At 35.2% G+C, this 144,179-nt stretch overlaps 6 protein-coding genes across 21 annotated transcripts in view; 3 read left to right on the top strand and 3 right to left on the bottom strand.

The window, feature by feature from the left end:
* Positions 1 to 26,083, top strand: part of LOC107011343 (transportin MOS14) — a 74,831-nt gene extending 48,748 nt beyond the window's left edge. For 4 of the 5 annotated variants that reach the window (XM_027914381.1, XM_015210803.2, XM_015210807.2 and 1 more), the window contains 8 exons: positions 2,808 to 2,893; positions 3,575 to 3,762; positions 7,023 to 7,115; positions 7,413 to 7,639; positions 8,507 to 8,618; positions 24,497 to 24,681; positions 25,054 to 25,170; positions 25,545 to 26,083. In XM_027914381.1, the coding sequence (XP_027770182.1) occupies positions 2,808 to 2,893; positions 3,575 to 3,762; positions 7,023 to 7,115; positions 7,413 to 7,639; positions 8,507 to 8,618; positions 24,497 to 24,681; positions 25,054 to 25,170; positions 25,545 to 25,769 (1,233 nt within the window). In that variant the 3' untranslated portion in view covers positions 25,770 to 26,083. The remainder of the gene's footprint in view (positions 1 to 2,807; positions 2,894 to 3,574; positions 3,763 to 7,022; positions 7,116 to 7,412; positions 7,640 to 8,506; positions 8,619 to 24,496; positions 24,682 to 25,053; positions 25,171 to 25,544) is intronic. The other variant, XM_015210805.2, reaches the window with a different exon arrangement.
* Positions 26,084 to 36,349: 10,266 nt separating this feature from the next.
* On the top strand, positions 36,350 to 39,167 carry LOC107008928 (DNA cross-link repair protein SNM1). 4 transcript variants are annotated; one of them, XM_027914237.1, is made up of 9 exons: positions 36,350 to 36,641; positions 36,883 to 37,078; positions 37,195 to 37,434; positions 37,519 to 37,663; positions 38,055 to 38,189; positions 38,263 to 38,329; positions 38,436 to 38,513; positions 38,660 to 38,794; positions 38,882 to 39,162. In XM_027914237.1, the coding sequence occupies exons 1-8, from the start codon at positions 36,386 to 36,388 to the stop codon at positions 38,755 to 38,757; spliced, it is 1,215 nt and encodes a 404-aa protein (XP_027770038.1). In that variant the 5' UTR covers positions 36,350 to 36,385; the 3' UTR covers positions 38,758 to 38,794; positions 38,882 to 39,162. The 4 variants fall into 4 exon arrangements, with proteins under 4 accessions (XP_027770038.1, XP_027770037.1, XP_027770036.1 ...); XM_027914236.1 differs by having other exon boundaries at positions 36,351 to 36,641; positions 37,519 to 37,654; positions 38,660 to 38,712; positions 38,882 to 39,167; XM_027914235.1 differs by having other exon boundaries at positions 36,352 to 36,641; positions 38,660 to 38,712; positions 38,882 to 39,167.
* Positions 39,168 to 51,976: 12,809 nt separating this feature from the next.
* On the bottom strand, positions 51,977 to 69,691 carry LOC107011428 (ATP-dependent DNA helicase At3g02060, chloroplastic). 2 transcript variants are annotated; one of them, XM_015210935.2, is made up of 14 exons: positions 68,944 to 69,690; positions 67,871 to 68,096; positions 67,263 to 67,508; positions 66,321 to 66,455; positions 65,211 to 65,335; positions 64,836 to 64,975; positions 64,629 to 64,699; positions 62,604 to 62,765; positions 55,750 to 55,836; positions 55,352 to 55,525; positions 55,118 to 55,162; positions 52,895 to 53,251; positions 52,363 to 52,745; positions 51,977 to 52,244 (listed from the first exon to the last, which is right to left on the bottom strand). In XM_015210935.2, exons 1-13 carry the CDS (start codon positions 69,552 to 69,554, stop codon positions 52,644 to 52,646), a joined length of 2,481 nt encoding a protein of 826 aa, XP_015066421.1. In that variant the 5' UTR covers positions 69,555 to 69,690; the 3' UTR covers positions 51,977 to 52,244; positions 52,363 to 52,643. The 2 variants fall into 2 exon arrangements, with proteins under 2 accessions (XP_015066421.1, XP_015066422.1); XM_015210936.2 differs by lacking the exon at positions 66,321 to 66,455 and having other exon boundaries at positions 68,944 to 69,691.
* An 8,995-nt stretch (positions 69,692 to 78,686) lies between these two features.
* On the top strand, positions 78,687 to 98,441 carry LOC107011091 (putative serine/threonine-protein kinase). Of its 2 annotated transcripts, XM_015210428.2 has the most exons (9): positions 78,687 to 78,849; positions 78,934 to 78,987; positions 79,139 to 79,348; positions 79,427 to 79,635; positions 96,623 to 96,749; positions 97,070 to 97,141; positions 97,349 to 97,535; positions 97,661 to 97,793; positions 97,941 to 98,441. In XM_015210428.2, the coding sequence occupies exons 3-9, from the start codon at positions 79,198 to 79,200 to the stop codon at positions 98,202 to 98,204; spliced, it is 1,143 nt and encodes a 380-aa protein (XP_015065914.1). In that variant the 5' UTR covers positions 78,687 to 78,849; positions 78,934 to 78,987; positions 79,139 to 79,197; the 3' UTR covers positions 98,205 to 98,441. The 2 variants fall into 2 exon arrangements, with proteins under 2 accessions (XP_015065914.1, XP_015065913.1); XM_015210427.2 differs by having other exon boundaries at positions 78,687 to 78,987.
* Positions 98,442 to 98,796: 355 nt separating this feature from the next.
* On the bottom strand, positions 98,797 to 116,781 carry LOC107011090. Of its 2 annotated transcripts, none has more exons than XM_015210426.2 (15): positions 116,620 to 116,781; positions 115,515 to 115,609; positions 115,280 to 115,393; positions 109,955 to 110,059; positions 109,771 to 109,842; positions 108,607 to 108,719; positions 108,377 to 108,502; positions 102,710 to 102,778; positions 102,456 to 102,543; positions 102,241 to 102,312; positions 102,049 to 102,149; positions 101,688 to 101,805; positions 101,135 to 101,194; positions 100,884 to 100,994; positions 98,797 to 99,204 (listed from the first exon to the last, which is right to left on the bottom strand). In XM_015210426.2, exons 1-15 carry the CDS (start codon positions 116,711 to 116,713, stop codon positions 99,094 to 99,096), a joined length of 1,449 nt encoding a protein of 482 aa, XP_015065912.1. In that variant the 5' UTR covers positions 116,714 to 116,781; the 3' UTR covers positions 98,797 to 99,093. The 2 variants fall into 2 exon arrangements, with proteins under 2 accessions (XP_015065912.1, XP_027770099.1); XM_027914298.1 differs by lacking the exons at positions 115,515 to 115,609; positions 116,620 to 116,781 and adding exons at positions 112,833 to 113,111; positions 113,206 to 113,473.
* A 2,169-nt stretch (positions 116,782 to 118,950) lies between these two features.
* LOC107011077 lies at positions 118,951 to 139,018 on the bottom strand. 6 transcript variants are annotated; one of them, XM_015210403.2, is made up of 15 exons: positions 138,876 to 139,018; positions 137,728 to 138,145; positions 137,503 to 137,639; positions 133,877 to 133,990; positions 133,713 to 133,796; positions 122,935 to 123,070; positions 122,429 to 122,592; positions 122,231 to 122,357; positions 121,996 to 122,139; positions 121,708 to 121,803; positions 121,471 to 121,566; positions 121,266 to 121,361; positions 121,052 to 121,144; positions 120,839 to 120,934; positions 118,951 to 120,599 (listed from the first exon to the last, which is right to left on the bottom strand). In XM_015210403.2, the coding sequence occupies exons 2-15, from the start codon at positions 138,046 to 138,048 to the stop codon at positions 119,331 to 119,333; spliced, it is 2,973 nt and encodes a 990-aa protein (XP_015065889.1). In that variant the 5' UTR covers positions 138,049 to 138,145; positions 138,876 to 139,018; the 3' UTR covers positions 118,951 to 119,330. The 6 variants fall into 6 exon arrangements, with proteins under 6 accessions (XP_015065889.1, XP_015065890.1, XP_015065891.1 ...); XM_015210404.2 differs by having other exon boundaries at positions 137,728 to 138,142; positions 138,876 to 138,985; XM_015210405.2 differs by lacking the exon at positions 121,266 to 121,361.
* Between the last annotated feature and the right edge of the window lie 5,161 nt (positions 139,019 to 144,179).

The raw sequence follows: 144,179 nt of genomic DNA, 5'->3' as shown, positions 1-144,179 counted from the left end.
CGACCAGACAAAGCAAGCTTAAAAGGAGCAGTAACTATAACAAAATAATACGATAATCGAAGTATAAAGAACAATAAATAGTAACAAAAAATAAAGAAACAAGAAACTATCACCACTCTGTAGAACTTGAAGTTCTGGTGACCTCTTCTTGTCACACAAGACTCCGAATTCGAGCCTCTATTTTTGATCGACCATGCACCAATACAGTGTGTGACGTTATTGTGAGTGTTCTGATTACTTAGTATTATGACCTATGATACTTAAAACTTCCTTTTTTCTGGATGACCTGGGTATTAAGCCGCACTTTCACGCCAACCTCATGAGTTATGTCGCTGAACTTGAATTCCAAGCAATTTGTCTTGGTCGTGCTCAACTTGACCCCTTTAGTGGGTGTTTGGAGTTTGGACATGAAAACAAATATTTCACTTTATTTTGAATTTCTTAAGTTAGTGTTGGAGTTGTGGTTGGCCATACTTTTGCAAAGAATATTTAGAATTTGAATGTACTTTTTCTAAATATGGTTTATATTCTTGATTTCTAAGAACTAACAAAATCACCTAACTTTTCTCATTTACCGGAAACATACCATCAAATGTGCTCTAAAAGATCTATATCTCAAAATAAATAGTAACATAATGTCATAATTTAGATCTCATATAAAATCTACTACATACTATCACAATTTCTTTTACTTAATATGAAGTTTTTGAAGTTAGAGAAACGGTTACAATTTTTGCAAATAATATTTGGTTGTTTGAATGTACTTTACCTCAAAATATGAAATATAATTTAAAAGAGGTAATTTTATAAAAATAACATAAGTCATGGTAAAATTGGAAAAAGAAAAATATTGTTAAAGTGAAAACAAAGTTTTTGGTGTTTTCCAAATTCCAAATACAACTTCAATTTGGAATTTTCATGGCCAAATGTGGATTTTCATATAAAGTAAAAAAACAAATCCAAAAGAATGTTAAAAGTCCTCATGGCCAAACAGGTTAGACTCTTGTGTTTGTCTCCAAATATCCAACTTAGCATATTTTTATTAAGGGAAAGGGAAAGGGAAATAGTCCCTGCATAAACAAAAAGCACACAAGATCTTAGAATAACAGAAAAAAACATGATTCTACCTGAAAAACCACTCAAACTTTTATTTACTTGTATTGCATAGGTGCTTCCAACATTTGTGCCAAATAACATGAATGTGATCCGCTTCTACCAAATTGTTTTTTATTGGTTCAGAATCTTTCCTTTCGAGTAGTCCGCCGTTTGTACCTTTGGTGTTATGTCTCATGCTCTTTGCTTTGTTCTCTACTTCAATATTTCTATACCCTTTTCCTCTGAATTTTCACTGCATCAGCATTCACCGGCAAACACTTAGTCGCTTAAAGTGCAAAATGAAGCGAAGCGACATGCTGTCGTTTTTATTCCTTGAAGCAATGCTATGGTGAAAAAGTGAGGGCTTCTGGGACTGAAGTGAGAAGCTCGCTTAAGCGAAGTTCGCTTTAACAAGGTTTTTTTAAAAAAAATCTGTAAAGATACTTAAAGACTTCTTTCCAAACATTTCCCTCTTTTGTGCGACTGCTGCAACTTTCTTTCAACGACTTGCAAGGTGAGTTTTTCATCTCTTCTTCTTTTCTATGCTGCGGGCCTACTGCTAGGGTTTTCTTTTTTCAACTTACTGTTTTTCAATGCTACTGTAAGTCGCGTTCTACAATTCTCTGTTTTGTTGAAGAATAAGATTTTGCTGCCCTTGTGATTTGGTTATGCATTTATATGACTTACTTTTCTTTTAGTCAGTCCCAAAAAGAATTACGTAACAATTTAACTTCAATATGCCCATTTTACCCTTAGTGAAATGATTTATAGCCACACAAAGATCTATGACTTATCTTAGACCATAAGTTTCAAAAGTGTTGCTTTCTTTTAACTCCATGCCAAGTCAAACTAACTGACATAAATTGCGACGGAGGGAGTATGACTTGGGAGGATTATTGACTATCTATTTTTAGTATCTATTATTTACTTTTAATTTAAGAATTGAAAGATCTGCTTAATATATTATTTCTATTGAGTTCTTGGTTGTTTATCTATGCATACTTAATATTTTCTTATTTTTATACTAAACAACACTTTTATTTGATAAAAGTGGGTGCTTCGCTTTATGCTTTTCGCTTTTCGCTTTGGTGAAGCGAGCCCTCGTCACTTTTTTCCGCTTCTTGCTTTCCGAAGCACTGTTGAGAAGAAGAAAGAGACGATCTAGGGCATGGGATGTTACTCCGTAAGCATCATGCAGATTCTTTGAAGGACTAAAACATGAGAGCGTTTGAAGGGATTGATAGTGATACTGTGAAATTGCAAAACAATCTGATGTTTCTAGTTTTTTTTTTTTAATTTACCCATGAGACCCCAATGTGTATAGATGATTGAGTTTCTTTCCTAGAGAACCATATATATATTTATATGTATATATATGTATATCTATATGTATATATATATATATATATGTATATATATGTATATATGCATATATATATAAATATATATATATGTATATATATATACACACACACACACACACACACATAGACAACGTGATGTGACACCTCTCTATGATCTCAATTGGCATTTATCATTTTTTCTCCTTTTTTTGGGTCTTTTCAGGTTTGTCCCATTTTTATAAAATTATTCACCTTAATCAAAAAAAAAGTTGGATCAGTTTGAAAGCACGTGATGCAGAGTACTGTAAATTGTTTATTAACTGTCCTCTAAGCTCTTACCTTAACTGAAAATGAATTTCTCTGTTTCAGATTGATGAAAATCAAAACCACTCTTTAAGGCATAATCCTGCTTCTTATTCTCAGTTGACTAATGCTGCAAGAAGAGGTTTACATAGGTTTGAACCTATTGCTACACTATTATTTTTTGCGTCTGCATTAGTTCAGATATTTTTCTTATCAAGGTTTGCATGTCATAGCCACGGAGAGCAATTAAAGTGTAACTTTCACAAAGACCATGTTCTGTGTTATTCTGCTCTCTAGTTTGCAGTGCAAGGCTATCATTGGCACAGAAGCATACCAATTTTGAAATGTTCTGCCATCTTTCGAGCAATACACCATCTGAACATTTCCTGGTAGCATCCTATTTTTAAAAGGACTCTGATAGAATTTTACCTTCTTTTTCTTCCCAAAAGCGTGAAACCTGGTATGAGACATTTCATACAAAATTGAGTCCTTACAGAGCATTTACTTGAGAAGTGAACCAATTTCCTCCACATGACTGATGCAAAATTCTATTATTTTTTGTTAGAACTTTATCTGCAGTATGTGTATGATCACGTGTATTATTCGCTGCTATACTTTCTATCACTTTGTTCTCTAAGTCTGTCTTAATTATCAGAAAGAGTCTAAAACAAGGTATTGGACGTAGATTCTGCAAAAACACTAGTTCTATAAAGGTTGGGAAGAATCTTAACTTTTTTTCCCCATTCTGTAAAGGACTTATATGAATTACTTGCTGGTCTTTGCTTTCCATCCCTATACCTTTCTATGTAGTAAAGCCTTGGCCAATTGGTCAGGTTGGGAACTGTATTCAGCCATCTGTCAACAGAGTCTTCTGCTGGTTCGGATGTGGATGATCCTCTTGTAGCGCTGCTGGGAGTATTCTGGCAAATGTTAGAAAAACTTTTTCAGTCGATGCACATTGGAAATGCTGTTCTATCTATGGCAGCATGCAGAGCTCTTTCCCAAGCAATTCAGTCATCGGGTACTTCTTTTGTGATTTATTTTTGAAAAATCTCTAAAACCAGCTTTCAACTTATTTGATGAAGGTGAAATTTTCCCCAAGATTGACAGGCTTACCAATTACTACTTTTCCTTTTCCATATTATACAAGTAAATTCTCTCACCTTGAGGACATGCATTAAAATTGGTACCTAAAATTGTCACCTAGTAGGCCTAATTCGATAATAAACTCAAGTATATCTCAGATATAATACTAGAAGCAACTGACTATCCAAATATTTGTTATCCAACAGATGTCGCGAGATGACATGTCAAAGCCAATTGGCAATTATCAATTCAATAGTAACCCAATTCAACGTCTGTAAAATGTAAGAAGAGGGGTGAGCCACATCAACAAAGTGTATTAGTAAAAAAGGCTTGCTTAAGCTTATCAATGTGTACTCCTAAGCTGTGAAAGAGAGGGCGGACCAGGAATAGTGAATGGTTACTCTATCCAAGGTGGGCAAGCAATATGCAAGTTCGCAATACAAAAGTACATAGTTCCACATATAAGCTAATATATTTTTGACTATGGTACTTTCAGTACACATTGCACATAACGTAGCAATTGGGGATTCATTGAATGTCTTTCAACTAGTCGTTGCTCTCCTAATCCCTTGAAGCTAGGGACCCTATATGCTACCAGCCCAACATCTGGAATGGCTGGATATGGTAAGCTCCACCATATAGAGGGGCTTATGTAAGATTTCTCATAAGCGGTGTCAATATATAAGGTGTAAGTTTTGGTACAGAAATTGTACAATTTTATTCATCCATAGAGATACAAATTTATAATCTAGAAAAAAGAAACTAGCTAGCAATCAGATCTTTAATTCTAGGAGATTTGAGAATTATGGGATGATTCTATTATCGTAACTTATTAAAAAATATAGCAAACATGTAATATCGTAACTTATTACAAATCAGCACGCGCCCTCAAGTTGGCATGTAAATATCTTTCATGCCTAACTTGCTTACGAGATTTTAAGCTTTGGTTTAAACAAGTGTTTTGTAAAAATATCTGCAATTTGCTGATTTGTTGGGGCGAAAGGCATGCACATGTTTCCTTCTTCAATCTTACAACATGCTTTGTTATGTCATGTTGAACTGGATTGTGATTAATACTTAATGGCAGCTTTGTTGTCACAGTTCAACTTCATTAGTAACAGAAACAATTTTTTTAGTTTTCCATCATCTTCTTGAGCCAAATCATTTCATAGATCGATATTCAGCTTCAGCACTGCTACGGGCTACAACATTCTGTTTTTTACTCCTCGAAGTCACAAGATTTCCCTAGATAAAAGTACAGTATCTTGATGTAGTCCTCTTATCAATAGCAGAACCTACCCAATCTGCATTTGTTAAGCTTTCAATGCCTCTATCTTGACCTTTTCTGAAAAATAATCTTTTTCCGTGAACTTTTCATATATATTTTAGAATCTTGTAGACCGCTTCTTCGTGCTCTTCCTTTGGAGAGTGCATAAAGACAAATAAATGAACAATTCACTATAATGACAACATAGTATACAAAAGGACTTTACTTAGGACCTGTGCTGGTGGGTGGTAGCAGGTATCCCGTGGAAGTAGTCAAGGTGTGTGATAGTTGGACTTTTGTAGTGTATGAGCCTCGAAAATAACTAATACAACTTCTGAGGCGCGAAGCCTGGTATTGCTCATAATTTTCAGAAAGATACACACAAGTAGCTCTAAGAATCGATCCCATGAGACTTCCATTGTAACAAGGGGTGCCATTTATTCCTTTTATCTAATTTTTTTTTATCTTGCTTGTTAATCATATATATATACATATGTATAGCAAAACTATCCAATGAAGCAGTGACGGATGACATCACATAAGCTAAGGTGGCTCCACCCCTAACCTATGAGCATCTAATTTGCCTGTGTATTAGTTCAAGTATATAGGTAGCCTCACCGTTTTGTGAGTACAAGCAATCGATTGCTTTTGTTTATATATATGAAGTATTAAAATTATCTAATAGAATGACGTGGCAACACCCATTTACAAGGACTATAAAAGTAGAAAACCTTACAAAAACATATGGTTTTCTACAAACAACAATTCTATATTGTAAAAACCTCATGGGTACACCAAAAGGAAATAAGGTATAAGAAGTGACTTCTCAAGTTTACTAAATCCTTCTCTTCTCTATCAAAAGCTTTCCATTTTTCTCTCTCCATGTGATTCACTTATGTGCTAGTAGAGTAAAATTTATGCTCTACGTCGTCTCTTCATCTAAAGATTAAATGTTTCCTCTTTAACCGCATCTAGCATCACTCACTAAAGACCAAACCATGACAATATTTGCAACCGCAAGCGAGATGCTCTTCAGCAATGTAAAAGGAGGTGATTCATGTCTTCTTGCAAGCTTCTTACCCTTCAAGCACCAACCGCCACATGTAATCTTCCTGTTCATCAAATTCTTATTTTTAGTTGTCGGAGAAGTGGTCGGGACGTAGCCCGTACACCATGTATTCTAGTCAAGTGAAAGCCCACCTTTCTCGGTGCCCTTGGAATTCACACTGGAAGATGAAAAAATTGATTTCTTGCTGCCCCAAAGCTTTTCATAATTGGATTTAATAGAAAAAACTCCATTATCCCCGCCATCCCATAGCCTTATTCAATACAAGATACAAGATACTTACTGATACATTTAGGTCACGTATAAGAATGTCTTTGTTCATGTATAGAGTTTATCAAGTGCAAGTACACCATGTTTCACAATAAATAAGTGGTGATACAGTTACCACACATGTGTAGTCTCTTGTACATTTAAGACTAGTCAAATGCATATACAAGCTTGTCCAAACACAACAAATATGACCATGTTTACATGCAACACAATTAAGCCCTGAAAGCAACCATAAGAGAGGCTCCCACTCACCTTAAACCTCATTTATAGCAGCCAAGCCTCAACTATGGTCACCACGGTAATATCTTGTCAGTTTAATATCAGTATGAATAACCAATCAAATTCTAGTCAAAAAAGATAAGTTCCAACCACCAAAACCTCAAAAATCCCCTGCCCCCACTCTTCCAGACATATTCACACATATTAACAAGTATACATATAAACCATTTACAAGTCCAAGGTAGTATAGGTTTCCAAACCAATACAAGAACAGGTTATTTACTGAAAGTCTCTTGTACATAGTATCTTCCTTGAGAAAGTTGAGACCTTGATCACATAAATTACTTACTGCTTGGGTGCATTACATTTGCAGGTCAGCACTTCACGACCATTTTGCCAGGAGTGCTAAATTGTTTATCGACTAACTTTGTATCATTCCAAAGCCATGACTGCTACATAAGAACAGGTAGAGTGTTATAGATTGCTTCAAAGCTTTGATGTGTACAATTCTTCGTTCTTAGATGTGTTTTACTTCCCCTATGACCTTTTGCAAAACCAGTATCATTATTTCTCTGAACTTTTCTTAGAACAAGTCTCAGTTTTAGTGCTGAAGCAAAGGCTTTAACTTTTTTTTTTGGCTGTGGAAATTTATACCAGGAAACAGCTTTAGGTCTTTGTGTCTTTTCCTGCTTGAATCTGATCTTCTTTTGATAGTCGTAAGAGTTGGTAACTGTCAACTAAGCTGAGTTGCTTATATTTCCAGTACAACTACCTTTCTCTCAGCTGATCAGTAACTTTGCAGCTTCTGTTCTCATTGAGGAATTTGGCAGTAGAGAAGAATATGGACATCTTTTTGTCAGTATCTTTGAAAGATTTTCCAAGTCAGCATCTATTATGGCTCTTACTTCCTCATATATATGTGATCAAGAGCCTGATCTGGTGGAGGCCTTTGCTAATTTCGCGTCTATTTTCATCCGCTGCTCTCCGAAGGTTTTTGGTTACCTTTTTCCTATGTTTATATAGATGTGATAACAAAATTAATTAAAATCACAGTTGCAAGTTTTAAACTTATTTTTTGTACTATAATGAATCGTAGGAAAACTGATTAAATCTGCAAGGTAATCCAAACCAGATAGGGTCTCTGAGAAGTATAGGTTTAGTTAAAAAATTTATTCTTACATGTAATAATCACTGATTTTGATTATGGAACTTGAAATATGAGGAAAATAATTCCTTCAGGTGAAAAGATTCTAACCAAAATACCAAATGCATGTTTTATTACGTATTAATATCTGATGATTTAACATTTTATGTTAATAGTTTTTTATTCTTATATCACCTTATAGTTTTATCAATGCATAAAGAGTAAAATATTCCCCCAAACTATGTGAAACGGAACAAGGTTTCCCACTGTTAACTTCCCTACCCAAAGTCGTCGATTTTTCTGTTATGGGCTAACATGAGCAGCTAAAGTGCAAATTTAAACCATTTGCAAAGTTCAAGGGCAAATTCAACCAGCTTAAGCTCCTTTACTCGTCATCTTTTCCAAACAAGTGTATTAGACCTAATTGTAGCTCTGTTTCTTGTTCTGTGCTTTGTGTTTCTCACCTCCCAAAAATGTCTTTCTTTCATCATCATTGCTTATATTTATTTTTGCTCTTTGTCTATCTTATCTGTTTTTCTTCTCATCTCATTCATGAAAATATGGCAGTGATATTTATGGTTTTTCCATTATTGTTTACCTATATGCAGATGCTTATTTTTTTAAAAAAATAGAGCATGTACGTCGTTATTTTGTTTTCATAATTAGAGAAACAACTTTTAACTTTGACACCTTTTATTCTGGATGTGTCTCAGGAAGTGTTAGTAGTTTCTGGTTCCATCCTTGAATTATCATTTCAAAAGGCAGCTATATGTTGCACTGCTATGCACCGTGGCGCAGCATTGGCAGCAATGTCATTTATGTCATGTAAGTCGGGAAAATGAGTTGAAGTCCCCACACCCATCATATATCCTGCATAAACTTTTGCTAATATTTTATTTTACTGTTTTCATTTTGTGGCACCTAATTTTCTACAGACTATTGATCTTTGTTAGAATATATAGAAAATATGTGCTTATATTCATACATATCTAGTTTTGTTGTACTTGAATGTAGAATATTCTCTACAATTTTAGAATTATAGAATATTTGGTCGTCAAAAAGAAAATTGTAGGTTGTTTTATAGGAATTCTTGGGCAGTATTATTAAAAACATAGTATGTGAAGCGAGAGATTATTGCTTCATGGGTAAAGACATGTGATATAGAGAAGTTTGCACCTCAAACAATGGTGCACAAAGTAAGTCTAATAAGAATGACGCTTCTTTGAATCTCAACTTTGAGGGGTTGGATTAATATTGGGATTATTGTGTGTTGGATGCTCCAATGGATTATTTAATTACAATTTCATTTTAATTCTGCTAAATTAATTTATGTTTAACATTTTTTAATTTCGTTATATTGTGTGCTTCACTTCTTGCCTTTTGTTTTAAGCCCTATGTACATTGTCACTTTTTTGCACTTTTTGCTTTTCAAAACACTAATCTTAGTAGCCCCTAGGGCTTTGGTCTTGTAGTAAGAGTGCAGCTTGTGATTTGGGGGTTAGGCACAACTTACAGGTTCGAATTGGTTTTTAGTGAACAAATTAGAGAGCAGACTAGTATCTGGAGTTTCGGACCGTGAACCACCGGCCCTTGAGGAATTTTATCTTAAAAAAGATTTATCTTCAAATACTTGTATTTAATTATAGTTTGGTTACTAGCGTAATATATGTTTCCATATTGCATCACAATCTTTAGGACCCATTTGGTAGACAATATTAATTAGGATAGTCCATGGATTAAAATTTAGTCCAGCAAAAACTTTGTTTGGTTACTTTATTTATGACTTCTATTTTAACCCTAGAAAAGAGAGGGATAACTAATCTAAAGTTTTGAGAATCCTTGGATATGACTCCTAAATGACTAAACTATCCCTCAATCCCTTTGTCACGCCTAGGGGTGTACAAAATCGAGTCGAAAACCGAAACCTAACGGAAAATTGAGAAAAAAACCGACTAGTGGTTGGTTTGGTTTTAAAAAAAACCCGACTATATTTGGATTGGTTTGGTTTTAACTAAAAAGAATCAACCCGAGACCAAACCACCCCGACATTATACATATAATTTTGTAATTTTATTTTATACGTAAAAATATTTGCTTTGATATAATTTTTAAATATTTCTTATACTTTTTATAGTTTTTATCATTTAATATGTTATTTCATGTTTGAAACTTAGAATTATGAATGGTTCAATAAAGATTATAGTCCACTGATGTTGGTAAGTATAATAAAGCTAAAACCAAAATCAAATTAATATTAATGCAAAAAGAAAATCAATTCAACAATAAGAATGACAATAATGTTGAATATTTGTTCTTTGGTTTTACAGCAGTTCAGGCAATTCAAATGCATAATATAATTTTGATTTTCTTTAATATTTAGTCACGTAACTAATACTTATTGAACTTATTTTAGCATAAATTTAGTACTTTTAAATTATGATCATTTTCATTATGAGTTGTTAATTTGCAATATTCGTTTTACGCGATTTCATTATTATTATTTTTTTCTTGGATATTTTAGTGTTATTACTCATATCATATTTTGTGTTATTTTCTTAAGAAACACATTCGATGGTTGTATTTTTGTAGGACTTAAGAAATATTTGAAGTTCAAGTAAATTATATGGTTGTATTAATACTTTACCGGAAAAACCCAAAAAAAATCTGAAAATTCGAAAAAACGCGAGGTTAAAAAATGCGAGTTTTATTGGTTTGGTTTGGTTTATAGATTTAAAAATCTTATACAAATGATTTGGTTTGATATTTTAAAAACTTGAATCAACCCGACCATGTACACCCCTAGTCATGCCCCTAGCTAACCCTCGAGACGCGGACACTGGACCTAGGACCACAAGTGATCCTAAGCTAACCTTGTTGGCATGACATGAGCATACTATGATAACAAATTGATGCGGAAACTTCTTATAAACTGTGCGGAAGCTAGATATCATAAAAGTGAAAATGATGGGGAAATACCCATATACTAAAATGAATATATGATAAACTGAGAGTTTAATACAAGAGAACATCAAACTCAAATACTAAGTTGAACTAACTATGTCTGACATAAATCTCTAAACTAACGATTCAAGAACTAAAGAAATACATAGTTAGGGATATGAATTCATGCAATATACTGAGTATAATATAATAATATGATTTGGATCATTCTAACACTCAAGAAACCCTAGGTCTAGATGGTATTAAGGGAATCAAGATTCTGAGGAAAAACTAGGGACCCAAAGGGTGAAAGGAACCGACTAGTAAAATTCCACATGTCTGGTAATGAATTCCACGAAAATATCTTTTGATTCGGGCTGAAATTGATGAAAACTTGTTGCTTTCTTGGAGCCAGGGTTGGTCGACTCCTCCCTTCTTGCTTCTAATTTTCTAGGTTTTGATTAATGATTTGACTTAGATAAGTTCTAGTTATGTTTCTAGGCTAAAACTAACCAAAATCACGAAATTTAGGGTTAAAACGATGAAGTTTAAAAGTCTTATGATGAAGGCACGGCTTGTGTGAAGTACCATGGATTGTGAAGTCGTCTGTGGTCTGGAGGGCCTAGATTTAGGGGTCCACTGTCTAGGCTTCCACGGACGCTCCCACGGTTCGTATGAAAGACCATGGACAGGGAAGGTCCTCGTGGTCCTCACTTAGGTTTGGGGGTATGAGGGCTAGGCTTGTGGGTTTTACTGGGTAATTTTCTGCATTTTTTCTGGGTCTGATTTTCGAGGTGTTACATTATCTTTCCCTCGTGAATATTCGTCCTCGAATGAAGACTAAACTAGCTAAATTGGAGGAAAAGAGTTGCAAACCCTACAACTAAACACTGAAGGCTGAATTTCTAACTGAACTGAGTTCCAAAACATAATACTAAGACTGAGTTTACGCATAAATGACTGAAATACCCTAGAGGAACTACTACCTCAAGCTGGAATGGAATCGGAAGGAAAAAGGTGAGGATACTTGGCCTTCATGGCTGCTTCTGCTTCCCAAGTAGCTCCCTCTACCGACTCCTCCACTACCTCACTTTCTAAAGGCACAATAGATGTTGGATTACCCACACTTTTCTTCAGCAATGAAATGTGGAAAACCGGATACACTGCTGCTAATTTTGTTGGCAACTCTAACTCATAAGCCACTTTACTAATTTTTTTCAAGATCTTGTAAGGGCCTACATATCTAGGATTGAGCTTCCCTTTCTTGCCAAATCTCATCACCCCTTTCATGGGTGACACTTTTAGGAAAACCCAATCATCAACTTGGAACTCTGGTTCCCTTCTCCTTACATCTGAGTTGTCTTAAATCTATCTCTAATGAGTTGCATTTTTTTCATAGCTTCATGCACTAAATCTGGTCCTATCAGGCTGCTTCTCCTACTTCAGATCAACCAACAAGAAATTTTTGCATCTATGCCCATACAATGCCTTATAAGGGAACATCTAAATGCTGGAAAGATAGTTATTATTGTAGGCGAACTCTATAAGAGGAAGGTGATCATCTCAACTACTTTGAAGTCTATCACACAAGCTCTCAACATGTCCTCTAAGGTCTGGATGGTACACTTTGTCTGCCCATCCGTCTACGAAATAATGTTGTGCTAAGATTAACCTGAGTACCCAGACCTTATGGAAACAACTTCTAGAAATGAGAGGTAAACTACGGACCTCCATCTGAGATGATAGACAAAGGAACCCCATGCAAACTCACAATCTCATTAATGTAAAGCTTGACATAGTCCTCCGCCGGATCTGTACTCTTGACTGCCAAAAAGCGTGAAGATTTAATAACTCTATCAACAATCACCCGAATGGAGTCATGTTTTCTGCGAGTATGAGGCAAGCCTATGACGAAGTCCATGTTGATCACTTCCCGTTTTCAAGTAGGAGTGTCAATCTCTTGTGTCATACCTTCGGGTTTCTGATTTTCTACATTGACCTGCGGTTAATTGAGGCACTTAGCCACAAAATCCTCTCTATCTCTTTTCATACCATAATACTAATAGACTTCTTGCAGATTGCGATACATCTTAGTGGCGCCTGGATCTGGAATTATGGGCTAAGAATATGCTGTGTCAACTCACCCACCTTAGGAACACATAATAGAACCTGATAGCAAGCACACTATGTCCCCATTGGGAGAAAACCTCCACCCTCTACTGGTGGATTGCACCCTTTAGCTCAAGCAATATCGGATCACTGTCTTGTTTGTCCTTTACTTCAACTACCAATGAGGATTCTGCCCTATTATGAACCGTTAGACTACCATATGATATGCTCATAAGATGAACTCCTAACCGAGCAAGTTTGTGAATATCTTGTACTAGTTCCTTTCTTTCTTCTTAAACATGTGCTACACTACCCATAGATAGTCTTCTAAGAGCGTCTACTACTACATTGGCTCTTTCAGGATGGTAATGCATACTCATATCATAATCCTTGAGGAACTCAAGCCACCTTGTCTGGCAAAGCTTCAATTTTCTAGGTGAACACATACTAAAGGCTCTTATGGTCTGTGAAAACATCTACGTGAACACCATCCAAGTAATGTCTCCAAATCATAAGTTCAAACACCACTCCTGCTAGCTCGAGGTCATGAGTTGGATTGTTCTTCTCATGAACCTTAAGTTGTCTAGAAGCAAAAGCTATAACCTGCATCAATACACAACCTAGGCCGACTCTGGAAGCATGACAGTAGATCACATAACCGTAGTCAACCTAGTTGTCAATTCTGCAAATTTTTTCTCACAATCATTTGACCACTTATACTTGGCCTTATCTGAGTCAACTTAGTCAACGGAGAGGCTATGGATGAGAATCCTTCCACGAACCTTCTATATAACCCGCTAGACCTAAGAAACTTCTGATATTTGTAGGAGAGATAGGTCTAGTCCATTGTTTCACTGTTTCTATTTTTTGAGAATCCACTTGAATCCCTTCACTAGACACTATATGCTCGAGAAAAGCAATTGATTGCGACCAAAATTCACACTTACTGAACTTAGCAAATAGTTGGTGATCTTTGAGAGTTTGCAAGACAATCCTTAAATGACTCGTATGTTCTTCCTCACTACTTGAGTAAATGAGGATATCATCAATGAAGACGATAATGAACAAGTCCAAGTACTACGGTGAACACTTTGTTCATCAAATCCATGAAAGCTGCAAGAGCATTGGTTAGTCCAAATGACAACTACAAATTCGTAATGACCATACCGAGTTTTGAAGGCTGTCTTTGGAATGTTACTATCTCTGACTCTGAGCTGATGATAACTTAATTTGAGGTCTATCTTTGAGAAATGACTAGTACCTTGAAGTTGGTCAAACAAGTCATCAATCCTCGGAATGGGATACTTATTCTTGATTGTGACCTTCTTCAACTACCTATAATCAATGCACATTCTGATAGAACCATCTTTCTTCTTTACGAACAATACTGGTGCATCTAATGGTGAAATACTAGGTCTGATGAAGCCCTTATCTAGAAAGTCTTTCAATTGCTCTTTCAATTCCTAAAGCTCAGGTGAAGCCATTCTATATGGAGGAATGAGAATAGGCTAGGTGTCTGGAAGGAGATCAATTTCAAAGTCAATTTCCCTTTTGGTAGGAACTTCGGAAAGATCTTCACTTCTGGAAACTGATTGACTACTGAAAATTGACTCAAGAAATGGGGTTTCAGAGCTTGAATTCTTAACCCGAACTAGATGATAGAGAGAACCCTTAGAGATCATCTTTCTGGCCTTAAGGTAAGAAATGAAATGACCCACAGGCGCTAAGCTACTACTCTTCCACTCTAAGATTGGTTTGTCTCAAAACTAAAAACGAACAACCCTAGTTCTACTATTGACTGAGGGCATAACAGGAATGTAAGCAATCCATGCTTAGAATGATATCAAAGTCTTCTAATTCAAACTCCACAAGATCTACTAAGGTGACTTTCAAAATCTGTATACCCGTCTAGCTATAATTGGGTCACCGGCTGGAGTAGAGATCGAGAATGGTTTTGAGAGAGTTTCTGGACTAACAGTGGATTTGACCGTTATAAAAGGAGTTACAAATGACAAAGTAGCTCCTGGATCTATCACTACATCATATTAAGATCAAAGACTTGTAACGTATTAGGAGAATCTTCTTGATCTTGGCAAGCCTGAAGAGCATACAACTTGTTCTGGCTTTGTCCGCCACCTGTACCAGATGAGTTACCCTGTTTAGTCGGGGGGACCTGCTGGCGCTACTGAACTTGTAGACTGAGCTCTACAATTGTTACCTCCTTGACCCTGTCTAGAAGGACAATCTTTCAATCTATGACTAGATTAACCACACCCAAAACATCCTTCCTTTCCTGCAAGACACTCACCCGGATGGTTCTTACTGCATTTCGGGCAAGTTTGGTATGTTTTGGTACCTTAAACACTTAATCGAGGCTTGGAGCCCGACACCCTACCTTTCTAATCGCTATGGAACTTGGAGGATGGAACACTAGTTGATGAAAGGGCTGGAGTCAAAGACTTTTGCTGAAACTGCGAGCGATTCCACCACCTGATTTCTGTTAGGAATATTCATAGTTTCTTGTTCTTGCTTCCTTACTCTTCTTAGCCTGTTCCCTAATCTTATCACCCTCAACATGCTGAGCTTGAGTCATGAGCCTAGTTCATATCTCCCAACAACATTCATTCCTACATTTCGTTTTCACCAAGTATGACACTCCATAAAGAAATTTGTTCATTTGGGCCCTGGAATCAGCCACCATATGAGGAGCATACCTGGAGAGTTAGGTAAACTTGAGCCCATACTCTTGGACAATCATGCTAGCCTTAAGTTCATGAACTCCTCATCTTTTGCTTCTCTCAACTCCCTTGGGAAAAACCTATCCAAAAAGGCCTCACTGAAGCATTCCCAAGAGATAGGGGTTGCATCAGTACCTCTGTTCTCCTTCCACTAAGTATACCCGATATGAGCTCAATCCTTGAATTGGTAAGATGCTAACTCAACCCGATCGTTCCCAGGTACTTGCATCGCCTCAAAGATTTTCTTGACCTCATCAATAAAGTTTTGGCGGATTCACCCCAACAAAGTCTCGCACTCTGGCTGCAGCTTACCCAACACTAGCATTTATTGAAATTGGAGCCCGCGGGTTATTTTGGTTGGCCACACTCTAAGCCAACATATGAATGGCGTTCCTAAACTCTGACTGTAGACAGACTGATCACGACCCTCTTTGCGGACCCTAAAAGGGACCACAGACCGTGAAGTCGGTCGTGATCAACCACTTAGATGGAAATCTGGGGGATCTGATTCACGGGCTGTATCACGGACTGTATGAAGTACCACGGACCGTGAAGTCGTCCATGGTCTTCACTTGGATTACGGTATGGAGGATCGCGATTTAGGGGTCCACAGTCTAGGCTTCCACGGACGCTCCCACGGCCCGTATGAAGGACCGTGGATTGTGAAGTCATCTGTGATCTTCACTTGGGCGTGGGGGTCTAAGGGACTGGTAGGGGGGTTACTGGTCCAACTCTCACGGGCACTACTACGGCCCGAGTGGAGGACCACAAGTCGTGAAGGTCGTCGTGGTCCTTATTAGGATTGGGGGTCTATAGGGTAACCACCACAGGGTAGGTCTATGGACCGTGGACCACTTCACGGTCCGTGAACCCTGCTGTGGTCCACTGCACCATATAATCTGCATTTTCTGGGGGTCTGAATTCCTAAGTGTTACACCCTTTACCTAAATTTCTTTTGTAATTTTATGTCCTTTTTTATTTATATTGGAATGGTTATAAATTTTCTTTGAATTCTTCAAATTCGTTCAATGTTATTTTGATGATTTCACAAACTAATATTTTTTTTCTCCATATTTGACTTCCTATATTGGGTTGATTATATTTTCGGGTTTTTCTTAAATGTAATTCGTCAATTAACCACTTGAACTATTTGTTTGTTTTTTTTTTAAAATAAGCTTTAGGTATTTGATCATATTTTTGTGATAAAATATCAAGGGATAACACAACTTTTTAAGCCCCATCCCTTAAGATGATGAACCTTTTCCTGATGAAATAATAATTTTGTTAATGTTGTCAAAATATCTCAGTATGAAGTGTTATAAAAAGTAGAGATCTTAGAGAAGATATGTCTTTTTCTAATAAAATAATAATATTGTTAGTATAGTGGGAAAATCTCAGTATACATATATCATAAAAAGTAGAGTACTTGCATGAAAATGGATCTCATGGATGGACAAAAAACTAATAACTAATATTAGTGCAGTGTCATGCATCTAAGTTGTTCAATCTTTTAGAACTCTCAAGTTCTTTTCCCTCTATATACAACATAAGAGTGTGCAGAGGTACATCAAATGTTCTACACCTTCTTTTCCTCTGATAGGTCTAACTTACAACACATCTTTTACAGTTGCCGACATTGGCCACTATACTCCAAACAGATTTAGCATTGTCCACCACAACAAGCTCTTATGGGCAACACATTAGTAAATGCTACATCTTCACTTGAAAGTTTGCACATGAATCGCTAGCTTACACATTTTAATATTTGGCAAAAGGGTCTGGTGGACCCTTGTACTTGTATGAGTTTGTAATACTAAACCCTTTTACTTAATCATTTGTCAACTGAACCCTTGAACTCCTCGAAACACTACATTTTAAACACGTTTTTTGACTTGGCGTCTGTGGCAGACAAAACCAAGGGGCGTGTGATATACACACCTGAGGAGCGTGAAATCTCGTTAAAAGGGTCTAATCGCCACATTAGGGTTTTATAAAGCCATTTTCTTCCCCATTTGCATTTAACACCATTATTAGAAAAAATTGAGCTTTTTCTTGCCTCTTTTTTCGATCTTCCTTCTCCAAATTTCTTCTCCTTTTTTTCCCATCATTATACTCTTTTATTTCTATGCATTTCCAGTTAATTCTTTGCTTCATTTTGTGGTTGATCCTATGGTAGTTTTCTACATCATCATGAAAGTTGCTTTTATTAGAATCCTATTATCTAATAAAAATCATGAAACATGTAACTGAAAGCATAACAAATAGAATCCCAAAAAAAATTTTAAAAAATAGTATAATCGACTAAAAACCTAAAAATTAAATAAAGACATAAATAGAAGATGAAATCTAGATTAAACAACATACAATTACAAAAATAAGTTACAAAATTTACATAGATAAATTAAGAATCGAACAAAACCAACAAAAATAATCAAACAATTTTGTGGGAATGAAGAAAAAAATGAAAAAGAAAAAATGTGGGTATATATAGCCATACACAGATACTGGTCTAGAACGACGTTGACACACTGTACACTCAAGTGGTGAACCTCTCTTCTTTGATTTGGATGAAAACAAAGACGAATTGCCTTGATTGCTGCTGGTGTTTTTTCTTCAATGAAAAGAGTAGAAGAGGTTGAAAAAAAAGTGTAAGGAAGATGAAAAAGAAATGAAATGAGATTGTGGGGGAAAGTGGTGGGTTTGGTGGCAAAAGGCAAATAAAAATCAGAAATATATTAATTAAATATAATAAAAATGTCAAGATGACATGAAGTGGTATATATATACACGTGTTATTTTATAATTATTTTTAAAATTATGTGTCAGGCGTTTGTGGTACACGCACAACTAAAGGATAAAAAACACATACAAGTTCAAGAGTATACAAGTCAAGAGAATTTCGATCAGGAATGGGAAAAGCTAGAAAAATAAATGGTTCTCTATGAAAGACACTCAATTGTCCATACAAATAGGGACCTCATGGGTGTATCAAAAATACATTAAAGATAAAAGGCTATTCTTCAATGTGCAAAATCATTTTGATTTCTTTGAAACCCCTTTGTTCCTCTCTCCATACAACTTATATAAGATCTAACACGTATGCCTAACATATACGCTTGATCACCCTACTAATTAATCATCCTTTTCTGGCATCGGGCATGGTCCACTATATTCCAAGACATCTCAATATCTTCCAGCATATTCGTGAACTACCTGGAAATGCTATAGGAGGTGGTCCACATCCTCCCCGAATTTCGCAAATGAAGCACCAACTAACATAGGTGATCGTCTTTTCTCAGATATTTGGTTGCTTCCTCTACTGCAATTGATTCCTATCAGCATCAAAAAGAACTAACGTGTCATCCGTAAATAATAGGTGAGTCACTCTAATGATGCCTTGACTTCTAAACATTGCTGAGAAGTCACTCAAATGTCCCTATACAACTACTGTATCCATCATTCTGCTTGTTGCTCTTCCACAATAATGTAAACATGTTAGGATCCTCATGTCTGGATCCCCTTGAGCTACCAAAATATCTACATGGATGGTCATTCACAAATACCGAGTATCTGACGATAGATGTGCAAATTTTGATCCATTTCTCCTCTTGTACTCAAAGCTCATATTCACCGGAATGAAATCCAGTAATTCCGGTTGCCATAGACATATGCTTTCTCAACGTCTAGCTTTCACAATAAATACAGTTCTCCTGGCTTACTTCCGGAGTCTACTAGTTCATTTGTGCCACGAAAGTTGTATCTACAGTATGCTACCTTTCTCAAAGCATTTTATAAAGTAGAGACTATCTTGTTCTATTGGAAAGAACCTTGAAATGATCTGATAAAATCTTCTTACTAAACTAATAGGTCTATTGCCCTGATACTCGTGTTCCCTCCCTTCTTGGATGATGGCTGTGAAAGATTCATTAAGACTTCTCTCAAAATCTCCCACCTATTAGAATGGCACCAGTCTCTAACACCTTCCCCTTGGCCCTGCTATAGAATTGTTATAAGAAAGCAAATGAAACTAATTCTGAGAACGTGCCTTGCACGTTTGATCTTTATTAATATATAAAATTTATACAGGCCTAACTTATCAACAGAAACATGTGTAATATCAACTCAATTTACTTTTTAAAAAACAATAAAATATGCATGCAAAATGAAAAAGGGTTAGACAAAGCAATATATTAATATGAATAAGAAAGAATAATCAATAAATTAAAACTTTTATAGAAAAGTCTAGTGGACTAACATTTTATGTTCAATTTATAAAGGAAGAAACTATGTATGCCGTGATAGAATTATTAGCAGTCTAAGAATAATTCATAATCAAGTATAAATAATAACTTAATAGATGGTTAGGAGAACCGACATACGAGAAATATTATTGGAACCATACCAGTCACATTGAAGATGAATTTAGAAGAAGAGGAGGAGGGAGAGAATATCAATGGATTTAGTCTAGCATGATAAAATCTGGGTATTTATAAACTCATGAAAGCTTACTATCAGAAGTTGAGAAGAACTTTAAAACATTGAATTTGTGTGGGAAAATGATAAGTCATTCTAGAGTATTGAAATAAATGACAGTACCAAGAAAATTCCATCCGTATACTTAAATACATATTAATTACATTATTGCAAAATTTAATATGATATTCTTGATTAATGATAGAATATTTAATAAATTAGATATTTTATAACATTTTAATTTAATATAGGGAAAAACAACAATTTAATTTTTTTCTAAATTTCTTCTCACTTCTAATAATAATAATAATAAAAATAATATTCTCACTTCTAATAATAATAATAATAATAATAATAATAATAATAATAATGTATTGTTGTTATTATTATTATTATTATTATTATGTTTTTAATAAAAAACTAAAATTTTAAATTTCTTAGGCATTTTACTATTTCATAAAAAAAAGAAGTAGATTTCTAGCATCCCATAATATTTGCATTTAATATAAGAAATCCTAATTGACTCTTGTTCTTCCACCTTCTCTTCCTAATAAATAACTTACAATTCAAAAAATAATTAAAATAATATTATTTAATTAATTAGATGTTTAATTTAGTCTACGGGTAAAATGGTAATCCAACTTTTTATCTTGGAGCTTCCCACTTATAATAGTATATGATGATTATATCACTACTATTATATGAATTTTTAGCACCTAAACTAGTCAAAAGAATTCACTGCATCTTGTAACTGATGACGTTGAAACAAATTTATTCAGCCCATTATTTCTTTCTATTTGGGGAGTTTGAAAATGTTTGACATCATTCCACCAATTATATATATTCTGTAATTTACGACAACATATCTAATGTAATCCCGCAAGTTAGGTTTGGAGAGGGTGGTGCGTACGCAACCTTACCCCTACCATGTGAAGGTAGAGAGGTTGTTTTTAATTGAACCTTGGCTCAAATATGCATATCAAAATCAGTAAGAAAAGGAACTATAATAGTAAAGAAGCCATGTAGAAAATAATGGAGACACGAACAATAGCAACAACACATAATACGACAACTGAAGTTCAAGAAGCAACAAATAATAAAAACAAAGAATAAGATAGTTGGAGAGTAATAATCATAATACTAATTAAAGAGAACTAGATAACACTCGACTACCTACTAATCATCTACCCTAATCTTAGACCTCCATACCCTCCTATGTAGGGTAAATCCTTGGTAAGCTGCAATTGTGTCATTTATTGTCTGATCACCTCTCCCTTATACTTCTTCAACCTACTTCGACCTCATCATACCCACCATAGCCAACCTCTCACACCGGCTCACTGGGGCATTTCTGCATATCCTATTCACATGCCTGATCCATCTCAGACTTGCCGCCCACTTCTTGTCCACCATCGAGGTCACTCTCACCTTGTATATAATATCTTTGTTCCTATCTCTCCTAGTGTGCGCACACATCCATCTTCACATCCTCATTTTCGATTCTTTCTTCTTTTGGACGTGCAAATCCTTGAATAGCTATCACACTGCCTCATACAAGTCTAAGAACCACTTAATAAAACTTACCGTTATGTTTTGGTGGAACGTCTTTATAACACAAGACATTAGATGCAAACCTCCATTTCATCTTTTCTGCTACAATGCGATGTGTACATTATCTTCAATCTCCGCATTCCTTGGTTTATTGATCCAAGGTACTTGAAACTTTTTCTCTTGGAGGTGACTTGTGTCTGAATACTCACTTCCACGTCTGCCTCATGAATTACGTCATTGAACTTTACTCCAAGTACTGTCTTTGTCCTGCTCAACCTAAACCTTTATAGACTTCAAGATCTGTTTCTGAACCTCCAGCCTAGCATTAACTCCTTCGTGTATCTCGTCAATTAATACAATGTCATTTGCAAATAACATACACCATGGCACCTCCACTTGGATATGCCGCATCAGTTCACCTATCATCAAGGCAAATAAAAATTGGCCAAGGGTTGATAACTGGTGAAACCCTATCGCGATTGTCCTCACTCGGGTCTTGACTCCAACATACATGTCCTTGATCACCCTAATGTAAGCTTGAGGTATACCTCTAGCCTCCAAAAATCTCCATACAACTTTCCTGTGGACTTTGTCATGATTTTTCTTAGTCAATCTACACCATATGTAAGTTCTTCCTCTCACTATACTACTCCATCAATCTCTTACGAGATGAATGGCTTATGTAATTGAATGCCTCTGCATGAATCCAAATTAGTTCTCGGTAATAACACATATCTCCTCAACGTCTATCACTTTTTCCCAAACTTTCCTAGTGTGACTTATCAACTTGATACTCTTATTCGATAGATGTTGTAATTCTGAATATCACCCTTGTTCTTGTACTATGGTATACTTTACTCCACCTCCATTCTTCAGCCATTTTTGACATTCTAAAAATAACGTTAGATAACACAGTTAGCCACTCCATGACTGCTATTCTCTTCAAATTTTAATTTTATTGGATATTTTTAATCGCCAACTTCTTGTCCATTATTTATTGTTTTTTCCATTACCACTTATATGATTCACAAGGCACACTAACTGCTTAAGTTTTGTGTCCGGTCAAATACCAAAAAATAGGATCCGAGCCTGTGTAACTCTCTACCACCTCCCACACCTCCTCCACCCAATTGCTCTCTCCATCCACTCCCTCTTCTTATCCCAATTTGCTTAAATTGCACCCCTCATGAGTTTTTTCTCCAATCTACCTCTTCCATAAATAAACTTGGTAGAACCCCAGTATAGCCTACTATACAGTCTCTCATGTACACACCACCCAAATCTACCTATATCATCTCTATAATATTTCTCCTATTTTTCACCTCTATCCTTGACAGAAATTAGTTTATAGTTCCCTACTCCAACCATAATTTAATGGGAAACTTACAAAAATAGCAAACATTAAGCCTCATTGAAACTATAGGCAAGGGAGAGAGAGGGCAAGAGAAAGGGAGGATAAGCAAGGGAGAGAGAGAGAGAGAGAGGAGAGGGCAAGAGAGAGGGAGGAGAGGCAAGGGAGAGAAGGGAAGTGTTTTTTGTAAAAAGAACATATTGCTCTTTTTTATAATATTTTGAAACTATAGCTATTTTCCTTAAATAAGTTGCTAGATTTGACTAGTTTGATAATTTTCCAAATTTAATGCCCTCAATTTTCGTTTCCAACTAGTTTCTTAGAGTGGCCAAACTAGCTAACACCTTTCTCAATTCCTTTTTTCTCTTCCTCTCTTACCTCCCAAGTCATTCTGCCGACCAACCATCATCAGCTTCCCTAATTCATTCAGAATCCCCTTCATTTTCACCTCAACCCTCCGAAACACCTTATTCCACACACTTATCTCCCCTTGCAACATTTCAATTTCTTGGCATTATGACTTGTCAGTAACCAGATGACCATTCCACCATCCCATCATCTATCTCCAAAGTTTGTCATTTAAACACATTTTCTCGGATCTGTAGGGAGAATTTGTGTGGCTTCCTCTGCTTCATCCAGCAAAATTGGAAGATGGTGCACGGTCAATCTAGGCAAAGGGGTTTATTTGGAACCGTCTCTTCCCATGCAGTGGATAACAAAATCCTGTCAAGTCTATAACTTGATGTTGAATCCTCTGTTTGACCTATATTGACACATGTTTGTTAATCTTCTCTTAAAAAGTTTCCTGCTATTGAATAGACCCATTGCTGCAAAGCATGTGAGTAAACATGCTTTTTCTCGATGTTCTGAGAATCCAAACTGGTAGGTGTGGGTAACTAGTGTCCTCACATTTTTAGTCGCCTGTGTAAGAAGAATTTTGTTGAAATAAATTCGTTTTCATCTCTTTGCATTTCCAACTATTCCTTTGGACAATATGATATTCTTGTTATAGAATTATTATTTTATAAGGTTCTTGAATTCCTCTTATCTCCCAATGTAGTAGATTTCTTCTGAATGTCAAATTCCATAAGGTTTCTCCATCTTGAAACTTGTGAACTTGATGAATTGTCGTGCCCATCTCACTTGAGCTGCTGAAGGTGGTTGGAACATAAATGCTTAGGCTGTCGTCACTGAACCATCTCTGCTTCCCTATCCAGCAATATGTTAAATGTCGAAACATGCTACATTAAATATTTCCAATACGATCTGCTATTAATGAGAACCACAAGTCATAGTAAAACATGAAATATCTTGCTCAGATCCTTATCCATAATTTAAATCTTGTGAAGTCTATTTGATAGTGCACCATGATGAATTTTTACATTTTTTTACATGATTTGTTATGTCTGTTGAGTGTGGCCTATTCATCATATCGAAATTTTCTTCTGATTCTGACCTTTAGTAAAAATGCGGTTCTATACATCTAATGATATGTTGTTCTAGTCTAAATGAGAAACTCTGAACTTGATATTGTGCTTCAGGTTTCCTGGAGACTGGCTTAAATGCTTTGGTTGAATCCCTTGCTCATTGTCCTGAGCTGGAAGGCATAGTTGGTATTTCTGATAGTTCAATTGATGCTATGGCAATTCAAGTCATATCTCACAGCGGCGATGGCCTAGTGTCAAACCTAATGTATGCTTTACTTGGTGTTTCTGCAATGTCAAGGGTAAATTGAACCAGCTCATGTCTATTCCTTGAGATACTATTGAAAGAACTGGTAGCAATCAAGTTTGATGCAGGTTGTTTTGTATCAAAAGCATTTATTTTGCAAGTATGCCGTAGGTTGCTAGAGTCTCATCTTTGAATTACAATTCAATTGTCATATATGCAAGATCTGTAGAACCAATTTTGCCAGAATGGGATCCTTTTTTACTAGGAAATATTATCATGAGGATCAAGTGGCTCGCTATTATTTGTGGACCATCCTAAGCCATTTGGAACAAAAGCAGGAGTCTTTGAACACTACAGTTGGATGATTTCAATCTTTATGGTCTTTTAGACAATGTTGTCGTTTCAGCTAACACTGTTCCCTTAACAGGTTCACAAGTCTGCAACACTTTTGCAGCAATTGGCTGCTGTGTGCAGTTTAAGTGAAAGAACCACCTGGAAGGCTCATCTTTGTTGGGATTCCTTACATGGATGGCTCCATTCTGCAGTCAGTCCTCTCTCTCTATCACTATTTATCTCTCTCTCTCCTAAGTGCCTTTCTCATTTATTTTATCAAAACTGATCCTGCTGCTCATGCACAGCAAACTTCCTTGAAGGAAAGCAGCACTTATATGTGCCTTATGAAATGGTCATCATTTGTTACTTCTATAAAAAAAAATGTTTTTCTTACGCATTAGCTTTATTCAGTGTGCTAGTCTGTCACTTATTTCAACCCCATCAGCAGGTTGATTCTCTTCCTTCTCCAGATGTGGTATTATTTCCAGCTAATATGATAGATTGAGAGAAGTGCATTGAGACAATGTTTTTGTGGGGAGAGTTGTATCAAAACATTCTTTTGTGTGACCAATAACCGTTTTCCAGGTACACAATTTACCAGCTGAGTACCTAAAACATGGCGAAGTAGAGTCTTTGGTCCCTCTCTGGATTAAAGCACTTGCTGCTGCTGCTTCGGATTATATTCAGAGCAGGCGAAACGTTGGAGGAACAAGTGATTATGGGCATATGCAAGGTAAAGGGGGGAGAATTCTGAAGCGTTTAGTGAGAGAATTTGCTGATGGGCATCGCAATTCTCCAAATTTTACTTGAAAGTTGAGCAATTGCTGCCATAGGTTCAATAATATTGGAACTGCGGCTTCATTCTATTTAAGTTGAGTTTTGTCCTGGAATGCAGAATCATTCTTCTCAAGGAGTCTCAACTTCTTAGAGAATTTGTGCATTTTTTGTACCAATGTACATTGTACAGTATCCCCAATTTTGTAATATAGAAATCAGTCTTGTAATACACAACATATCAACGAGGCACTGATGGCCCATTTATGTCAATTGGTTAGTAGGGCAAAAGAATCATCAAAAGAGAAATAAAACGGAGGATAATGATTATTCTAACAAATCTTACTTTCCAAAGTGGCCTTTTTGGTTGTTGGAAGACTTTCTTATCTAAAGTCTGAATGTGCATTGGACGATCCTCCTTTTTAAGGGTATATGGATGGGAGGGAAGGGGTGGCTTAGGGTAGAAAAGACTATTGTCCGGTTCATTTTTACCGTCTACCACAACTGATATGCATTTAGTTTTTTCCTTTTTTGGTTTGGGGGTAGGGGGTTTATGTTGCAGAACTTTTTGGCACAATCGTAATTGGTAATAATTAAATATTAGAAAGTAGGACTATACTGATAAACCAAAAAGATAAAAGGTCGAAAATATCTAAATATCCCATTTTCTTAAGTTTTATTCCTACATTAGTGAGATTGTGTGTTTCATGTATAAACTATCACTTATTAATTTGATAAACATATTTTTCTTTTTTATAACAATCTTACCATAGTGTGCTAATAAACTCTCTTTAATTTAAAAAAATTGTCACATCACATTCTACATAAACAAAACATTTCACCTTGACAAAACTAAATAAATTATGTACAAGGTTAAAATCAAAGATCAAAATTATTATGTCGAAAAAAATATTTTTTCTATAAAATAAAATGTAAAATATTTTCTTACCCCATTCCATCAACCCCCCCCCCCACACACACACACACCCCAACCCCCATCATGACCCCATATTTTTATTATCTTATTTTTAAAAAATAATAATTCTATCGACTCCACCTAACCTTTTGCTTTCAATCTTTTTCTCGTTTTGTGTTAGATAATATGTATAAAAAATACATTTTACTTGCTGCCGCAAGACTTTTAAAAAAAAATTTATTTATGTTGTATTCGGTACACAAGTAGAAAAAAAATTCTAAAAAATATGACATATCTAAGGGTGGCAGCGGGATCGAAACCAGGACTGCCGAACCGGTATTAATCGGAACCGGCACGGAATCGGGAAACGCCACCCGAAACCGGCAATGACTGGTACCAGTAGTTCCGGTCAAATATACTTGTACCCGTTCCGGTCCGCTAGTGAACGGTACGGAACCGGATCGGACCGAATTCGGGGACCGGGCGGGATTAATTTTTTAAAAAAAAAATTATTAAAATCAATTATATGTTAAAACTTTTATTGTTTTAAAGTTAAAAAATTGTACTTTTCAAACTTTTAAAGCTAATTATTTATACTTTTTAAACTTCAAAGTTTGAAAGTTTGTAAAACTTTAAAGTTTAAAGTTTGAAAGTTTGTAAAATTCAAACTTTCAAATTATAAATATACAATTTAAATATTACCCCTCAACTTTGTCATTTAGAGCTGATATACCCATTGTTATGAAAGTGACTCATATATACCCTTACTTGTAAACAAATGGCTCATATATACCTTTTTCCTCTAACGGAAATGGAAAAAAAATTAATCTAAATTTTTATTATTTTTTTCTAAAAAATATAATCCCATATAAGTAAATTTAATCCTCGTCAAACATATTTTTTTGACTTTTTTTTATTTCAATGACTAATTTATAATTATTATTTTGATAATCAAATTTATTTATGTTTCACTAATATTCTTGTAAAACTTATTGTAGATGACCAAAATTTTTCTTCGAATACGAAATTAAATTACAATACACACAAAAAAATAGTTTAATTTTTTTTCTTTAAACTAAGAAATGAAAGAAAAAAACAAAATAAGAATAAGAAACTCAAATAATTATAATAAAAGAAGTCAAAAAATAATTTATGTATGAAAAAAATTAAAATATACCTTGAACTTTGATAAAAGAATCATATATACCCCTAAATAATTTTTAAAAAAAATTAGAAGTAATAAATTTAAATTTAAAACTAATTTTTTAACTTCCGTTAAATGAAGGGTATATGTGAGCCATTTAGTAACGTCAGGGGTATATGTGAGTCGTTTGTATAACGATAAGGGCATATATGAGCCACTTTTATAACGAGGATATATCAGCTCCATATGACAAAGTTGAAGGGTATATCAGACCCTTTTCCCTTATAAGTTTAAAAATTTAAATTTCAAACTTTAACAGTTTGAAAATTTAAAATTCAAACTTTGAGGTTATAAAAGTTTAACTTTCAAACTTTAAAAACTATAAAAGTTTAAATTTCACAATAATAAAAATTAAATTTAAGACAATAATAAATAAATTAAGGCGAATAGCCTAGACTTTTATTAATATTAATTTGATAGTACATTTGATCTGCAAAAATATTAGTAGAGTATTAAAAGATTTAATTTACACAGCCACCTTCTAGGAAGGATTCTATTTGAATTAGTTCTCGAATTATCATATCATACTAATGGACAATTAAACATTTAAATTTAATAGTTTGTGCTGCTATAGAGATCTTTTCTTAAATCATTTAACATTTCTCTAGTAACATGATCGGGAATAAATCCTCCATTGCTTCAATGTCATCGTCACTATAATCTTGCATTATTTTATCAACGTCACTTTGAAATTTGGTCGGTAGTGGTTCACGATCCAAATTTCTTCTCTCGGCATTACTCAAATCTCTAAATAATACCGATATCTCCAAGCTATCTGCTGCTAGTGAATGCCTATGCTCTCAGTTTGAAACCTTGCTGCACTAAAAACGCCTTTTGAAGCTACTGAAGATGCTTGAATAGCTAATACATCTCGAGCCATCGGTTGAAGTTTTGGAAATTCTTTGCCACAATTTCTCCACCATGCTAGAACATCTTCACTAGGTTCTGTTTTTTGATTAAGATATGCATCAAAATCATTTCTATTATTGTGAGAAAGTTCAAGATAAGAATATAAATAATCATCAATATTATCTTCATTAAGTCTACTCTTAGAACTTTCAGGTTCTTGATCACTTGATACATTTATGTCGGAATTATATAAGTCATACAATTTTTTAGTTTCAATTCTTTTGGTAGTTAAATAAAAAAACTCCTAGGAAATCAATGAGTTCATTTATATCATGTCAATCACTATCATCGAGTCTATATGACATATCTGAATTATGAGCATTATAAACCATTTGTAAGGGTTTTCAATATTCATAAGCGACTACAAGCATTTCATATAGAGAATTCCATCTAGTAGACACTGTTTTTGGAATTTTTCTAGGTGGAAGATTATATTCAAAACAACGATTTTGAAAATCTCTACGCGTAGACTTAACTTGACATTTAAATATAAAATGACATGCATTTTCAATTTTCGTGCAACCGTTATCATACATCTATATACCATCTGTAACAATCAAATTATATGTGTGTAGCACACCTAATATGATAATCATCACTATAAACAGGGCAAAGAGAATGTTTTAGCATTTGAACAACAACTGTATTATTTGCAGCATTATCTAAGGTGATACTACTTATTTTATCACAAATTTCATAGCTTTCTAAAATATCTGAAATTGTTTGAGCTATATAACAACCAGTTTTTTTGCATCTAATAACATTTATAACCTAAATTTTTTTTGCATACTCCAATTTTCATCAATTCAATATGCAGTAACAGTCAAATAATCATTACCGCTTACGAAAAATATTGAAAATGTTGTGCTTGATAATCAAATACATCCTTTTTTAATTGTATTTTTAGAAAAACCTTTAAAATGTGGATTATACACAATTTGAATATAACGTATAAACTCGGGATTTTCAGCAAAACTAAATGGCAAACCCATAACAACAATCATTTTAGCTAATTCTTCAAGATCTTTTTCTCTACTATATGATTGTGGTAAACTAGAGCTAGAGCCAGAAACATTAGAAGGATTTAATTGTGTTTTGTTCTCACATTAGTGGAGATTTACATGAAGGTCAAGCCTATAGTATCACAATTGCATGCGTTGAACATTTTTGTGAGTGTGAGTATGCTTTTCTATATTTTAAATCAAAATATTCTAAATATGCGTAAATTGAAAATCTCTTTCTTGTGAGGGCACTTGAAACGTGATGTTAGGTCTAGTTCAAAGATTTTGTCTGAAGCAAGATGATCAAATCTTGTCATTACTTAAGTACATTTGAGGTACCACTTGAATCCATAGGAATTACCTCGATGTCAATTTCAGTTGAAAGAGAAAAATTGTGAGAAATTTTTGTACAATACTATTGTTGCTACTAACCAAGTTAAAATATGTTCCATTGTTCATAAAATAAGGTTAAAATCCACTTTTCCATATTTATCCATACCAACTTTGTGGACTGTTTCATTGTTGATATTTGTCCAAATAACTTTGTGGACCGTTTCAAAGTTCAAATTGTATTTTTGGGTAGTCATACCCTTCAAAATGACACATTTTTATTTTTTGGTAGTCATACCATTCAAAATGACATCTTTTTAAATTTGGATCGTCATACCTTCAAATTGACATCATTTTAAATTTATGCCTCATATTTGTCCAAATAACGTTATGGACCGTTTCGAAGTTTAAATTGCATTTTTCAGTAATCATACCCTTCAAAATAACATCTTTTTTTATTTTTCGGTAGTCATACCCTTCAAAATGACATCTTTTTTAAATTTGGGCCGTCATATTCTTCAAACTGACATCATTTTAAATTTTTATCATCATATTTTTTCAAATAACTTTGTGGACTGTTCCAAAGTTCAAATTGTATTTTTGGGTAGTCATATACTTCATAATGAAACATTTTTATTTTTCGTAGTTGTACCAGTTAAAATAACATCTTTTTAAATTTGGGTCGTCATACCTTCAAACTGACATCATTTTAAATTTATGCCTCATATTTGTCCAAATAACGTTGTGGACTGTTTCGAAATTTAAATTGCATTTTTCGGTAGTCATATCCTTCAAAATGACATCTTTTTATTATTTTTTTTCGGTAGTCGTACCCTTCAAAATGACATTTTTTTATTTTTGATAGTCATACCCTTCAAAATGACATCTTTTTTAAATTTGGGTTGTCATATCCTTCAAACTGATATCATTCTAAATTTTTATCATCATATTTGTCCAAATAACGTTGTGAACCGTTTCGAAGTTCAAATTGCATTTTTGATAGTCATACCCTTCAAAATGACATTTTTTATTTTTCGGTAGTCATACCCTTAATAATGACATTTTTTAAATTTGGGTCGTCATACCTTTCAAACTGACATCATTTTAAATTTATGCCCCATATTTGTCCAAAGTAACTTGTTGGACCGTTTCATAGTTAAAATTATATTTTTGGATCGTCATATCCTTAATATGATATTTTTTTGGGGTCGTCATATCCTTCATAATGACATCTTTTTAAAGTTGGGTCGTCCGCCTTTCAAAGAGACACATTGAGTTGTCACCTCGTTCAAAGTGACATGTTATGTTCAAATTGGGTTGTTTGCCTTTCAAAGAGACACGTTGTCACCTCGTTCAAAGTGACATGTTATGTTCAAATTAGGTTGTCCGTCTTTCAAAGGGACACGTTGGGTTGTCACCTCATTCAAAGTGACATGTTATGTTCAAATTGGGTTGTCCGTCTTTCAAAGAGACACGTTGGGTTGTCATTTTCCTTCAAATGACACGTTAAGTTCAAGTTGGGTCGTCCGCCTTTCAAAGAGACACGTCGGAATGTCACCTCGTTCAAAGTGACACATTATATTCAAGTTGGGTCATCCGCCTTTCAAAGAGACACGTTGGGTTGTCACCTCGTTCAAAGTGACATGTTATGTTCAAGTTGGGTCATCCGCCCTTCAAAGAGACACGTTGGAGTTGTCACCTCGTTCAAAGTGACATGTTAATGTTCAAGTTGGATCGTCCGCCTTTAAAAGAGACACATTGGGTTGTCACCTCGTTCAAAGTGACATGTTATTCACGTCATCCTCCTTTCAAAAAGGTACATCACCTTCATTGTGCAATTTTGCTAGTAACATCGAAGGTATGTTAATGTTCTCAATTTACAATCAATCTCTGTCTTTTGTTATTATTTTAGCCAAGTAGACAGGCGTGGAGTCTTGCTCAAAAGATCTACTAACGTCTCAATTGTTTCGTTCAATGTTCATCAAATCAAATTTGGGTTCGTCAACTTTGTTTGACCAGGATCTCTTTCATCGATCCTAATCAAACAAAGGGGCAAGTTGTTGACACCAAATTTCGGTCTGATAGTTTTAAAATTAATACATTTTTGAATTTTTATTTTAAATAGTTAAAGTTACATGTTTTTGTCATTTTAATGAAATTTGTTGATAATCATCCTCTTTCTCAAAGTATTAGGATCTTTATCGATTGTTATGTTTAAATTATTTTGTCACAACCAGACTTTCAAATATTTGCTCATTTTTTATAAAATCATTATTTTCGTTAAATTACATTTTTTTACATGTAACTGATTACGTTTATATTATTTACTTGTTAAAATTGGCCAATGATAAAATCTCTCCATCGATTTCGGAGGCCTCCCCATTTTAAAAGACGGAAATTTAGTTTAAGTTCATATTATTTGTTTTGTTAAAATTGGCCAATGACAAAATTTCTCTGTCGATTTTGAAGGCTTCCCCATTTTAAAAGACGGAAATTTAGTTTAAGTTCATATTATTTGGTTTTGTTAAAATTGGTCAATGAAAAAATTCCCCGTTGATTTTGGAGGCCTTTCCATTTTAAAAGACGAAAATTTAATTTAAGTTTATATATTTTAGTTGTTAGAATTGGTCGATGAAGAAATTACCGTCGATTTCCAAGGTCTTCCATGTTAATAAGACTGGTTTTTATTTTTAAGTTATTATTTCATATATTCAATTTTATTCATATTTATGTATGACAAACACTTTTACTAAGTGTGTTTACAGGTACCCACGACTTGCTTCCTTGAAGCTATTTGAAAGGAGTTCGAATTATATTTTTCAATACATTGTTCTGTATATATCGATGTTAGGCAAATCCTAGGCCGATATTATTATTTTATTTTATTGTGTATATTACATGTTTATTATATTTGTCCATTATTTTATTCTCCTCCTCAATTTGAAAAAATGAACTTAGTCGGGAACCACAGTTGTGGATTTTGAAGGGTGTCTAACCCCTTCCCTTCAAAATAATTTGAACCCCTTACCTAGAATCAAATTGATTTCGTATATTATCTTTTAAATTAATTTATTAATTGGTTTCCTAGTTTTCCTAAAAATTAGGTGGTGACTCTCTTTTCTCTTTAATCCCTTAACCCTTTTTACCCGTTTTAAAATTCTCTTAACTAATTCTTTTTTAATTGAGTCACCGCGACGTTGCTCCAATTCAAAGAATGTCAACAACTCACATCTAAAGTCACATTGTTCACGAATTCAATAGTCCATTAGAGTATTCCTCTAAAGTCTAAATACCCTTTCGATTGAATCTAAACTTTGTAAAATAAACTAATCATTGGGAGCGAACAAAAATATGCAAAAACTTGATTAGCGTTTAATCTCAAAAACGTCTTTCAAATACTTTTTATTGGTTCAGTCAATAATTTAACAACCTCTTTCGATTACTTAATACAAATCAAGATTTAGCACAACTTGCTTGACTTTGAAGCTTTTGCTAGTGAAATTCATAGAGTTGAAATGTATCGTTTAAACTCTGGCAACATTTATCCAAGAAATTAGATATCATTTGTGAAGTTACCCAATTATTCATGAAGTTATCATTGTTTTCTTTATCAATGATTTTTTTTGCATTTGGAACTACCGTGAAACTTAGACTGTCAATATGTACTAAGGCTCGTTGGACCGGCATAGTCTAATTCGAAATTTGATAGGGCCTGGATACGATTTTTGGAGCCTATTAAGAAAATGACTTTTTAGCTCGGCTTGAATAAGTTTGCCGATTTGTGGGGCTTGACAAATACGGATAGGTTCGGCCCGTGGACCAAATAAAAATTAATGGATAAATTAGCAAACTAGTCAAAAAATTCTAAAAGTAATTATTAAAAACATTCATATTTCATAAATTTTAGTAAAAATGTCAAAATTTCAATATTTTAGAAAATATTGTGTATCCTAATTTTGTTCTTATTTTATCTCACCTTAATTATATCTTTTCTAACTCATTCTCTCTCATATTATTTTTCTAAAAAATATTTTACCTCTTGCAGATTTCACTCTTCCAATTCTTCTTTATCTTCCAACTCTCACTTCTCTTTTCCGTTCTTTTCGGTTTTTTTTCTCTTCAGAAATTAGGAAATATATCTTAAAGATACTCACAACAATCCTTTTGATCAAGGTGTGCATCTTCATCCGATTTTTAGGTTTGTTTACTATTTTTTTAAAAAAAAATTCAAAATTTTTGTTTGTAGTTGAGTATTAAATTGACCAATTTTCATTTAGGATTTGGAAAAGAAATCACCCTCTAATGATCGAATCTAAGAGGATTACAAGAGGATGCAACTTAATCAATAATTTTTAGCGATATTTCATCTTTTAATATATATATATATTACTCAAGAAATAATGGACAATATAGGATCCCTTGCTAAAATAATGGAAGAGAGACGATTAAAGATTTGATGTTTGCATATTTTTGTATCACTATTAATAAAAGAAAAAAAATTGGGTGTATAAGATTTCAAAAACTTGTTGAAGACCAAGTTGAGGAAAAACAATTTTCTATTAGTTTGTTTTGTATTTATAGTTCTTCTTTAGAATTTGATATTCCTTCTAAATTTGCATTCAAAACACTATATATGCTATCAATGTTTGTATTTATTAAAAATCTCAGCATAATTTATAAATCTTGTATTTGTTCCTAACTTGTATTCATCCCAAAGGTATCTCAGCTATTTATGTATTTTATTTATAGAAAGAATAACTTTCTATTAGTTTATTTTATTTTTATAATTTTTTCTTCAAATTTTTGTATCCTTTCTTAATTCGTATCCAAACCACTATGTATGTTATAATTATTTGTATTAATTCAAAATCTCATGTTATATAGTTTATGAATTTTTATTTGTTACTAATGATATTAATATCAAAGGTAAGCCAACTAGTTATGTATTTTAGTGAAGAATGATTGCTATAAACATTGTCGTATTATTTTTCAACTTTATATTTCATTTTCACTTTTTCAACATATTATTTTTATACTTTAAACACCATTATACAAAATACAATATAAAAACTAGAATTAATACAAATACAAATAATATACATATTAGAATAATACGACTTAGAAAAGGAAATAAAATTCTAAAGAGAAAAATAAATACACAGTGAAAAAAATATACAAATAAAAATATATTTCTTAAATAGTTATATATCTATTTGACATACATGTTTGAATAAATACAAACTAACTCAAGAAATATAAATTTTATTATATAAAATATAATATGAAAATTAGAATGAATATAAATACAAATGACGTACATTAACCCGAATAAAGCGGATCAATCCTATAGTGAAACTTTTGAATAGGGGTGGGCATTCGGTTTTTCGGTTCGGTTCGGTTTTTTTTTTCGGTTTTTTCGGTTTTCGGTTTTTATAAATTGCGTACCGAATACCGAACCAAAATATTTCGGTTCGGTTCGGTTTTTGTTAATTCGGTTCGGTTTTTTAATTCGGTTTTTTAATGGGCCTGTTTAGCTGGCTGCTGCTGAGTGTTGTCGCGGCTGGCGGCTGGCTGCTGCTGTCTGCGGCTGGCTGCTGCTGTGCTGCTGGCGGGCGGCGGCTGGTTGCTGCTGTGCTGCTGGCGGGCGGCGGCTGGTTGCTGCTGTGCTGCTGGCTGCGGCTGGCTGCTGCTTCCCTTGTTGTGGCTGGCGCCTGGCGGTGCTTCAGGGAAGACAAGAGTGGTTGGAGACTTGGAGTAGAAGAGGAAGAGAGAAATGAAGAGGAAGAAGTCAAGAAGATGAGGAGTGAATTGAAAAAATCTGGTAGAAAGAGAAATAGGGTATTAGGGTTTTTACTTTTTTTTTAAAAAAATATTTAATATTAATAATTATTAATTAATATAATATAATTTATAAATTATTAAATTATAGCATAAAATTTCGGTTTAAACCGAAATACCGAATTCCAAAGTAATATGTACCGAAAACCGAACCGAAATACCGAAAAATACAAAAAATTAAACCGAATACCGAACCGAAAACCGAAATACCGAAACCGAAATTCTAAAAAAATTCGGTTCGGTTCGGTGTTTCGGTTTTTCGGTGTTTATGCCCACCCCTACTTTTGAAAATATTCGTTGAGTTTGAAATGATGCAAGTGAAATTCTAGAAACAAATAATGTCTTTGAAATTTGAATTTTTAACTTGCCGGCCCAAAGTGATGTATTTTGGAGCCCTTCTTTTGAAGGAAAGGACTAGAAAGGTCCACGTTGGACACAGAAAGAAAATAAAAAAATGAGAGTCAGAAGAAATTTTTCGAAAATGGAGAAGATCGATAATTTTGAGGACGTTCTACCCCAACCCGATAGTGTTGACGGCTGTGAGGGAGGCGCTCACAAGAAGAGGAGGAGAGGGAGACTGACACAGAAGAATCTATTCCAGTTGTGGGGGCTTGAGAATCCTAACCTTGATCTGCGACCTTCCACAGCTACTTCTCTTGCTTCCCGCAAAAATCAACAGCGCCTTTGCCCCTTCTATAAGAGGATTCCAGGTTCCACCACCATACTCGTACATTTTTCATTTTCTACTTCTGATCATTCTTCTGCAAACATTTTTTTGAAATTAAAGTAGATAATACCAGTGTGCTTCATGAGCAAAAGATATGCATTCTTCAGGCTAGATAGATAATACATTTGTAATTCTTATTGACTGATATTAACCTTTGTCAGTCCTACTGGTTTCTCATATATCAACTACTACTTCAATCGGTTTTTCATTCAACATTTTACTAGTCTTCATTCATGCAGGAACGCCCTTCACTGTTGATGCATTCTGCTATGGTTCAGTCAAAGGTTGCTCTGCCTATTTCCTTAGTCACTTCCATGCTGATCATTATATTGGCTTGTCCAAAGGATGGTCACATGGACCTATCTACTGTACCAACCTCACTGCTCGCTTGCTTAGAATCTGTCTTTATGTTAGTCCATCGTAAGGACTCTTTTTCCCCTATTTTTGCAAGAAAAAAAGTTTCTTTTGGGTTATTTTACTCCTTCGCACCTCAAACAATTGTACAGGGCAGTTAAGTTCTGTTGATTCTTTTGCAGTTTCATCTGTCCTCTGGAATTAGGTACTGAGTACAACCTTAATGGAATCAAAATTACTATGCTTGATGCTAATCACTGTCCTGGTGCTGCTCTCATTCACTTCCGTCTCCCAAATGGACAATGTTACTTGCACACTGGAGACTTTAGGGCCTCAAAGCTGATGCAATCATATCCAGTTATTGCAAGCCAACGTATTAATATACTTTACCTTGACACAACATATTGCAATCCAAAGTACAGGTGCAATTCTCTTTGTTCTATGTCCTGGATGCATGTTGTTAACAGTTGTGCTAGATGTTAATCTCTTGGAGATATCTATTTCAGGTTTCCTTCAAAAGAAGATGTTTTGGAATTTGTTGTAGGTGTCACGAGAAGATATTTGAATAATCATCCAAAAACCATCGTGGTTGTTGGTGCATACAGCATTGGAAAAGAACATGTCTATTCTGCAATTTCCAAGGCACTGGGGGTATCTTAGATTCTGAGTATTTCTTGATATCTTTATGTTTTTAATCCATATTATGACTTGATGAATATCTAGCAACTTTACAAAGGCATCAAAGGGTTAAGAGCTAATGAGTTTCTAGAAAAAAGAAATACGTTGACCATTTTGCAGAAGATGAAACTGCTTTGCTCCTGTAACTTAGGTTTCTAAATTCCTTCGCTTTATGGATGAATAGCATGCCATGTTACACCAAACTATTGAAATTTCATTTGTCTTTCTGGGACAAGGCAACAATTTGTTACAAGTTTGCCTACGATGTGCTTATTAAAGCTGAACTTTATGCTGTCTCTTTGCATAAGAAGGTGAACTTCTATATAAAATATTAGCTGACTTGGTTATTATAAATATTTCATAGGTAAAAATATATGCAAATGCCTCCAGGAGGCGCATTCTTCGATCTTTCGGCTGGGTTGGGATTTCTGAAAATCTGTCAACAAATGGAAAAGACACACCTTTGCACATATTGCCTATATCATCCTTGAGATTTGAGGTCTGCATGAGCACCTTCATTAGATGATTGATGGGTTTTCCTTATATAACTTCTTCTGTTGATGTTCCCCAAGATTCTGCAGCGTTATTTGGCATCACAAGACGGACAGTACACTAGCATGTTGGCATTCCGACCAACAGGTGACTCATATTTGTTACTTATAGCTTGTGACCCATCCATTTTTGTGGATTTTTGTCCCTTATTTCATGCAAAAGTTCCTTACCAGTTACCATTACGTTTTTACAGGTTGGACTTACTCAGAGACCATCGGGGAGAATCTTAACTTAATAAAACCCACTTCTAAGGGCAACATCACTATTTATGGTGAGATAAATTGGTGCTTCTTGGATGGTTTAGATTCTACATATTTTTACTTATATTTGTATTATTTACTTAATGTTACGACTGCTTTTTGTGGTTTGTTAGCTGAGGTATTGAATCAACCCTTCTACTGCATTAATTTCCTGCAGGTGTTCCATATAGTGAGCATTCTAATTTCACAGAGCTGCAGGATTTTGTGCAGGTTAAGATGTTTTTGTACAATTCATTTTGCTTCTTGAATATTTAGTCAATGTCATCTTTGCCAACTGTTAGAAATATCAAGTGTATGTTTCAGTCTTCCGGAGCTAGTTCCCTTTGAAATTTTACAAAATATGGCTATATCCCAATGATGAAAATATTTGGTTTTGCAGTTTCTGAGGCCAGAAAAGATAATTCCTACCGTGAATGTTGGAAATGCTGTTAATCGTGGCAAGATGCAATCATACTTCCAGCAGTGGCTGAAAGCCTGAAAGAGGAGTTGTTCTTCTGGAGTTGTCTAGTTTGGTTATTCTATTCTTTCTAATTTTTCTGAAGATTAGGAAGTGGATTAGATAGGTTATTGAAATGGGAATGGACAAATGGTGGTTATACAGTTGTAAAAAAGTGTTTTTAATCTCTCTATTAAGGTGAATCAAAAATCTCTTGGCCTTCATTCTTGTTGATTGCCTTCCGTGCAAGGTACCAGGAATTTGTCGTAGTAATCAATTTTTTTGCAACTCAGAGGTCCAACCAATATCCTAGAGCTTCATTCATTTGTAAATAAAGTTTGATCAAGGAGATGAAGAGCAAAAGGCTAAAAAAAAGGCCTTTTAAAACTTATTCTAAATGAGAATTGGTAATCTTTCAACTACTACATAAACATTGGTGCCTTTTCTAATTGGTAATCCATCTCACCTTTTGTTTTCAATTCACGTTGTTCTTTCCCATTGGCTTTTGATTTGTTAATACTACTACTAGAATTTCTCAATCTATACGGAATTCTGTTCAATCTTTTTCGAGTTCCTCAATCTCTGGTCTTGTAGGCAGCAAAATCAATTAGGTTTCATGAGAAACGCTTCCTAAGTATTAAATAATATAGAGTAATTAGTCTTGGTTAAATTTGTTAAATAGTCACGTATAAGTTGTTAGATTAGCTTGCACAATACGAAGTTAGTTACAAAGTTAGTTACAAAAAGTTGATCTATAAATAAGCTGTAACAGTGAACTAGTTCATGTATGTGAAAACTTTCTCTTCTCCTTCTTAATCAAATTCCCTCCATAATGCAATTCACAATCAATGAAATGAATTAACATAGTATCAGAGCTCAGATCGCAAGGGATCGATCTGCGTAGAGGAGAAGCAGTGAAGAAAAATTCACAAAAGAAGCATCAATGCCGACAGATGAAGCAACAACAATGGCAGAAAATGAAGTCACATCTCTGAATCATAATCATCCACTTTATCTTCAAGCATCTGATGCACCTGGAGTGATTTTGGTTCCAATCAAGTTAACTGGACCAGAAAATTATGCCTTATGGAGTCGATCGATGAAATTGGCTCTTAGAGGAAAAGGAAAACTTGGATTCATTGATGGATCATGTAGAAAGACAGCTTTCAAAGGAGCACTGGAGGAACAATGGGAAAAATGTAATGCGATCGTATTATTGTGGATTGCGAGTACTGTCACAAGTAAATTAATGCCAGGGATCATATATGCCTCAAATGTGAAAAAGGTTTGGGAAGATTTTGAGGAAAGATTTGATAGATCAGATCTAACGTGAATCTATCATTTGTGGTCTGAAATTGCAACTCTTAAACAGGGCACTGACTCTGTAACTTCATATTACTCAAAACTCAAGGATTTGTGGGCTGAATTGGATGTGATGATTCCATCACCAGGCTGCAATTGTGAGGATTCAGCAATCTATGTGAGACATTTAAGATCACAAAGACTTCTACAATTCTTAATGGGATTGAATGAGAGCTTTAGCAGTATTAGAAGTAACATTTTGTCTAGGAAACCAACAGTAACTGTGAATGAATCATATGCAGTAGTAGCACAAGAAGAAAATCAAAGAGCATTGGGAGTTTCAGAGAAAACAAGAGATCCTTTAACACTCTTAGTAGGAAAATCTCAGACATACAATCCTAGGCCAAAGAAATTTGTGCCTCCTGGAACAATATGTGATCACTGTGGATTCAAAGGTCATTATAAGAATGATTGCTACAGATTGGTAGGATATCCACCAGGATTTCAAAGCAAAAGGAAAGGAACTGATGGTTATAAGAATGACTACAAAGCAGCTGAAGGTTTTAGGTCTGATTTCAAACCAAATGCACATTTCACAAGGAATTCTGATGACTTCCATGATAAAGGAAAGCAAGCTGAAGGTCACATGACACCACCTCAATACCAAGATCTGGTAGACAGGATGGAGAGAGCAGGAACATCAGATTGTGTTGCTAACATGTCAGGTATGGCTTCTTTAAACTCAAAAACAAGTAGAGTTTATGAATGGATTATAGATAGTGGAGCTACACACCACATCACACCTAATGAGGAGATATTGACTACCATCAGAAGAGTACAACTAAATAGTAGTGATGGAGTACAAGTTCCAACAGGAAGTAGATGTGATATTAAAGGAATTGGCAATGCACAGGTTCTAGAGGATCGTGAACTTAGAAATGTCTTGCATGTGCCAGACTTCAAATTTAGTCTGTTGTTAGTATCGAAGTTAACCAGGGAATTATCTTGTTCAGTGTGTTTTTTCCCTGATTTTTGTGTCTTTCAGGGACTCTACGATGGCAAGGTATTGGGGATTGGTAAGGAGAAGGAAGGATTGTACATTTTGAAGAATCAAATACAGTCATCAGTACAAGCTATGACTACTGCAAATATGAGTGAGGATGCAACATTATGGCATTTGAGATTAGGACATGCCTCAACTGGTATTTTACAGCATATTCAATCATTGAAGCATTTCTCAGACAAGAATGTGCAACATAAATGTGAGATCTGTCCCTTAGCAAAACAGTGTAGATTACAGTTTCCTGTTAGTGAAAGCAGAACTTTAAAAGCATTTGAAATGATTCATGTGGATGTTTGGGGTCCATATAAGAAACCTACCTTTGATAAGAAGCAATATTTTGTCACTTTTGTTGATGACTATAGTAGATATACTTGGGTATGCCTCATTCACTCTAAAAGTGAGGTTATTATAGTGCTCAAGGATTTCATTGCCTTAATAAAGGATCAATTTGGCTTGTCTGTGAAAACCTTAAGATCTGATAATGGTACTGAGTTTTTCAATTCTTCAGTTGATGATTTACTTGCTTCTCAAGGTATTATACATCAGAGTAGTTGTGCATACAGCCCTCAACAAAATGGAAAAGTAGAGAGAAAACACAGACACATCTCGGAAATGGCAAGAGCTTTGAGATTTCAAAGTTCTATCCCAATTCAATTTTGGGGTGAATGTGTTAGGACAGTTGTGTATTTGATCAATAAGCTCCCTACTGAAGTACTTGGTGGTAGGTCACCTTATGAGATGTTGTTCAAGAAAATTCCTAGTCTTCATCATTTAAGAGTTTTTGGGTGCTTATGTTATGCAGCTCAATTGCCAAGAGGGGATAAGTTTGCTCCCAGAGCTAGAAAAGCAATCTTTCTTGGTTATTCTGAAACTCAAAAGGGTTACAGGTTGTTTGATTTGGTTGGTAAGGTGTTTTTTGTTAGTAGAGATGTAACATTCAGAGAATCCATCTTCCCTTATCAAACTTACCAAAATGACTCTATTTCTACTGGTCTTGACATGTTTGAATTACATAGTTCAGATTCTTTTTCCCCTCCTCTTATTATTTCCTCTGCTCCTTCAACTGAGTGCACTACTGTTCCTATCCCTGATCCTATTATAGAGAACACTCCTAATATCCTAACTGATGAATCACCCTCTATACAGCCTTCAGAAGAACCTCTCCAAATTATTGACCAGATTCAGTCTAGACCTTCCAGAACTACTAAACCACCTGGATGGTTAAATGATTATGTCACTTCTTCTAAAGCTAAACCACCATCTGTCAGCTGCTCATATCCCATTTCTGACTCACTTCAATATTCACATTTATCAACTTCTTATAAGGCATATTTGAGTTCCTTTTCTTCTCAAGTTGAGCCAAAATGCTTCCAAGAAGCATCTCAAGATGCTAAATGGATTGCAGCTATGACTGATGAACTTTGTGCCTTGGAAAGTAATAACACTTGGGAAGTGGTTGACTTGCCACCAGGCAAACAAGCTATTGTCTCTAAATGGGTGTTTAAAATTAAACATAAGGCTGATGGTACTATTGATAAATACAAAGCAAGGTTGGTTGCTAAAGGGTATACTCAAAAGGAGGGTTTAGATTACCATGAAACATTCTCACTTGTGGCAAAGATGATAACAGTGTGCACTTTAATCAGTGTTGCAGCCTCTAAGGAATGGCCTTTAATTCACATGGATGTCAATAATGCATTTCTTCAAGGTGATTTACATGAAGAGGTTTACATGTCCCTACCTCAAGGTTTTCACAGACAGGGGGAGACAAGAGTTTGTAAGCTGTTGAAATCATTATATGGCCTGAAACAGGCTTCTAGACAATGGAATATCAAACTATCTACTGCCTTGTTGGAAGCAGGATATACTCAAAGCTCACATGACTATTCCTTATTCACCAAATATTGTGGAAATGACATAGTTGTAATCCTGGTTTATGTTGATGACTTGATGATCACAGGAAACAGCCAACAACTGATAGAAGATGCTCAGAAGACATTACATAGCAAGTTCAAAGTGAAAGACTTGGGTCAGCTCAGATATTTTTTAGGAATTGAAGTATTAAGATCAGAAAAAGGAATTCTACTTAACCAAAGGAAGTACATTTTGGAATTACTCTCTACAGTAGGATTGGGAGGATCTAAGCCAGCTTCCACTCCCATGGAGATGAATGTAAAGCTTACTACATTAGAGTATGACTCAGTAGTTGGAGGTGTTGAAGATCCTATGCTAAGTGATATTCACAGTTATCAGCAATTAATTGGGAAACTAATTTATGTGACAATCACCAGGCCTGATATATGTTTTGCAGTCCAAGTCCTCAGTCAGTTCATGCAACATCCAAAAAGGTCACATAGGGATGCAGCATTGAGAGTGCTCAGATACCTCAAGCAAGCACCTGGGCAAGGAGTGTTACTGGCAAGAGATTCCATCACAAGCTTGACAGCATAGTGTGACTCAGATTGGGCAGCTTGTCCCAATACCAGGAGATCAGTGACAGGATATGTAATTTAACTTGGAAATTCCTTGATCTCATGGAAGTCAAAGAAGCAGCATACCATCAGTAGAAGCTCAGCAGAGGCTGAATACAGAAGCATGGCAGGTACAGTAGCAGAGATTATTTGGTTGACTGGATTATTAAAGGATCTAAGGGTAGACATTACTACTCCAGTTAGAATATGTTAAGGCTGCTATGCAGATTGCTACCAATCCAATCTTTCACGAGAGAACCAAACATATTGAGATTGACTGTCATTTTATAAGGGAGAAGATCAAAGATGGCTTGATCAAGCCTGAATATGTGGGAACCAAATCTCAACTGGCAGACTTACTTACAAAAGGCCTAGGGACTGTACAACATTAATTTCTTCTTTCCAAGCTAGGAGTACTTGATGTCTTTCATCCTAGCTTGAGGGGGAGTATTAAATAATATAGAGTAATTAGTGTTGGTTAAATCTGTTAAATAGTCACGTGTAAGTTGTTAGATTAGCTTGCACAATACAAAGTTAGTTACAAAGTTAGTTACAAAAAGTTGATGTATAAATAAGCTGTAACAGTGAACTAGTTCATGTATGTGAAAACTTTCTCTTCTCCTTCTTAATCAAATTCCCTCCAGAATGCAATTCACAATCAATGAAATGAATTAACACTAAGACTGAAATTTATGGGCGTTGCTCTGTTCTAATTTTTTTGTGTGTTGTTTTTGTAGCATGTTGCTTCTCCTCCATCCTTTTTGGATGGATTGTAATTGTAAGTACCTTATTGATACGACATAAACTATAATTTTTGGTCTTTCTTCTTGGGACATTTTGGTCTACAACAACAGAAACAACAATGTCAATCTGTATTTTTTGTTCATTCGTTCCGAACTATTGCATTTCTTATTCATCAGTCTCAACTTTTTCTCCGAATGTAGATTGCTGCCTACAAGAGCAGATACGGTGATCAATCTGAGGATCACTTAAGAATATAATTGGACGCTTCATTTCATCTTCTTCACTTTTGGATTAATGATTGCTTCAGGGTAAGGTACTTATCGGCTGCATCACCCTTTATTAGGGAGAGGCTGCTCGCTCCTTCACTAACTTGCAGGTAAATATATTTAATGAAGAGATAACATTACTTCATTCAATTAAAGTAAATCCTTATCTATCAGGACCAACAAATATAGCTGTAGTTTCAACTTTGTGACTTATGAAGAAAAAAACTAACATTATCAATACTGTATAGCTGACAAAGAACGATAAGAAATGCAAGAAATACTTTGATGTGTTTTTTTTTAAAAAAAAATGTTCTTCTGCAGACTGATTGTACCTTTTCGTCTTCTGCAGACAACCACACCTTTTTGTGCACTCAAGCAACAAGCCGAGCGATAGGATAAAATCATAGCATTTTGCGTAAAGACATGCATGTGAAGACTTGCATTTCATTGTTGATTGTTTGTCATTTTTTTTTTGGACATTGGCTCTTATATTCTACCAAAGCTTAGAGAAGAGAGAAATCTTACAAAGAATTCAGACGGTACTTTAAATTCGAGAATGTAGTAGCAAATACTCGAAGTAGATATTTTATAATCTATTAAATATTTGGTAGAGTTTTGTTTCTCAATACATGAAACTAGTATCAAGCGTTATATACTTGAAATGAGTATGGAAATATTTTCTTTTGTTGAAACTTCTTAGTGATCTCACAATAGTTTTGCCGTAAGCTAGGATTCATTTCGATTGACATTCTATGGACTAGACCAAATCCATGTAAGTAATTCACAATAACTTTTTTATTTTTTGTATTGTCCATAACTAATGTATTTCTTTTTTGGTCTCAAATGAATTATCTGTGATTTTTAGCTAATAAGAAGCATCAATAAAATTTAGGATGAATTATGCATAATATCAGCCCATAAACTTCATTTACCACTTTTTAAACCCAATTTTAACTTATTGGCCATTACGCTATTCTAATTTTTTTTTTAAATGGACGTCGACTTCTGATCTTTATTTGTTGCTAATTCGTTCCTTATTCTTTCTTCCCATGTTTCTTGGTTGTTCTTCATCATCTTCTTCTTTTGTTGCTATTCATTCTTCATCTCTTCCATTGTTTTTTCTTTTGTAAATTCAACGTATCACAGGAAAACGTAAATCGATTCAAGCAAATTATATATTAAAATACTTGGAGTATTGAGAGGTGTCATATTAAAATACTTGGAGTATTGAGAGGTGTCATATTTAATTTTTTTAAACTGCTTAAAGGTGACTTTGAGTTGATCAAGATTAGATAGTTAAGGGGTGTTTGGTTACTGGTTAGAGTTATGCAGGTATTAGCTATGCAAAGTTTAGTTATGTAAATATAGTTATGCAGGGTTTAGTTATGCAGGTATTAGCTATAGAGGGTTTAGTTATGTAAGTATTAGCTATGCAGAGTACAGTTATGTAGGTTATGTAAGTATTAGCTATGCAGAGTACAGTTATGTAGGTATTAGTTATGCAGGGTTTAGTACGCAGGTATTAGTTATGCAGGGTTTAATTATGCGGGTATTAGCTATGTGGATATTAGTTATGTAGATATTATTTAGTTACGTAGAGATTACAATACATGAATTATTAACTATTGAATATTAAACTTGTTGTAAATTATTAATATATATTATTTACAAAATAATAATACATGCTAATAAAATGTGAAATATATCAAGTAATATATAATGCTAATATTTATTAAGCATATGTACCATTAAAAAATATACAATCAATTTTTAATATTAAAAAAATATTTATATTTGCATAAATCAATCAAAATGGCAAGTATATAAAAGAAATGAAAATAATCTATATATAATAAGAAATAAAAACAACACATAGGAAACAATAAAGATTCTAATTAATAAAAATAAATTAAATTAAAAAAGAAATAAAAATGATCTAAATTTAAAAAAAAAAAAACCTATATATAGAAAAATAATAAAGTTTCCAATTAAAAACAATAAAATAAATTAATATGGTAAATATGTAATTTATCACTTTAATACATGTATAACTAATACCTACATAACTTATTCCACTTTCTACCCTGCATAACTTTATATATAGATTCCCTCATAAGTTATGTTGGTATTAATTACGTAGGACTACAAAAATGCAACCAAACATAGTACATCATGTTGACTTTTCAACTTAATAAAAAACTTTTATCAAATATTGTAAAACTAATATAATATTTTATACATGAATAACATGTCCTCTTATACCTTAACCAAACGGCCCCTTAGTGTACTCTTCATGTATAATCAATGTATACTTCATATATAGTTAGGACATATTCAGTTGTTTGAGTATATCATAATGTACACTCCGTGTATACCACATTTATATGTAGCTTTCTATGACTTTTAGTAAGCTAAATTTTTAGTAAGCTAAATTGTATAGTCAGTATATACTTCTTATAATTTTTGGTTATTTTTTAAGTAAATAAAATATGACTATATTTGTTGTAAACAAATTACTTTATTATATATATTTGAAATTAGTTCTTAAATTTATAATCACATTTGTCCCAACCCTAGTTTAGTACACAGAGGCGGAGCCAGAATTTAATGTTTGTGGTATCTAAATTTTAAAACAGAACAACATACTAATCGAATATAACAATATATAATAATAATATATTATTATAAGTGGAAACCAAAAAAGTTAGAAAGTTGAATTACGGTTTTATCCTTACTATAAATAAAAAAATATTAGAAAAAATTAAATTACCGTTTTACCCCTACATTTAGTTAAAATGTTATAAATTATTAATAAATTAAATATTAAATAATAACTATATCATATTGTTTCATCCGTTTTTTGGCTTTTGATTTTCTTCCTAATCTAAATTACTCTCTCATTACTTATAGTTGTTCACTTCTATTATTAAAGAGGGTGAATGAAGAGTTGCACGGTATTAATTATGACTTTATGAGAGAAATGCATGACTATTAAACAAATCTTTCATTTCACTCTAAATACATTAGTGGACCAATAATCACTTTCATTATATTTTTTTATTTTTTTTACCGGAGAAAAATGCATGTGTACATTCTAAAACTTCATACGAAACTTGCAATGTGATGGAAACGGATGTTGAATATCTTTCCGGAGGTTAAAATTCATCTTTTCACAAAGTTGACCTTCTAACAAACATAGTAAATAACTAATACATGTTCATATTTTGATAAATTCTCTTTTGATATTTAATTTGTAGGCAATTATTGATGAATTCAACGTGTTTTCACTGATTTACGTACTTAGGGTAAGTGAGATGAAAACTCTCTTCTTTCTTTCTTTGTCATTTCACTTAATTATGTTACGTGAGTTATTCATCGAAAAGGTGCTACATTTATCTTTCAGTCATTAAATTTATTCTGTTTACTTTATAAGAGCTCAGTTTTTCCTGTTTCATATCATACCTAGCTAGCTACAATCTTTGGAAGAAAATTATTTTAGATAATAATGATGGTCATATCTAAATATTATGTGGCGTACCTATTCTTTATTGCGTTCACCTAAGTACTAGCTCAAAGTGTACTAAAAAAAAGTATCCACTTTAGTGATGTTTACGTGCACTTCTTAAATTTGGAGCAAGAGTTCCTTGATATACCACATATCATCAGATGCTATGTTATCTTAATTAATTTTACATATCTTATTTCCAAATAAATAACCGAAAGTTAAATGAAAAGAATTAGTTGTCACCCTTGTATTTGTATAGAAAAACATATATTTAGATATTTTAGTCTAGACGACTATATTTGAAATCCTTCTTTTCAATTACTTTTGGATGCAAAAATAAGTTTTATACAAAAACATATTAAATACAAGATTTAGCATATTTATAAAAATATATTGTGATAAATATTTATATAGACATGAGTTCAGATTTACATAAATTTTAGATTGTAATAGAAGATAAACGTGCAGCGCACGTTTCCAGAACTGGTATATATATATATAAGCCAACAAGAAAAGAACTAACACTGCATTATTTAGTTGTACAACCTGTTGTCTGAGTTATACTTGAGTAAAAGAATGAACACTGCATATTGTCCTTGTACAACAAGCATGTCATGATGTACTGGAGAGGTTTTCTTATTTTTGGCCCTTTTAGGCTCAATTTAATTGGCACTTCAACATGTGAAAGTACAACACAAATTGCATCTGCATATACTCCAAATGTCTCATTTGAAGCAACTCCGAATCTCCATCTTTGTCTCCTGCAACTTAGCTCAAGATTGAAACTGGTGAATTTCTTCATCTTCTTCCCGACATATCTGCTTTTTCTCTTCTTTTGTGTTTATTCTTCTTCTCTCTTATTGTATTTCTGTTTATTTCGAATTCTTTCTCCATCCCTTCTTTGTCCGTTTCACAGTTTTATTGGTAATGAAAATTTGGTGATTGGGTAATGAAATTAGGTCAATCAGCAACGGGAAATGTGCAAAAAACATACTTTCTTACGGTGGATGGCTTTGGTGATAAAGTTAGTTTGAAATTTTGTGCATTTATATTTATGTAGTAATTTTGGAAAAAATGGCACAGTATGACAACATGTAGAGTTTATTGGCAATAAATAGCCTACTTTAAATTTTTAGCAAAAAAATTTTTTTTATTATTTATTTGGCATTAAATAGCCACATCTTTTTTATTTGAAAATAAATCCTAAATTTCTCACTCTATTTCTTAATAGTTATCATGTCTACTTTTATTGTTCCTTTTTTCTCTCTCCTTGTAATTTGTCAACAATTCTTTTTTATCGTAATCTTCCTTATATTTTCAATTCTCTCTTTCTTCCTTTTTTTCTTCCTTTTTCAAGTTAAGGATTTCTATCTTTTTCTCTAAAATATTTTCAATAATGATCAATCACAACATTAACTCTTCACGGTAAATAATAACTCAAATCATATGAATTTTATTAATATTGATTGTTTGGGTTATTTTTAAAAAAGTTGAAATTTTCTACATTCTTTATCTTGTAGTTGGACGCAAGATTTTTTCTTTTTACAAATTATCGTATTTGTATTTTTCCTCCCCCAAAAACTTCAATATATCGTGATTTTCTGAATTGAGATTTTCTCAATTTCTAATAAATAATTAATTAATATATTTCTTACAAGTTTTTAAAATATTGACTTTTATTGGTTGGATTTGATAATGAATATTTATTTTTTCTCCAGCAAATGTATCTAAGTTTGTTAATGAATACAAACGAGCACATAATAATTTAAAATTATCTAAATTTATTAATGATTTTCGTTGATTGCATTCCAAAGTAGTAATGCAAGCAACTGTATACATATGTAAAATTATAAAGATACTAATGCAAACAAACGTATACCAATTTAGAAATGAATGTGGACGAATTTATCCAATACAAATGTATACCAATGTTAATTTGAAAGATATTATTGCAAATAAATGTATACCAATTTATCATAAATACGAATAAATGTATACCAACTTATTATGAATACGAACAAATGTATACCAAATTATTATGAATACGAACAAATGTATGTCAAATTATTATGAATACGAACAAATGTATACAATACAAATATAAAATAGAAAACATATTAATGCAAACAAATATACCATTTATAAATGAATATGAGCGAATGCATCCAATATAAATGTATACCTGTAAAATTTGAAAGATATTACTGCAAAAAAATATAAATGTATACCAATTTATTATGAATACGAACAAATGTATACAATACAAATGTATGTCAATCTATTATATAAATATTGATTAATAGATACTAATTCAAGCAAATGTATACAAATTTGTTAAGAGAATGAATATGAATTGAGTTCAAAGGCAAAAAAGTTGATGAGTAGTGAACTCATAAGAACCTTTGAAATAAGAATAATCACGATCAAAATATTATTTGTTAATTTTAAGAAAAAGATATAATTATAAACTATATGTTTCTAGTTTTAAGTGAAAATGGTTGGAGATAGAATAGATATGGTATTCATTAATTTTTTATTTTTAAAAATATAAAATAATTTGAAAGAAGAGAGTTTTGAATAATCTAATTTTAATGAGAAATAGTTGGAAGTTAGAAGAGAGATGAAATTAATTTTCTTTTATTATTTCAAAAAATACATAAAATTTGAAAGGTGAGATAATTCTAAATAATTTTTTGCTAGTTTTAAGGAGTAATGGTTGAAAGTTAGAAGAGAGATGCTATTACAAATCTTTTATTATTTAAAAATAAATAAAAAATATTGATAAGTTACATTTAGGCTAATATGTGCCAATTTTTTTATCAGTGTATTAATTGCTAATTAATATTGGGCTATATATTGCCAATTATATGTAACACTTGTCTATTTGTGTCAATTCCTCAATTTTTTGAGTAAAAAATAGTCATAAAACACATTTTTTTGAATTAAATAAAAAATATTGATTAACTACTGCTAGTTAGGGTCGAACCCCCATCCAAATATACATAATTACGTACTTACCACTGCGCCATCCACCTCAGTGTGTTATGGGTTCGCACGCAAATATTAAAGATATTTGTACATGATTTTTCAATACGTTTATAGAGTCTATATAAAAGCTAGTAAGTTCGTCCGAACCCCCATTTAATACTGTAGCTCCGCCCCTGCTAGTATATATATATAAGAGAACCTTAGACTCGTCTACGTGACACCACCACAAATCAGAATTCTCTTTCAATTTATTTATTTACAAAATTATCCTTCTCCTTTCATGAAAAGTTATGATTTATATGAAAAATTGTAATTTTATGAAAAGTTGCGACTTTTATAAAAAATTGTGTCCTATCTGAAGGATTGCAACTTTTCCAAATAGTTGTAACCTTTCTGATAAGATATAATAAACATTTGTTCACACTACCATTTGTTGTCTATAAATAAAGGAATTTCCTCTCATTTTAAAACAACGAAAATTTTGAATCCTTCTTCTTCTTCACAATTAAATATTTGTGTTCTCTGCCTCCTATTGAGTGGCTCACTGACACCATTGCTTATGTTACAAATCTTGATATATATTTTAACGGTCACTAATTTATGCTTATGTTATTAAGGATAAATGATAAGATGTAGTAATAATTATCATTATCCTTTACATTATTAATGACTGACAAATTTTAAGTATTATTTTATAAATTTTATGATATTAAATTCTCGCGCTTCACGCGGATAATTTTACTAGTTATTTGAATAAATAAATATGTAACACAAATTCCTTGAAGCGTCATAATTCAGAAGAAAGAAAATGTCACGAAGAGTACATCTATCTAATAACATAAAGAGAAAGGAGCCATGGGTCCAGGGAACATGAAAGACAAAATATGATCTGTGCTCTTCCCCTATTCAGGATCCTAACTTTTTTTTGTCCATCAATATATCCTATATTTAAACAACTCTGTTAATCCTGCACAGTGAAAAGCAAACCAGGTCTGACGATTAGGAGACAATGTAAAAATAGAAAATGAAAAGATAAAAAGAGAACAGACCAAAGATAAACCTCATTGAATTCAAAAATTAAGTACCTCATCTCAGAAGGCAATGCACTCATCGTGGCTTTTACTTCTGATATAGATTGACTGCCCGCGAGGAATGGAAAGTGCCAGTTGGTTAACACAATCAGCTTGAATATATGATACAGATCTATCTCAAGTTTTCATACTGTACATGTGGGGACAGCTGCTGATGAGAGACAAGCTTCTAACGCTCTTAATTAAACCACTCCCCAGTACCCTATTATAGCGATGGGCAATGGACCGTGGGGCTGCCTACTAGATGATGTAAGAATCACAGTTCATTGAAAGGACTAATATTTTATCAAGGTCGGCAATGAGGAATATAATTCTGCGAGGCATTGGAAGATCCAATTCAGCAACTGTTCTTTAGGTAGCTCCAAGAGCAGTTCAGCCTGAATAAGACACATCATTACACAGCCACTTAAATATGGAAAAACATGTCTTACACATTATTTTTTCCCCTTTCTTTCAAATGAAGATTATGCAACCTTAGTGCATTAGTATAGGTATAGAGAAGATAGTAAAATCAACAAAACGACACCTTTATTTGGCCATCTTCAAATATCAGAGAATTTTGATGAATATCTGAAGTTGCTGAATCCGTTATCAACTTGAAAACCTTTTTTGACATGTTTGTTTTCATGCCAACCATCTTTCCTGAAGCATAAATGCTGGTAATTCCTAAATCTGCTGCCATTCTTCTGACATAAAGCTTTTTCAATAGGATTTCCATAGAGTAAGGTTCCTTGCCATACTGACGCCTCAGGTTTTCCGTAAATTGCATCAGGTTGAAAATGTCCTTTTCAGCTGCTTTTTCAGCGCTATTGATGATTTGCATGGGGTTCTCCAAATGGTTTATGTACTCAGAAGGAAGATGAGGGTTTATATTGATATCAAGCTGAAGAGGAAGTGAGAGAATTTTGAAAGGTTATACCCCCATTATTTGCAATTGTCAATGGAATTAGTTCAGCAGATAAATTATAAGCTATATCTTTCACTGGTATTTGCAATTGCCAATGGAATTAGTTCAGCAGATAAACTATAAGCTATATCTTTCACAATGGTATTTGCAATTGCCAATGGAATTAGTTCAGCAGATAAACTATAAGCTATATCTTTCACAATGGTATTTGCAATTGCCAATGGAATTAGTTCAGCAGATAAACTATAAGCTATATCATTCACAGTGGATGTGAAAGCAGAATAACTTTAACAGGAGACACAAATTCTAACAAGCTATTTGTAGAACCACCAGTCTATAGTTTCCTATACGAAGCCGTTTCCACATGTCACATGCCAGCGGACCAGTGAGGTCATGCTCAACATTTAGATAACTAACCCAGCTTAATTCCCTGATCATGCATCCCAATTCCAAGCAATTGTCTTTATTTTTCTACCTAGTACTCTTATTACATGTTCCGAAGCAAGAGACGATGATAAGGCAGTAAATTAGAGACTCAACTGAAGAAACTAGATAATGCATGACTTCCAGTCTTCCGATCGATAATTTATTACTGTATAGTTTCTTATCTTCGTCGTTGTTTCCTTGCATTCTTTCTTGTGCCTTTTTAACAATTATTTAAACTTCATGCAATGAAGTAGTGATTTATACCTTTAATGTTTCATATAAGACGTATAATTGCCCAGTTACTTAAAAACCCTCTAGATTAGCTATTTTTTCACTTCTAATTAGTCCTCCATATAACCAAAAAACTTGACGTACTTTTCTTTTTTGGAGCGAATTAAAATAGTTGACAACTTTCACAATCTTGAAAATCCTCTCCTTCAACAAAATGAAATAGTATAATTGATGCTATCCTAGATAATTCAAACTTGACACCACATCGTTTAAACTAACAACTTCACTTTTCCATACTTCTTTTTTTAACCGAGGTGTTCGAGGTCAGCTTTCATGTACCTAGACTAATTTCAAGAGGTCCCTGCTACCTCCCACTAGCACAGGTATCGGGTAACTCTGTCCATCAAGACTTAACAAGATTAGAAAAAATCACGTAGTGTTTAAACTATTATTTTCAACACTCTTTTATCAAAACCCAAAGTACTAATTGATCAAATACTTTACTCCTAACAGTCGACATACATCAAGTCAGGTCATATATACTTTTTTTGAAACTGGTAACAAAGTCAGGTCATATATATTGAGATGGAATGAATTTTTTTGAGAAATTTCATCCCACTCTGAAAATCGAATACTTTCGTAACTACACTTTAAGAACTTTTCACATATTTAATAGCTAATCTCAAGAAGACTCCCTTTAATTTTGAAATAATAGTGAGAGAACTTGTTTATATGTTCTTTATAACTGCAACTTATACATAATTACCGAAAGAACAAAGAAAAAAAAACATGATCGTGCATATGCATCTCGATTGTCAAGTCTAGTTTGTGATTTTTGTCTGTAGTAGACTAGTATATCTTTCAATGATAATCAAAGCATAATCAAAGCCTAATTGGGTGTGCTAATGAAAAGCTCATAATTCACTATAGTAGTTAGGCAAATTCTGGTCGTACATGACTCAACATTTACTAATTCAAAATAGTGTCCCAAAATTTTTCCTATTTAAGATCTGAATTTCTCTAGTTGACATTCTAACCAATCATCTAAAAGATCAATTAATGATAGTTCCTTAAAAAAGCAGCACGGATTAGGTATTGGAGAATGGGACACAAGCACAGACGTAAAATGGATTTTGTACTAGATTAATGTATCAACTTATAGAAAATATAGAGAGCACTAAATACCTCCATTGCAGGGTAAGGAACTGATATTACACGATGCTCATCAACCTGGAATAACACAAGATAACAGATCTCATTACCTTTTATTTTGAAAGGTACATAATCGATGCATACAAATATCATAATCTCAAACTAAGGGAGGATAGCATGCAGAAACCAATTCTATCTTAGGCACATACCAGTGAATTTTATCTTTGTAACCAGTAATAATGAAATAAAAGGATGATGCAAACAGACCTTAGACAAGCTTTCAAACAACATCTCAAAGAATAGATCAATGCCCACATTGCCGACATCCCCCGTCTGTTGCTCACCAAAAATATTGCCAAATCCTCTAATAGCCATGTCTCTTTCTGCAAGCTGAAAACCTTGACCAAGTTCACAGCACTCTTCAAGAGCAGCAAGTCTCTCCTAAATTGTCAAATGAATGCTATATTAGAGACATAATAAAGATCAATCTTCTGCAAATAACTTCACACAACATGCATATAATGAAATTCATCCTTGATAAATTAGAACCTCTGTTCTGTTGGAAAATACCACAACATTACCAGAATAAAGGCAAGAAGACAGAATATATGAACCATCTCCTACATATCCTGTCATTAGAAAAATATAGAGGAAAAAGAGCATACTAGTGCATGGTCTGAAAGAAGTGATTTGTCAGGATAGAATAAATGTGCATGAGCTTCCTTATCCGCCCGTCCGACCCTTCCACGCAACTACAATAATCAAAGAGGGAGTAGGAATTAGAAAGAGTATAGAAGTCACAGCAATTGAAATTATAACAATCAATAACAACAACAGCGAAGAATCTGAAAAGTAAAGATATGGAACTGTCAGAAACACATCATCATGTCCAGATTAGCCCATGGTCATAATACGAGTCTCATAAAATCTGCTAAAAGATATCTAACTACAAAATCTACAGTGTTGACCATAAGCTATTAAGAGACAAGTTAATCATTTAGCTAACAGCGGCAGGGGCCAAGTTTAGAAATTAAGGGCTGAAAATCTTTGACCAATCAACTTTAGTAGTCAATACAGTGAAAAAGAAACTGGGAAAGATAGAAAAGATGCTTCTTCACAGGAGTTTGAAATCACTACATTAAGTAGAAGACAATTGATTGACTTCATTACCACAGCTGCATAGCAGGTCAGTGGTTTCCCATGGTTAACATCACAAGAGAACCAAACCCCAGAAACTCCTCATGAAAGAAACAAGGGAAGACTTCACAAATATCACAGAAAGGCTGGTTCAACGACATTTGTTCTCTCTGTAACAATTCCTTGTCTCATAAAAATCTGAGCTTGACTGTAATGCCACTAAAAGGAAAATAATACTATAAATGCTATTGAACTTCAAGTAATCCCAAGACTACAAGGAGTTTTTGAATGTAACAAATACTTGCTACACTAAACCCCCGCTACCTAAGTTATCCCAAAAGGTAAATTTTCTCCTTTAGCACCATTAACCGTCTCGTGTGATTAATCAGTTATTTATTTATTTTTTGATGAAGTAAGTAGATTCATTTCAAGGCATCAAGAAGATGCAAGCTTTAGAAGGATAGATCATTTAAGCTCACAAAAAAGGATTTGTAGCCTCTTCCTGAGCTATAGAGCTAACAAAATCCAAGAAGAGTTCTAAATTATTTACAGGGGTCAGTTTGGACCAACTAAAAAGGCTAACTATACATCTGCCTCGCCAGAGATCTCTAGAAGTTGAAATTCCATCGAAACATTTTTTGTTCCTCTCTGTCCATAAACACCAGAAGATAACACCAGGGATCATCATCGACATACTCTTGGTGGCTTTGTCAACATCCCGTGAATTCCAACTTTCAAGAGCATCCCTAACAGAGAAAAACATGACCCAAGAAAGGCCAGAAAAACAACAAAACATATTCCATAGGTGTGAGGCAGCTGGGCAGTGTAGTAGCAAGTGGTTGACACTTTTTGTGTGCTTGTGGCATAAATAGCATCGGTTAGCAAGCTGGAATTTCCTTTTGGAGAGATTATCCTGTGTGAGGCATGAGTTATGTAGTGCAGTCCAACTGAAACAGATCACTTTGGTAGGTAATTTTGTCTTCCATATATGCTTCCATGGCCATTTGTCAATCATTGAGTTCCTTGAGCATAAGCTGTGATATCCTTCCTTGACTGTGTAGTGACCTTTTCTTGAGTTACCCCATTTCAATCTATCAGGCTCTTGGGGTGAAAAGGAGCAGGGCTGCAATTTGGCAAAGAGGCAAATATGTCATTAAGTTCCCAGTCATTTAGGTTTCTCCTGAACCTTAGGTCCCAACTGTCGTCTGATCTGTTGGATGCAATGGTAGAATTTGGTTCAATTGCAATGAGGTGCAAACTTGGAAATTCCTCACCCAAAGTTGTCTCCCAACCATATGTCCTTCCAAAATTTGATGTGAGATCCATCGCAAACTCTAAATGTGACGTTCCCAGCAAACTCTGGCCAAAGTTTACTGATGCTTTTCCATAGACCAACTCCATATGCATCTGTTGAGACATTTGTGGACCAGTGAGTAAGCTCACCATGTTTAGCTTTGATCACCTCTTTCCACAAACCAATGTCTTCACTTCCGTACCTCCATAACCATTTCATCATCATGCCTTTGTTGTGAGCTACAAGATCTTTGATGCCCAAACCCCCTTGAGATTTAGGTTGTCACTTTTTCCCATTTAACCAAGTGAAACTTGTGATCCTTGTTGTTTCCTTCCCATAGAAAATTCCTTCTCATTCTGTCGAGCTTCTTGAGAACTTTTGATGGTATAGGGAAAAGAAACATGTGATATGTTGGGATGTTGTCCATTACACTATTAATCAATGTAACTCTTCCTCCAAAAGAAAGATACTGCATTTGCCATGTTGCTAGTCTTTTTTCTAACTTCTCAATTATTCCCGACCATATCTCGTTAGCATTGAAATTTGCACCTAAGGGCAACCCAAGATAAATTGTTGGAAGGACCCTATGTTGCAGGACATGATTCCAGCTAGCTCTACCAAATTCTGCACTGAGTTTACTGGATAGATAATGCTTTTTGACATATGTGTGTAGTCCAGAGACAGCTTCAAAGATGTGCAAAATCAAGTTTAGCTTAATAACTTGTGATCTATCTGCCCCACAAAATAGCAGAGCATCATCCGCATACAGCAAATGTGAAACTGTGACATTGTTTCCCGTGAGGCTGCCTATGTTGAAGCCTTCAATCCATTGTAGTTGACATGCTTTTTGGAGCATCTTACTAAGGCCTAAGGGAGAGAGGGGATCTCCTTGCCTCAACCCATTTTGAGGAGAGAAAAAACCTACAGGCTCTCTGTTAATGAGCACAGAGTATTTTACCGTTGTCAAATTGTATTTGATCCACCTACTCCCGAATCCTATCCTTCTCAAAATTGTGAACAGATAAGCCCAATTAAGCTTGTCAAAAGCTTTCTCTATGTCAAGTTTAAACAACAACCCTGCGTCTCCTGATTTCTGCTTCCAATCCAGCACCTCATTTGCTATCAATACAGCATCTGAGATGTGTCTACCCTTAACAAATGCATTTTGGTAGCCTGATACCAACTTCCCAATTACAGATTTAAGTCTCTCCGCAAGAATCTTTGATGTTAACTTGTACACACTCCCAATAAGACTGATGGGTCTGTAATCTTTTAATTCTATTGCCCCTTCCTTTTTAGGAATAAGGGCAATAAAGGAAGCATTATAGGACTTGACCATATGACAGTTACGGTGAAAGTGGTTTAGGGCCCCGATTACTTCATATTTAATGACCTCCCATGCCTTCTGGAAAAAGGCCATTCTGAATCCGTCCGGACATGGGGCCTTGTCAGGTGCACAAGCCTTGATGGTAGCATGAATTTCCTCCTCGAAATTTCTTTCCAGCCAGTCTTTCATCCAGGGAGATGGATGTCATACTTTCAAAGCTAACAGTGGGCCTCCAAGGTTCATTTTCAGTGTATAGTTGCTGGTAAAAACTCAAAATTTCTTCTTTGATTACCGCTTTATCATCCACTATGACTTCACCTATTTTGAGTTTATCGATGGTATTGTTCCTCCTACGGCCATTGGAAACTTTCTGAAAATATTTTGTGTTCCTATCACCCTCCTTAAGCCATAAGCATCTTGATTTTTGCCTCCAAGATACTTCTTCAATTCCAACTTGAGACATAGAACTTTGGATTCTCTTCTGGAGTCTGCGCTCTATTCTCTGAAGCATGTTCGATAGCGGTTAATTCCTCCAGTGCCCTGTTTCTGTTAGTGTCAATTTTGCCAAAGACCTCTCTATTCCAATTTGAGATATCTTTCTTCAGGTATCTGAGCTTCTAGTATAAAATAAAATCTGGTGTCCCATTCACAGAGTAACTTTGCAACCATGTTTTGACCTTCTCCAAGAAGCCTTCTTCCTCTAGCCACATATTTTCGAACTTGAATTAAGATGAACTAGACTCCCAACCCCACATTTCAAGAGTATAGGCCTGTGATCGGAGACTACACTAGGGAGTGCTAATTGATTGATTGCGTTAAAACAATCATTCCATTCTGGGGATATCAAGAACCGATCAATTCTTGATGCTTGAATTGGATCATCTCCTCTAGTCCAGGTATAGAATGCCCCCTGCAAAGGCGAATCCATGAGGCCAAGGTCCGAGATGGTGTCATTGAAGCTACTCATAGCCTTGGACCTTCTTATGCAATTGTATCTCTCACTTTCAAAGCGACAAACGTTGAAGTCGCCTCCTATGACCCAACTGTCATCCCACAATCCTCTTATTGCTGCAAGCTCATACCAAAGATCTTCTCTTTCAATGTTAGTATGAGGCCCATAAACTCCAGTGAAACACCATCGAAAATTAACCTGCACACTTTCCAGCATACATAAGACTGTGTAGATCCCCTGATGTGTGCTAATATTTACCCAGTTCCGCTTGTCCCATAGAACGATGATGCCTCCCCTTGTGCCATTTGCTTTAAGTTCTGCCCAGCTGGCCCATCTGTTTCCTCATAACTGCCCACTGATCAAGCTTGACCATTCATCTAGTTTGGTTTCCTGCAAACATATTGCATCGGGATTCCACTGTCTGATTAAGGACTTTATTGTGCTCCTTTTATTGATCTCGTTGAGCCCCCTGACATTCCAACTCAAGATTTTAACTTTCATCCAGAGAAGGCTTTGTATTTCCTACCCCTAACCGCCATTATGTTGTATCAGGTCACAAAGAAGCTTCTTTAGTTCATTCTCTCCCTTCTTCTTCCTTTTTGGGTTGTCCTGCCCCTGAATTACCTGTTTTTGTTGTAACTGCAGTTGTTTTTGTTGTTCCAATCTATACACCATATTTAGGAGTTCGTGTTCAAATCCAGCAACGTTTACCCCAAAAGCCTTGCAAGCTTTCACCATCACAAGCTTGGTCCATTTGGAGGTTTCAATGACTGTTGGGGTGAGGTTGCCTTCATCGTTGCATGATAGAGATGAAGAGTCACAGAAATTCTGGGAAGAGTATTATGAATCTGATGCACTTGCCAAGATTGATTGATTATTCTGAGGAGTGATTCGTGGTGCCTTGGGGATTCGGATCTTTTCACTCTCATCATCTGCATCGAGTTGTTCTGACATGTACCCAGCCAATGCTTCGCTAATTTCAGCCTCCTGGTTGAGACTTGAAATTTCTGTGTCCTTCGTTAAAGGGTCAAAAGTGTTAGACACGATGAGGCTGGGAGGTGCAGTGCCAACATATTTATTTTGGGCCGGCCCTTTTGATTTCCAGAATGTTTTAGTATGTTGTCTTCTTTTTGGCCCATGTTTGTGATACTCCAGCAGCCATTAAACATTGTTGGGCTTTGCAATTTTACCTTTATATGCTGAGGGTCCCACTCCATCCCAGAATTTTGAAATTTCTGGACAAATCACGTGCTGCCCCACCTGCCTGTCAGCAAACTTTAGCGGTGCGAGACTCGATGCTTCCCTTTTGCCATCGTTTGTCGCGTTGCTATCTCCGGCACTGCTTTTACTATTTCCGGCCACCCAAAATTTTGCATGGGTGTCAATTATAATCATGATTTTAAAGTTTCGGTCTCCTACTTCCAGCTTAATCTTGTTTGGAAGGACTGTTCCCGACTTCTTGACACAGATCCGAGCCCAATACAGATAATTCCTCCTTTTTGTATCTTCATCTGTATCCACAAAATCCCCCACACATATCACCAATAACCTTAAAAGTGCTTTCTGACCAAGCATGTAGCGGAATGCCCAATGTCTTAACCCATTGAAATTCTGAGATTGGTGTGTCAATTCAGTTCCGACCACTGGCGACCACCACTTGAGAGTCAATTTTCGACCATTCCAAAACCATTCTCCTGCCATAATCCGCGCTGCCTCCTGTCGTGAAGGCATTTCAAATAGAAACTGATTGTGTGAGAGAGGAGTGATTTTCAGGCCCGCCGTGATTTTCCACCTGTTTAAGAACCACTTCTGGATGATGTCGGTGTTGGGATTTGAGTGGAAAGGATCGTTGAATATTCCAATCAAGCATTGTGAGAGGAATTTGGAACTATCCAACTCTGCTGCGTGGCTGATTTTGATGGAGTTTTGAACTTCAATGGCTGCGGTTTTAGTATGAACTGGCTAGTCAGAAGGAGAAGCCGCCTCCCTGAATGTTCTTGCCAGCGGAACCCTAGGAGGCTTTGAAGTGCTATGCAGCTGACCTAGAATTTTTTCTGCTATTTCAGCCCATCCACCATTGCAGATTATTTCTGGGATAATCACTGAAGATTTCCGGTCACCAAGCACTGCTTCGATCCTGACAAAACGACCAGACATGTTGAAATTTTGTACAACTCTGTAGATGTATGCCTCAACTTTCCTCCGCCATCTCCTACATAGACCGCCTGTTCCCCTTGATGCTTGTTTCATCGCTTCGCAGACCCATATTAAGTTATTTTCGTCTATTTTAATTCTGCTTGTAAATCTTCTGTTCCGCTTGATCCACAGAAACCATCGTGAATGGTCTTCGCTAATGTCTACTACCTCAAAAGATTTTTTCCCAGCAGTGAAATAAATGTTTCCGACCATGATTATCACCGGAAAGAGCCTCGGAATTAACCGGAAAAGGTGGGAAGACTTCTAGGCACATTCTTCAAGAGAGAGAAAAAGTAGAGAACATTTTTTTTGTCAAAAGCTGGTTGCTAATCAGGTATATTAAGGAAGCAGGGAGATTCTATATAACTCAGAGCTGGGAAAACAGCACATGCTGTCAAGGAACATCAAATTCATGTAAAATTGAACAAAAGGCTGCGTCAAAATAAACTATGTTTCTATCACTTATGCCGAAGAAAATTCAACAGATAAAAACAAATGATTTGCTTCCTGCTTTAATGTAACTGAAACAGTGGAGGAAAAAACTACCAATAGCAATGGAAAAAAACATGACACCAAAATCTTGCTGTTCGTTTAGGCAAGAGAATGTAAAAACCTGATACAATTGTGCAAGTCCAAATTGCTGAACATCTTGAATGATGATTGTGTTTGCGTTTTGAATATCAAGGCCACTTTCTACTATATTTGTACATATAAGAATTCTAATATCTCCCCGTGCAAATCTTTCCATAGTTTCCTCAAGCTGTTTTGAGTATTGCTGCCAAAAAAGATGAAATGGCATGTGAGACCACTAGAACTGAATAATGCAGTGTAGATGCTATGTAAATACGTGTTCATATCTTAGATTATGTCTAAAGACTGAATGAACATAAGTATTCTATCAAAGTTTAATACTCTGAAAAAGCATAAACTTTTTAGAGCAATAGCAAGAACAAATGCACCAATAACTTAAACTCTACTTTAGTACCAGTAATACAGAATATGTAATATCAGCCCCACCATTGCTGTTGCAACAAGGCGACATGACTCTTTAAAGAAATTTGCTCTCATTATTGTGTTGGTTTTTTTTTAAAATATGGTGCAAAAAAAAAGGGTTGAAAACATCTATCCATAATTTTATCAAGCATAGAAGGGATTCAAGTAACCAACTTGATTACATAATCTACAAGAACGTTGCATAACAAAATTCAAAGAGGCTAAGTAATATTAACCACTACAACAATGTAACAGACATCAGACAACTTATTATGCTAAAAATTACTACAGTAACTGAAAGCAATTTTCAACAATCCTCCTTGGCTTTAGTTACTGCAATTTTTAAAAATTGCTCCTCCTCAATTTCTGTTTGGCAATTGGTGCTGAATTCTTTTGATTATTTTAAACTAGCACAATTTTTATATTGATCTTCCTCTTCTTCTTTCTTTTTCTTCTTTTGGTTTTGTCCTTAAAAAACACCCTCAATAATCTTATCTTGTCTGAGAACTCTTTTGAAAGTGCTTTCATCTGGACAGTGATAGGATTTGCAAGGAGAGTTTGTAAGGATCTTTCTTCCATTACAACATATAATAAATCATAGGTTTCAAAATATGAGTTCATTCTCACAGACCAAATTTGATAATATTTGTTGGTGAAAATTTGTGGGGTATTGAAAAAGAGATTGTTGCTTGTCATGGTTGAAAATAGGTTAAAAATTGGTATTGGTTGAAAATAGTCGACGCGTAGAAAATAAGCACGGGTTGAAATTAGCCTTGAAGGGTTAAAACTAGCCCTAACGGGTGAAAAATAGTTCTTTAGAAGAACTCATAGATCACGGAAGATCAATGAGGCTCTTGATATCACTGTTGGTTTTTTTCTTTTAAGTTGAAAATATCTCTCCATAATTTGACAAGGGCTTTTGAACAGTCAACTTGAAAACATAATCCGTAGAAAATCTTCATAACAAAAATTCAAAAAAGCTAAATAAACTCAACAACTAAAACAACCTAATAGAAATTTAAATTTCAAATTTATCCTAAACGTAACAACTTATTATGCTAAAAATTATTACAGTAACTGAAAGTAATTTTCAACATATTGTCCCACCAGAATAATCAATCTATCAATCAACCCCGTTTCAGTTCCAAGTCAATTGGAGTTGGATACATGAATCATTTATTCTTCTCTATTCAGTCCCATTTCACTCCAATACTAAATAATTTGCAGTGACTAGTTTAATCTCAATAAGTTGTAAGGAAAAGGGCCTGGATTGTCTCAAAAGGTCTAATATACCCTTCATCCAACTGTACCACTAAACATAAGACCTATGAACAATAAGCGTTTGATTTTCATACCCGAAAATTTTACTCCCATATGATAAATCAATTCTCAATTCCTCTCTTATGGTGCTCTGCCTCATAAAGTTTCCTAGATTCATGTATGCTTAGTCAAAAGGCATCAGACAGTCCAGAAGAGAACTCCAATGAAGAACAAGGATTAGTAAATGCAGAAGCTATAGAAGAAAGCTTAAAGAGTCCCATAACAGCTTAAGTCACAGGGTATCACACAGTTGATTGATCAAATGATTGATTGATTGACGTTCAGTAGCAGAACTTAAAGCCAACTCATTAAATCCCATAATTACCTTTCCATGAGCAATAGCTATTTCAACATGTGGAAATGCCAGTTCTAAGAATTCCATAACATCCTCAAGACCTGCAAGTAAAAGACAAACCCATGTAACTACAACGAGTACAATGGATGAACTTCAGCAAACTCCTCTACAGCCTGGCCACCAAATTACATAATGCTACTCACAATTAATGTAAATAAAAGGCACAGAATGCATTACCTTTAATGCGGGGCAAGACATAAAAAACTCGACCACCACGGTCCAATTCATGCTTGATAGCTGATATTACTTTGTCCTTACTGTAAGCTGAAAGATGCGTTCTTATTGGAACTCTCTCAGGAGGCGGTGTTGAGATCAAACTGTTAGAGTGGAAAAGAAAATGAAGGCAGACAAAAAGCAAAACAGACAAAAAAATTGAGCAGGCAAAACATTGACTTGTTGAAGGTAACTTCACAATTAGTCAAATCTAGCCAACATTGACACAGCTAAATGAATGATGCACAATTCAGCTGTTGGACTGCCCAACAGTACAGTGGATACTTCATCACAGCCATCCAGGGCTTGGATAAATTGAAACAAACTCGGTGGTATTACCTAGCGTCACGAAATCCAGTTAATGCTAAATATAGAGTTCTCGGAATAGGCGTTGCTGAAAGTGTGAGTACATCCACTGAAGTTTTAAATGAAGCAATCCTCTCCTTCTGTTTTACACCAAACCTCTGAAAGGACAAAGAGTAATTCAGAGGGAGATCAAATATGATGAATCGGGCTATAGGTATGAAGGATGTCCAAAAGACAGACACACACAAACTCTCTCTCTCTCTCTCTCTCTCTCTCTCACACACACACACACACACACAAAAACAGGGGAAGGTTAAGGGTTGACTATCTTCTTTTTTTTTTTGAAACTGAGGTTGACTATCTTCTTCAATAAATTCAGTTTACTATTCATTTAAGTGATAACGAGAAAACTTAGTACCATGAATAAATGAACACCAGCTAGGCCGTAAGTCTCCATTTCATCATGGACCCTATCAAAAGAAAAAAGAAACAGTACCCTACGCTTGCCCCATCTAATAAGCTAATACACCTTTCCCTGGATTCTTCATGGTTTTATTCGGGCTAATATACCTTTTTTCATTTTTGGGTTTTGGATGAAGTTTCTTTTGAGCTTTTTATAAACACGGGATAATAAGAAAAAATAGTCATAGTTGGGCTTATCATAGATCAAACCAAGAATGCATTATCAGGTTTAGATCAATGAGTTTACGCATACTTTTTCCTCCTTATAAGGCCTTACTCACTCAAGTAACCAACCTATTTCATCCATGACTAAATTCGAAACATTACTTCCTTTCGATGCAAATGACAAGAAAATAATCAAAAAATATGATGGCACCAAGGTGTGTGGCCTAGTGGTCAATGTACTGGGTTAAGAATGATGAGGTTAAGTTCAAATCCCAACAGAGACCGGAACACTAGGTCTTCCCATTTGTCCAAGCCTGGGTGGATAGAGTTACCTGGTATATGGTTCTTGTTGCTAGTGGGAGGTGGCATCTCATGGGATTACCTGGTATATAGTTCTTGTTGCTGGTGGGAGGTGGCATCTCGTGGGATTAGTCAAGGTGCACGCAAGTTGGTCGCGATACCATGGTTGTATAAAGAAAATCCAAAATATAATGGCATTTAGATATCTGTCAATACCTGTTCCTCATCAACCACAAGTAGACCCAGATTATTATATTCAACCCGATTGCCAAGTAGTGAATGAGTCCCAACAATAATGTCCACACGTCCGTCTTTAATCATACTCAAGTACTCCTCTTTCTCTGACTTGGTCTTGAGTGAGCAAAAGTCGGTGGCAAAGAAAACTAAAATTAGGACTTCGAATAAGGATATGGTGTTTACTTAGACAAGGTGAACAACAGTGCCAACACCAAAGAACTAAAACTAAAATAACATATTTAAGAAGTTCATATTGGGAACCATAATCACTCAGATTTTGGAAGGAAAATACTAAAAAGAAAAAGAAGAAGATATCATTTCTAGTTTGGTGCACTTCCTTGCATATTTAAATGGTCTTCTTAATAATCAAAGAGGTAGACAATATTTAAGAGGAGTATATATATATATTAAATAATATTAAACCATTTCAACAAGGTGACTTTTTTTTAATTTATGTGAGTTCGAAATAAATAACAATCAACAAAGAACCTGTTTGAAGTCTTTTTTTAATATGAATACAAGTTACCCTTATAGAAAAAAAGAATCAATTAAGCATGACTTGTGAAACAATCTCAAACTGCATAAAATCCTCAATGGACATAAGATTTAACGTGTCTATGTCAGCTTAAGTTTCATGGAAGTACATCAACAGAATCCCTTATTATAAGGCACTCCGATGAACTTAAGATATGTTTTCTTGCCATGGACCTATTGTCAAGAAAGCTAATCTTAAGAAATCATGAGATGTGAGAAGTTAGGTTTTGCAAGAAAACATTATGAGCAAATATTTAACATTGAAGGTCAGGAGCAACCACATTCTTTTACAAAACCACCTAAAATTTAAATGATAAAGAGTAGACATTCAAGTAGAAAGTGCTTCTTAGGCATCAGCAGCATATTGATAAAAATCAAGTTATGCACCTGAAACCTGCTAAGAAGTCCAACTCTTATGTTAGGATATCTTGAAAATCTCTCTGAGATAACATCAAAATGTTGCTTAGCTAAAACTATTGTTGGCGCTAGAACCATAGCTTGCTTCCCTGCAGAGACTACACAGAAGATGGCACGCAGTGCAACCTCAGTTTTACCAAAACCAACATCTCCGCAAATTAATCTGTCCATTGGATTTTCACTCTCTGTCAAGTCCCTTTCTACATCTGAGAAAGCCTGTCATTGGAATTCAATACTGTAAGAAACAGAAAAGGTTTTCCATTATAGGTTAAGCAGTAAAAATGATTGAACTTTTCAGGCAATAGGTTACTCTGACTAAAATGTGCCAAGATAACTACACTTTACGCACAATGAGAAGCAATAAGTTATTCTGAATAGAATGTGGCAAGACAACAACACTGTTACTTTTTTGCGTTGTTAAAATTTTCATACATGTCTTGCTGAACCAACTGGATGAAAAACAACAATTGCAGCTAAACTATACACATGGAAGGAACCAACAAAAGCTGATATTTTGCGGAAAAAGCCATGCAGGTGGACATCAGAATTTAAATGATACAGAAGAGACAATTAAAAACCTGTTTCTGATCCGGTGTGGGTTCAAAAGGAAACTGAGATGCAAATTCAGCCATAGCTGGAGTCTTTGGGTATGGAGGCCTTTTTTGTTTTAACCTGTGTAGGTATAGCTCCATTAGATCCACAACCATTTTCTGAACTGCAACTTTTCCCTTCATCCTTCTCCTCTCCCATGCACTAGTATCGCTTAACTTGCTCAAAGTCCGTGGCCTTTTGGTTTCATTAGGGCTGAATAATTAAAAAGGCATTAATCAAATAGTAATCTAGACTATCTCTCTGGCACACGAATTGTTAATAAATGACATTTCCAGGTTTCCCTTGGCTCCACAGTCAATAACTCAAGAGAATCTTTCCAACGGTGGTGATAAAGGATAATAAAAGGCAAAGCCTGTATCTCTCTATCAATAATTTTATTTCTTCCAAAACGAGAATCAGATCCCTATCTCACCGCTAGATGCCTACTTCCTTGGCACGAAGAAGCATGCTGGACTAACAAGGGTTGGAAAGCAGGTAGCTCGTGACTAAGGAAAAGAGGCTAACTTGAATGGGAAATGCATTTTTAAGTGATCTGAGGAAGTGTCATCCTAACCATAAAAAATGTTAATTCAAGAAATTGTATAGATCGAGAGGTGCAACGCAAGTTTATACTTGAAAAATCAAAATTCCTTTAGTATAAAGGAAATTTGCCTATTGTTTGTTTGTTTTTTGGGGGGAGGATTTGTCTATTGCTGGGAATTCATGACAAGAGAATTGGACAGGACATGATTCTTTGTCAGAGCTATGCCCTCTATTAGGAACTGAAAAGAAGGCCCTTCAAGTTGTATTGGAGATTGAAGCAGTATTCGTATTGGTGAGTATGTAAAGATCTTCTCCACTTCTGCATAATTTTTAATTTTTAAATACCAAAAGGGGGAATTGACCAGCAGTGTAATAAGTTGTGGCTCAATAAGCTCAGGAGCTTGGGACAGTGAACCCAACCGGTAATTAAGAGTAGTTTTGCAATGAATTACAAGTACTGCAGTCTGCATACAAATCTACAAAAAGGTGGTAAATAAAGAAGGAGTGTTGTACTTACAGGTTGTAACGGTAGAGCAAACGAGATGCCTGCTTGACGGGTAATTTAGCCATACCGTCAGCGTACTCAATAAAGACGTATTCAATAGGCTCTTTGGAATCCTTTGGAACGTCAAATTTGATGCCAACGAATCGACCAATTCCAACTTTCCTGTGGACCACGTAATCGCCGGAACGGAGAGTGTAAGGGTCCACCTTGTAACTAAAGGTAGGTTGAGCTGCATCATGTGGAGCACCTTGTCTGGCTCTGTCGCTTTTGAGCTTCTGGAGGCCCCTTTGCTGCTGCTCTTTCACGAGCTGAATGTACTTATCAGCCTCCTCGGAATCCATGGCCGGTCTAAGAGGGGAGTGATCTCTCTTAGCATGCTCCCGGCGAATTCGCTCGTTGAGTAGAGAAATGGCGTCTCGCTCTTGCTCCTGTCTTGCATTCCGTAGTCGGGGAGGCAATTTGGTATATACAGCATCGGCATTGAGGACATTGGTTAAGGTAATAGAAGAGGAGGAGGGAGAGGGAAAAGAGGGTTTTTGAGTAGTGGAGAAGAGTTTGCAGAGACGAGTTGTGAGAAAGCACTCCGAGGGAGAGAAGAAGAGGGAGGCCTTTGCAGCGGCCATGGATGGATAAACTTGTAAGAGCAAGACTTGTTCTAATTTCTCAAAGCAGAGCTTCAATGGAACGTCGGGTTTGCCACATTATCTATTCCCTCGAAACATGATAGTACGCCCACAACGCTTTTTTTTTCTTTCTTTTTTTTTAAAAAAAAAATGTCCCACGGGTAAAGAATGTAGGTACGCAAATTTTTGTTCTTTTCAAGTCTGTTTTGAGCTAAATAAATAAAATAATAATTTCTTAAAAGATTACCAACTTTATTCAAAACTCAGAATTTTTCCCACATATGTCTATTATTAGGAAAATTTTGGTACATACATTTTAAATACCAATCAACACACTAATTAAAAATTAAATAGTACATGTTTAATGTGTATCTTACAAACATGTCTGATTTCTACACTACTAAAAGCAACTCCCAATATATATCAAGTACCAACTAAAAGAGGAAAGAAACTCTAGCAAGTAAATGAATTGGTATATTTGCTACTCAGAAAAAACTACATGGATAGTTGAAGATGTCATGATCAAATAGAAAGAGTTCCTCTTCCTTTACATACAATAAAAATACAGTTTACGGAGGCTATTACATTAGTGTACGCAATGCATGGAGGTTGAAAATCCAATCCAAATATATACAAATATTAGTCTAGTTTTTGTCGAAAGACAGAAGAGTACATCTACACGTAGCACAATACACAATAGCACAAGTGAGTCATATGTGTCTACCTCATGATCCTTTAACCCGAATACATTTGTTGCTATGGATAAAGAATTGGTGAAAGATTCATTATACGTAACAAGCACAACACTGAAATATACACTTCCAAGAATAATGGTCTTTGTCTATTCCCTAGCGTACAGTTCAATGTACATAAACGGAGTCATGATCACCAAGACCCCACCAAACTCTAGTTCCAAGCAACCGCACTCAAAAGCATGTAAAATTTATTAGCATGTCACCACCAACCAATTATTTGTTAGAAACTATGGACCACTTCTCTCTGTTTCCTGAGTTCTTAAGCATTCTCCAGCTCCTTGAATGCAATCAAAAGACGCTCAGTTTTTTTCTTCTTTTTCCTGATACGTTCTAAGCTGCACCAAGGAGCTGAGTTCTCTGCCTCACAATGGGTTAGTTCAGCCTCGATTTGAGAAAACCTAGTTGTAACCGTAGAAGCTTCGATTTTAAGGTTTAGATGGTGTTGCTTAGCAAGAGTAGAAGCATTTATTGCCTCAAAATGAACATGAGATAGCTCATCCAATTTTAATTTCTCAGACAACCAATGATTAATAAGGTTTTCAAATTGATCACTGGATATAAAGCATTCAATTTTAGATGATACAGAAAAATAAAAGCCTCCACTCATCCACCAAAATGTTGGCGATCAATATCTAAGTGGTCAAGAGCAACAAAAGTAGCATCTGCCTCTTGGATATGGTCATGTGATCTTTGATATCCATAGACTCAAAAAGGGTATAAAAATACTTCTGAAGACTATCAGCAGCCTACAAAAACACTTTTAAGATCAAACACCTCATAATGTTGTTTTGTACACCTCCCTAGAAACTTTTTCCATTAGACTTCTTTTTTAGAGTCTATGAGCTGCACATCTTCATCAACAGTAAGCATTATACATATTCTATTTTCAGTTGCTAAAAGATTTCTCGGCTGAGTGGTTGGATAAACATCATCTTCTTCACCCATATCTTGAAGGATAAAAATGGGCTCAGGAGAAAAAACATCTACAAATAGATTAAAAATGAAGTAAAATAAGTCATTTGTTAGGGTTAGGGTGACTGAGGCTAGATTATAATATACGTAACCACCCGTTTTGGTTCATGGTTCATTTTGTGGAGAGAGTAGGGGGTAGAGGGGGCATAAATTATTATGCAGTTGTTAAAAAAGAAACTTACAGGAAGTAAAATGCTCTGGTGAGGATACCATCAACTACCGAGGAGGAGGGAACACAAGCCTGCCATACCAACTCTAGAGTATAAGATTTTGATAAATAGTATTCAATATCAGTCCATTATTACCACTAAATGCATCCGTGAGACAGAAGAATGAGCTACAGAAGAACCAAATTAACCAAATAAGGAAACATAAATACCTATCAGGGACTCATGTCTACTAGGTGAGTGATCAATGGAAACAAATCAGAAAAATAGAAGAAGAATAAGAAGTAGAGTAATTTTCTATACAAACCTGAAACCTCTACAAGAATTTGTTTGTGAACTTTAGTCTGTATTGGATAAATCTCCCCTCAGATTCCAGAGGAGACAACTGAATAGAGAAGAGAAGTATCACCAATTTTAAGTTTACATATCGCAATCTTTCCGATGCTTTCTTGAAGGTTCATCCAACACCTCGTCCTCTCAAATAAAATCCTCTAAAATTATTTTGTGACTCCTCACAAATCCAGTTGTTGCAGGAAAACTGTTGAGGTTATTATAGATCTCTTCAGGGGATGTGTCCGTATGACCGACTCCAGATCGTACATTTGCATTCCTTAACCAAGTCATCAGATACAGGACTGACATTAATGCTAGCCAATGTCGACAGAGATGAACTAGTGTTTTCATTTAATTTGGTGCTTCGTCCTAGTGCTTCCTCATAATCTAGCCATAGTTTGAAGTCACAAGCTCCATGTTCCTGAAAAGGGTTTGGTCAACATTAGATGAATTTTAAAGAGCTAAAATGTAACTATTCATTTTTAAATTACTATGAGAAGATCTAAAACAAGTAAGAGTGGTATTCTGACACAATGATTAGATCCCAACAACACAACTTCAAGGATAGGATATTACCACAAATATGTGTCATAGTGTCCAAGCAAACAAACAACACCTATTTTTCAAAGTCAAGCAAGTATAATACTATAATGCACTTCTTAGTCGTACTGGTGGTAGATCATAGACTAAAGAGCAATATGACAAATGAAGAAAACATTTCTCCTATATATGCATTTCCTACTTCCTTACTTTGAAGCCAACTGAATACCTTTTTCGAAATGATTCAATCTCTCAATTTGACGATGCAATATGTCGAAGATGAGTTATGTTGCATGACAATAGTATTCATTCTTTTACTTTCTCTTTGTTTCGCAGTATGCATATCCATACATAATGGTATTTAACATTTAATTTTCTAATAATCTACAAAAGTATAATGCTAACGCTCATGCAAACTCTTTGTTTCACCAAGACTGAAAAACCTAGTAATTTTTAGTTAGACATTTCCATTAAGAATGATCTATTTGAACTTACCATTTCTCCTCTCCCCGTTCGAGCATGAAAAATCAGTTATTTTTTAACTATAAACATTCTTCCCTTCATTTCTAAATGTCAGCTACTAACCGATGATCATACAAAGACATTGTCTACTTTACTCTTGAATTTACCAATCTCCAACCTTTTTTAAGTAAATTCTTTTGCATTAAGATAATTTTTCTTTCTTTTTTTCATCTTTATGAAATTGATCACCTTGACTCTATGTTCCCTTTGCCCTTTGTTGCTCCCAATTGCACACGCAAGTGTATGCGATTGTGCAAGTAATATAGTGGCTCTTAAAAGAATCAAAAGACTTGTCAATTAACTATTTCTACTAAATTATACGAATCTAATTATTTATTTAAGAGTGTCAAAAGAAAAGAATGCAGGATTAAAATAATAAATTTAATTACAATGGTTGAAAAATCCAAGGGTTGCAGCATGTACGAATCTCATGTATCGTATTATCAGCTTAGAACTAATTTTAGTTGTCAAGTTACTGTTTATAAGATTGATTGTATGATCCGGGTTATACGCCTCTTGTCGCCTACTCCAGTTATCTATCCAACTACATCGTTGAGCGGGAATAAATAGACCAATTGTCCAACATTTATATTTCATCCTATTTCGTAACGCAAGGTGTTCGTCTGGGCGTCATTCCTGGACACTAATCACCTCAATCTAATGGGTGGACCTAGCTCTCTGTATTCTCTGGTCTATCTAACCTCTCCTCTCCCGATTTTAAGATTAGACAATAGATTTATCTCAAGATGGACAATCAAGAAATACTAAACACAATAATATAAAAGTAACTTATAATGACAATCAAGAATCAATTCAAAAATCCTTAAATAATCAACATTGAGTCCGTAGCTACATGCCCAGAACAAGGGTTTTAGCTACTAATGTCTAAGAAAAGAAGAAGAAGAAGAAGAAGAAGAAGAAGAAAAGAACCCTAAAAAGAATTGATGACTTTCTCTTCTAAAGTACCTCCTGTAGATTCCCTATATTTGAATGTCTCCTACATCCTCTATATGTTTTCCCGCATCTCAACTAATTTTACAGGATATCCTGTGCCTCCTACCAACAGTAACTCTGTACACTGAGACAAACTTTCATATTCTTTATACAATATTAATATCTGTGGATGAATCGGTAGTCAAGCAATGATTCTAAAAATGTAGGTAAAATCAAAATTTATATCAGTGACCAAGTAAAAACGATGCAACAAGTTCAAATCTATCTTCTTATTAAGATCCCATAACAAAATTATGATATAAGTATACCACTATTCTTTCATTATATTTGTCAAAAAAGGATATCTTTAGGTATATTTATTATGTTAATGTCCTTTGCCAGATTCAAAAGTAGAAATGTGAAGGGAAAAAGTCATTCTCAAATTATGTACTCCTTCGGTCTCATTTTATGGCACATTTTGGATTTCGAGATTCAAATAATACTATCTTTTGATAGTAAGTTTTTCAAAAATCTTTTGAACATTTTTGAATTAAATTATTATGACTTATATTACTTTTTACATAGTTTATTAATATATAAATTTCATTTAAAAATAATGAAATTTCATGCGCAATTCTTAGTCAAACTTAAACAGAGTGACTCTCGAAAAATAAAATGTCTCTCATAAAATTGGGACAAAGGGAGTAATAAAAAGAAAGGAAAACATGAAAGTCGTAGCAAGCGGATCAAGGCAGAAAGATTTCACCTTTTCTATCGGATAGATGAAGAAGATCCGACCCCCATTAGGTCCTACACGACAAAAGTCAACACTGCAACGATAAAGCAGAACGTTGATAAATTCGTTGAACTTTATCTCGTTAGCCCACTTGAAAAACTAACACTTTGTTTTATAAAACAGAAAAGCGAACAAATTAATTAAACATGGATAAGAGAGAAAATGGTATGTATGTTAGTGAAATACAGGAGACTGACATTGTTGGCGGGGCAGCGGTAGAATTTGTATCCATGGTTTTTAAGGGTGTTAGAGGTGAAAAGTTTGCAAGAGCCAGCTCCGACGAAATCGCTGTTGTTGGGACATTGTGTTGCTAGTGTCATGACTTGCCACAACTATGACAATTATCAGTCTCCCTCAACATTTAGCGGCTTGAATTTATGATCCTAATATCCTGTACAAGGAAAATCGAAAAAATGAGCTTAAAGTGTTTTGCAAGTTTTCAATTAAAAAAAGGCAAGAGAACTCTTTTTTATTTTTAATTTTAATTAAAAAAACTAAATTAAGTGATATTTTTTGTAGTTGTCTGGACAACCATTGAAGTTGCTTGGACAACTATTAAAGTTGTCGAATAACTAAAGAAGTTGTGTGGACAACTACAACAGTTGTCGGACGGTTAAAGAAGTTGTCCCGACAATTATGATAATTGTTGGACTAAAGTGTAAATATTAAAAGTTTTGGGACTGTTGTGAAAACATCTTTTAACCTAATATATATTATTTGTCACTTCTTTCTAATTTTTAAGACTTAAAAGACTTGTACCTAATTGACAAACTAGTTTGTCCCTTTTAATAGACTTGATTTGCCAGTGTAATGTGAAAGCAGGGCAGCTTACAGACATAATAAAAAAAATTCATACCCTTTGTTAGCTATAAAAAGAGGGGTTTCATTCCATTTTTAAACTACAAATTATTAAAGTTTTTTATTGTTCTTCGTCTTCTTCTTCTTAAAACACTTAATTTAGTATATCTCCTATATTTTATATTATATTATATTTATTTATTTATTTATATTATTTGTTTAAAAAGTATGCATCTTTTCACATTGAATATGTCACAGGATTTTCAAAAAGTTATGACTTTTCCTATAAGTTGTGACTATTTTAAAGGATTGTGACTTTTGAAGGGATGAGACTTTGATGATCAAACAAAATAAGGACATATTCATACTACCTTTGTTAACTATAAACGGAGGATTTCCCTCACAATTCTAAACTATGAGTTTTTTAAGTTTTTCATTCTTTTCTTCTGAAAAACTAAAATGTAATTTACAGATGTTGAGAATTTCAATGTTTCGTAGAATCTGAACACTCCATAACTTAAATGTTAAATTAATATAATACTCAAACTAAAAACATTCAATGTAGTATATCTCTATATTTTATATCAATAATTATTTAGTTATATTATATTAAATGCGGGAACTATAGGGCAGAGAGAAGAAACTATAATAATAAATAAGTATTTTACTATAGGGCAGAGAGAAGAAACTATATTTAAGAGGTGTAATTAAGAGATTAGAGTGACATTTATTTTTATACATATCACAGTTAATTCTAAAACGAGAAAAAGTGACCCAAAAAAAAGGAAAAAGATAAATCTGATCTAGCCTTATATTATAAATAATTACATGTGGTTTTGGATATTCGTTCGACAATTTCAGTATTATTCATTTGAAAGTTCATATCCACTATTCATAGAGAATTACACTTTATTATTCAATTTATAATTATTTACTTAAAATTTTGATTTAATATTATTGACAATATTTCATAAAATTAGTTAAAATACATGATTTGATATTCACGTGCGTTACACGTGTCTCAAAACTAGTTAAAATATAAGAAAGAACGCATATGAATTCAATGAACTAGACGTAGTTGTCTGTGCACACACATACCCAAACTATATACTAGAAAACTAAGCAAATACCCAATAAAAATAAAATAATTACAATTGTAGATTTGTAGTCAAGAGGTTAATTTAGTAAAAAAATTTACAATTTATTTATTAAAAATATTAAAAAGAATGCATATGAATTGGATGAACTAGACGTGGTTGTCTATGCACGCACGGGCCTAACATATATTCGGCAATAACTAACAAATATCAGTAGGACCATAATTAGTTAGCGTTTGGTCAAAGATTTTCAAATATTTTTGGCAAATATTTTTTGGGTGAAGATTTGGGTAAAATTTCAGTATATGTTTGGCCATAGTATTTGAAAAATATATTTCATTTTTTTTTATAAAATATGATCTATACCCATAAGTTTTTAAAACTATCAAAACTAACCATAAATTTATATTACATAGAAAAATAGAAATGTCACATAACAAAATTCATGACTTCTACAACAAATTAACAAGTATCATTATAGTAAATATTTGCATTGTTAAAAGAGACTAGTACAAATCGTGATAATAAAAATACAACTAATATGAATTTGAAAAAAGAAGAAAAAATAGAAGGAAATAAAACTCTGCCTTCTCTTCTAGAAAAGTTCAAACTATTCTTTAATATAATCTTCCCATATACTATGAACAATCTCTTTTCGATGAGCTTATATTTTCAAATTAGATGATCGAAAAGGTGAAGCGATGTTGTTACTCTGATCAAAATTTTCGTCATTTTCATCAACAATCATATCATCACTTTCATATTCACTAAATACTGCTTTGGTGTTAATGTAAAAGTACACTGAGTTCGAACTTTCATTATCAAACTTATCTCGATTTCCAATTTTCTCAAAGAACTCATTCCTAACTTCTACCTATCGTGGACCACTGATGGCATAACCTTCAAATCCAAACTTCCTTGCATCATCATACATGACACTTATAAGGATTGATATTTCTTCATCGGTCCATTTATCAGCAGTTGAACCACGTGATTTATTTATTTTTTTGAGTTTATACAAAAAACATCAATATGACAACACATCATATGCGAAACTTATTTTTTTTTAGAGTGCACAAAATTTGAAAGCATACCTTTAACTAAAAATGAAAGACGTACGAATACGATTAAAAATATATTACCTGTTAACCGGAAAAGGTGAAGTCAAAGAGTTTTTGTCGGAAGTCTCAAAACCAGCTTCAGAAATAATGGATATTATAAAACTTAAAAAACAAGCACAAAAAATTAGTTGCACCTGTCAAGTGATAAAATAAAACACAAGGAGAAAAAATTCTTATCTCTCATAACTCTTTAAACTAGACAAGAGAACAGATTCATACAAATCAATTCAAGCATCAATCTAAAGAAAATTCATGCATATATGCTCTTTATAATGGAAAAGCTTATTAATTGAGTTAGTTGGCAGATGAAGAGTTAATTGATTTGGTTGGTGTTAATAAATAGAGTGTTTTGTAAAAGATAAAAGTTTGGTATTAGATTTAAATTTTAAAAAATTTTCAAATATTGAGATTTGATCCAAATACTCGAAAAAACTAATATTTAAAAATTTGAGTTATTTGTCAAAAAAGCCAAATAATAAAAAAGTGCATGGACAAACAATATTTTTAAGTTTTTTTTCTCCAAGTTTTACTGGGGAAATCTATGGCCAAAGGGGCCCTTAGTAAAAGATTGACAATATATATACACATTGTTTAGGGGAAACCAAGTAAATATCCCGTAAAAGCTAAATAATTACAAACATATATCTCATTACATTCATACTCCACTAAATAATTACATTATATACCCCTAACTAATCTTGCTTAACTAATACTAAATTAATATCTTACTATCTTATACTGTATTAATATCATTAAAACTAAAAATTTCGTTTAATTGATAGTAAATCTATCTATCTATATATATATATATATACCATTATAATTTTTTGTTAAAAAATTATACATTAGTCAATGATATTATAATATTAATAAGTATATAAATTTTTCATGTTTGTAAAATATATTAACAAGTAAAATACTAGTATTATTAATATGATCAAAATATAATTATATAATTCATATATTTTTATACTGTTAGGAGAAGTTTTCCCTATTAGATGAAATAATATAATTTCCACGGAAGGAAAAGAAGAAGAGCATTAGCAGAAAAATAATACTAAGAATAAAAAAATGTGGACAAGAAAATTAGTTGGAGTAGCGGGGAATGATACTTTACAACCCACAAAAGAGTTGCTGTTTGAAGAACACTTTATTTTTTTTTAAAAAGGGAAAAACACTTTTAGAGTATATTTAAATTTTGTTGAGCTGCAGAAGGACTAATTATCTGTCGGCGCCAGGTTGCTTTCTGTCGGCATCAATGGTGATGATTATGAGAATAAGAAATCCCTTCCTTCCTTGTCTATTAAATTAATAAATTAAACTAACATCAGCGATTAAGTTTCAGTCGTTAATGTGGGAGGGAATCAAATGCCAATAAAGTCTCGAATCCATTCATCAGGTTCACTTCTCTTATTCTTAGTATCGTTATCTTCTATGTGCTGTGCCCTAACTATTTTATCGCAGATATGCTACTTTTAGTGAGTGTCTTTGTTGCTTTAGGTTTTATCACAATGTTAATATTAGGATTAATTCCCTCTTTCATATTTCAGCTTCAATGTGTCAAAATATATATCCCAACCTTTGCAGCTGAAGTGCTCGTGGTCGCCAAATGTCAAGGACTCTTGCAGCAATTGTAGGAGGTGCTGCAGGAGCCGTGGCATTGGTGGGGATTCTGCTTCTCATTTGTTGCTTCTGTATTTTTCGTAAAAGGTCTATTTCAACAACTTCCGACACAGGATCTTCTGATCCATCTGTTCAAGGTCATATCTCACTTCTTATTAAGTCAACAAATGTCGTATTATTCTCCCAATTCCTCAAGTAATCCGAATCACTTGCAGTTGGAAAAAATGCTGGGGTTGAATTGACCTCACAAGATGCCAGACGCTTCCACATAGAAGAATTGTCTTTGGCCACAAAAGTTTTTAGTGATAAGAGTTTAATTGGCCAAGGCAAATTTGGGGAGGTGTACAAGGGATTGCTTCATGATGGTATGCTTGTAGCAATAAAAAGGCGATCTGCTGTTCCTAGTCAGGAATTTGTTGATGAGGTAATAGTAACTATGTACATCTTATGGAAACTACTGCACATATTGTTTGAGTTTTTCTTTTTTTAGATCATACTATTCAAATTTTCATTCATCTTCCTTAGAAGTGACTACAGTAAATTTAACTAGAGCCTGAATGACCAAAATGGTAATCTGCTATAATCAACAGACAGAAGGCACTAAATGCATCAGTTAACCCCCAAAGAGCTTATCACTTTCATGCCTTTATGACTTTATCACTTGCTAATTGAATGGCCGTTCTTTAAGGCTTACTTACCTAATTCATATCACAACCTCTTTTTGCTCTTATTAGATTCATAGTAGTGCAGAAATTCCAGAATTCAAGGGCATTCAGTTTCACTAGGCAAAAGCTCTCAAACGTTCCTCTTAGCAAAGTGAATAACCTGAATATAAGAAATATACCAAATGAAATAGAAAACCAACAAAACGTTATGGTTCTCCACAAACAACACCTAACTGTTCGGGGTGCAATCCAGCGTCTTTGAATATTGGAAAGCTCCAACATATTCTCTCGATATTCCTTAGGCCCCTTCAATCTCAAAGTGGGAAAGCTAATTTGAGTTTGCTTTTCTTGTGAACACAGAGAATTGACTTTGAAATCTCGCTGTATGATGTACTATCACTTAAAAGAAAGTGATATTGGAATTATGTCCTCCAGAAAGTTGTTAGTAACTACATCCCGAGAGAAAGTGCTTCTTGCACTAAATACAAAAGGAATATATTCTTCATCACTGAAAAGAGAGAAGGTGTTATAATCTCGAGGACATTATTAGCACAACTTGAATTGCAGAACATTGAGAATATATTCAAGGTCTAGATGTCAAGCCCCAAACCTAGCCTGAGGCGGACCAGCTCTGTATGAACTGTGCAACCTGCTATAGCACATGGACATAATTTGGAAATGTAGAAAATATACAACAGCGCTTCCTGGCAAGGGATCCACCATGTACAAATGACGTGCTCTGATAAGATGGAACTGTAGATACATAGAAAGGCTACCTGGCCTGGAACATGAGCGCGGTATAGCAGACATGACATTTGCACATATTGGAATCATCAATGCAAGTGTATGAAGCCTCTATGAATGAGCTGGAAACTGTACAACTGCCATACGGTCGGTATAAGGCCCCGACCTACCCAAACTTTTTATACAAATACATATATAATCAAAAAGGAACTCTAGACTTGACTTAGCCAGGTAGAATGGAGCTCACTAACCAACAACTGATAGATGAAACAGATATCTAATGAGACTTGGATGTTTTGAATGTCTAAACCTGCAGTATGAGTGCAATGCAGCGTAGCGCCCCCGACATTATAACAAGTGATGTTAGTACAATGGAATTGTACTTGTATATAGGTGGGTGTTTGGATTGACTTATTTTAAGTAGCTTTTGGCTTTTAAAACTCAGTGGAGACAAAGAACACTAGGGGGTCGTTTGGTAGAGTGTATAAAAATAATTCTAAATAGAGTGTATTAGTAATGCTTGTAATAGTTACGCTTGCATTAATTATGCATAGAAATTCTTTATGCATTGTTTGGTTTGGTGTTTTAAAAATTGCATCATTGCATAAAAATATTAATTTACAAAAATATCCTCCACAATTATGGTGGCAAAAATGTAAGGGATAATTGTGTCTTTAACCATGCATTATCATGCATTAAATCCCTTGCATTACTAATCTAGAGATTCATGGTATTAGTAATACATACCTTAATACACAATAGAGCGTATAACTAATGCATTAGTTATACATTGGTCGAAAAAGTGTATCAAACAAGGTACTATAACGCACTGAAGTTGAGGTACTGGGTATCATCAAACAGTGTGATGGTGACAAAGCCCTCCCGGCCTAGATGGCTTTACAATACGCTTCTACAAGGAATGTTGGCCGACCTTGAAAGAGGACCTGATGCAAACAACACATAATTTTCACCAGAATGAGTCTTTTGAGAAGTCTTTCAATGCTACCTTTGTAGCACTTATTCCCAAGAAGCATGGAGCAGAAGAGCTAAAAGACTTAAGACCAATAAGTCTAATTGGTGGAGTCTACAAAATCATAGCCAAGCTTTTCACCGAGAGATTGAAGACAGTTATGGGAAGTCTAGTGGACGAACATCAGATGGCATTCTTGAAGGGCAGACAGATAATGGATGCGACCCTTCTGGCAAATGAGTTGGTGGACTCGAGGGTGAAACAAAATAAAACAGGAGTGCTTTGCAAGCTCAACATTGAGAAGGCCTACGACCATGTGAATTGGGCTTTCCTCCTCAAAGTATTGAGAGATATGGGGTTTGGCGACAAATGGGTCAACTGGATTGAATTTTGCATATACACTGTGAAATTTTCGCTCATAATTAATGGTAATCCAGAGGGTTTTTTTCAATCACAGAAAGGTCTGCGACAAGGTGACCCCATGCCGCCTTTTCTGTTCATTCTAGCTAAGGAAGGCCTAAACTTCATGATTAGAAAAGCAAGGGAGAATGGATGGATTAGAGGTTTTTGTGCTAACATAAATATGAACAATGCTATGGAGGTATCTCATCTACTGTATGCAGATGACTTCCTTGTATTTTGTGATGCAGAAGTTACACAAATAAGGCATATGAGAGCTATCCTAACAATCTTTGAGGGCATTTCGGGACTTCATGTCAATTGGCACAAAAGCTGCCTCTATCCAGTGAACCAAGTCCCTAATATGCAGACCCTAGCTGAGAATCTAGATGCCGAGTGCCTCCCTTCCTACTAAATACCTAGGAATGTCTCTTGGAGCAAAAAATAAAGAGCTAGAAGTGTGGTGTGAGGTTCTGGAAAAAAGTGAGGAAATTAGCAAGATGGAAAAGCTAGTATCTATCTTTGGTTGGTAGGCTGACTCTTATAAAATGTCATGGACAGCCAAGCTACCTATATGAGGAGTCTATTCCCTCTACCAAGTAACATAGAGAAGAAAATCAACAAGGCTAGAAGAGTTTTCCTATGGCAGGGCAAAGAAGGGGTACAATCTAGTAAAATGGGATAAGGTGATCCTTAACAAAAAACAGGGTGGGCTGGGCATAAAGAAGCTAGGTGCACAGAATGAAAGTCTACTGAAGAAATGGTTATGGAGATCTTGTTGTGAAGATGTGGCACTATGGAGGAGATTCATTTCACAAAAATATGGGCTCCAGAACAGTTGAGAGGTGACTGGTACTTTTGGATGCTCCGTGTGGAAAACAATAAGAAGACTGTGGCCCTCTTTCAATAACAACCTGAAGTACAGAATTAGGGATGGGGATAAGACAAATTTCTGGAATGAATTGTGGATTGGGGAAGAGGTTCTGAGGTCTATCTTTCCAGATCTATACATCTTGAGCTTGCAACAGATGGATAAGATGGTACAAGTATGGAGTCCTCGAGGATGGAACTTGATTTTTAGGAGGTCCATGAATGATTGGGAAATAAATAGTGTAGCTGATTTGCTGCAGACTCTAAATAATTTCCTAGGAGTATGTGTAGGTTCTGATTTGCCAATATGGAAACTACATAGCAAGGGGTCTTTTACTGTGGAATCATGTTATTGGTGTTTGAACTTCAGCCAGACAATGACAGCAAAATGGCCTTGGAAACTGTTTTGTAAGGTTTAAAATACCTCACAAAATCTCATGTTTCAGCTGGCTGGTGGTCAGGAGAGCCTGTTTAACACACGAAGTACTACAGAGAAGAGGTATTCAGATTTGCTCTAGGTGTTTTATGTGTGAGCAAGAGGCAGGATTAAATAGTCACTTGTTCATTCATTGCAAAACAACTGTAAATCTGTGGAACATGTTCTTCTGTTTATTTGGGATAAGTTGGGAAGGAGTTGGAAGAAGGGGATCACAAGAAGATTGGTGGAGAAGTATTCCAGCATGTGTTTGGTGGACTTGATGGAAAGAGAGAAACGAAAGATGTTTTGAAGGAAAAGCTAGCTGTTTCCAGAAGATCAAGATGAAAAGTATAAGTCTTTTGTATTTTTGTATATCCCGTATATGCATATATGTAACATTATCACATACATCCCAATCAAAGAGGAAAATTGTCTAGCTGTCGGAACGACTCTCATCGCACCAGTATGTGTGGATATACCCAGTTTCCAAGAATGCTCCCAAAACAAATACGGTATGTAATTTGGTTCATGTGGCCCTATGTATATATACATGTCTACAACTTAACAACTTATAATGTGTGGCATAAAACATTTGCAGCTTAATATAATATCAAGTGAAATTTATGACTCAATAGTTTAAAGGATATCTTTAACATCATTAAGAAATTATAGTCAAAGAACAGTAACTTAAATATCACATTAACCTTTTAAAGAAACATGAAACTAATCAATGCATATACATATGGATGTCATGAAAGATTTCATCGGATGATATTAAACTTGAAACCTTTAATACATACATGTGTCATGCAAAACATATGACTTTATGAGTAACTAACATGAAGACTCGATGCAGTTTTAATAGCATAGATCGAAGGCAACTAGAGTTTTGTACTTAAAGAACTATAAGAAGCTTCATTTGACATTTTGAAACTTGTAAAACATATCTACAATATGGATAACATATGGCTTTACAAATAGTTATGCACAAATATTTGAGGCATATGGATCATATACTTGTGAAGACAATAAAGAGTCTTATACTTAGGAACTTTATCTATGAGTCTCTGTAGTCGTTATTCTTGCAAATGATTCATTTAACATATAATAATCTCACATGGAGGAGCTACCGACCATTTTAGGTAACATGGCAGCTCATTAAATGAAAAAAACACATCATACTGGAAACTCGTTAAAAATACTCCCTCCGTTTAAAAAAGAATGTCCCTATTTTCTTTTTAGTTTGTTTCAAAAAGAATGACCCCTTTCTTTTTTTGGCAACACTTTAACTTTAACTTTCCACGTGGGATGTTTAAGACCACAAGATTAAAGGGCATTTTGGTACATTTGACATAACTTTAATTTAGAACCACAAGATTAAAAAGTCTTCTTTCTTTTCTTAAACTCCATTCCAAGTCAAACTAGACCATCCTTTTTGAAACGTACGGAATACCAAATTAGAAAGTTTAGCCTTACATAACTTTATTCCAATCCTTTAGCATGTTATAACAATCAAATGTCATGTGATGCTTCAATCTATAATAAAGAACCAGTAACAAGGCTACTATGAACAACTATACAACATAACCAGGGCATTTGACAATTCGACAAACAGAATGCGAGTGTCGAGCTCGTGAGACTTTCAAATTAACAACACTCTTCGTACTCAATATTTCGTATCACTAATCAAGCAATATACTTGCCTTCTACGAGGCTAACCAATTAAACAACAACTAAAACAACTCTCTACGTACTCCTTCCTTGCAAAATACATGAATCATAAAGGGCAAAACTTGGACCCATGACTTCCCATCACTGCCTGTAAACTATACTTAAAAACATCTTTAGGATCATATTTATGGAGATAAGAGGAGCCATACCTCTATGAAGAAGAATACCAGTCTCTGCACTTTGTGTTCTTCAAGAACAATACCTTTGCCTTCAAGAAAACACTTGGTTAAGTATGTGTTATGATATATGATGAGGAACACTTGATTCTTGAAGGAATCAACTTATCTTAAGCTAGGGAGAGATGGAAATGAAGAGCCCTTGATTTCCAGCCCCCAAAACATTCTGAAACTAAAGGCAAATGAACCCTCAAGTTGTAATTTATAAATTACAATTTTTCTAATTGACGTACCACGAGGTGCCACATGTCCATCACACCAAATTTTGGCTCTGCTAGTTTGTTGTAAAACACACATTACTACTCTAAAGTTGGATGGACGAGTGGTTTGTCTTGCTCGAAAGATATATGAAAATGATTAAAGCAATCTGTGTGGTTGATTAGTTAGTTGACTGTATAAGTTGATTAGTTAGATGATAGTCTGATTTTGTTAGAATCAATGAGCTGTCATATAGTTAGTTACTGTAATGAAATGAAAGAAGTTGTTATTCTATTCATGAATATACTAGGTATTTATACAATTACATGAAATCCTATAAAAGGAAATCAAAACAAATAAAAGAAAATATTCTACAAAAAACTCATATTATTCTGTAATATTCTAGAATCACTCTGTGATTTGTTACCATATTCTGTAACACTTCCCCTCAAGCTAGAGCATAAATATTGATTATGCCCAGCTTGTCACAAAGATAACTAACTCGAGTTCCATTCAATGCCTTGGTGAACAAATCAACTAATTGCTCCCCCGTTTTCACGTAGCCTGTGGAAACTGAATCTTCTCACAAATAAAATGACTGCCTGCCTCAATGTGTTTAGTCCTTTCATGATACACCAGATTTGAGGCTATATGAAGAGCAGCCTGATTGTCACACCAGAGTTTTGCTGGTGTATAGTACTTCACTACAATTTCAGATAATAAGATGATGTATCTACATAATCTCACACGTAGACGGTGACATAGTTCTATATTCGGATTCAATACTAGATCGAGATACAACACTTCGTTTCTTACTTCTCCACAATACTAGGTTCCGTCAAGCAAAAACACAATAGCCTGTTGTAGATCTTTTATCAATTCTGGATCTCGCCCAATCAGCATCAGCATCAGCAAAGCACTCTACACGAGTATGCCCATGATTGCCATACAATATGCCACGTCCAGGAGCTCCTTTCAAGTAACAAAGAATTTGTTCTTAAGCTTCCCAATGTTTGATTGTAGGCATTGACATAAATTGGCTAACAATACTTACTGTAAACGCAATAGTCGATTAGTGCTCAATAGAAGAATTGAGAGATGGAGGAACATCACTTAATTGTTCTTTCAAAGCGTGGGTAACTTGATAGACTAACCACTCATCTTCGTCTTCCTGACTAGTAGAAAAACGGGAGGTGCATAGAAAAATGGGGTACTCTCTGAAAATACCACATCTTTTGACACCAAGTATGTCCAAGTTCAGTAGAATAACACTGATATCTCTTCCGAAGTCGAGAATAGCCAAGGAAAACACATTTCAATGCTTTGGGATCCAACTTGGTAACAGATGGTCAAAATCTCGAACGTAACATGTACTTCCAAAAACCTTAGGTTCCACCGGGAAGAGAGACTTGTTCGGAAAAGAACACTATAGGCATGTTACCAACAAGCACACTAGATGGCATTCGGTTAATCAAAAAACAAGTTATAGAGACTGCATCTGCCCAGAACTGTTTAGGAACCTTCATTTGGAATAGAAGTGCTCCAGCTGTCTCCAGTAAATGCCCATTTTTCTTCTCAACAACTCCATTTTGAGATGGTGTATCAACACGTAAGACTGATGGAGAACACTGTGTTGTCTCATGAAATGACTGAGACAATTTCGACATGTAATCTTTGGCATTGTCGCTCCTTAGCATACGTACCGAAACACTGTATTGAGTTTTGACTTCAACAACTCTTCATAAAATAAATCTAAGTCACTCGAGAGAAATCATTCACAAAAGTAACAAAATACTTATGCCCAGTTTTGGAAGCAACAAGACATGGTCCCCGAACATCAGAATGAACTAATTCAAAAGCTGACCCAACTCGCTTATTTACCTTGGGCCTACCGAGATGTGATGGTGTTTTTGCGAATTGGCATGACTCATAATCTAAGGAAGAAACATTTTGAAATTGGGGACAAAGCTTCTCTAACACAGGTAATGAAAGATGTCCCAACCGACAATGTGCTGTGAATGGAGACACAACACAGGAGTAGAAGCCAAATCGAGGCTTCCATTCATCAAGAATATAGAGATCATCGGATATATGTCCCTTACCAATTACTTGATTTGTCATAAGATCACGAAAACAAACAATGATCTAGAAAGAATGAGATATAACAATTAAGATCTCTCATAATTCTATTGACAGAGATCAAATTAAAGGCCAACTTTGGTAGACTTAACACATATGATAAGGTGATAGTTGAGGTTGGCTTAACGGTCCCTGATCCCACAATGTTACAACTTGAACTATCAGCTATCGTTACAGGAGAAAGTGTTTTATGTGATCGAAAGCTAGAAACATATTAGAATTACATGTCATGTGATTTGTGGAACCTGAGGAGAAAGGACATGTTTTCCTTGACTCCGCAAATGTAGTAATGGGTTCCTTAAGTGATTTTTGAAAATGAGAGAATTTTGCATACTCATCAGTCGAAACAAGAATTGTCTTCTAAGTTATTTTTCTGGTAAATATATCTAGTGTAATTCTTGAGAGAAAACAAAAGGAGTTCAACAAGTGTAACCCACCGGTTCCTCTCAAATAAGTGTACCAGATTGAAGAAACACACAATGTGTTGTAGAATCAGCAAACTAGAAGTATGGTGCAATAAACCAAATCATATTCAACCATGTCAGATAGTTGATACGAGCAACTAAAGCAACAAATAATCTATAACCAGAATGTCTAAATTTAATTGAACAACGGTTGTTAACCAATTCTTGAACCCAGTTTTCTGAATCCCAAATTTTTGAGTCTCAGCAGCAACAAAAGATGAATACCAGAAGAGAAACGAAGTACAAACTTTCAAATAGAGATTCAACACTAGAAGAATACCAGAATGTGTCGTGATTGACGAGAAGATGCCGGAGCAGTAAGCCAAAAACAGATATGCTGGACCAAACACTAGCGAGTGGAAGACAGAAATGAGGTGCAGGTGGTGCGTGACGTTCACTCGCTGCCACCTAGACTAGAGATGTCCTTTCCAGCCAAAAAATCTCCCTCTGTCTCTTCTTATGGTGCTGGTGAGATAAATTTGTCACTCCTAATGAGTGACCCAACCCTTTTTTAGGCTGCCAGGAAAAGAGTCGAACTTCTAAAGAAATTTGAGCCCTAGGCTCTGATACCATGTAATGAAATGAAAGAAATTGTTATTGTATTCATGAATATACAAAGTATTTATACAATTACACGGAATCCTATAAAAGGAAATCAATCAAAACAAATAAAAGAAAATATTTTGCAATAACTCTTATTATTCTGAAATATTGTAGAATCAATCTGTGATTTGTTACCATATTTTATAACAGTTACAAAAGAGTCAGCTGTGTGTGTCTACTATAAATAGAGCAATATGTCTACGTTCAATGTAACACAAACTGATTCATTCAATATAATTCTCTCTTCTCTTCTTTAAAAATTCTCTCTGAAAGATTGTTGTAATTACATTCCTATCATGGAGTTTACATGGTATCAGAGCTATCGATCGTAGGAGCTTCCTCTGTTCCATGAGGTGTTCAGATTCATCAGATGTAAAGGTGAATCGAAAGAAGACATCTCCAATTCGAAGAAGTAGCAATGGCAGTTGATGGAGATCCATCAGCAAGCACTGGTAACACTTCAAGTCCTACCGTTTCCAGTGATCGACCATAATCATCCTCTCTTCCTTCAACATATTGAAACTCCATGTAGTTCTCTCATCTCCATACAGTTGTCTGTGGATCAGAGAATTATGCTCTATGGAGTTGGTCCTTTAGAATTGGCTTTGTAGGTCGCAGGAAACTAGGTTTTGTTGATGGTAGGTTTCCTAAGTCTATTTTTGAGCCTGCATTGCATGATCAGCGGGAGAAATGCAATGCTGTAGTATTGAGTTGGATTATGAATGTTGTATGCTTTTGATGCACGAAAGATTTTGTTAGATCTAAGAGAAAGATTTGATACAGTGAATGGCTTTAGGATCTTTCAACCGCATAGAGAGATTCATACTCTAGTTCAGGGTACATTGTCTATTGCTGATTATCATTCACGACTTAGAGATCTATGGGATGAATATGATGCTTTCATGCCTTGCCCTGGTTGTCCATGTCCTGCGTCAAAGAAATTTGGTGAGCATTGTGATTATCAGAGGTTGTTACAGTTCTCATGGGGTTAGATGAGTCCTATTCTCCTCCTAGGAGTCAGATTCTCATGATGAGTCCTATTCCTACACTTAACAAAGCCTATGCTCTTAATTGATCAAGAGAGTCAAAGGAACTTGGTGAATTCTGCTAGTTCAGGAGTAATAAAAGGCACTACTATGTACTCTCGCAAAAATAGTACTTATAGTATTGGTGCTAGCACATCAAAATGACTTGGTACTTATGTTGGTCTATCATCCCGTAATGGTTATAAATGGAGGTGACACTGCTGTCTCTGGAGGAGGAGGATATAATGCTAATAATACCACTGGAGCTGGTTACAAAGCCAAAAAGAGTGTTGTTGTTTGTGAACATTGTGGTTGTAAAGGTCACTCAATGAATCAGTGCTACAAAATTGTTGAATATCCAGCTGATTTTCAGTCTAAGAGAAAGCCTATGTATGCCAATCAAGTTGACCTTGGACAAGAGGTTAGAGGGACTAATAATCAGAATAATGCAGTCACACTTGCAGGTTCTCATCCTAGTGCATTCTTCACTACTGTAGCTGCTGTCCAGACCTGGTCGTGACAAATGCAGTGGAGCCTTCTGCAAATGTAGCTTCTGTATTAGTACAGGTAGATCTCTTAAAGTTTTTTCTTGTGATTATAGAGATAGAAAGTGAATAATAGATACTGGAGCAACACATCATATCACATCCTCCCTGGACAGTTTAGGCAACGCTAAGGTATCTCCTGCTCATACTGCAAATAAGGTTCACTTACCCAATGGTAAAGATGTAGCTGTCTCACATATTGGAAGCACTTGTGTACTTGACAACCAGGCCTATCTCTAATGTCTTGTTCTTGCCTGTCTTCAAGTTTAATCTATTGTCAGTGTAAAAGATCACTAAAGAGTTGAAATGCATGGTAGGCTTCTTCCCTGAATTTTGTGTGTTTCAGGACCTTTACACTGGTCAGGTGAAGGGGATTTGTAAAGAAGAGCATGGACTCTATATACTACAAGAAGGATCAAATCAAAACTGCTGGTCAATAGAAGTAGCAATCATGCTCTGGAGCCTAATGTATAGTATTCTGTTAAGTTTGTCAGTTCTTTTAACTCAGTTACAAAAGTTGAGTATAGACATGTATGGCACAAAAGACTAGGTCAAGCTCCTGTTGATGTTATCAAGAAGTGTGGATGTAATCAAGAAGCATGATGCTGGTAGCACTTTAAGTAGTAAGGATGTATTTCATTTCCCTGTATGTCCAAACATGTATTTGATCTACTGCATTGTAATCTTTGGGGACCTTATAGAGTGCCCACTCATAATAAGAAAAGGTTCTTTGTCACTATTGTGGATGATTATAGTAGATATACTTGGATTTTTCTAATTGCTTCTAAAGCTGACACTGTGGTTGTACTCTGTTTTTCTCAAGAATGTGTAGAATATGTTTTCTACTAATGTCAAAACCTTAAGAAATGATAATGGTGGTAAGTCTTTAACACTGAGGTACAATCTTTGCTAAGTGATATGGGTATTACTCATCAGTGTTCTTGTGTATATACTCCTCAGCAGAATGGTATTGCTGAGAGGAAACATAGATTCATCTTGAACATGGCCAGCACCCTAAGGTTCCAAGCTCCCATTCCTTCTTAGATATTGGGTGAATGTGTATCCACTGCTGTCTACATTCTTAACAGGCTGCAAAACTCCATATGAACAACTTTATTTAGTGGGCATTACTCATCAGTGTTCTTGTGTATATACTCCTCAGTAGAATGGTATTGCTGAGAGGAAATATAGAACCATCTTGAACATGGCCAGCGCCCTAAGGTTCCAAGCTTCCATTCCTCTTACATATTGAGGTAAATGTGTATCCACTGCTGTCTACATTCTTAACAGGTTACAAAACTCACTCCATATGAACAACTTTATTTGCATCCTCCTTCCGTATCACACCTTAGAGTGTTTGGGGGCTTATGTTATGCTGCTAGTCCCAAAGTTGGTGATAAATTTAATTTTCACCCAGGGCTGTACCTGCAGTGTTTATGGGTTATTCCTCCACTCAAAAGGGCTACATTCTTTATGAAGTTCATGCTCAAAACTTCTTTGTCAACAAACATGTAGTATTCCACGAACACATATTCCCCTTTAAGGACATGCGTGCTTCTTTAATCCTATATCTCCAGCATCTGTGGTGCCTGTACATGATACTTCTGTCCCTGAAGTTTCTGCTTCCTTGCCTTCAGCTCCATCTAATGTGGTTGTGCCAGTTAGGAGATCAACCAACCAGGGCTAGTTGACCACCTCTTTGGTTGTAGAACTTTATGACTCCACCTAAAAGTCATGCTTGTTCATATCCTATCACAAATCATTTCTCATAGTCCTACAGGCTTATTCTGTTATATCTGAGCCAGCTACTTTTCAAGAAGTTGCTGCTAGTCTTTAGAGATGGCTGCATTGGAGAGTAATAATACTTGGAGTATTGTGGACTTACCAGCCGGCAAGAAACCTATTGGGTGTAAATGGGTGTACAGAATCAAATTCCTAACTTTAGGTGAAGTTGAATGACTCAAAGCCAGGCTTGTAGCTAAAGGTTTTAGTCAGAAGGAACGCTTAGATTATGGTGAGACTTTAAGTGCAGTTGCAAAAATGGTGGCAGTTAGATCAGTAGACTACTCTTGCTTCTTGGTGATTTGCAAGAGGAACTGTATATGGACATTCCTAGTGGGTTTACTAGACAGGGGGACTGTCATAAGATCTGCAAACTACATAAGTCATTATATGGTTTGAAAGAAACACCAAGACAATGGAACATTAAACTGACTGAGGCATTAGTGCAAATGGGGTTCAAGCAAAGTCATTATGATTATTCCTTATTCACAGAACATGCTAACGCTAATGATGATACTGTGGTTGTGTTGGTATATGTGGACAGTGCTATCAAAGGCGCACTTTAAGCGCGCTTATGCCCTAAAGCAAAGGCTCAAAATGTGTTGAGTGCTTCGCCTCGCTTTATGTGCGCTTTAGTGTCGTCATCAAGGTTCTAAGCCAAACATTTCCTTGCCAGGGAGCCTCTTATGAAGAATTTGAGGTTAAATAATTGATATTTCACTTTATCATAATTTTTTTCAATTTCTTTGGTCATATATTTGTCATTCATATTTATAATTTAATGACTAAACATAAATATTTTATTCTTTTCTCCCTTTGCGCCTTTTTTTGTTAAAGCCCATGCTTTATTTGCGCTTAAAGCCTCCACATACCTTAGAGCTTTTTTGCGCTTTTCACCTTTGATAACACTGTATGTGGATGATCTATTAATTACTGGAAGCAATCACCAACAACTGTGCAACACTAGACAAGAGATTCAAAAAAGGTTTAAGATGAAAGATCTAGGTGAGCTTAAGTTTTTTCTGGGAATTGAATTTTCAAGATCAAGTCAGGGTATACTTATGACACAAAGGAAATATGCACTAGAGTTGGTGTCTGAATCAGGACTATTAGGAGGCAAATCTGCCTGTACACCATTGGAGATGAATCAGAAACTTACCTCTGCTCAGTATGATGAACCTATCAAGCCTGCACAAGCTGAAAATGATACTATTCTTACAAGTCCTATAAAGTACCAGAGACTAGTAGGCAGGCTACTTTATATCTTACTATGACCATGCCTGATCTTGCCTTTACTGCACAAGTATTAAGTCAATTTATGCATTGCCCAAAGCAGTCACATATGGAAGCAACACTAAGGGTTGTGAGATACATCAAAAAGCACCTGGTTTAGGACTATTGGTGCCAGCAGAACAAACTACTCAGCTCACTCCCTATTGCGACTCTGATTGGGGGTCATATTTGGAGACTAGAAAGTCAGTCACTGGTAATCTAGTAATATTTGGAGGCGGACTACTTTCTTGGAAGTCTAAGAAACAAGAAACAATCTCTAGAAGTTCAGCTGAGGCTGAATTCAGAAGCATGGCTGCATGTGCAGCTGAGATAACTTGGTTGATAGGTCTGTACAAAGAACTAGGGGTCAATGTGAGTGTGAATCTACCTGTGACTATGGTATGTGACAGTAAGACAGCCATACAAATTGCTGCTAACCCTATCTTCAATGAAAGAAATAAACACATGGAGAGGGAAAGAATTTGTTAAGGCATATTGAAGACTGAGAGCATATAAACACTAAACATTAGCTGGCTGATCTACTCACCAGGAGTCTGGGAAAGGCACAACATAATCAGTTGTTAAGTCAACTTGGAATAAAGAACATATTTCAACCATAAGCTTGAGGAGGAGTGTCGATATATGGAAACGATTAAAGCAATCTGTATGGTTGATTAGTTAGCTAACTGTATAAGTTGATTAGTTGTCTGATAGTCTGAGTTTGTTAGCATCAGTGAGCTGTCATATAGTTGGTTACAAAAGAGTCAGTTGTGTGTCTACTATAAATAGAGCAATATGTCTACATTCAATGTAACACAAACTGATTCATTCAATACAATTCTCTCTTCTCTTTCTCTAAAAATTCTCTCTCAAAGATTCTTGCAATTACTCCCCTATCATGGAGTTTACAGTAAGTAGACTCAAAGACCTTTAATTTGATAAGTCGTACACCACATAACTCGTTTGAACCTAGAGATATACTCGTTCAAAGTTAACCCTTTTGCGGCACATAAAGAAAAATTCATTTATGTTATCCCTTTCGACATAACTTAAACGTTAAAGCTTTTATCAATCCGTAACCTTATAACCACATACTATTACCATATAGTACTTACCCTTAACATATGTATTCATTCTTGGCCTTATCCTTCGAGTTCGGACTAATCTGTCGATGTTCGCTAATCATACTGTAACTTAAAGACACGTGGTATAACCGTCGATGTAGCATTTTAAAACCTAAAATAATTTCGGGACATAAGTCTAATTCAATGCAGTCGTACACTGGATACTTGATATATTTATTCATTGTCGACCTTATTCACCCGATCTTGGATAATTTCGTGAATGTCTAATCAGTCATTTTGTAGTTTAGACGTATGAGGTATAACACTAAAGGAGGGGAATTAATCGCGTGGTAAATATCAAAGCCAGTCGCCGGAAAGATGAATCTTGCATTAACAATCTTAGGGAAAGGAGCAAAGCCTGAACAATGCCTTAGAGGAGGAATGCATGAATAGTTGCAGAGAGATGAGTTGTGACACCAGTTGCTGGGAGAGGAGTGGTGCTGGACCAAGAGGAAGAAAAGGAGAAAATCGACACACATTGGCTTGCATTGTTCATCGGTTATGAAAGCTAATTTGAGTCTCTATCGAGATCTTAGAGGTTCTGATATCATGTGAAAATAAAATAAAAAAACTCCTTATTGACTTTATTAAGTAATTAAGTACAAAAGATGCTCCTAATTGGAGTCATATGCTACACACAATATTGCAGATACTCAATTTCAATACTAATCAGTTCATTAAATATTTTATAATTAAATACAGAATATCCTAAGATATCTTACAGAATATTTTGTATGATTTCCTCAACTACAATGAATATAAACATATATGGATCTTTACACATTCTCTAGATATTCTACGAGGCAGTGACAAACTATCCACATCTATTTCTCTGTCTAATTATAACTAGTGTAGTCCCATTCAGTGGGGTGAGGTCTGAGGAGGGTAGAGTGTACGCAGACCCCCTGCCTCAGAGGTAGAGAGGCTCTTCGTGTGAGTATCATCAAGTGAAAATATTTGTTACTTTTATCCCAATCATGGTATTATTTCATTGCGTTATCTCCTTCCTTAACTGTGACCAACTACCGATAAACCCTTTTAAGTTGTCGATGAGACCGTCCAATTTGAGAATTATGTTCTGCGCCAGTTAGCCCTAATCCTTTACCTGAACAGTTTCCTTAAAAGTTCAAATCCAAACACAAGATGAGCAAGCAACTTTTTCTGTTATATTTGAAGCATCTTTTAGCTGCTTCCCTTGGACCACTCTTCTATTATGTGATCAACATGATGTGAATAAGGCATGTCAAATCCAAGCTGCAACTGACATGGACTGACGGGTTTGAATCCTTCTTCCTTTGTGTTTTACACAGACTTTGGCTTTCACGACATTTTAGTCCCTCCGGCTTAAATTGGACCATCTTAGTGAACCTGGATATTAGGAGGATGAAACGAAACTTAAAGACATGTTGAGAGGACTATTTTTGGTGAAGTCTTCACTCATCTCCTTTTTGTGATTGTGTCTGTAATGGGAGAAGGGACCTAGGGGTTATCTGGGTCACAAATTGATAAAATTGCATTGCACCACTGGCAACTGGGGAAGAAAAAGAAGTGGTATCAATTGCATTGCACCACTGGCAACTGGGAAAGAAAAAGAAGTGGGTTATGTAGTCACATACTGAGAAAATAACTGTGGGGAATAAAGCATGTACTCTATGTTATTTGATTCCATTCTTGCTAACCATGGGGAGTCCTAATTATCTTGCTGGACAAATTAAGTTATCATGATTCATGACAATGCATCTTTTTATGAAATAAAAAGTTCTCTTCAGTCATTCCCCCTGAAATGGGGGAGACTTTATTACTGTGAAAAACTTTTTCGAGCTCAGGTACAAACACAATCACGTGCTCAATTGAATATGCAACCATTAATAGTGTCAGAGGCACACTTCCATTTCTGGGTTGTCACGGTATTTAATATTATTTCTAAATTTTGAACTTCTATCCTCACCTCTCGAACTAGATATTGGGGTTGAGTTAGCTCCAAGGTCCATTTCTTTAACAACATGTTTGTCATCATCTTTTGGGTTGTTACTAAGGCCCTAATTCTTTTCCCTACCAATATCATATATCCAATATACTTTGAAGATCTGCTGATGGTAAACATTAAGCTGCTGTGCTTATAAAGCAACAACTATGTACGTAAGCAGTAAACTATCAATACCTCTCATCAGTCGTAGGTGTATCATTTACCTCTCATCAGTCGTAGGTAAATGACTTATGATTGTTCGTATGAGTATGTGTTCATTGTTTATGGTTTTGATGTATTCAGACTCTATCTCCTATCAGGTTCGCTATCTCTCATCTATTCAGCATCGGAACTTAGTCAGCCTCTTAGGATATTGCCAGGAAAATGATCAGCAGATTCTTGTCTATGAGTACATACCTAATGGAAGTGTATCCATTCACTTGTACGGTAATCCTCTTTTTACTAAAACTTCTGTTTCATCCCTTTCCATTTTATTCTTACCAGTATTTTGTCTCAGGCAAATTTTGACTGTTTAGGGAATTGCCTCATCTTCTCTAACAGTTTGATTGCAGTACATTGTATTGACTATCTTCCAAGTTCTCAGCTTCTTCTCCCCCCACCCACCCCCAACCCCAACATAGAAAAAAAAAAAAATTAAAAGTAGTTACTCGGTTTCAACTGCAAGTCAATTAGAGAATATTGTGAACTTTTTGCTAGGTGCAATATCTTTTTCTATTTGATCTTCATTTCATGGGTTTTTCTTCTAGGTGGCGATCATGTTACACAAGAGAAGCTAGAATTCAAGCATAGGCTTTCTATAGCTCTAGGGGCAGCTAAAGGTGATCCTCTGCAAAATCAGTGAAGCATTTGGGTTCCCCTGGTATTGGTTTATCTTTTGTTTGGGAAAATAATTATGCCTGTCCTAGTAGTGGTCTGGCAAAGATAAGCTTTCACAATACTTAAGGGCCCTGCATCCACTTCTTTGAGTTGAAATACTTTCAGTATTGGTTCTTATGCTTCATTCTCGCTCAATGTTATATATGCAGGTCTTGCTCATCTTCACTCGCTAAGTCCCCGCTTGATTCATAAAGACTTTAAGACAGCAAATGTTCTTGTGGATGAAAATTTCATAGCTAAAGTTGCAGATGCGGGATTACGCAATTTTCTTGGAAGATTTGAGGTTGCAGGCCCATCTTCTCGAGTGGCTGCTGATGAAATATTTCTTGCCCCAGAGTAGTTTTCTTGCTTCTTTAGTGTTTATTTTTTGGAATATCTTCCCTTCATTCTTTTCTCCTCTGTGGCTCAGCAGGGATATGATTGATGTGAAGATCCAATGACTTTTTCTCATAATTCTGTAGGGTCAGAGAGTTCCGACGATTTTCTGAGAAAAGTGATGCCTACAGTTTTGGTATTTTTCTCCTGGAGCTAGTTAGCGGCCATGAAGCAATGGATTTGCTATCTTCAGAGTTGAATGTAAACATAGTTGAATGGGTATATATGCTTTCCAGACTAATCTGATGCATTTGAAGACTTCTTTTTCTCAAATGTATTATTGACCAAGGATATTGGTGCCCCGACAGACAATTGAGTAATTCAGCTAGTTATGCAGTTGCTAATAGAGTATTTTTCTCATTTCAGGTAGAGAATTATCAAGAATCTGGAAACATATCTGCCATCATTGATCCAAGATTGGGCAATAGCTTCACCAGAGAAGGCATGGAAGAGTTCATGCAATTGACTGTCCGGTGCGTTGACTCTTCGAGTGAAAAGCGGCCTACCATGAGTTACGTGGTGATGGAACTGGACCGGATACTGGAGAAAGAAATGAGCTTGACAACAATCATGGGAGAAGGAACTCCAGTTGTGACACTTGGAAGTCAACTTTTTAGGGCTTCAAAATAAGATGCAGTGGGAATTAAGTTTCTTGGTTGTATTAATTCTTTTGTTCGTGTGATTTTTCAGATTATATTTACAGAAACACCGGATTGGAAAGAGAGGTGCATCCAGCTGTTTGTTAATTGTAAAAAAAAAAAAAGAACTTGGCAGCTGTTTAATTCCCCCATTATTCTCATAGATTTGCTTAAAACCTTCTCATAAACAATTATTTGTTGATAATAGATGAAGATTTTCTGGCGTAAATTTTTGAATCTTTTTGTTAAATGCTTCATATTCCATCTCAGGCTTGCCTGCCATGTAAGCTAGATTACTATTTCACAAGGATTAAGGCGATAACTTGAAATTTGAATGCAAGTTAAGAGGAAGGATGAATAGCTTACATAGTCTAATCGTCGAGGAAGAGCTTTTCTCGCATGTTCAGTTTCCAGAAGGCAATAGTCTAATCGTCGAGGAAGAGCTTTTGTCGCATGTTCAGTTTCCAGAAGGCAAGTCTTGTTCACTTCCACTTTTCTTTTCATAGTATTAAATGTTTACACTGTTGTAGGAGACATTCTTTACTGTCCTGCTTCTAGAAGAATCATGGTGACAATTTGTAAAGTTGGAGCCAAACATCAGCTTTCTAGAATGCTCATTTCCGTACCAACATTTTCCATTTATAAAAGCACAATAAGGACTACTTCTAGGCTTAGAGTTCAGGCATCCATGAGCTTCCGCATTCACTTCACTCTTTTCAACAGAGAATATGACATCGAAAGCCCAGAAAACTAGCAGCATCCAAGATATGTAATGAATAAAATACAACACCCCCACGTGTGGTATTCAATTTTTTTCTTACAAGCCAAAAAGAGGGGAAAAAAGGATAGGAAGAAGCTAATCATCTGGCATATAAATAACATCATGAAGAAACTGCACCCTGTTTTGCTTTGAGAACAAGCTCTTCCGTTGTAGTCCCAATTATCTCATTTGCACGCTTGAGACCAACACAATAATACCGTCCAATTGTATCCTGAATGGGAACTGAATATATTAGAGGCAAGAAAAACATATAAATATTCACTTCAGGATAACTTAAGGTAGCAATAGACTTCAATAGCCAACAAGAAAAGGGATACTTTCCTGGATCCCAATTGATAGCACAATAACATGTTCATTCTCCAAGTTGAGAAAATACTTATTTCCTTATATCTCCATTAAAAAGATTAGATTTGACTTCTCTAATCTTATCAAATATTTGTTACACTTAAGTCACCTCGCTTTTATATGCTATTAAATGGACTTCTTAAGCAAATGAGTAGTAGCATCGTAAGAAGACATCTTCCTAAAGACAAGTAATCTTTTGGCAATTATTTTCTAGTGTTTGGTTGGTAACTAAAAATTATTTTCTGGCGAAAAGCATTTATCAGGGAGGACTTATTTTCCTAAAATATATTTAATGTTCCTGCTTCCAATAAATCCATTCAAGATTATAAGATGGGTGAAGCCGAAGTAGGGCGCTTGCTTTGCTTCACTTAGGGGTCGTTTGGTAGAGTGTATAAAAATAATGCTAAATAGAGTGTATTTACTATAAGCACCAATACATGTGCCTCTTAGCCCCCATGGGTTCTGTCTTCAAGACAAAAACATTAGACACTAGGTCAGCACAACCAAACAGATGCTGGGGGGATCCCCCCCGTTCCATTGCAAAGTGATATATTAATTGTTAACAAAACAGTATGACCATCTATACAAAATTAGAAATTTATTACAAAAAAATTAGTCACAAAAAACAGAAACAACACCTGCATATCTATAAGAAATTTATGATGGTTTTTAAACATTAGTATGATTTTAACTTCATACCTTTTTCCTGATGGTAGCACCTTACTTCGCTAAAGCAACGTTTATTTGCACTCTACACTCAAATCCCCAAATTAAACCTTGATGTTTTTCTACATAAACCTTCCTCGACCAAAAAATCTTTAATGTGTAAAGATATTTTACATCTGTTCAACGAAAGTAATCTTTCACATATTGCTGGATGCATCAGGCAGGCATACTCCAGTTTCATCGGTGTAGAATTTGTACAATATCCACTTTCATATTGGAAAAGACTTTTCAGGGGTTCTCCAGATATAGCAATAGAGAATGCTCGTATGCTATTAAACTAACTGAATCATTTCAACCTGGTCGCTGATAAAGGAAGTCTACTGCCTACTAGAGTCTCTTCTTCTATCTACCTGTGGAAAATGGCATCTTAGTTTAATGCTTCTAATGACCAAGAGGAGTTTCTCCTTTTCAGACTTCTAGTAAATTAGTGGGTTTTTTTATTAGAGAGCGACTCACAAATTCCTGCTGATATCCTTTGTCTTTTCCTTAAAAGACACTAGCTCAATCATGTCCACTCCAGAGGATGATGTTTAAAACATTGACCAGTTAATACTTAAAAGTGCATAACTTTCTCTACATGGTGTGTGGTAAGGATCATCTAGTCAGCAAGGAAATGAGCAATGCAATAGGAAATAAATGGCTAGCCGAGTTTGGAATAGTCCAGATACAGAGATCCATAAACTATACAGTGGTGGGAGATTTCTATATGTGATTCCCACAGAAGTGTCTGTATCTAAATATCTGGCAGCAAGAAAAGAAATTTACTAGGTCAAGGGAAAGAAAAGAAAGCAAAAGGCTAATACAGAAGACCAATCTTACCCGAGTAACAATGCCTAATTTATCTAGTTTCTGAACAGCATCATCTACATCAAAATTACAGCATACACCAAACTCTTCTTTTAGTAACTCCTCGCAGCGCAGATCAAGATCCTATACCATCACTCAGAATAATGGAAGATTATGTTAGTAGCACAATAATGGATGGAGCCCATGGAAGCATGCATCAAGGAAAAGTACAGGATGATATTCATATGCATGCCAAACATCCAGAGAGAATAAGGATTATATACCTCCAAAGTAGCTTTACCCTGTTCCATCAAAATGAAAAATGATATAATAACTTCCTTTACCTGCAAATTTGGCATGGACGTTGTAAGGACCAGCTGAAACTTTGCATCAGAACCAGTAGCTACATTCAGTACTAAATGCAGTCTCAAGTTACCATCCAATAATATTCATTAAAAGTGGGAACGTGGAGAACATGTTTAAACATTTCTGAGTTTCCTATAACAGCACATCAGTATAACAAATATCTTCCTTTCATTTCTCCGTGTTCATGATTGTTTCTTTAGTCTATCATATATAATCAAGAAGACCATCATATGCTTTTTTTTTTAATGACCGTGGTTCCGCGCCAGCAATTAGAATTGAAGGATATAAATATTGTTAATTACGTTCGACTGCACCCATAGATATCACGAAGAAATGAAAAAGAAAAGCTTATTTTCAGTTCTATTATCCTTTGATGACCAGGGAAGGAGGTAGGTAATAACATCACTGGACATTCATATGATTGAATGGAGAAGCATTTGAAGGGGGAAAAGAAGACAGAAGCTAACATACCTCTTGCTGAATCACATCATCACACAAATGTAGAAGAGTACCCCTTCCACTATCTAGCTGTTTATCATACATTGACTGTGTAATCAAATTTTGATATGTAGCCATATTTTGTTGAAACCTGCAGGCAAGTTAAGGAAATCAGTTCCACTAAAATACCAGCTTGAAGATGTTCTTAGTAATGAGTTACATTCTTCGCAATCATCTGATGCATTCAAAATATAAAACCAGTGTCTCAGCATGACAAAATGTAGAAGTGCAGAATACAGTCAGCAGGTAAGAATTAAACGATAAAGGTATAGAGAACACTTTGTTATCTATAAATATTGATACGTATAGTACTGAAATCAACAGAACACTTAACGTGAAGTATGTCTTTGCACAATAGCCTATCACTGTGGAGAGGATAGCAAACATGACCCATATATCAGCTTTAGGCAATTCAAGCGAACTCACAACAGCAACCTGAAAGAATTAAGGAATACCAGAGTTTAAAACAAAGTTCTAAAGGAATCATGAAAGTAGAGCAGTCAAATCATATGGATAAATAACTAACCAGACCAACTATAGCAGACACAAGGAATTTGACCCAATCCATTGGAGTTAAACTGGGGTTCTTTTTCTCTGGCTAAAGAGAAAGAGAAAGATATTATCAAGATGTAACAGTTTATAAGAAGCTCAGCCCCCCCCCCCCCCAAAAAAAAAAAAAAAAGTACACATACTACATAGTTGGGAGGCTGAAAGAGAACAATTAGAAAAAAAAATTAATACCAGGACAATTTCCAGGTCAGCCATTGGAATGTGTCTGAAATGCTTCACATAAATTCCTCGGTCTGATTTTGCTGAGGTACCAGCTCTTCTGCATAAATACAACTTGAATCTATTATGCAAACAACACAGCAGTGTACAACAAGTGAAAATTGAAGGAACAAAATACCAGCATTATTTGTGCAGAAAATGCGCTTCAAGCAAATTACTGAACTTAAAATTAAAATAAAAAATCCGCAAAGTATGGGAACTTGTACCTGTAGACAACAATTATCCTGTCAAAAGTAGGTTCTTGAATTGTTATCTTGCTCATCAGACTACGTAAACTGGATTTATACACACACAAAAAAAAAGTAAAACTTGGTAATAAACAACAGGAACACAAAGGAGAAAGCAAACATTGTTAGTGCTAGTTTCACTAATTCACACTTATTAACGTCACTCAATCAGCTAAAGGTGGTGAATTCAACAACTGGTCATCCGCTTCAAGGAGTTCAGTCAAGGCATTCGGATATATTAGACAACAGACTTTCTTGCTCTAAGAAGTAAACACATTACCAGCCGTGCACAGAATTGACTAATCCGAGTTTTCCAATTACATTCAGGCTTATCAATGCTGAAAAGTGAAGATACATGAAAAGAAAAGACAGAAGGGAAACACAAAAGCATCCAATATTTACTTTGTCAGGGATTTGCTCAAAATCCGTTGCTACAACTAGTCAACTAGGCATGCATCACAATTCGGAGGGAGAGTTTTGATTAGAGAAATTATTTGCCCGTGTCTTCTTCAAGTATTTTGCTGGTAATGAGATTATAAAGTTGATTAAGATTCCTGGCATCTATAATTAAGATAATAGATCTCTCTATTTTGTAAGCAATAAAGAACAAGGGTAACACTTCGTCAGTATCGGGGGTTTATAAGAAAGACTATACCCAGACACTTCTTGTGGCAGGGTGATAGAGAGAATAAGACCATAACTTGGTTAAATGGGAGTGCAGTGTCTAAAGACAAGAAGGCATGAGGTTTGGGCATAAAAACAGAGGTTCAAAGTACAAGTTGCAGCTTAAGTGGCTTTGTAGATTCAACAAGGATGTGGGAGCATTGTGGAGATATGCTGTTGTATTGGTGACAATATATGAATTTCTCAATCCATGGATTACCAAACAGCCACACCTCTCCAACACATGTGGAAGCATCTCAGAATTCACTCAGACACTTTTCAGACATGCAGTTCAATAGAAATTGGTAACAGTAAGCAAGTAAGATTCTGGACAGATTCTTTCCTGGAAAAATTGGGGGGAACCAATCTAGTAACAAATGCACCAGATAGAGTTATTTGGAAGCACATACAAGTTGGGGTTAGAGGCTACTATCATCACTGGAAGAGTATTTGGAGAGGACTGATCCCCATCAAAGTGAAATGCTTCACTTGGTTAGTCATCAAAAGGGCCTGCTTAACTCAAGAAGTGCTGCAGAAGAAAGGAAAGCAACTAGTCCCTAGCTGTTTTCTATGCAATTTGACTGGGGAAACAAACAAACACCTATTTTTATATTGCAAATTCACTACACAGATCTGGGTGATGTTCCTCAACATCACATGCTGTAGCTAGACCATGCCAGAACACACCTCTGATCTTTTTAAATGTTGGATCAGAAGGGGGGTAGCAAGACTCAAAAGAAGTGGTGGAGGCTAATACCATCATGCATATGGTGGTCAGTGTGGAAGGAAAGGAATGAGAGATGTTTTGAAGATAGATCTAATTCCATTCACAAAGTAAAATGGAATTGTTTGGTATCTTTTCTTTTTTGGTGTAAACAGCTCTATATAGAAGATGTAGATCAAATTATAGAATTAACAGGGAACTAGTAGTATTGGTTAGAGCTGTAAATTTTTTGAAGGTGGCCAGCATGTCCTTAATGCTGAAGAATACAACTTTACCAATGTTCAAAAAAAAGATTCTGGACAGAAACTTGGTTGGCTCTGTCCTTTTTAAAAGATCAATATCGTCTCCTATCTACAGTGGCACAGAATCCTGAACCACCAATATCAGAAAACTGGTCCAACTCTCCCTGGGATATTACATTCAGACTTAATATTAATGATTCAGAAGTGGAGAAGAATCTCTGTTCTTTGTTGTCTCATCTACATAGTTACTTCCCTTCTGTCCAGGGATGATTCTTTACATGGAAATGTGATGCTAAGTGGTGTTTTCTCTGTTAATCATGCTACACACAAATAATTCCTTCCTCCGCTGAAAATTGCCTTGGAAGTGCATTTGGAAAACAAAGCTCCTAAGAAAGTGATTTGCGTGGTGCTGGCGAAAGGAGCTTGTCTCAAACATGATAATCATCAGAAAAGGGAAGTTAATTTATGTGGCAGATGTTTGCTTTGTAACAATGAAGCTGAAGATATCAACCCTTTATTTCTTCATAGTACATTCACATCTCAAATAAGGAGTTCTCTTTTCAACTTATTGGGAATTAAATTGGTAATGCCAAGAACATCAAAGGACCTACTACAATTCTGGCACTTGAGTGATCTTGGTAAGATGAAGAGGATAATTTGGAATACCTCCCTGCAGTGATATGGTGGACTATCTGAAATAAGAACGGACTGCGAGAGTTTTTAAGAGCAAATCTGAATCTGCAATTAGTATAAAAATATGCCCACTATCTAGCATATCGAATCATTTGAGTCTTTTGAAAGGGTAACAGACAGCCAAAAAGAAAGACAACAAAATACTTCAAGTTCACGTGTGAATCCAAGAACAGAGCATCAACATTCCATGCAATCATTATGCATGGTTTCAGAAAGGCTTACGTTCTAGCTTATTCAATCCATATCCTTAAAAAGTCCTTTTGTTTGAATGCATAAATGCTTTGCCCTTGGTAGTCCTTGATTTTCCCTGAATAAATAAGGTCTTGGATGACATGTTTCAGTCTTGAACATCGGATAGAATGGGTTAACCAAGTCGTTCACAGTTAGTAGAGGTCAAAAAGGATGGAGGCATTATTCGTCAGTTAGAAGTGGTCCTTACTATTTCTCATAGGTATTCCTAGCTGGCTATCACAATCTGAACCTGGCCTCTACTTTCTTTCACTTGATGCAAGGAAAATTTATCACTCCTGGCATTACGAAGATATGGTTGTCTAAAGGGACAAAAGTCAGTGCAAAGACGAGTGCAGTTCATTGTTAAACCAGGTCCAAATAGACACATGCACAATCTGTGGCAGATAAAAGTAATATACCACACTGCTTAAATGCTTTATCACCGAAGACCCAAAACATTTGATGAAAAATGAGAACTTCATAGCTGTGCACTGTCCATCTCATGAAGATTCCAGTTGTTAATAGAGGTGTGGGAGTCAGTCAAATAGAATCTTCACCAAAAAAATAATCCATTCGCAACAGATCCGAGAGACCCATCCTTGGCTATTGAAATCTCATACCAACTCCTCCAAGGCAATTGGATCGCATCTCTATTCTCCATGATGCATGATGTGATACGTCTCATGCTGGACGCTGCTCAGGTGGCATATGAAGTAGTTGGCCCAGAAAGAAGGGTGAGTTGGGTATTTTATGTAATTTGGACCTTGAGAAAGTTTATGAGCAGTGAATTGGGAATTCTAGGATTTCATTATGTCGAAGATGGGTTTTGGAAACAAATTGAGGAGATATATCATGTTTTGCATTTCTACAGCAAGATTCTCTGTATTGGTGAATTGGAGTCCATGTGGCTTATTTCGGAGTTCGAGGGGCTTGAAACAGGGATCCTTTATATCCTATGTTTCAACTTGATAATGGAAGCTTTGGGTGGAGATCTTTTGAAGGGTTTTGATGCTTCTTTTAGAGAGAACAACAATGTGACAGTTAAACATCTTTAAATCGCAGATGATACGTTGGTCTAATGCATCCCAGCTAAATCATTTGAGAATTGAGACAGATTCTTATTTCGTTCCAGGTTGTGTCAGCATTAGAAAACGTGAGATTACTCTGGCGGGGTAGTAAATTAATATTGAGATAGCATATGATAGCTCCATGGACAAGGATGATGCTATAAGAAACCCTAAGAAGACAATCATCAAGGTCACAAGATAAGGAGTTGCAAGCCAAGATTGTTGGACTTCAATGGGAAATAAAGAAGATGCTTTTCATGGAAGCCCAAGAACGAGTCCAAGAATGGTGGGGAAGAATGGAGTAGGTGCTAAACACATCTATGGTTCAAGTCCAAGTCCAAATTGAATGCCAATAAAAGAGCCCTTGAGCATTTTAAGTCAAAGTTCCCTAGTTTAAAAGTTCGCTAGTTTCCATAAAGAAGGATTTGAATCCTACTCTATTTGGGATAGGTTTTCCATATATATAGGGGTTGATCTTATTATTTTAGGACAGACAACATTATTATTAATTAAGAGTCTCTTCTTTACACCTTTGTGAGTAGCTACTTGAGATTTCTCTTCCAACCTTATAAGAATGATGCTTAAGGGGAGAAATTAATCCTTAAACTTGACATTTTTGGTTATTAGTTGTATAATAAAGATGGTAATTAGTCTTAAACTAATTATTGTCTCAAGTTTCTTCGAAATAGGGGTCTAGATCACTTTTTGATCTAAGTTCTTAAATTGGCTCTATTAGTATCATAAATTAGCTTTAACCCGCTAATTTTTAATACTAAGATTAATTAGGGTTAGGATATCTTTTGAATTTGGAGGTTCTATCCTCAAATTTCGCATATCTTTCAATTCTTGTCTTTAATCTGTTTATTTTTGCTTCCGCATTATCTTCTTGTTTATTTAGTACCCCGGTTCTTATCAACAAGGTGGGTACTCTACTTATTCCATTTTTGGGTCTAGCTTTGGGTGCTTCTAGCAAAGACCTTACAGTGTGGAATCTGATGATCGAGAGTGCAGAAGTAGCTAGCGGTATGGCAAAAGAGGCACTTGTCAAAAGGGCGGAAAGGAAGTGTTGATCAAAAGCACTTTGTCCAACATTCTTATGTATTTCATATCAGGCCTAGACAAGGTAACCGAAAGGTTAGAACGTCTTCAATGTAACTTTTTATGGGATACGTAGGAAGGCACAATAAAGCATCATCTCGTGAACGAGGAAGTTGTCACTTCTCCAAAGGAATAGGTAGGACTCTATGTAAAATACCTCAATCTGTTCAATTCAACTCCAGGATTGGGAGACGGAAGAATTTCACAATTTGATTGAATTTTTGAATCGGCTAGCCACTCCTAATAATTTGTCATATGTATGGAGCTGGCGAGAGAGTGGAGATGGATAATTCACTGTTAGCTCTATTTATAAAAGATTACTAGAGCGAGGGGAATGTACTTTCCCCCATGACTATATTTGGATCCCTAGAGCTCCGAGAAAGGTGTGTTTCTTTGTATGGTTGGCGGCAAGGGGTGTGATCTTAACAACGTAAAATTTGAAAGATCACCTATGTTAGTTGGTGTTTAAGTGTAAGAGTGCAAGCGAAAAATGTAGATCATCTCCTATAGCATTGCGACGTGGCTAATTGGTTATGTAGTGTGGCCCTCAACTTGTTTAGGATGCAATGGGTGATTCCCGGCACGGCGAAGGAGACTTTATGAAGTTGGACTAATAAGAGGGGGGGGAGAGAAGGCATAAAATGTTGCTCCTTTAGCAATCATGTGGGTCATTTGGAATAGAGAAATAGGAAGGCACTTAAGGGGTGGATCAAGATGATGTAAAATTGCAAAGTACTGTTTTGTCTCTAGTTTCTCTTTGCTGTACTTACAAGGTCCCTTCTGCATAGACGATTGAATCTCTTCTGTTGAGAACCATATTTTGATAAAAAGATTCACAGATACAGAAGTGCCATATGAACTTTCTAAAGCAGTATATCAGTTTAAGCAAAAAATAGAAATACAGAACCACAAAAACCACTTATTAGACCTGAGTTCCATATTTTCAATGCGGATACGTTCAACATATAAGTCCTGATCTTCTGCTTCACTATTGATCCCATCATCCTTTTTTAGATTCTTCTGGTGCCGTGAACTTGATCTCCTCGAAAATAGTCTATCAGAAGGATTCAGAAAGGTAGGAACTTCATTTTGAGTACAATACAAACAGTAAACAGGTTAACCATGCTACTGCTTTTTTTGTATCTAAAAGCCACACACCTTGTTTTTCTCAAAATCCATCCCCAAATGCGTGAAATAATCATATCCACTTTTTCCAAGAAAAAGTAATCCGTAGTCTTATCAATTCCAATGCCGCGACGGAAGATTATGTACTGGAAAAGAAAAATATAACTCAGTGGCATGATCAAACTATTCACTTTCATCCTTTACCCTTGAGTAGGAATAATACAATAATACTGCATATAAAATGGACAATAACATGGTGGCACTAAATACAATTCAAATCAGATCAGGAAACGGCAATGAAATTGTCTTGAGAAAAGTATATGTTCATACTACACATTGATAAACCTAAGTTTCAGGACAATGTAAACATTGACATACCATATACGTTGACAGCCAAATATACCCATGTCCATCCATGATATGGTTTGCAGATTCAAAGAAATAGTCAAGTAACTATTACCCGTTGTTAATTGATTGTGTGCACTATTAAAGATTTAAGGAGCAGCCCTTAAAATGATGATTAATCTTATCAAAACAAGCAAGAAGATGAGAGGGCATTAGATCTCAGTTTGTCCTCAGTCGTAACTTGTAACACACTATTTTAAATCCTTGATTGCAAAAATTGTCTTCTCTTTTAATAAAAATTATTGTTCATCAATGACAACAACAATCCAGTGTAATCCCACAAGTGGGGCGTACGCAGACCCCTTACCTCTCTTTCTGGGATATTGTTTTCAAAGTAAAAGTAGAGAAGGCCAGTAAGCTCAATGAAGTTCCTTGAATTAAATGGTCGCAAACTTTTGTTCGTGTTTTGATTGGAGTGTGAATTCCTTCTGCCAAAAAAAGCAAGCGGCAGCAGTGAACATCCCCGACACCTAATCTCACGATGGAAATAATAGCTTCACACCATCACATGTAGAGGTAGAGGTGATACACACTTTAAAAGTCGATCCTAATTGTTGCAAATCAAGGCAGAGGTACGGGAACCATATGCGGATATCAAGGAGTCAAGTTGCATTCTTGAATTCCACACCAACAAGAAACAAATTGGCAAATATTCAATTCGGGGAAAATTTCATAATTATAACCAGAAACTACACTTGTAGACCTAGCATCTGGGAAGCTGTTAACTCCATACCAAGAAAGAGTAAACGCCTCAAATTAAATAGCGAATTGAAGCTTCAGTATGAGTGATACCTTGTCAGCAAACTCTGGAAGGCTCTCGTGAGGATGCTCTGCAAAATACTTCTTTAAAAGTTTTTTGTCAAGCTGCATCCAGGATAAGGTAGAATGAATCGCAAAGTCAACATGTCAAAAAGAAACTATATCAAGAGAACCAATAATTGTTTGAACAAAATTATATGCAGAAGCAACTAAAAACCTTAGATTCATCAACACTGATTGGAAGATTTAGTAGATACTGCCCGGAATGTGCAACATCAATCTCTTCATCACTTGCTATTTTAAAGTTACTTTTGTCCATAATCTGCATCAGCATAAGAGAAATGAGGACAAAAAAAATGGATAATCAAATAACGGCACGCAAAAAAACACAAATGCCATCCGCATTTCCCTTAATCCTCCAGCTAGATATGGAGAAACATTCAGAATTAACTGCTCTTAGAGCTTGATGCTAGTTTAAAAATCCATTACAAGCTTAGTCTCAATAGCTAGAGAATGCAATGCAAAATAATGGGAAACAACTTTAGAGATAAATGAATTACTCCCTCCGTTTCAAAAAGGATGGCCTAGTTTGAGTTGGAACGGAGTTTAAGAAAAGAAAGAAGACCTTTTAATCTTGTGGTTTTATATTAAAGTTATATCAGATGTACCAAAATGCCCTTTAATCTTGTGGTCTTAAACATGTCAAGTGGAAAGTTAAAGTTAATGTGTTGCCAAAAAAAAAAAGAAAGGGGTCATTCTTTTTGAAACAGACCAAAAAGGAAATAGGATCATTCTTTTTGAAACGGAGGGAGTAATATATAGCCACCATGATCGAAACATGGAAATACTCCCCTTATATTCAATTTTGCACATGGGAAATATTTGTTAATAATAACGAAGAAGAAGAGGAAAAGATGCTTCCTGAAGAAAGACACCTATTACCATTCACCTCACTAGTTGTCTTCCTCCCCTAAGTAAAACCAAGAAGTTTTTCTGTCAATATTAATGGCTATCTCTAAAATAGAAGGACCTATTCTCAACTTTCTTAAAACAGAATCTCCTCCAATTGAGAATCGTATTTATGTCAGGATGGGGGGTAAATCATACGACTTAACTGAGACAAAATCTTCTAACGAAACTTGGTTTGACTGGGTGGAGAACTCAGAGCGCCTCATGAGAAGGATGACACATAGCAAAGCAGCATTGGAATGGTTAGTCAAGAGGTTGCGAGAGGCATCAGACATAAGGGGGAAAACTTTTAAATCATGGAGAAGTAAATGGTTGCAGTAAATGGTGCATCAAGATCAGTAATAATTCTACCCGAGAGCAACTTTAATGAGGGGTGGTTGGGGATTGTAACGAAAATTGAATGCTTCATAAATGATTCAAATACACAGCTTGCATTAAATACCAAAGAGACTATTACATCCAGATACACAGAAGGGGAGAGGAATTATAAAGAAGCATTACACAGGAACAGATGGGCTACAAAGGAACAAGAAATACAACAGGAGGTAAACTCTTCTCAGGCCTGCACATCCAAAGGCTGTAATGAACTCCTAAGCAGATGCCTAATGAGATGCTTTCCAGAGTGCGGAGAGATCCCCACTCGTAATGATGTTAGGAGATGGGCACAACAGACGTGGGAAGGGGTTCATAACCTCCAAGTCTTCGATTTGAATGGAGTCCAATTCTTGTTTGAATTCCAATCTTGAAAGACCGCTGAACACATCCTTGGTGGAGAATGGAAAAGACAGGACATAAGCTTGAAACTCGAAAGGTGGTCTCCAACAACAGGGGCTTATCCGTCTCAGGCAAATTTCCACTGGTTTTGGATAAGAGCTCTTGGGCTCCCCCTTCAACTTTGGTCGGCAAAAGTAATGAAGAAATAGGGGACCAGTGTGGTAGCTGGTTAGAGACAGAAGAAGAAACGCTTCTCAAGAGTCATATGAGATGGGCTAGTATCAAAGTGAAGGGACCCCTCGAGGAAATACCACGCTTCGTAGAGATCGCCAATGGTGACATAGTGTTCTCGTTACTGATCTGGGTAGAAGCTCCGGCGAGATACAGAATGGTCAACAAGTGCAGGCGCGACCATCAAGATGAGAGTGACAAGAGCCGAAATAAGGTAGACAATCTGTTTACCTCCTTAAAAGAAAAAGAAACAGAGCACGAAAGAGGAAAAAGGACTGGAAAATATCTGATGGATATTGAGGAGCTGGAGGTGGAAGACGCACGGGATAGAAGCAGGGATGTGTAACGGAAAAGCAGAAAGAAGTAAGAATAATTCAGTGCGTGGAAAGACAGATAGTTCAAGGGGAAATGAACATAGTTGGAAGTAGGTCCAGGGAAATTGAACCCTGGGAAGGAGAAGAAACACAGGAGAGTAACCCTAAGCAGATGATGCATTACAATGGAATAGAGCCATTACAAGTGGACGAGTCGATCAGTGAGGAAGAACCGAAGGAGAAAGCTACATTGTGGATGCATTCAAATGTCATTAAATTAGGGAAAAAATTTGGGGCAGCTTTCCAGGGGTGCGAAGACATAGCATATGAACTGATGTTAAGGATTGATCGAAGGAGAGGAATGGAACAAAACAAACAGGGGAATGAGAATCAGCTCAATTCAAAAGTTGTAATTCCAAAAGAAATTAGGAATTTAGTTTTCGATATGAAATTCAAAGAAGGGGAGCCAAGAACAAGAGGAAGAATCTCACATGAGGGTTGGTCATGAAGATAAAAATGAGGAAGTGGAGGAATAACCTCTTTATTGCTAATAACTACTACACAGAAAACAACTGGGGAAAACACACTGTTACAGAGGACCTATGACCTACTAAAAAGAACATAAAAACATAATTAATAGCTACTGATTTAATTTCCATGCATAGAACTGTTGGTTGACTAAAAGGCTACTAACATTACTCCCCTCCTTCAAATTGCGCTTGTCCTCAGGCGCTAAGTGTGAAAAGTAATTCTCCTTCATCGTTAATGAAATCAATCCAGAATAACTTCTTGCACTGATGACCTAATTAATAGCTACTGATTTAATTTTCATGCATAGAACTGTTGGTAGACTAAAACATTACTCTCCTTCTTCAAATCGCGTTGTGTGGAAACTAATTCTTCTTCATCGTTAATGAAATCAATCCAGAATAACTTCTTGCCCTGATGACCTCGAGTGAATGGTTCATCACAGTTGAAACAAAGTCCCCTAAGTCGTCTTTTCTCCATTTCAGATCTGATCAGTTTCTTCACAAATCTGACATGTTGTTGAGGTGAGAAAGTTGTTGTCTTTGATTTGCTAGCATCTAACAAATGGGTTGTTGCTTGTGTTATAAAGTCGAGATAAACTCATCGCTGTAGCCAAATCTGGAGGATAATGCAACTCATCAACCTCAATTGCTATATAATCAATAAGATTGTTGATATAAAGTTCAATTTTTTTGTGACTGCGTAAGCGTACCAGCCCGGGAATTTAATTGCTCAAATGTTCTTGGTAATCTGTCACAGACACGATCTGGCGTAGCTTAGCCAATTCTCCCAATTTCTGACTTCTGATTGGTGGCCCAAAACGAAGGTTACAGTGACGTCTGAAGTCATCCCAAGACAGTTGAGGCAGATATGTCTCTAATTGAAGAAACCAAAGTTGTACATTGCCCTCCAAATGAAAAGAAGAAAGTCCAATCTTTTCTTCTTCCAGAGTTTGTTGGTGTCGAAAGAAGTGTTCACACCTGTTCAACCATCCAAAGGGTCCTCTTAGCCATTAAATCGTGGGAAATCCAATTTTGTATGTTAAGGAATGATGAAACTCCACCCGTTTCTAATCCTCACCCTCTTGCCACTCTTTCTAATCCTAGCCCTCTTGCCACGATTCTGACTGATATGTTCTGTTGAAACACAATCGACCTTAGAATTTACAAAAGGATGTGTGAGTGCATCCTTGTTGCTTTATGTCTAGCTAAATTGGCTGCACGTTCTTCTTGGACGGATTCACTAATTGTGCTAGTTGATGTTGAATTTGGTCTCCCATAACCCCTGTTTCTGATACCAAGTTGTTATTGTCACTTACGGGACGCTACAAAGATAAAATATGAAGTTTTCTTTTTTCTACTTATGGTGTTGGTTCGTTAAGAGAGAACCTGCAATCTCTTGAGTTTGAAGTACTACAAAACTTGACCAATTTTCTGCTCATCTTCCATTGAATTCAAATAACTTAAATACAACATTGGTGATTAACTAATGAAATGAGTAAGTGGAGGGATAACCTCCTTACTGCTAATAACTACTACACAGAAAACAACTACTACAGGGAAAGCACTGTTACAGAGGACCTATTACAGAGAAAACAGAAAAACATAATTAATAGCTACTAATTTAATTTCCATGCATAAAACTGTTGGTAGACTAAAAGGCTAAAAACAACACTCTGTGATACCTCTCATCTACCTACAGTTCCAATGTTTAACAAGTTGATGTGTATCCATGAGGAAGCTAGATCAATTATGCAATGTGATACAGCCTCTTTAATTTCAGAGGATCTTACACTTAATGACTGATGTATGATTCTTTTTTGTTGTTGTTGTTATAGATATTTTTCGAGGGCCAGGAAAGGGGAGAGCACATTGTCCACAGGTATGGTTTTCATTTGAAGGTTCGCAAAGGTCAGCCCCTCCATACAGAGCCATAGATCGAAACTATTCTAACTTCCCTTTTTCTGTTGAACTATTAGGCCATGGTACACACACACACAGATATTATTATATAAACAAATGAAGATTATATATAAAACGCACAGACACACATATGAGATTGGAGTTTTTACAAATTTTAACTGGAACACTAATGTCATGACTAATGATATGTGGATACAATTGATTATAGCAGTTGATGGTGGTCACTGATAGGTCCAACAGGGGTGCTCAAAATCCCATTTGGGTAAATACTGTTGGGGAGTCGGAAAGAATGAGATAGTGATAGACTTTCCCTACCATCAGAGTTAAGTGGCATTTTCTTGAGATAAAGACTTAGCGTCCACTACCAGCCATGTTTCTGACTTTCTCTAACTTAAACTTTCTAGATCAGTCAATGGACAGACAAAATGAGGGAAAGGTTCAATCAACTTCCAAATCCTGTATAGAAGAATGTCACCTTTGTTCAAAGTGTCCTAGCGGAGAACAAATTTCTAGGAAAAGAATATAAATGCTAAAACTAAACCCTTCTCTGACATTAAACTGAAGTGGCTTTTGAATTATCTCTTCTATCATTATATTTATTTTTCATCTTTAGTCTCGAGAAGTCCTTTTTTATCTTAAAGAAATGCTTCATTTGAAGTTGATCAAAAGAAATCCGACTGCCATGTGTTATGAGTAAAACCTGCAGATCTTTGAGGGCCAACAAATGAAAACTTTGAGTCTCTATCTCTCAAGTACACTGGCTAGGCAGTTTGGGCTTGCATGTTATATTATGAATCTAAATAGCTCATATAGCTGTCTCAGATACCAGAGAGAAAAATTAAGAAGAAGCTACATCTTTTTTACCTGAAACAAATATGTCAAAAAATTCTGTTCAAGAACATCAATCTCATCTGGAGATAACTTCTGCTGCTCCAATTTTTGAGCCCCGTTCACAGGATCAAACAAGGAATACAATTGCTGCAATCACACAACACTATTGATCAACACAATATCATCATCAGCAAATTAAATTCATTTCCCGTAAAATGATGGAGAAAGCATATTTGATCAAATGAAAAGCAACATAAAATTGTATTACCATGAGATCCTCAAATTGTAGAAGATACCAAGCATGAATTGTGTACTCAACTCTCTTGCAAAGCTTCAGAAATTCAGCCCGGTCAGAACTATGTTCTGGGCAAGGAGGAAGTCAGGATCATTAGAACTCGAATCAAAACTGTGACTTGAATAATCAATTATAAAAAATAAAAATAAAATAAAACATTAAAGAGAACTAGAACCACACAGATTCATGCAAAATTATACAATTTTCATAAACGTAGCAATGAAAACAATTTTAAAGAAAGACGAGACACATGATTTATGTCTATACAGAAGGTAAAACTTACATTTGTGTAAAAAGTTGAAACATTTAAGACATCAAAACTTATACAGTGCAGAAAGAGTTTTAAACCTTTTTGGTATTTAAATCCATCAAGTGTCTGTAAAATTCACGAGGAGGATGCACAGGATCCCTCCTCCTTTTGATAAAGGGACTCCCCGCCATTTGAATTGTCCAGCAATAACTTAGTAGCATTGCTTTTAACTTTGAATATAATTTCTATTTACCTATACAACAAATCGCATAGAAAGAAGTTGTTTCAAAAGAGGTATAATTTCTTCGAATCCAGGAGGACTTGATGAAAGATGGGAAGCCTTTATAGGTGCAATTAGAGTATATTAAGGTTGTGTGACCATGTATGGGAAGTGTAAGATTTAGAGTGTTCCTGGTTATAGAGAACCCCATATTTGCCCTAAAAGACAATTTATTTAGTTGAATAAAACAAGACCAAATGGAGCAGAATAGTTGATGAGGATTCATATAACCGGCACCAACTAGTTACAGATCAAGAGAGAAGTGTTAAACTTTTCTTATACTGAAACAGTAGTTAATTGAGACAAGTCATCACCTGGCTTACCTTGGAAGTTTCAGCCAAAAATTAATCAAATTAAGAGTAAAAACCTTAACAGACAGCAAGGTTAGGAGTAACTGCAATAATTGGTAAACAGAAAAAAGTAGGCCCGGTGAAGAGAAACTTAAAATTATCAGATTAGTAATAGAGAAAAGGGAAAAGGGGACCGGAAAATAGGAAGGAGAAAGAAAGAGATCGAGTGATGATTTGGAGAAAGTAGAATTGGATTACCTATAAGGTCAGCGAGGGCCATGATGAGCCTGGGTTTGAGGACTGGAATAACAGACTCCCGCTCCAATCGGATCACCTCTTTCTTCCTCTCCATTTCCGCAAAAAGATTCCAAAGACACAAACAATCGCTCGCTAACGAAGAAGTGAGGTGCAAGTGTAACGGTAGGATGATTTCAACCGACGAAATTATTAAGTATTAGGGTGTGTTTGGTACCAAGTAAAATGTTTTTCTTTATCGGATTTAATTTTTGGTTGATGAATAAAAAATATTTTTTTTTTGGCTTGAGTATAAAAAATGTTTTTTAGAAAATAATTTCTGATAGAAAAATCAACCACCATAATTGATGTCGACATCCAAACTAAGATAAAATTTTGATGACCGTTCCATAATCGACCTTGAGATTTGATCCAGGACCTGATTCCGGAAAACTTTTTTCAAATAGTTTTTTAAAAAAATTAATGGGGTCGCACAAGGGAGTGGGGGTGGTGGCATTAAAAATGAATTTTTTTTAAATTTGAAATATTTTTCAAAAACAATTTTAAAAATAAAAAGTTGATGTGGAGTCGGGGTTGGAGTAAAAAATTAAAAATAAATTGATATATTTGCCAAAAACAGTTTTTTCTTTTAAACTTTTTTTTTACGGAAATGGCAGGGGGTAGGGCAGGGGTGGAGTGGCGTAAAATAAAAAAAATTGAAATACTATCCATAAATAGTTTTTTTTTAAAAATTGACGAGGATGTTTACGATAAGGGTATGGTTGCTGTAAAAAATGAAATTTTTAAAAACTACAAATACTTTTGAAAAATATTTTTTTAAAAAGAAAATTGATGGAGGTGACGGGAGAATGCCGTAAAAATTGAAATATATCTCAAAAGCATTTTTTGGGGGGATAATTGTATATAATAGCAAACTAATAACCTAAGATAAATGGAGTAGCTACTGTTTGATTTAATTGTGCCCTATAGCAAACGTTTGGCAAAGTTTGTCAGTCGCTTCTCTCCCAAAACTCTAGCTCGCCACTCTCCCATTCTCGCTCGACACTATTCTTCTCGCTTTATACAACAAAAGTATATAAATTGTGTTTCTATTTAGTATAAAGCGAAAGAAAATTGTATATACACATGCAAAAACATATATCTTCGTGCTATACACTTAATTATACAATTTACAAACATTTTACTTCGATTCAATTGTATACAAATGCAAATATTATACAAATATTCCAGCGAAAAAGACCAGCAAATTATACAATTGCAGTGAAATACAATTTTCTCTCGCTTTAAACAACAGAAGTGTATAAATTGTGTTTCTGTTTTTGTATAAAACGAGAGAAAAATATATATATTCTTCCTATACACTTATAATTATACAATATACAAACATTTTACTTCGATTCAATTGTATGTAAAGCAAATTTTATACACATATTGCAGCGAAATAGGCCAGCGAATTATCAAATTGTGCATTATACAATTGCAGTAAAATAGGCCAGTGAATTATACAATTGCAGCGAAATAGGCCAGCAAATTATACAATTTAGGCCAGCGAATCATACAATTGTATATGTATAGCGAGGCCAACGAATTATACAGTTGTATATGTATAGCGAATTATACAGTTATATGTTTGCTATGGAGCGCAATTATATAAACTTTGATATATCATACAAATATGAAATTTTTTGTTTGCTATATGTGAAAGTTACCCTTTTTTGGGGTGGGGTGGGGGTGGTGTTGCGGGTAAGGAGTAGGGGTGGCTGGGTTGGTTAAGGTAAAAAGAATATTAAAATTGGAAACATGTTTTTTAAGAAGGTAACTTGAAATTTGAAATATTTTTCAGAAATAATTTTTAAATTTGAACTTTTAATTATTTTTTTGAGGGGAGGGGAGGGTAAGAAAAAAATTATAGAATGAAGTCAAGTTATAAAAAATGTTTTTTTTAATTTTGGAAGGGAAGTTATTTTTCTTTTAAATTTAAAAAAAATGAATTGATTTGGAAAATATTTTTAAAACGCTTCAAGCCATTCAAATATGAAAAAATTAAAATATATTCTCATGCATACCAAACACACCCTTAATTACACACAAGTGGGTCCTTTCTTTCGCCTCTTCCTCTTTCATTATTTTTATTTTACGGTAGGTCCTTCCTTTGGCCTCATCTTCTTAGATACTACTATTTGTAAGTAAAATATAATATAATTGATTATTCCCTCAAAATGATCAATTGAAGTGAAGTAAAATATTTTACAAACATAATTCACCCCGATCTTCACGTTAATTTCAATCTACATCGCTAGTAGTGTGTTTCTACAATGATCTAACCTAAAAATGAAACAGAAATCCCGTATATACCAATAAGTACATAACGGACATTTTATTTAACCGCCAAAACATTAGCTACTAAATATATCTAGTCTACTTAAAGAACCAGTCAACCTCCATAACTAAACCAATCTTCCCCTATATCCATAAATAAATATCTAGTATATACACCGACATTAGATTTGTCTAATGTATGTATGTACAAAATGCCCCCCCAGGCTTGGTGATCATCAAGAAAACAAAAGACTTGCAGCAGTCTCAACTCAAAAACAATTGCAACAAAGTCCGGCTGCATTACCATAGCCGCCTACATCTTGTGGTGTAAAATGTAAAAATTTACATCAATTATTGTCCCGACGATTCTTGTAGCCTTGTGCAAGACAACATCCCTATGGATTCCAGGGCCTCAAGAATGGTTTGCCCATCGAATCATGGTACCCTGGATTCTGAGTAGACATGCTCGTCCATCCAAGACCATTGGGTTTAAGGCCGCTAGGACTTTCCTGGCTACTCATGTAACTAAGGGAAACAGCTTGCTGCTGTGAGGCATTGCTCGTTGTGGGAACTCCCACGCCTATCTCACCATAGTTCCTTGAAGGGATCAACCGTTCTCTTGAACCTGATACATTATAAGAGCCACTTTGATGCAGTGCGTTGCACTCAGATAAAACACTGTACAAGCTCTGATCTGAGTTGTTTACGCTTCCAATGCTCTGAGATGGACCACCAACACCTCCTAAAGTAGACCAGCTCCCACGGGCATGATTCTCTCCAGAGAACCAATTCTGATTTAACAAGTCTCCACTGCTTAGATGAGTTTGAGGCGGTGTCGACACATGAACAGAATTGACGGCCCAATCTTGAATGCCAACATTCAACTGTTCATGCCTAGGGAAAGAATATCGACTTCCATCTGTGTATAGATTCCCCTGAAAGTTCTGATGCATGAGGAGATCATTCAGCCCCTTGTGTCGTAGCTCAGTTGGTAACTGCACATGAAGCTGCTCCCTAAAATGACCAGAATATTGACTTTGCTGCACCATCAGATTGGTTGCTGGTTGGAAGTCCAGAGGAGACTGTCTCTGCTCACGGTTGTAAGATGAACTATCTGGATCCTTGAAAAATGGGTGGAATATTTCGTTCCTGTTCTGAGGGTATGAACCAAAAAGAGAAATGGCACTGGGTTCTCTGGACAACATATCCCTCCCAGAATCCTTTCCTGTTGGGACAGCTTCCAGATTAATAAGACTACCGACTCTCTCCTCAGTCACTCGAGGATGCCCTAGTGACAACTCCTCGGCAGAAGAATATTCATGACTTATGGGAGTGGCACACCCATAAGAGGCAGCTATGCTAATTGCTGGCCAACCATCACTGGTAGAAGCAAGAGAAACCCCTTGATCAACAGGAACATCTACACTATTCAACCCTTCTGGATACTCTGATACAGTTGGGGAAACTTCATCTGCCTGCTGGATTATATTGTTCTCATTAGAATCCAGCTTAAAGTGACCTAACTGATTGCTCTCATCAAGTGAAACAGGACCAAGATCCTGACTGAGTGAGACGGGGAGAGACTCGTCATCGTAATCAGTGTTAGCTGTGCTATCAGGAGTTTGTTCATCAAATAAGCTTGCAGAATCTCCTCCCTCCTGATCCTGACAATATATAACCAAAGAGTTTATTTGAATCTTATCAAAGAACATAGGAGAACTTAAAAAAAAATCTTCTCAGGCAAATTATAATAGAACAAAACTATCAACTGAAGTTTCTGCTACTCATTTATTTGTAATTTACGAGACAGGAGGACCCCACCTTCCAACATAAACGAGTTGCTAAAAATTTTGGTTGAACCTTTTCGACTCGGTACAATTCTTTTTCTATTAGTATAACTCACCTCTGGCTGTATAGGAAGCTCATTATTTAGTATTTCTCTTTCCATTTGCTTCTCGATCAACCCATCAGATTCTTCCTTGCCCTCATGCTGATCAACCTAGAGCAAACTAGGACATTTTAACATTACACAACTAAAGAAACCATCTTCACTTCAACATACACGAGTTGGTAAGAACTCGCCTCTATACATTTGTTTTTAATTAGTATAACTAACCTCTGACTTTATAGGATCATTATTCAGAATTTCTCTTTCCATTTGCTTCTCGATCAACCCATCAGATTTTTCCTTGACCTCATGCTGATCAACCTAAAGTACACTTGGACACTTAATAATTAAACAACGAAAAAAACCATCTTCCCTTCAACATACACGAGTTGGTAATAATTTCCCTCCATACAATTGCTTTTCTATTATTGTTATAACTGACCTCTGACTGTAGAGGAAGCTCATTATTTAGTACTTCTCTTTCAATTTGCTTCTCGATCAACCCATCAGAATTTTCCTCGCCCTCGTGCTGATCAACCTAGAGCAAACTTGGACATTTTAACAATTAGATAACTAAGGAAACCATCTTCCCTACAACATACACGAGTTGGTAAGAATTCGCCTATTTTTCTATTAGTGTGACTGACCTCTGACTGTAGAGGAAGCTCATTATTTAGTATTTCTCTTTCCATTTGCTTCTCTATCAACCCATCAGATTCATCCATACTCTCATGCTTATCAACCTAGAGCAAACTTGGATATTTTAATAATTAGACAACTTAAGATCCCATCTTCCCTTCAACATACAAGAGTTAGTAAGAATTATAGGGGAAGCCTTTACACGTCTGTACAATTTTTTTATATTGATTATTGGTATAACTGACCTCTGACTGTAGAAAAACCTCATTATTTACTATTTCTCTTTCCGTTTGCTTCTCTATCAACCGATCAGATTTTTCATTGTCCTCCTGCTGGTCAGCCTGGAACAAACTTAGACAATTAACAATTAGACAACTACGATAAAGTATCTGGAACTTCCATTAGAAAAAGCAAAAAGAAAAAAAAATGTCCAAAACATTGAACCATCTTCAAAACCGATTCCTCAAAAAAGTGATGAGATAACCCTTATTGAACCCTCAAAGACAAAGGAGAGAAAAGCTAAAAGTATAAACCTCTACTTCCATTGAGAGTATAATTTCTGCTTCTTTATTATCAGTTTGTTCTGCAAAGATCCCATCAGAGTAAGTTCTCTCTTCTGCTTCTTTACAATCAGTTAGTTCTGCAAAGATCCCATCAGAACTCATTTTGTCTGTACCCTGATAAACCAAGTAAAAACAAATCATCAGGTAATTCAAACAGATTCTCTGAACTTGGATGTATAAGATAAGATGCACTCCGAAGACAGACCTTAATTTGGACATTAAGTTTTTTTTCCATTTCTTGACCTAATGATATTCTCACATAATATTCTTGTGAACGTCTCTTTATCCATTTTGCAAAACCAGCAGGGACATCCCTATTTGCCAGCTGCAGCCTGTATAAACACTCACTAAGAAATGTGGAGATCGATAATACTAGAAGAAATGTTTTGCTCCACAAACTAACCAGTGGTCATGTAATTTTTGACGTTCTTCTTCCTCATAAAATTCAAATGGCTGTACATGGAGATTTTCCACATCACCTAAGACATTGCTCAGAGACCTCGGTTGTATGCTATTACTATTATGCTTCATGCTGTTCTTAACACGTTGATAGTGTTCTCGACTGACCTGAAATATGATGGAGAAAGGAAGGATAAGAGGAATGGGGAAACTATCAGCCACTGGAGACGGAAAATAACATAAATTCAATGAATGCCAATAGTTTGTACAGAACTCGCACACATGAAAGACTCAAATGAAAAGCATCCCATGTAAGAACTCAAGTGAAAAAATGGCCGGGTCAACATCTTGCCGAATAATGGCTGCAACATGTGTGATCACCAAGTATATGGTGAGAAAACAAACAAATTCAAGATCATTGGAATATTTTCAGTAGACTCGTAAGATGTTCCAACCAAAGCATAGCCACCTTAATATAAGACATGTTCTTTTAATCAGGCAAATGTATACCTTAATATAAGACATGTATTTGGCACCATCGCTGTGTTGGATATTCCGCTTGTTTAGTTTTTCTCCTTTCCTGGATCTTGCAGCCATCTTAGCTCCATCGGGCGAACTGCCATATGTGCCTTCCGTCAAGCCCTTTCTGAATACCCAAAGAAAGGCATGTGACTGTTATGCCCCTTAAAATGGGAAAAGGCAATTATCATTTAAGAATTACACAAATATACATACCAACAGAATTTAAGTTATAATGTAAGCTCATTTTATCTTTTCACCTTTGCTTCTTCCTTTAATCAATTCTCTTCCAGCTACTTTTATCAAGCAGATTTTATTGACAGCCAAGAAATCAAGCTCACTACCAGAACAACAATATCAAGGAGAAATAACAAAAACGGTCGTTGCAAGTTGCAACAATCTCCTACTATGGCATAACTTAGTGCAGTTGTGAACAGATTTCAATATTTCTTCTGAGTTATCCCGAGGTAGGGATGAGTACCGTGTACACTCTACCTTCACAGACCCCACTCGTGGAATTACACTGGGTATGTTGTTATTGTAGAGTAATCCTTTATTGGCAGAATATATCAGGTTACCCTAAACTTGGTATATTTTATTCGTTGCACCTCTGAACTATTTTTTTTTTAAACTGTAACATTGTATTTCACATAGTACTTAGGTAGTACTGAAAAACCATATTTACAAAAGCAGAAAGTAAGTATAATCAATCCAAAAAACTGAACCAAGTCTAAATGGATCCTAAAACATCTATGATTGACTCAGTTTCATTGGAGTAGACATTTGTACACCAAAAGCAGAACAATAAAACACACTTAAGCTTAATTTCCTGCAGGTTTTTGTTCCTATTTTCTTAACATCTCTCGTTTCTCTCCCTCCATATAGCCACCAAATACTAGCAGGGATCATCCGCCATCTTTCTCTGTTTGTAGCCCCAACTCCAGCCATCTCCCAACCGAATAGAGTCTCATCAATCTTGCTAGGCATACATCAAGATATGCCTCGGAGATTAAGGAAAATCTGCCACAGTTGCCCAGTAAAGTTGCAATGTAAGAAGAGATGTCTCACTGTCTCATTAGCATTCCCCACAAGGAACATCTATTGCATAGAGAGATTCCTCTCTTGGCCACATTACCCAATGTCAATACTGCCTCCTTGGCTAGTAGCCATGTAAAGCATGCCACTTTGTGTGGTACTTTGATCCTCCAGATTTGCTTCCAAGGCCATTTGAAGTCTTGAATGCCACCAGTACTTATCTGTTTGTATCCTTCTTTCACCTTGTAACTACTTTGTTGTGCCCCTGCCACCATAAATAATCCTCGCCTGTTTGTATACCTTGAAAACTCTCCAGAACCTTAAACAAATCAAGTATTCTCGGAATTTCCCAGTCATTCAGATGTCTTCTAAAAATCAGATCCTAGCCTTGTTATGTCCACATTTCAGCGACAGTCTTCTGTTGGTGTTGAGCCAGTGTAAAGATGTCAGGGAAACGATCTTTGAGGCTCATACCACCTAACCATTTATCAAACCAGAAACTGGTTTTTCTGCCATTTTGTACCTTTACAGTTCACTGATTATTGAGAAAGGGCCAAAATATTCGGATGGATTTCCAAAGGCTAATCCCATAGGGGGTATTTACCTCTTTGGTTACCCATTTATTTAGCTCCTCATACTTGTGGTTGATCACCCTATACCATAGTGCTTGGTCCTCCTGATGATACCTCCATAACCATTTCACCTTAAGAGCTTTGCTGTGGTTTTTGAGATTCTTGATACCTAATCCACCTTGCACCTTACTTGTGATGATGTTCTTCCACTTGACTAAGTGAAAGCCTTTTCTTCCCTTATTTCCTTGCCACGAGAAATTTCTTCTAATTTTGTCCAACCTCTAAACTACTGATTGGGGAATATGGAAGATAGATAGCATATATGTAGGTAGAGCATCCAAAACAGAGTTTATCAGTGTTAATCTACCTCCCAAGGAGAGGTATTATGATCTCCATCTGGCTAGTTTCTTTTCACATTTCTCAACTATTGGATTCCAAATGTCTATGGCTCCAGACTTCGCCCCCAAAGGCATGTCCAAGTATACTGATGGCAGAGTACCTATCACTCCTCCCAAGATTTGTGAGAGGTGTTCCATATCCAGAACCACATTAATTGGATACAAATGGCTTTGTTCCAGTTTATATATAGTCCAGATATGGCTTTAAAGTAGACTAGTATAAGTCTCAAAATCAATAATTGCTCCTCCTCAGCCCCACAGAGTATCAGTGTATCATCACCATATTGTAGGTGTGTGATCTCCATGCTATTCCCAGTAACCTTACTGACTTCAAATCCTTGTATTCTTCAACATATTGTTAAGCCCCTCCATAGCTATGATGAACAAGAAGGGTGATAAGGGATCCCCTTGCCTGACTCCTCTGTGTGCGTTGAAAAAGCCCTCAGGAGACCCATTGATGAGTACTGAAAACTTAAACAGTTGAAAAACAAAACTTGATCCAACCGATCCATCTGCTACCAAATCCCATTTGTCTTAGCATACTTAGAATGAAAACCCAATTTACATGGTCATATGCTTTCTCAATATCAAGTTTGCATAGTATACCAGGTTTCTTCTGGGACACTCTAGAATCAATTGTTTCGTTAGCAATGAGCACTGCATCCATGATCTGTCTGCCTCCGATAAAAGCCATATGTTATTTGTCTACCAACTTATCCACAACTCTCTTCAACCTTTCTGTCAAAACCTTGCATATTAGCTTATAGAAGCTTCCAATTAAGTTGATGGGTCTGAAGTCCATGAGTTCCTTCGCTCCTATCTTCTTAGGAATCAATGCTATGTATGTTGCATTATAGCTCTTTTCAAACATCCCAGTTGAGTGAAAATTGTGGAAAGGCCCCATAATGTCATGCTTAATGATCTCCCAACATTTTAGAAAGAACCCCATTATGTATCCATCAAGACCAAGGGCTTTGTCTATAGCACACTTTTTTAAACACTCAAGTACTTCTTGTTCCTCAAAATCTGCCAGCAATGCTTTATTGTCACCCTCAATAATGGTAGGATGGTTGCTAAGGTCTGCAAGATTCTACATACAATTTTTTGTAGAAAGAAATAATTTCTTCTTTAATTATGTTTGGCTCTGTTATAATCTCTCCCTTAACTTCCAGTTGATAAATATTGTTGCATCTCTTGTGGATATTAGTTGTTTGGTGGAAAAACTTTATATTCCTATCCCCTTCGTTGAGCCACAAAGCCCGTGATCTCTGTCTCCGGGCCACTTCCTCATTCTTCAAATACCCCTCATACTCCATGAAAAGTGTGGCTTTTTTTTCTTTCTCCTGCTCATTTAACACTCTGTTGCTCTGATGTGATTCTAACTCAGCCATCTGATTGAGAAGGTTGTTCTTTTGCGATTTCAAATTACCTTGTTCATTTCTGCTCCATTCTTTCAATTTCTCTTTGAGGGCTATGAGTTTGCATGCTAAGATGTAATCTGGCTTCCCATAGAATCCAAAATCATTCCACCAAACCTTGATTCTATCAACAAATTCTTCTTGGGTCAGTCACCAATTTTTGAACTTAAAATAGGATTTAGATTGATCCCAAAATGTCCAAATAGCAAGGCTATAGGAATATGATCAGAAGTCACTCTTTGCATAGTAGTTTGCTTTATGTTGGTGGAAAGATTATTCCATTCTGTTGAAACCATAATCCTGTCTATCCTGGATGTTGTGATATGGTTATCACCCTTGTACAAAGTATACGTTCCACCACTTAATTGCAGATCAATGAGGTCCATGTCTTCAATGCATTCTGAGAATTCTGTCATTGCTGAGTTCAACCTGTTGCATTCCTTTTTTTCAGAAGGAAATCTACAGACATTAAAGTCACCACAAACAGCCCATGGACCATCCATCAAGCCTCTTACATCAGCCAGTTCTTCCTATACAACCCTCCTCTCCACTTTACTATTCGGAGCATACACTCCGGTAATATGACATTCAAAATTGTTTGTCTGAGCTTTCAATTTACAAGAGAGAGTATAGGCTCCAACTTGAATAATTTCCCCTTCCCATATTCTGGAATCCCATAACAATAATTCCTCCTCTAGTTCCATTGGCCTCTAAACAAGCATATTTCATCCATCTCCCTGCTGATATTTGTTTAACTAAATCCTGCACATCGCCATCTAATTTAGTTTCCTGGAAGCAGTCCTGCAACATGTTTTGTACCACCCTTCTTTTTCCATGTTCATTTAGCCCCCTGACATTTCAAGAGATTAGTTTTATAGTAGTATGTGATTTTCCCTTCCCTTCCCTCTATCACCGTTACTTTTGAATTTGACATCAAAAGTTATCAAATTTTTCAACTCTTGTGCTCCCTTATGCTTTGCTCTTTTAACTTCTACTGTTTGCTCCATCTTCTGGCATGTCTGCTTGCATCAACCTGCTTAAGCAACTCAAGTACTTCCTCTTCAAGCCCCTGAAAATCTACTCCAAAAATCTTGTGAAGTTTAAGAAGATTTTGTTGTACCCATGTTGCTGCCCTCTGTTCTGAATCGGTTAGTACTTGGGTACGTAGTGGTTCAATCTCCTGTACATCCCAAATTTCTCCAGAACTAAACATCTCTAGATAATTTAGTTGTGACTCGTTTTCGTTTGCAATGGTTTCCCCCAATATGATGCATGTGTTTACTTCTTTAATGGTAAACAAGAGATTCCTGCTTCTTTTCCTTCTTCGAATCCTCCTTCTCGTAACTGGGTCCCCTCGAAATTCTGTAGATTTGGAGTTTTCCTTCCAGTTCCATCGCAACTGGAGTAATTTTCCGGAGATTCATCTATCACCACCTCTTGAAGGTCAGAATTGGGCTGTGGGCTTAAGTTATTAAAAATAATTGTCGCATGATCCGGCCCAGTTGACCTACTGTCCAAATCTTTGTTTTAAAGATCTACACATGCCTAGCACGTGCTACTTTAGGTTTTTTTAAATTTTGGACAACTACCTCCATGTGATTTCCCACTGCTACATCAACATCAACAACCTGGATTTCTGCTTTCCCGGATATAGATGGTTGGAGATATTCGATGTACCTTCAGTTGATATTCTCCGATGGTTGTTTTATTGCTTTCCAGCGGTAACTCAAATAGGTAGGACTGGGCATAAACACCGAAAAATTGAAACACCGTATCGAATTTTTTTGGTATTTCGATTTTGATTTTTCGGTATTCGGTATATGTTTTTGTATTTTTCGGTATTTTGGTTCGATTTTCGGTATGTAATTTTGTGTTATTCGGTATTTCGGTTTACCGAAATATATTATATTATAATATATATTTATATTATATTAATTATTAATGTTAAATAATAAATATTATAATTTAAAATAAAAAAGTAAAAAGTAAAAGACACTTTTTGATGTAACTATTTTTAGCCCATTAAGCTGAAAAACCAAACAAAAAAAATTGTAAATTTTTAAAAGCCCGAACCGAAATAATAAAAATCGAACCGAACCGAATTATTTCGGTTCAGTGTTCGATACACATTGTACAAGAACCGAAAACCGAAAAAACCGGAAAGAAAAAACCAAAACCGAACCAAATTACCAAATGCCCACCCCTACAAATAGGGTTTTCCTCTCTGCCCAGATCAAGATTATGAATTTGGCTCCATCTCTGGAAATAGAGACTTCACTTGGAATGCTCCGACCATCACCTCGTATTTCGATCCTTGCCCATTTGAGATGGTTTCTCAATTTTGTCTCCTCCGTCATCAACCATCCACCGCAGAGCTCGCCGATCTCGTTGAAGGTCTCGTCCGTCCATAAATGCATAGGCAAACCCATAACCCTAATCCAAGTGGATTTGGGTTCATATGTAGTTGGTTCACAACCTACATATGGGTTCCACCACTCTAATTTTATTTTGTTTCTCTTCCACATCCATTCTCCCTGAAGGATTTGTTCCGCCATATATCTGTTAGGGAACTCGAAGAGAAAGTGTCCACCCATCATCTCATATATATTGACTCCAAAAGCCTTCTTCCACACTGTTGTAGATCATTGTCTAACATCAGATTCTGCATTGTTTTTGTTAAAGAATCTGACAATGCACCTTCCCAGCACCTTGTTCTCTGCTTTTGACAATTACCTCGGATTCAGTCTTTTTGTCCTTAGATGTGGGTGCCTCATATTTGCTACTCTGCCATTTACTGCCCTCAACCACCTTTGCAAAAGAGACATTTATGTCACATTTTTTGGACTTGATCTTCAACTCCTTCTGTATATGCATTTAATAAAGCTTTGTATCTTAAATGCCACACTCCTCCACCCAGCGTAATGTCTAATTCAGGTACTATGATAACTGATCTGTCTTCTCCCTTTAGTGACAGAATGCTCATGTACCTCCCATGAGCATTATATTTCCTGGTACCAAAAAGCTCTGCTGCCTGGTCCTTGTATCGCCATCTTCTCACTAAATTTTTCTGGTCGGATAAAGCTTCCCTGAGAATGAAGCATATCCATTCCATCATCTTCGCACTAAGTGTAATCCTACTCATCTTCTTTCTGCTTCTTTCTACCCAATCATACCGAAAAACATGATTGGAAGTCCATCAGGTAATATCGTAAGATTTGAATCCTTGATTGAAGTATAGTCTATTATCCCCCTTGGTATAGAAGGGTATAAGAGGAAAGAAAAGAGATTTTGAGGTACCACACCTCTGAACTATTTTTTGTCATGATTATCCCCAAAAACTTGCAATTTGATAGCCTCGACCCTCCTACACGAATATGTCAAAGAGCATGTGTCCACGTTCTTTAGGCTCTTTGGATTGAAAAATCAAAAATCAACTTCTAAAAGGGGTATTTTCACCCGTTAATTGCCGGATAATCATATAAAATGTTTTATTTGTTCCAATTATGTATTCTTCTTAATAGATACAATGCACAATTATCACACTTCGTATTTCTTTTTATTTTCTCTTTAGATGCAACGACAGTTAGCATAATTATGTTTTTCTTCTTTATTTTGGGCCAAATCTGTAAAGATATGGCTGAAACTCTTGTTTTTTTTAAAATGGCTAACTTTGTAATGATTCACAATTACACAGTGCTCACTGAGTATGGTCCCAATTTACAACAAAAGAACTCTAAGAACCTGCAGCTATTCTAAAACCTAAAATGGTGTCTAGCATATCCAGATTTTCTACAGCTTGTAAAGAGTAGGATAGTCTACACCAAAAAAAATGCAAATTGCAGTTCATTTTATCTGTTGAACTGTATTGCTCCTATTCTCAAAGCACCTTGAATTCCTTTCTTTCCAAACTGTCCACCATATGCATGCTAGTATAATCCTCCATCTTACTCCGTCTCAAAATCTCCCTTCCGGTTGTTCCCAGCTTAACAAGGTCGCTGCAACATAAGCTGGCATTATCCAAGTGATTCCTTTGGAAGCCAAAAAAATCCTCCATACTTGTCCTATTACCTTGCAGTGGAGAAAGAGATGTTTTACGGTCTCGATTGTTTCCCTGCATAAGCAGCAATCTGGGACATATAGTTATCCCTTTTCTCATCAGGTTGTCTGAGTGAGGACAGCTTCTCTAGACAGAAGCAATACAGAATCAAGAGACTTTGAAAGGAATCTCTGTCTTCCAAATATTCTTCTAGGTCCAGCCTTCAATCTGATGACAGGTATGGTTCAAATCTTTGTATGCTATGTTTACCTTAAACTTTAAAGTTCCCACCAGAGTTTGTCAAGCCCTTCCTGTAAGCCACCCCAAGGCTCCAGATAAAGAGAAAAAGGAGTTCACCTAGTCAACTCCCTATAAGAGAAAGTTTTAACCGAAATAATGAAGTTCTAGCTGTGTATTTCTTATCATTCTTCTACAAATGCAATGACAACTTTTCCCAACTAAAAAAGAAACAAGGAGAAAAAAGGCTTTAACATGGTAAAGTGGGAATGACTGACTCACAGTAAGGAAGGGGGGCATAAGAGATCTCAGTTTACATAACAGAAGTCTGCTTCAAAAATGGGTATGAAGATTCAGTAGGGAAGACTTGGCTCTATGGCTAAGAAGATTCATAACCTAAAAGTATGGCTTAATGAATCAGCGGATCACTGGAGATGTACTTAGCACTTATGGTTGTATTACCCAACTCATTCTTAAGATACAAAAGTACGTGTACCACAGATTTGCAATTGTCTTGCAATGTAAGAACACATACTCCTTGTTTTCTGCATCCTGTCACATAGCAAGCCTCTTGAGCAAATCTGAAACCTCTTCTTTGTAGGACGTCATGAGTTGAGCAAGCTCTTCTAACAACCAACCATAAAAAGCATGAAACTTCGAGGAGAACTTTGGCCCTCCGTATGAGTTTCCAAGGCCACAAAGCTGTCAAGGAGGTTACATTGTTTAGATTCCAAAAGGCTTACTTAACTAAAAAATTCCCTTTATGCACAGCTTGCACACTTGTCTATCTATGTCAGTTGAGCCTTGAGGTGCCTGAGAAGGAGTTCAAAACTTGTAACATGCATGAGACTCCAATTTCCGAATCATTTAAGGCCCTCCTGAGGATCAAATTCCAACCTCTGGCACTCCATATCTGTTAGACTGAAATTTTTTTGAAGGCTTAAGATGTAAAGATCACGGCATTGATCTTTTAGATTAGTTTGTCTTATCCAAAGGTTATTCCACAAATTTGTCTTCATTCCAACCCCAACTCTAATGGATATGTTAATGTTATAGTTAGGCAATAGCTTCTGATAATGTCTTCCACACACTGCCCCCAAACTACATTTGGGTTGCTCAGCAGTTGGAAAGGAGTGGGTAGAAGAGAGGCAAATGAAGATCGGTGGCTATGAATCCCAACATGCGTATGGTGGATAAAGTGGAAGGAAAGAAACTCAAGTCAACATGAAGATAGAAGCAATCACATACAGAAAATTAAGATGATCTGCTCCTTTATTTTTTGGTGTAAACAAGACTAACGGGGGTATAGAAGACTTGGTAGATTACATAGGATAAGTGAAAAGTTCAACTTCTCAGTTTTTGGCTCTTTCCCGGTCCTTTTGGACCCCAGTTTGTGAACCCCCTTCCTATCACCTTTTGGTGATGGATTTTTTGTGATTTATGAGTCTAGTTTTGTTTTAATATTTTTATAAGTATATGAATATAGTAACTTCTATCAGAGAAAAAACAAAGAATTTTTTTCTAACTATATATTTCCTCTATTTCCAACCAAATCTATTTTTTAAAAATTATTAATTGGAGTCTTAGATGTGTATTTCTTTTTATTTCTTCTAAGAGGAACTTTAATGTACCTTAAAAGTCTATTATCCAACAAGATGGAGATATTGACGACGATGTCACACACCAGATTGGTGCAAGGTGGATGAAAAAGAGGATCACATCCGGAGTATTGTGTGATAAGAAGGTCCACCAAAATCTAAGGACAAGTTCTACAGAGTGGTGGTTAGACAAACTACAGTTATGAGCTAAAGAGCTGGTCAGTTAAGACTCGCACGTTCAGAAGATGGAAGTTGCAAAATGAGGATCCTTTAGGTGGAGGACAAAACGTGGAAAGCAAGGTTGAGATGGTTTGGGCATGTGAAAAGGACATGCACAGATGCCCTAGAGGTGTTAGGGTGGCTATGGATGGTTGATGAAGGGGTAAAGGTGGGAAAAAGAAGTACTGGGAGAGCCGGATAGGTGTTCAGACAAGATATTGTCCAGTTTAAACTTACAGAGGACATGATAAGAAGTTGTGGAGAGAGGGTAGAAAATAAGTAGATAGTAGAGTTTTGTCTCACTTATCCTTCCATACTAGTAATTGTAGTATTACTCTTCTAGTTACTAGTCCTTAGATTTTTGTTACTATTTGTTGTTTCTTGTAAGTACTTAGATTGACGTATTATTTTGTAGCAACTACAATTAAGAATGTTTTGTCATGCTTTCTGTAGTAAATTGCATGGCTTATTCACAAACGTTATTTCTTTTTCCACACTACTTTGAATTGTTTTTCGATGATCCAAGGGTCTAAAGGAAACAGCCTCTCAACCACCAAAAGTAGGGATAAGGTATGTGTTCATTCTACCCTTTCCCAACTCCAACTTTATAGGACTATGTAGGGTATGATGTTGTTGTAGTTATGCAACGGCTACTTGTTCTAGCTTTATTTTTTTCGGGCCAAATGTAGTAAAAGGAAGCTGCTAGGGCTCCACAGTTTTTACTCTAATAAAAAATTTCAATACAAAATATTTGACTTCTGACTATGAATTTGTTTTTTTTTCTTGTCTTTTTTTTTGGGTCAAATCCAGGTAAGGGAAAAAAAATTGGCCGACACTCTTAATACTTTTAGGTAAACAAAAAAATCAACCTAACTAACAGAGTTTCAATCAAGTTGTTTAACAAATTTAGCCTGAAAAAGAAATGATTCAAACATTCATAAGTTACAAATTTTTAAAATATAATAGAATTTGTTATTTCAAACAAAAATGACACGTTCACAAAAAAATGTGTGGCAACCCATGCCCATCAGGTGAGATTGGTTAGGAGACTCGCGGCTATCGAAATGCCAAGTGTAAGGAGGTCATTAGTGACTAGACGAAGTTCGAGTGCGCACTTGATAAAATGTGTCAAGTTTATGAGGGTTTCGACGTATTCTGCCTCATTTATTTTCTTAAATAAACCTAGAACATTTTTTGAAAAGGTAGGGTAACCAAACGAAATAAACCTAGACCATAAGATAATGAAAGAAAACCACCTCAATATTCTCTCCACCATTTCCTCCTCCGAGTCTTTACAGCTCTCCAAACTTTCCTTCCATAACTGCAACTTTCCAATCATACTGCCAAGAGAAGTAGAATGTAATGCAAACAATAAAATGTTCTAAAGGTTAAGAAAGGTACAGTTGAGAAAACTGCATACTTGTCATGGTAATTTTGTAATTCCATGTAATATGCCTTCTTGTTAGCCTTGAAAAGTTGTTCCTGGCGCATAACATTATCAGGGTGAAAGCTACCAGAACAAATCATCTGACCCCTGCAAAGATGCCAGAGATTGATGATATGAGATTCTCAAACCATCGATTTGAAGGGTTAAATCTCACTTGTTCCAAATAAATGCAAAGGTAGGCCTGCATAGTAAACTACAAATGGAAACAGAGAAGTACTTTCAAAGGTAGATTATTATCCCAATGCTTCAACCATAGCCCAAAATCTCTCCAACCATAAGTATTAAGCACTTGAAAATGAAAAGACTTAAAGTATCTATACATGCTATGCTGAAACTATATGCTTAAAATATAGGTGTGTGACAGTTATGGCTCTGGTACAAATGATCATGAAAACATACTCACCTATTATAAGGTAATGCGAAAATATATAATCACCCCATTAAATTAAGACCTGCTCTTCAAGAGACACCTGAACTTTGTGGGGTTTAAGAGTTTTATAAATATCCCACTTCCCGCCAAACCCCAACTGCAAGAAAAAAAGTGCATTCACGCGCCAATTTTTGTCTGCCACATATTAAATTTGTTTAATTCTTAATTTTTAGTTTCATTTTCATTTTTTCTAATTTATTTCACTTTATTTTCATTTTTTCGTCTTTCTTCTTCAACCTTCATTACTCAAACCCTTTGTTCTTTGTTGTAAATCCTCCAACGGAACAGCCATTGCCGCCTTCGACATAGCCTCCATGACGCTTCATGTTATAACACTATTTCCACCACTAAATATCACCAAATTATTGCTAAATCTAGATTAAAATTGATAAAATCACTATTAAATTAAAAATTAATAATCACCCTAATCCACCATCTTCTTTTTAGCAATATTACAATATACAATAATGATGCAACGGAACTCCATTACAATAGATTTTTTTAAAATTAAACATCAGTGAAAAATTATAAGTAAATAAATACAACCAAATCAATTCAGCTCTCAAGTTACTAAAACAAGGTAATAGAGTTCAAGTAAATAAATTCAACAAAATCAATTCAGCTCTCAAGTCACTAAAGCAAGGTAATGGAATTCTATATTCTAACCAAAAATAAAAACAAAAATGGAGTTTCTTAATACTCCCTAATCAATCAAATAATGGAGTTCATATACTCTTTTTTTAAAAAACAATGGGGATAAAAGAAGATAAAGGAACAGCGAGAAGCAAAGACAAGAAAAGAAGTGATAAAAGAAGATAAAGAAAAGGTAATTGGGTTTTTGAATTTGGGTGAAGAAGATAATGGAAAAGAATGAATTGAAAAGGCTCAATTAAACAAATAAAAGTAAAGAAAAAAAATAATATTTCCAATTATAAATGTTAAAATAAATATATATTTATTTTTTTGGCTTAGATCACTCGCTGTTGGCGAGTAAACTACACTCTACCTACCACCTAGGCTTAAAATGGGATAATAAATTTATAACAAATAAGAATAAATGGGTAAAAGGTACCCTGCAAAGTTTAAGTGTCTACTTGAAACAACACGTCTTAATTTAATGGGGTAATTATGTATTTTCTCTAAGGTAATATATGCTGACCTCTTTTACATCTTGAGGTGTTGATTTAGGGATATTTTACAGATAGTTGACACAATAGTGTAAGAGCCTATTTGGATTGACTTAAAAGTTAGTCAAACCTATGCTTAAGTTATTTTTAATTTTGGGAGTGCTTGGTAAAGTAAAATGTAACTTAAAAATAAGTTTAAAATGGCTTTAAAAAAGCTAAAAACCAAAGTAGCACACTCCCAACTATTCATTTTTTAACTTAAAGTCATTCAAGTTTGACTTTTTATTTTTCGACTTAAAAGCTACTTTATTAAGTCAATCCAAATGGGCTCTAAGTTATAAGGTCAATAAGTGCAAAATTACGTACCTACTTAGATTTGATCCTTAGGAGAAACTTGAATGACTAAGAAATTCCCAGTAGAGAGTTACCAAGAAAACCAAACAGGTGAGGATTATTTATGGTGGCATGAGCAGAACAAAAGAAGATACAGGGTGACAAAAGGATATAAACACGCAAGTCTTAGGGATAACCAAGAATTTTAATAGCCTTGGAAGCAAATCTTGAGAGTCAAAAAGTGCCACAAAAGTGGCATGCTTCACCTGGCTGCTAGCCAATAAAGCAATTTTGACATTGGACAGTGTGACCAAAAGAGGTATATTTCTATGCAACAAATGCTACTTCTGTGGTAAGGATATAGAGCCAGTAGGACACCTTTTTCTAAACTACTATTTTACTGATCAACTGTGGCAGATTTTCCTTAATCTCAGAGGCATTTCTTGGAGTAAACCTAGTAAGATTGATGAGACTCTTTTCGGTTGGGAGGAGGCTGGAGTTGGGGCTACAAACAGAGAAAGATAGAGGAGGATCCCTGCTAGTATATGGTGGATAATATGGAGAGAGAGAAATGATAGATGTTTTGAAAACACGAACAACAACCTGCAGGAAGTCAAGCCTAAATGTATTTTTGTTTTGTTTTTGGTGAACAAATGTCTATTCCAGTGAGACTGAGTCAATCATAGATGTTTTAGGGTCTATCTAGATCTTGGTTTAGCATTGGAAAGACTACAACCCTTTTCTTCTTGTGTAAATATGGTTTTTCAGTACTACCTAAGTACTGACGGAAATAAAAATGTTACTAGTGTCAAAAAAAAATTATATACCTACTTAACACAAGTCCATAGAAGCAATACACAGGTGATAAGATAGAGCAAGCCCTACTAAGAAAGTAGAAAAGAGGTCTCATATGGTTAGAGAACTGCAATTCAAGGCCAAAACAATCACACAGTGCTAGTTCCATAATCAGGAAAGCATATGCTTCTCCACACCCCTAACGTGAAACAAAATTTGGTAATCTCGGATACTAGATTAGGGAAAATATTTACAGCCAGTGCGTGGGAGGTTGATTGCATGTCAGATTAGGTTCTATTAAAAATTAAGATGTGTTGTTCCTCTAATTGCACCTATGTAAATGCTACCTGGCATACTAACAATATCAAGTATACTACACTACTTAATAGAAATATAGGGATATGGCATAGATACAGCTGATACATATTATGATCCTCATAATCCATTTATTCAACCCATTATACAACAATCAACAATCGCACCAAACTACATCCACAAACACTAGGAAGCCTTTGTTCATCTTTTTTTCTCCACGAATCTCTCAACCTATCGTTGCATTGTTAAAACAATTGCTCCACAGTCTATAATTTCCAATCTCATCAGAAGAACATGATGCTAAAAACAGTAACTCTAATCTCAATTTAATTTCAAAGCATATCCTAGCTTTCTTTTATTTTATTAATTATACAAAGGGAACTATAATCCCATCAAAATTTGATGATCCCCTAAAATGAGAAAACCAATCCAAGTACTGTCAGATGGAAAACAAAATATCAAGAGCCCACCATAAAAATCTACAGTACGAAGTAACAATAGAAGTCACAGGAACCTCAACTACAAAATTCGGAATTTGAAAAAACAGAAAAATTGTCGAATGTCAAACATATTGAGATATTAAGCAATGGAAGACTTGCCACTTAAGAAATTGATTTCCGAAGTGAAAATTTTCCTCCCCCAGTAATTTATACACAATATCATCTGGTCCTGACCCTTCTGGCAAAAATTGCGTAAGAAATCCTCTCTCATCTTCTGACAAGTTTGCCTGCCAAACCTAAATCAATTACCACAGAGTAAGATATAAGGGTAACTATACCTTCCAATAACAAGTATTTAGCATACATAACTAGATAGACTGTTACCTTGTGGGAGAGGACCTCACTTAAATTATTGAGTTCAAAAGTTTCATGAGGTAGAGTAAAAACATCAGCCAATATGCTATGGTGATGTGAGATAGAATCCAAAAAGGGAGACAATTCTCTCTGTGAAATGCCAATTTGCTCCTTCTTGGCAAGAACACACCTTTTTTTGTCATCCCAAACCAGAGAAACATTGGATCTTAACTTCAAATTGTATCCTGCTAATCCCTGCTTCTTCTTCTTCTTCTTCAGTCCATGGGGTTCCAGATGACAGTCAGTATTGTTGATAGCACGTAGACGTTTCTTCCACTGATCAGCCACCATTGTCAAAGCATGCCAAAATAATTACCACTACAACATAATCATGCTCTCTCAATTTTGATCAACGAGATCCTCTTTATGAATTGTAAGTCGAGAACTTCTAAAAATAACATAAAAAAATAAGTAAGCTAACTTTACAATTGCTTTAAAGAGATGTGTTCAAGAGCATCAAGTGTCCAACTACCCACAACCTATACTTATTTGTAAAGGAGAAAAGGTGGAAATTGGCATACAATCAAGTATCCTGACACGCAGATGAGGTAAAATTGTTTGTTAAAAGCAAGTAGATAGAACAGGCAAAATATAATAAATAAACAAGCTTCATAAAGTACACTAGCTCATTGGCATGCCTGTTCAATTAAGGAAACAAGTAGGATAATTTTCAGTGACCCGGTCAATATATCTATGTAGCCACTAGCCAACGGAAGTAGATCAAGTCAATTTTCAAAGATCAAAAAGATTAAGATTACAATGAGATTACTGCAAAGGGATAATCATACATTATCAACTCCAACTTAAAAAAAGTACGACAGAGAAAATGACAAGCAGAGTTTACAAGACCCAAAAAAAATGTAAGACTAATAAGCAGATGCAGTAAATAGATAACTTGTTGCATACGAGAAATAAAATTTACAACAATATTTAAGAAAGCAAATAGACGAAGTCGTGGAATACCCAATGCCCAAAATAGATATCAAAGAGACTGATTATATAAGTCTCGCTAGGGTTTCAGATGCGAGAAAAACAGTACAGGGTTGTGAAGGCTCTAATTATGTAAATCACAACATGAGAAAGAAAGATGAAGAAACAAAGCCCTAAAATACAAGAACCTGAAACAAAGTCGATACAGGCGGCAGCAACGAAGGGCAGGCGTCCGAGGGTTGAAGCGTTATCCGATACTTCTTGCTCGCGGCCTACTTTTTGCATTTTTTCATTTTTTTCTTTTTATTTTCTCTGGACCTTTTTATCCCGCAGCGGATCGGATCTCCTATGTTTGGACGCAACATGACCCGTTATGATTCGTTTGGTTTAAAATTTTGTTTTTGAGCTGATTTAAAAGTTAATCAAATCAATTTTATTAAGAATCTGTTTGGAAGGACATTTTGATAATTAGATTTAATGTAATTGAGATTTGGGTGTAATGAATGCATTGTTTGTCTCATATAGAGATTTAAGTGTAAAGATTGTCTATCCTGTTTAATTGGTCAGCAGGTAATTAGTGTAATTGTCAGGATAATTACATTTTACAATTCAGAAGTAAAAGACTATGAGTAGTTGGAAATTATACGGTGTAATCACCAACTGATTACATTTTAATTTCTTTTTTCTATTACTATTTTTATTTTTTTACTCTATTTTTTATTTTTATTATTCTAAAATTTTGAACAAGTTTATAGTTTATTTTATATTATTATATTTTATTTTTTTCTTATTTTCAACCTTATTTTACGTGATTCTATGCAATTTTTTTGTATTATATATTTCTTTATGTCATGCTTATTTTCTCATTATCATAATTTTATTAGTATTCTAATTTTTTAATTAAAATAGAATTTAGTGTTAAGTAACGTTATAGACTTATATTTTTTTAAGAAAAAAAATAAATCATGTTTGTGTATGCTATGTTGAATTTTATGTGAGAGTATTATATTAAATTTTTATTTTTGAATTTATAACTTATGTTATATTTTCAATTTCATTTGTTTTAGTAATATTAAGTTCACATTGCACATCATTTTTTAATTAGACTTGAATGATTATATTTTTGTCAAACATCTAATAATTTATGATATTTTATTTATATATTGATCTTTTTTATCAAATATTCATTTCACTGTATTGTAGAAACTTCATACTTTTTAGTTTTTAGAAACAATTCAATTGAATATATTAATTTGAGAAATATAAATCAATTGTTTTTTCATAATAATAGTTAAAGAAAATATGTTTATTAATTAACATATTTTCATAAAAGAATATATATCTTAAATATTTGATTAAATGTCATTTATAAAGTTTCTTATTTATCGATATAAATTTTAAATAATTAATTTTTATTTTTTAAAATTTAATATAATTTATGATTGCAATTGTGCATCAAACAGAACATATGTAGTTACACTGTGACATTCAAACAGATAATGTGTAATTACACTATGACATTCAAACAGGTCAATGGAACTACTAGACTAATAATTATTACCCTAATAATTACACCAATTCCAATTATGAGGTAACTGTTCAAACAGACTCTAAGTCATTTTATGACTTTCTGATAGTGTTTTTAATTAATATAATAATGAATTAAAATAAGTTAATGATTGTTTGACAAAGTTAAAAATAACTTTTGAAATGTTAGAAATAAAAAGTATGCATCTCCTTTTTTTATTTTTTGATTTAAAAGTCATTTAAATTTGAATTTTATTTTTTGAGCTACTTTTTTTAAGTCAATCTAAACGAAATCTAAGACAAGTTATTACTATTATTGTATATCATCTTCGATTTTATTTTACTAAAAAAATTACATAATATTATAAAATACAAGCAATATAGTACAAGAAATATAAACTAAATATATGTGGAGAATAGAATGCAATGTCTTCAAGCTATTTTATAATTATAAATAACAAATCTTATTTATATATCGAAAAATTACTTCAAAAGTCACTATATTAAATGTCTAAATTAATAGACATATTTTTATCCAAAATAGTTCATAGAACCTAGGAAATATATATATATATATATATATATATAAATGTGACTAGTTCATGTATCGAGTAAATGGACTATTCAATAAATTTATGAAACACAAGTCTAATTAAATAGTAAATTAAATATTATATAATTGATATTGATACTATAACTAATTTATATAAAATAAAAGGTAAAATAATTAATAGGTGTATTGACTATATATGAATAAGGGTATCTTTAGATTAGAGAGTTTTTGATTGTATATATTTTGAAACTATAATATGAACCTAAGGTACATGTTTATAATAGATGAGAATTGCTTGTGCAAGCACGGGCTAGCACTCGCTATTTTAGCACAATTTGTTTTTATTTAAAAGAATAACTTTTAACGATGATATATATGTATATTAATATAAAGTACTAAAGTCTTTATGAAATTAGTTAATTGTAATGGACTTTTGAAACATTTACAGTGTGTTAGTTACCTGTAAAAATACATTTAATAACAATTAAGTTATTGTTGTTAATTAATTATAACTTGTGTAATATTTCAATAAATAACTCCCATTGGACCACGCACTTTCATGTGCCTTTATTAAGGAAATGGGATAAATATACCTTGAACTATTGAAAATGACATAGAGATATCCTCTGTCATATTTTTAAAATATTAATGTCCCTACCGTCTAAAAATTAAAATATAATGTCCTTCATTCTAACGGAAGAACAAACAGGGATATGAGACACGATCTTACAAAGGGACAAGTTTGACCAATTAATTAAGTAAAAAACTTTAAAATCCACCCATATTCCATTCATCCACCTACATAACTCTCTAACACTTAGGGCCCGTTTGGTCATGCAATATGATATCATGATATAGAATCATGATATGATATCATATTTGAAATTATGAGATGAAATTGAAGTTTTATTTGGACATGTGATATGAATTTTTTGTATTGTGTATTTTTTCATAAACATAAGAATCTCAAAGTTGTAAACTACTAAAATAGCCTCAATTGTTTATTCAATCTTACCAAATAAACAAAAAATTATAAAATCGCATAATAAATTATTACAAAGTTATTTGTTCTCCACTTAAGTAATTGTTTCATCTAACTTTAATTTAATAAAAATAAATTGAACATTAATTATACTGTACTAGTCTTTAATAAAATCCTTCCATATAGTATGGACAATTTCCTCACGTTGAGCTTGCATTTTCTCAAGCATGTGACCGAGAAGACGAACTAAATTGTTACTTTAAGTTGTAATAAATACAAAACGGTAGAAGTAATAAACTAGATTTTGGAGTAAATGAAGAGAACAAATTTATTACTCAACAATTGGTTGATGTGAGTTAAAATGACTATATTGTTGATGAGAATAATATTTTTTTTGTCAGTCAAAATAATAAATTTTTAAAAATTAATGATGTAATTATAATTTTTATGTATATAAATGGTCATGTAGATATAAATGTGGGGTTGTTTTAAGAAAATATATTCTTATGGATCAATTTTTGCATTAAAAATATCTCAAATCACGATATGAAATTCTCATATCATGATTTTTGGAGAATATGAAATCACATCTCATGATATGAAATCTTGAAATTAAATCAGCGTAAAATCGTATGTCGAAACGTTGATCTCATCTCACGATTTCATATTGTGATACGGTATCACATGACCAAACGCCTACTTAAATCAACTCAACCAAAAACTTCTTAAAAATCGTCAATTACCCAATTTCTAGTTGTTTTTTCTATGGAAATCTGGTTTGGGGTTTTTTGAATCTGGTTGTAATTCGTGACGAGTAAAAGCTTGGAGCTTGCATTAGAGTTCACCATTAATAGAGAAACTCGAGCAATGAGGAAGGAGGCAACAATGGTTATGACTTTGTTTTTGGTGTGAATTAGGATTTTGAAAACAGAGGAGAGGTCTTTTAGTGATGGTTGATTGTAAGTTCAAAATTCGTTGTAGCTCACCAAAGTTGCGGGTAGGTGCAGCTATGGAGGAAAACAAGATGTCAAATTTGGGGGTTTTAGTAATGAACAACACTGGGTTTGGGGGTGGTAGCTCGTCAAAAAATGCTCCGGCGAGAGTAATGGTCTAAAAAGGCAATGAAAAGTGAAAGAATTTGTAAATAATCTAAACAATGTATTCCAAAAATTTTAAATACCCACCACCCAAAACAATTGTTTAAATTAACAAAAAAAATCACCTTTGTATAATATCATGGTCTCAAAATCATGGACCAACATAAGAACATGCCAAGTACATAATTTTTCCTTTAAAAGTTTTGAAAATATTTTTTACTGACTGTCTTTCACTTTCATAAAGCAAAGCCTTTAAATTCACCAAATGGCTGAATCTATCATTGATGCCACTACAATTACTCAATGCTAAGATATCCAATAATGAATGAAATTTAATTTAATCCTATTTTCGTTTTATTGTAACTTATGTATCATCCTAATGTTCTTTTATGTATTGAAAAATTAGTACACTACTGAAATTATCTTATATTATAATGAGAAAATAAACAAAATTGGCAAATCTTTTAGACCTTTTACCAAATATGTAAATGACATTTTAATATTTACTTTGCAAAGTTCAACTATTTCCAATAATTTTTAGAAGGCAATAATTTCGTATAAGCGATGAAGATGCAAAGTATATAATGAAATACATTAAGTTATTAACCAATTAAATCACTACTTGAATCGAAAGAAAAGAAAATCTAACGAGCTTCTATCTTATTTTGCGAGAAGCAACAGCGCATACCACGTTTTCTTCAACAATCATAGTTCTTTAAGTTGGTAATAATATAAAAAAGTTTGAGCGACGAATTATACTTTCCAGAAGCTTAGATTGATTTTAGTTGAAGAGAAAATGAATGCAAAATTTTTGCTTTTTCGAAAGGTGGAAGAAAATCACGAAAAAACTAATTGAAAAGTTCAGAGAAGAAAGACACACATTTGACACATTTTTGTGTTAGCGTCCTCACATCTTGTCAATCTTTAAATTAACACAAAGACATTTTTATCCACTAGGATAACACAAAAATATACCTTAAATTTAGGCTATAGTATTATCATATGAGAGGTGGATAAAATAATTTTAGGTTGGATAAGAAAATATGGGGTATCTCAACACTAAGTGGGTGTTTGGATTGACTAAAAAGTTGGTCAAACCTACTTTAAGTCAGTTTAGGAAAAATGCACAAAACCCTAACCTATGACTGAAACCTAGAAGACACGCCTTAACTAAACTAATGTCTTATTACCCCATTAATTTTTTTTTTTAATTTTATACACCTTTTGTCTTATGTGACATACTCCATGACTCTACGCAATTGAGAAGCGTGGAGATATTTGGATGTCACGTAAGCTAAAAAGGTACACAAATTACAAAAAATAAGTCCAGGGG

The sequence above is a fragment of the Solanum pennellii genome, chromosome 2, assembly GCF_001406875.1.
Source record: "Solanum pennellii chromosome 2, SPENNV200".
Taxonomy (NCBI): Eukaryota; Viridiplantae; Streptophyta; class Magnoliopsida; order Solanales; family Solanaceae; genus Solanum; species Solanum pennellii.
This window is presented reverse-complemented; position numbering and strand designations above follow the sequence as displayed.

Bases quoted from the DNA above. Each gene is read 5' to 3' on its own strand.
- LOC107011090 (XM_015210426.2), bottom strand. From the start codon at position 116,713: ATGGAGAGGAAGAAAGAGGTGATCCGATTGGAGCGGGAGTCTGTTATT. The intron at 102,313-102,455 runs GTATTAATTTTT...CTTTCTCTTTAG, and splicing joins CTGACCTGGAAATTGTCCTG to CCAGAGAAAAAGAACCCCAG. The intron at 101,195-101,687 runs GTATGTTAGCTT...CCAAATTTGCAG, and splicing joins ATGATGTGATTCAGCAAGAG to GTAAAGGAAGTTATTATATC.
- LOC107011077 (XM_015210403.2), bottom strand. From the start codon at position 138,048: ATGGTGGCTGATCAGTGGAAGAAACGTCTACGTGCTATCAACAATACT. The intron at 122,593-122,934 runs GTATACATTTGC...ATCATATTTCAG, and splicing joins AATACATGTCTTATATTAAG to GTCAGTCGAGAACACTATCA. The intron at 122,140-122,230 runs GTCTGTCTTCGG...TTGGTTTATCAG, and splicing joins AACTTAATGTCCAAATTAAG to GGTACAGACAAAATGAGTTC.
- LOC107011428 (XM_015210935.2), bottom strand. From the start codon at position 69,554: ATGGCCGCTGCAAAGGCCTCCCTCTTCTTCTCTCCCTCGGAGTGCTTT. The intron at 68,097-68,943 runs GTAAGTACAACA...TTAATTATTCAG, and splicing joins TTGCTCTACCGTTACAACCT to CCCTAATGAAACCAAAAGGC. The intron at 55,837-62,603 runs GTTTTTACATTC...TGATTATTGTAG, and splicing joins GACTTGCACAATTGTATCAG to TTGCGTGGAAGGGTCGGACG.
- LOC107011091 (XM_015210428.2), top strand. From the start codon at position 79,198: ATGTCAAGGACTCTTGCAGCAATTGTAGGAGGTGCTGCAGGAGCCGTG. The intron at 96,750-97,069 runs GTAATCCTCTTT...TTTTTCTTCTAG, and splicing joins TGTATCCATTCACTTGTACG to GTGGCGATCATGTTACACAA. The intron at 97,142-97,348 runs GTGATCCTCTGC...TTATATATGCAG, and splicing joins AGCTCTAGGGGCAGCTAAAG to GTCTTGCTCATCTTCACTCG.
- LOC107008928 (XM_027914235.1), top strand. From the start codon at position 36,386: ATGAGAGTCAGAAGAAATTTTTCGAAAATGGAGAAGATCGATAATTTT. The intron at 38,190-38,262 runs GTCTGCATGAGC...ATGTTCCCCAAG, and splicing joins TATCATCCTTGAGATTTGAG to ATTCTGCAGCGTTATTTGGC. The intron at 38,514-38,659 runs GTGAGATAAATT...AATTTCCTGCAG, and splicing joins GGGCAACATCACTATTTATG to GTGTTCCATATAGTGAGCAT.